General features: G+C 43.2%; 1 protein-coding gene across 1 annotated transcript; it reads left to right on the plus strand.

Annotated features, from left to right (window-relative positions):
• The first annotated feature begins 56,551 nt into the window (after nt 1-56,551).
• On the plus strand, nt 56,552-108,112 carry LOC149287941 (interleukin-10-like). The gene is made up of 6 exons (XM_089492290.1): nt 56,552-56,704; nt 58,051-58,113; nt 58,420-58,572; nt 59,371-59,436; nt 59,963-60,047; nt 107,844-108,112. The coding sequence occupies exons 1-6, from the start codon at nt 56,552-56,554 to the stop codon at nt 108,110-108,112; spliced, it is 789 nt and encodes a 262-aa protein (XP_089348416.1).
• The last annotated feature ends 36,067 nt before the right edge of the window (nt 108,113-144,179 follow it).

Genomic DNA, 144,179 nt, shown 5'->3' on the forward strand with positions numbered 1-144,179 from the left:
ATGTTTTCTGTGATAAAATATCTGACAATACCCAGACACACACACACTAAGATACCCGGTCAGAATGATGTTTACACACTAATATACACCAACACACGCATACTAACATGCCCAGACACACACTAACATACCCAGACACACATACATACCAAGGCACACACACATACACAGCCAGGCAGACACACATGCATACCTAGACAGACAATGAAGAACCTGGGGGGGGGTCCTCCCAATCGAAACGCTGTACGGCAACCAGGCGGAAGAGAGGGGTGCTGAGAGGTTGCTCATTAAAGAGTTTTCGGCGCCCCTCTGTCTCCTCTGCTCCCTGCCGCCACCCACCTCAGCGCTGCCCTGACTGCAGTGGTGGGAGTGCGTCAAAATGTGATGTTATATGCCGGCGCTCAGCAGTGAAGCCGTGTGCAACGCGGCAAAGCAGCAAGACAGAGGCCTTGTGCTCCCACCACAGGACTTCAGCATGGTAAGTGAACTACAAAAGGGGGTAAGGAGAGGGTAGATAGTGTGAGAAGGGGGGAAATGGGGTAGATAGTGTGAGAAGGGGGGAGATGGGGGTAGACAGTGTGAGAAGGGGGGAGATGGGGTAGATAGTATGAGAAGGGGGAGGGGTAGATAATGAGAAAGGGGGGATAGAAAGTAAGAAAAGGGGGCTAGTAAGAATATTGAAATAAAGAGTCATAATTAGAGAGAATGAATGAATTAATGTGTGGATGAATTGTGTGAATGAGTAAGAGAATGAATTAATGTGTGGATGAATTGTGTGAATAAGTGAGAGAATGAATTCATGTGTGGATGAATTGTGAGAATGAGTGAGAGAATGAATTAATGTGTGGATGAATTGTGAGAATTATTTGTAAGAATGCATTAATAGATATGTGTATCATACATGTGATTTAGGGGAAGGCAAAGATGGCTCAAGCAGGGTGTTTGAGCATTGGGGACCAAGATGGCACAGACAGCCTATTTATACAAAAAAGATGGCAGGCTGTTTGGGGACAAAGTTAGCTCACTCTGGACTGTAATCTGTTTGTGTAATCTGGGTGCTGGTCAGGTTTTATGTGGAGAATGTGGATGCCAGGGCTAGCTTTGGGGTGTGCAACCTGTGATCTATGCCTCCTATAATTTACGGGGGGTTTATCTATACCTTTAATGCCGGGTTTATGCGTTATTCTGTTGATCTGTATCTTTCTATGCTATGTTTCCATTATAAGACTCCACTGAGTCTCATAGTCTTCCCCTAACCTGCAGTCAGTGTGGCAAATATTTTTTGGTGTGGTAGCGGAGGGGATGATTTCATGCTAGGGAGTGTGGAGTGGGGCCCAAGGAAATGCTTGACTAGGGTCCAATTTTTTATATTTTTTTCCCCCTATATTTAACCCCTTCGTGACAAAGGCTGATTTTATTTTTTGTACCCTTCGTGACAATGGCCGTTTTAACATTCCTGCGCTGCTCGTGTTTAGCTGTTATTTTCTTCTTTCCCGTTTACTGAACCCACACACATTAGATATTGTTTTTTTCAGGACAAGAAGGGCTTTCTTTAGATGACTTGTATCATATTATTTACTATTAAAAAAAGTATAAAATATGGTGAAAAATTTAGATCTAACTTTTAGTTGAAAAATCTTTTACTCATCTATAAAAGGTAATGAAAAAACCTGCTAAATAGATTCTACTATTTGTCCTGAGTTTAGAAATACCCAATGTTTTTATGTTTTTTTGCTTTTTTCTACACATTATGGGGCAATAAGTACAGGTAGCGTTTTGCTATTTCAAAGCCATTTTTTCCAAATCTGGTAATTCTTCCCCCCATGTGCCATTTCGGGTATCTTTGAAGCCGGCCAATGCAATTTACCCCATCAAGTCATATATTTTTGAAAACTAGACAGCCCAGGGTATTCCAAATGCTAGTATTTTAACCCTTTCCAAGCACTAATTCTACCATCAGCCTTTGTCAAACTTTATGGTAGTAATTTTTTTTGAATTTGTTTTTTCACACACATTTTATTTCAGGTATGAATAAACAGGTTCTGGTATATGTCACTATCATAAAACACCCCAATATGTGTTTAGCAACATCTCCTAAGTTCAGCGATACCTCACATGAATGATTTTGCTTGGCTGTTTGGGGGCAAAAGGGCCACATTTGGGGCATGCGCATTTTCAATGTTGAACTTTGGCATTTGGGGATCCACTGCCCATGCCCTATTTGGTACATCTTTGACCCGGGCCATTTCAGTATGCCCAATAAAGCCATATATTTTTTAAAACTAGACACCCCAGGGTATTTCAAATGTTGGTATTTTAACTCTTTGCATGCACACATTTTACCACCAGAATTTTTTCTAAGTTTGCAGTAGTATTCTTTTGTGTGTATTTTTCCTCCACACACCTATGTTATGTATGAATTTGCAGCTCCTGGTATAGGCTGCGGTCACACGACACCCCAATATGTGTTCAGCAATATCTCCTGAGTACAGTGATACCCCACATGCATGGGTTTGTCATTTTTTGGGGGAACTAAAAGGCCACATTTGGTACGTGTGCATTTTTCTAACTGGAAATTAGATGTGTGGCCATCTTTCCCCCCGTGTTAATTGGGACATTGTTGAACCCGGCCAATTCAATTTACCCCATCAAATCATACATTTTTTAAAAGTAGACACCCCATGGGCATTTATTTTGCCAGTATTTTAACTCTTTACATGCGAGAATTGTTTTAAGCTAATGTGCTAATTTTAGGACTTGCTCACAAAAATATATTTTATATATATATTTTATTTTTTTTTGCCTTTTTTTAAAAAAAAATTAACATTTTTTTTCAACTTGAAGGTTCCCCTGATAGAGACATCAGAGGGAAATTATTTTTACATTTTACTGTTTTTTTACTATTTTTTTCTAATTATTATTAATTTTATTTTATTTTTTAATTTGTTTTTACTAATCACATTGTGATTAGAAAGCTGGGCTCCATTGACTTGCATGGTTGAATGCAGTACCTGCAGGGTCTGGAGACCTTCTAGCGAACTTTTGCATCTTTATTGTTTTTTTCCCAGGCCGCCGCCATCTTGCGGATGGTGAAGACTGCGTGCAGCTATGGCAGTGACCACTCTCCGGAGATCCTCCTGATCGAGGCATTACAGCGACACCATTTAAGTTTAGGAGGTGATCATTGATCGCCTCCTAAACGCTTTTAAAACGGGCGTCCGCCGCCATACATTGTATGGCGGATGTTGACGCCCCGGGGAGGGGCCAGACATGGCCCCTGGTGCCGATTGTGCCGTTGCTGAATGCCTCGAGGTCGAGGCATTACAGCAACGCCGTTTGGGTGACAAAAAATCGATCACGGATCGATTTTTTTCACCCGTTTTAACAAATGACGGTCCTGGCACGTCATTTGTCGTAAACGACTTGTTTTTCCATGATGTGCCCGGACCGGCAATTGTCATCAAGGGGTTAATGTATTAAACGTACATTATTTTTACCATATTTTTAGTGTTTCAAGTTATATATTATTGTACATGTTTGCAAAAAAAGAGATAGGGAGAAAGTGGGGTAGGGTATAGTGAGGAAAGAGGTATCTGATGGGGAGAAAAAAGGGGGTATCTGATGGGGGGAAATGCTATCCCCCCAGATTTTTAGGGGTTCCTACGCCCATGCTAGACAGACACTAACGTACAGTCGTGGCCAAAAGTTTTCAGAATGACACAAATTTTCGTTTTCGCAAAGTCTGCTGCCTCAGTTTAGATGATGGTAATTTGCATATATGCCAGAATGTTATGAAGAGTGATCAGATGAATTCAGATCAATGGCAAAGTTCCTCTTTGCCATGAAAATCAACCTAATCCCCAAAAAAACATGTCCACTGCATTTAACCCCTGCCCCAAAAGGACCAGCTGACATCATGTCAGTGATTCTCTTGTTAACACAGGTGAGACGTGGGCAAGGCTGGGGATCACTCTGTTATGCTGATTGAGTTAGAATAACAGACAGGAAGCTTTAAAAGGATGGTGGTGCTTGAAATCATTGTTTATTCTCTGTTAACCATGGTTACCTGCAAGGAAGCACATGGTGTCATCATTGCTTTGCACAAAAAAAGGGCTTCACAGGCAAGGATACCTAAATCAACCGTTTACTGGCTCATCAAGAACTTCAAGGAGATGAGATCCTCTCAAGATTAAGGGGTTTATGTTCCATGTGAGAACTTTAAAAGATAAAGTAGGTTGCATATGAAAGCTAAAGTACAATGCAAATAAATTGTTAACACAGACTATAGACTTAGCAACAAAATGCAGTGCCATTCAGCGGTTGCAAAACCCACTAAGGTATTGGCATGCATAAAGAGGAGTATTTAATCACGAGATGAAAATAACATTTTACCTCTTTATAAAGCAATGGTGAGGCCTCACCTTGAATATGCAGTGAACTTTTGGGCTCCAGTTTTTAAGAAGAGCTGGAGAGGCGGGCTACAAAGTTCATTAGAAGAATGGAGAATTTTAGTTATGAAGAAACACTAGAAAAACTTGTTTTCAATTGAAAAGAGACATCTAAGAGGGGATCTGATCACATTGTAAAAATACATATAAGGTCAGTATATACAGCTCTCTAGTAATCTATTCACGAAGAGGCAGAGCCGGCCTTAGGTGTTCTGGCGCCCTGTGCGGACTACTCCTCTGGCCCCCCATCCCAAAAAAAGAAAGGAATAAAAACTTGTAACAAAACCCCAATCACTATATACTACGCCAAACATTGATGTGGTCTAGGCCTACCACTTAATTGTCTGGCTTAGTAGTAGGGATGCACCGAAACAAATTCTGGACTGAAACCGAAAGTGCAGCATTTACCTGGCCAAAACCGAATATGACCCCCCCAACACCATAAAAAATCTAACACTTTTATTTAAAGTAAGTAACACACCAAAATAGGAGAAAACAATTAAATAATATTAGATATATATATATATATATAAAGTCCAAAAATAGTTACCGGCACTCCAGGGACTTTCCAAATAACCACACAAACAACTTCGGTTTTCAAGTCTATATATATCATATATATATATGATTAACAGCAATCACATTCCTATCATGCCCAGGCATACCCAGATTCCAGGATTTACTCGCAGACTTGGCATGATAGGAGTATGATTGCCCTATCTACCCCTTCTCACTCTCTTCTGCCGTATCTACCCCTTCTCACTCCCTTCTCCCTATCTACCCCCTTTCCCCTGTCTCACTCCCTTCTCCCTATATACGGCCTCCTAACTATCTACCCTTTCCCTCTTTGAAGTTCACTTACCTTTCAGGAGTCCTGCGGTGGGGGTGCAAAGCCTCTGCCTCCCAGCTCTGCCACTGTATGGAACAGTATAGAGTGATGGGAGTTATGATGTACTTTTAGAGCATAATTAGATCATGAAAAAGACATTGGAAATGGTACAGCATAACACCCATCACTCTCACACACTTACCAATCCACACATATACTAATCCACACGCATACCAATCCACACGCATACCAATCTACACGCATACCAATCCACACGTATGCCAATCCACACGTATACCAATCCACACGTATACACTAATCCACACATATATACCAATCCACACTTACCAATCCACACATGTATACCAATCCACACGTATACCAATCCGCACATATATACCAATCCACACATATATACCAATCCACACATATATACCAATCCACACACATACCAATCCAGACGTATACCAATCCACACATATATACACTAATCCACACACATACCAATCCACTCTCACTGAATGCTTTCCTACCTTTCCTCTTTTCTCCTTACAGCTCCTTTTCCTCCTCTTCGTTCTTCTTCTTCAGTTCTTCTGTCTTCTTCCGGGTCAGAGGGCACGGACAGCGGTGGGCGCGGCTTCAGTGCTGTGCGCCGGGATCTGACAACAAACCCCGGCGCACAGCAGCTGTTGCCGCGCGGATCACAAGGGAGCGGTATCGGAGGTCTTTAACAGACCTCCGGCTCCCTTGAGTGATGTTAAGCCGGGTTCAAGGGAGATCCTTGAACCGGCTTAAAATCACTCAAGGGAGCCGGAGGTCTGTTAAAGACCTCCGATACCGCTCCCTTGCGAGCCTGCTCCTCCAGCGGCGGACATTACTGTCCGTCTCTGGAGGGGTGCCGGGTGCCCCCCGATGAGCAGCACCGGGTGCCGCTCGCCCCCCCCGCCGCTAGGTACGCTGCTGGCGGCAGCGGTACGCTACGGTGGCGGCGGCGCCCCCTGGAGTGTGGCGCCCTGTGCGGTCGCACAGGTCGCACACCCCAAAGGCCGGCCCTGCGAAGAGGACTCTACAAAAGACATGGAGTTATCAGTTGAGACTTGAGGAAAGGAGATTTCAGCATTAGCATAGGAAAGGGAGCCCTGGAGACAGCTAGGCAGAAAGGGCGGCATGACATGGCCTGTGATAGGCGAATGAGAGGGCAGTGGGGTCAGCTAGGGGACACTGGTTGTTGCTGGGCAGCCCACCCTCACTGATTGGTGTATGGGCATCTGAGGTGTTTAGGGAACATTATATAAACAATGCACACAGCATCACAGCATCACAATTTATTGAATTTAGAAGGAAAGTTTCCCTCCCTCCCTCCCTCCCCATGTTTGTGTCTGTTCTGTGTTTCGGTGTTTTTCGTTGTTTTGTATTTCATCAGGTGGTGTTCAGTTCTTCCTGTACGGGTTTCCAGCCAGGCGGAGGCAGTCAGCATGAAGAACAAAGAAAGTAACAGAAAATTGGAGGTGCCGCACGACAAAAGGCGGCAGTTTTGGATGTGTGTTTTGTTTAAACGTTCCCTAATGGGCTGGGTCCCTGGGGAATTGTAGTTAGCCGATCCCCTTGCTATTGGAGACTTTACGGCTTGGGGGGAATTGTCGGCCTGTGTATTAAGTTGTTTATGTTTAAGGGGTACTGTTCTTTTCGTATATTGTTTATGTCCGGGACTGGCAGGGGTTACATTTTAGACATTTGTATGGCACTCTGCCAGAGTATAATCGTGTGCCAGTCCCGGTTTTATCTTTGTTGTTTGTGTGTCACAGTCTGTCTAAACGAATAAAGTGCTGTGGCCTTTTCACATTCCAAAGATTAATGTCTTTGCGTGTTTATTGGGTATGTTATCAGTAGCCATATTCACAGTGCCTATGTCAAGGGTTCCTCACAGTAAGAACAATACGAATATGGAACTCTGCCTAAGGATGTTGTATTATCTATTTTTAAGACAGGTCTGGATGCTTTTCTGGTTAAGCATAACATAAAGGGCTGCAACTGTTAAAAGGACAGTCGTATTAGCAAATTGATCCAGGGAGTAATCTGATTGCCACTATGGAATCAAGAAGGATTTTTTTCCCTGTTGTGGCATAATTGGTAATTGCCCCCAGTAGGGTTTTTTGCCTTCTTTTGGATCAACTGTAGAACTAGGTATGTGTGAAAGGTTGAACTTGATGGACTGAAGTCTTTTTTCAACCTACTATACTATTCTATACTATATACTTGAGTGCACTGAAAAGAACTACTTGAATTAGTTTTTTTGTTTTTTTTTCAGGTTATAATTACACAGTATCGTGTTTTCTGGCATGCTAAATCGGTAAGCAGTATACAGTAATATGTGTGATAGTGATTCACGAGAGATAAAAAGATTGTATTTGTAGGAATCACACATGTCACAGTCATAGCATTCTTGCTCATTTTTATTTCTTACTGTTAATCATCACTTTCATGCACACTAGTCTATGTGCCTAGAAGCAGCAAAGCAAAATTACTTTATAATGAATGGAACAAATTGCTGTAGTCCATCAAATCAGATTAAATATGTAAAAAAGCTGACAATTACTGTAGTACAGCACCCACAAAAATGCTCAATTTAACTAAAAATATGTGTGATATTGAAAATATTAAATGCTGCTATTATAAAGGGTAACCTCATATATAATGAAAAGATTATATTATACGTTAATACGTCAAATCTAATTATTATTATGTTTACAAAAATATAGCCCATTGTATGATCTTCCTTTGGGTTGGAAAGTTGGAAATATGACATACTGAAAGGTGAATAGTGGTAAATAAAAAGATTTACAGCACAGACTAACCCCCCTTTTCAATAATCTATCTTCCCGCCTATCACCATGTTGATTTACTGTAATAGTGGAGTCTATTAGCGCAGGTGATGGAGTCTTAAAGCAGGAGAGGTAGCCGCACACACATTCAAACAGAAACACTTTTCCAAGCAACTGGAGATGGAAATAACTGTGGAGGCAGTGAATGGGTACAGAAGGGCAATAAATTCAAAGGCGTAATTCGAAAGGCAAAAGGCTTTGTCAAATGGTAGCTCTCCGTTGAGAAAACAGGCTGGAGATCAAGGCACAAGTATAATAATAGCAGCAAACGAAACCTTAAAAAACAACAGGTACACTGAAGATAGCTTAATTACTAAGCAAGGAAGGAAAGGAGGCGTGGCTATATATATAGATATACTGGTAGGTATCACACACCTTTACAGCATCTCCATAGCAACTCTGATACCCTGTATGCATACCTGGGAACTTCTGGGCTCCGGCTACCTGGACCCGGCCAGGGCTGCCCACTGACATCAGCGGTAGTTCCCCTGACGTCAGCGGGAGTTCCCGGTGATGGCTGCGAGAAACACCCCAATTTAAAGGGACCCAGCTCCCGCAAGCCAGAGGATTCGGGTGTTGACCTGATTCACCTGACAATCTCCGGGTCAGACCCCGAGAGTTCCCAGGTATGCCTGTATGAAGGTAGGAACCAGACCATGCCCCCTTCAGCAACCAGAGTGTGGCAGTGTTATGTATTTTGACGGTCTAACCCCAGACTTTAGTAGCAGCATGCACAGTGCCAAGGAACCACATTGGACCCTGTGTTGGAAATCTTGCGTGATCAGGTGTAAATGCAAAACTTCCTGTATGTATATGACCTTGCATTTACACTATATGTGAGGCTCCAGTGGTGTGGAGTGAGTACTGCTGATCGGCCTGAGACTCTAATCTCAAGAATCTAATAAATTGGTGTGTGGAGGGGTGTGTTCATATGCTCTATGTTTGTAGGGAGAATTAAGAATGTTTGTATTTTCACTTACTAAAAAAACTTTTTTAGGCCATATGCAATCTTAATTTTTGTTATATATAACACTTGTTACATACACTTTAAGGTACATTTCTGTAACTTTACAGGAAGCTAGTAAAGTGGAACATTCAAAAACAAACTAAACCAATTGTGTTGAGTCATACTGTGTTTACCTTACGCACGACCCTCACCACAAGCACGCACTTCCTTAAAAGTTGAGTAGAGGTGAAAATAGATAGGGCGTTGGGTGGCAGAAGAGTAAAACTGGAAAATGGCACCAGAGCCTGCAGTTTCCCCAATGACTTAGAAGAGATTCCTCTTCTAAGAGAGGAATTTAGAAGATATTCCTCTTCTAAGTAATTAAGACATTTATATAAGACATGTGTGAGATAATTTATAATATTTACCTTTGATTTAAGATTGCAAGATGTGCTTATTAACTTAAAGTCTAGGATGAAAAACATTTGTAAACAGCCACAGTCGTTAAGGCAGAATACACTCACTGGGCACTTTATTAGGTACACCTTTCTACAAGGTGCTGGAAACATTCATCAGAGATTTATAAATAACGCACAACTGGTAGAATGAGGAAGGGATCAATTCTGCCTTATGCATTTCATTTGATACTTCAGAGGCATAAGTTCAGACAGACCTATCTCTATGGCTGGACCATAGTATCAGTACTTGTCCCAATCACAGAAAAAAATGTTTAAAATGAAAACATAAAAAACATAAACAAATCTAAAATATACATTTTATGTTTAACCCCTTAACGACAATCCACGTACATGTACAGGGTTGCCGTGCAACGAGATAACGACAATGCCCGTACATGTACGGGCTGCCGTTAAATAGCTGCATTGCCGCGATCGCAAGTGAATGGAAGAAAAATGGCGCCCAGCTAAAACAGCTTAGGAAGCGTTCGGAATCCCTTCCTAAGCATAAACGGTGTATCAAGGCATATCAGTAACACTACCCCCCTGCCCCAATAGCCTTGTGATTGCTACGAGGAGCAACCACAAGTGCCATCCTGTAAATGACGTTGCCGTCATTCACAGTATGGCATTAACAATAGAAAATTAGTTCACAGATAGAGGGTCTATCCAGGTACTGCATCCAACCATGCAAGGTCAATGGAGCCCAGCTCATTAATGAGTGATTAGTAAAAAAAAAAAAAACGTATCCTAACTCCGCTGCCTGCCCGGCGCCCGGGACTGTATGTCCCGGGCATCGGGTGCTAGACCCCAAATATAGGCCGCACCCCCACTTTAAAGACTTAAAGTGGGGGAAAAAAGTGCGGCCTATATTCGAGCCAATACGGTATATATAATATGTGTGGGAGCACGAAATGAGAAAGAAGAAAATCACAGCTAAACAGTAACACTGAAAAACGTTAAAAGAGCCATTGTCCCGCAATGCACTACGAGTAATAACCCCTATTGTCCTTAAGGGGTTAATACTTAAACTAAGTACTAAATCATATAAAAAAAAGCAAACCCTTATAGAAGGTTGGATTGGGCTTCGCTAGCCTAGATCAAAAGGAGGCTTATTGTTGTAAAAATTATTTTAACAAGACAAAACCCTAAATTAGACTATTATCATCAGGGTCTTTCAGTTGTCAAGCTGTCATTTAAAAACTGTAATCTGAGCCACAATTCGTAAAACACATTGGTCTATTTACGGACATGTTTCTCCATTGGGAAAATAGGGCTGGTCCTGCATAATGTATAATTCATTCTCCTCTCAAACTAAAAAAGAGTAGAATCTAGTATGCCTGTTTTTTCCTGCTTTAAAGACTCAAATCTTCATCAGGCATTTGAGTATTGTAAGTGTTTCTATCACTTCTCCTCTCCCTTTTCTCTTCTGTAAGATGGACATATTAAGGTCCTTGATCCTACAAAGCATTTTAGTAGGTCTTATTTGCATTCCTGGGACCTCTCCGGGTTTGACCCAGAGATGTGTAAAACGATCACCTCCTTCTTTCTGCTATCAACGATTTGTTGCATTACCCTGTTGCATTGTAATAGACACCAAAGAGAGAAAAGCAGCCAACACAGACTCATGCATACCTTATTACTATGCATTACCACACAGCTGTTAGATGCATCCCTGTGTCAGTTGTTTGATGATGAGGAGAAAACTAATTATAATGCACAATGTAGTAAATTTTATTATGCAGAATGTATATTATCATATTATCATCACTCATCAAGCAGTAATGTACACAGGTATGCATTGTTCGGCACCATGGAGTCTAGTCAAGAAAGGGGGAGTTACCAAGAAAGTGCGAACAAACACTATGTACCAGGAGAATCCAGCTTCAGAAGCGCAGCAGGATGTGGTCTCTAATTATTTCACTGCCACTAGCTGCTACTGCAGGCCAACTCAGCTACTTATGTAAATTAAAGGATTCACGCAAAATTTTGGAAGTCATTTAACTCTGACTATTTAAACAGCTTATGCTTGTGCTTGGTTGTGTTTGTGCCAGCACTGCAACAGGTGTGTGTTTTCTCCAGACCCCAGACCCTTATCCCACTCCTGCTGACTTTCTTCCTGTTGCTGCACATTGAATGGCCTTGACTGCACACTCCTGAGACCTTGTCTTACGCTTTGCTGACCATTGGCTTGTTTACTGGCTCTGCTCTTGTTCCAATCCTTCTAGTACCATGTCTTCAGTATTTGACTAACTATGGTTTGACCCATTGGCTCATCTTGACTATGCTCATATTTCTTCTGCTTCTCTGCTATGATACTTTTTGTTCAACATCTAGTGTTACCATACTTTTTGTCCTGCCTTGTGTCCTGCTGTGTTCGTGGATTCCTATTGTGTTCCTATGCTCCTTCTGTGTTACTAGCGGTGTCCATTTCCTTTCATGGTTCACTAGACTCTGGTAAGCGATTGCATGACCAAGGCCATTTGCTGCCAGACTGCTTTTTCACTCCAGGACACCTGGTGAGGTGCTTAACAGTGAGTTGTGTCTCAGCTCCTTGACTTCACTATTCATTATAAAGGTCCAACCTCAGTGAGCTTCTGCTGGATGAGAAACTTGGCTTGCCCTGTATAATATATAGTTAAATTAGTGGGAATTGTTCCTCCTTTGGTCATACCTGGGAACTTTTCAGCTCCGGCTACCTGGAGCCTACACTTGCAGGATATGGCCAAGACTACCCACTGATGTTGGTGGGGGGGGTCCCGTTAATGTCAATGGCCGGTCCCGCAGATGACGTGGGACACATCCCCATTTAAGGGAGAAATGGCCGGGAAGTGGGGCATGTCAGGACCCTGGTCCGGCAACTCGGAGGATTCAGGTGTCGACACAGAGAACAGGATAAGTGGTGTTTCCCCAGTCAAAACCCAGAGGTGTTTGCAGGTATGCCTTTGATCTATACACATTATACAGGCCCTGTATAATAAATAGTTGATGATGATGTTACAAACTCAACTATCCTGAAATGCTCCTGACAATTTTTTTTTTTTTACAGTGATCCTCACCGTGGAGATGATTATTTTCTTTTGTAGCGCAGTGAAGTGTTGCCATGTTATTCCCTATTGAAAAATGTCATATACACATTTTTTTTACGGTACACAATTGACAAATATTGTGATCAAACACAAACCACTTCTAGTGGTTGATCAGCTGTCAGAGCTCCCACGTGTGGTTGTGGCTTTGGCATAGTGATTGCCCACAGGGTTCAAATTCCCTTGTAACATGAGGTGTGGATTATGTGTGGGGGTTTAAATTAGCACGTATATCTATCTATCTATCTATCTATCTATATACAGTATCGTACAAAAGTGAGTACACCCCCTCACATTTTTGTAAATATTTTATTATATCTTTACATGTGACAACACTGAAGAAATGACACTATGCTACAATGTAAAGTAGTGAGTGTACAGCCTGTATAACCTTGGCAACAAAAGTGAGTACATCCCTATGTGGATGTGTCCAAATTGGTCCCAAAGTGTCAATATTTTGTGTGGCCACCATTATTTTCCAGCACAGCACCTTAACCCTCTAGGGCATGCAGTTAACCAGAGCTTCACAGGTTGCCACTAGAGTCCTCTTCCACTCCTCCACGACGATATCACTGAGCTAGTGGATGTTAGAGACCTTGTCCTCCCCCACCTTCCGTTTGAGGATGCCCCACAGATGCTCAGTAGGGTTTAAGTCTGGAGACATGCTTGGCCAGTCCATCACCTTTACCCTCAGCTTCTTTAGCAAAGCAGTGGTCGTCTTGGAGGTATGTTTGGGGTTGTTATCATTTACCATATCATAAACCATATCATTTCATATCATATACCCCCCCTGCGGCCCGGTCTCCAGAGGGAGGGGTCATGCTCTGCTTCAGTATGCCACAGTACATGGCATTCATGGTTCCCTCAATGAACTGTAGCTCCCCAGTACCGGCAGCACTCATGCAGCCCCAGACCATGACACTCCCACCACCATGCTTGACCCACTTGTCTTTGTACTCCTCACCTGGTTGCCACCACACACCCTTGACACCATCTGAACTAAATAAGTTTATCTTGGTCTCATCGGACCACAGGACATGGTTCCAGTAATCCATGTCCTTAGTCTGCTTGTCTTCAGCAAACTGCAGGCTTTCTTGTGCATTATCTTTAGAAGAGGCTTCCTTCTGGGACAGGCCCGGACTGGCCATCGGGCACAGCGGGCATTTGCCCCTTAAGCCCGCAGCAACTGCGACCGGGTCCGCCACTCTAGGGGGCCGGGCAGCCCCCACCAGGGCTGGCCTTAGGGGTGTGCGGCTGCACAGGGTTTAAATTAAAACATCGGGGGCGTTTTTTTTTTACTTTATTTAACATCCTCCATGTTAAATAAAGTTTAAAAATTTTTATTTAACACGGAGGATGTTAAATAAAGTAAAAAAAAACAACCCCCCGCCCCTGTTTTAATTTAAGCCCTGTGCGGCCGCACACCCCTAAGGCCAGCCCTGGTGGGGGCTGCCCAGCCCCCTAGAGTGGCGGGCCCGGATACTAAAGTATCCTATGCACTGGCAAGTCCTGCAAGTGTAGTGGCATAGCAGTTTGTGAATTTGGTGATATAATCTGCACAATAACTGGATGGAGCTTTGGTGCAGTGGGTGTGGTCAATTTTCAGGTAAGTAATTGATAGCTGTTCTGCAAAGTGTCCCTGAAAATGTATTCAAATGTTGACAACTATGTAAATAGCGGCCCAAGCTTGGCCAGGTCCATCTTGAACCCTTCAGGGGTTATGAAATACCACAGAAACGTGATTCTCTGGACTTCAAAAATGCATTTCTCCAATTTTGCATAGAGGCCTTGGGTCCAGAAATGAGCAATGGCACCTTGGATATCATCCAGATAGATGACAATAAACTGCTGCAGTATCAGAAGCAGTCATTAATAAATTCATGAAAGACCGGTGGAGTGTTGCAGAGACCAAAAAGTATGACTTGTGCTTATACCTTGATCTTATCCTGATGAGGTTATAAGCCCCATGGAAAACTGAAGGTGATGGTGACACAGCAAGGGTAGCTGCCCTTTTGGATTTGTGACAATATGAATTATCTCTTTCTGTTGTTCCAATCAATAATGGGGTTGTGGCACTGCAACCACAGGAAACCCAGTTTAAGCAGTATAGAAGGAGATCAAATGATGCTTAACACCAATTGTTCCTCATGTAGAAGGCCTACTGTGGTAAGTTGAGACTTTGAGCTACCACAGCTGGTTGGAGTGATCAGGGGAGTCATCCTTGGTTGTGTGAGTATGCCCATACGGGAGCTGAAGTCCACAAAATTTCTGGCTCCTCTGGAATCCAGAAATGCCTCAGTGTCTATGAAGCTGTATGGGGTTCTAAACTCCTGATGTGTCAAGGAAGTAGAGGCAGTGGTCTTCCATCCTGAGAGTTCAAAAACAGAGCACACGGCAGCATAGGAACAGATAGATGGAGCTTTACTCTACCATGCGAAGAAGGAAAAGGGTCCACCCTGCCAGCCTGGACTATGCAATAACTATTTGAACTCTTGTCTACCTGCAGCCACTAGTGGCCACCCTTCTCTCTCAGGAGCACCCCTATCCAACTACTTGGGACAGCTGAGCCTTGTTACCTGAGTTTAGCCCTGCCCTTTATATACCTGCTCTGCCCTTTAGTCTGGGCCTTTGCAATTGTTTGGCTTGGGTCTTTGTTAGTCTGCTAGCAGCTATAGATCCCTTGCTTTGCTTTGTGGTGTGTTTGGGCCCTGATTGTGTTAGAACAGTAATTTAAGGCAGCAGGCTGCCTACCTTAAGCCTCAGTAATATTATTGCTCTGGTGAAAGGAAAATGTCTGCAACCATCAATTTTGCATCTGTTAAGGACGGAAGACTCAGAAATTCGATTAAGATTGAAGTTCCTAAGAGAGAGAAGGAAGAGAAAGGAACAAAGTATGTTGTAGGAGGTGCTAATTAACACTTTTGGACTGGATCTTAAAGACATCTACTGTCTGCAAGACCAAGGTACATATGTAATAACACTACTGAACATTGGTGCGTGTTTTAACATCTACAAGATCCTCAGAGGAAAGAAAGATGACCCTCCATTGGATGGACTCCCCTTCACGTTTCTGTATGGCAGTGAGGAAATCCCTCTTACTGTTCACATGTATAACCCATACGTCTCCGATTAAGCTATCGTAGCCTGAATATATTGTTATTGTAGCAAAGTATCTATCCCACAGAAGGTACAGAATGAGATGGGGATTTGGAACGGTAAGAGCTTCATTGTGCAGTTAAAAGATTTATAAGATATACAAACTCAGGTATACATAAATAATGTATGGAAACATAGCATATCAGATATAGATCAACAGAATAACACACAAACCCTGCTTTGGAGGTATAGGTCAACTGGAAATCACATATAAACTGAGCATTAAAGGTATAGAATAAAAAAAACTGGTGTCCGCATATAACTTGACCTGCTTCCAGATTACACACACAAATAACAGCCCAGCTGAGCCATCTTTGTCCCCAAACAGCCCAGTGTGAGCCATTTTTTTCCCCAAACAGCGCAGCGCAAGTATGCAGTAAAAAGCAACAATAGTAGCAGATAGGTATACTATCCAATAGAATGGTCAATCAAGCCGGGTCAGGAATGGAGAATTCAGCTTAGTCAGGAACAAGCAAATATCAGCAACAGAGTAGAATAGAATAGTCAAACAAGCCGGGTCAGGAATGGAGAATTCAGCTTTGTCAGGAACAATCAAAGTCAGCAAGTAATGTAATATAACTACTGAAGGAGTAGCAGCTCAGCCAGAACAACAACCAAGCACTGAACGAGAGTAAGTGCTCAGTTTTTAAACTTGCCACGCTATAAAGCCCTGCCCCCAGCCAATGATGTAGCGCTGTGCGCGTCACGTAGTATCCACGGAGGTATGGAGTAAAAAGGGGGGGTGGCGCGCGTATCACCCACCCTTTGGAGAGGAGGCATCGGGGAAAGAAAACCACGAGTACCCGGTGGATGCAGGCACTCACAGCACTGAGGAAGACTGAGCACCGGAGAAGGTAGGTATCGAGTACCCGCTATCCGCGGGTATCGGCTGCGTTGCGGTTCAGAACGTAGAAGTCCTGGATCATGACATCTTTGTCCTTAAACAGCCCAGCATAAGACATCTTTGTCCTCAACCATCTTTGTCCCATAAACTCCCTGCCTGTGCCATCTTTGTCCCATAAACACCCTGCCCATGCCATCTTGGTCCCCAAAGCTTAAACACCCTGCTTGTGCCATCTTTGCCTTTCCCCAAATCACTTATACATCTATGATACACACAAAACACTTATACAGTCACTCACTCATTCACTCTGTCATTTACACAATTCCTTCACACACTGTCAGGTCCCCACCGTGGTACTCACCGTCTTCCCACGCCGCGTCCTCCTTCCAACCCGCCCCGCTGACATGGTGACACACAAAGAGGGGCCCGGTGTGGCACTCACTTCCAGGCGTTGGCGGTACAGCGATCTCCTTCATGACACTGCGGTCCTCAGGAACACAAATGCAGGGCCGTCCCGACAGAGAACACGTTCCGTCTCTCGCACGCCCTCTAGTGGCGCGCGCATACAAGACCACCTCTTAAAGGCACAGTAGGCAGCATTCCCAGGTGTATAAAATTATGTTCATCTTGACATCAGAGGGAGTACCCCTCCCTCCTCCCATTAAGTCTGTGTCCTTTTGTATACTCAGATATACTGTGCTTTCTCTGTATACAAGTCAGTGCTTCCTTACTTCGGTCTCATTGGATATTGACCCTTCGCTTGCCTTATCGTGTATGAACCTTTGCTGTCTGAACCGACCTCTGCTTATCCTGACTTCGTCTACGTTTCATCCCTATTGGTACCTAGCTTTTGATTCACCCACGTCTCCAGTCTTGCATACTGGGCTCCAACTACTAAACCCGACACACAGTTATTCATTCTCTCACTCATTCACACAAATCATTTACACATATTCATTAATGCATTCTCACAATTCATTCTCACCACTCATCCACCATTAATTAATTTGCTAACTCATTCACACAATTCATCCACACATTAATTCATTAATTCTCTCTCATTCACACAATTTATCCACATATTAATTTACCGTATTTCCCCATGTATAAGACGCACCTTTTTGGGGCCCGAAATGTGAAAAAAATATATATTACATAAAGTTATTGTACTGGCTGCTGGGGCATGATATGAGTGTGATTGATGTTAACTACTAGCAATTGTTAGCAATCACACTCCTATCATGCTCAGGCAGCCAGTACAGGCACATCACTTTCAGCCTCCCTGTGCCCCCTACATACGCATCCATGCTATCACACACACACATATATTCATTCATTTACTCCCCCTCCCTTACCTGAATTGCAGATCTTCTGGTGATGCTCTCAGACCTCCGTGGGGGCCGCTGTTTCCCTCTGCCTTGCTTGAACAGGAACGGAGCGGAGTTATGTGATGTACATTCACGTGATTCCACTGGGTTCCTGTGTCGCCTCGATGGAACAAGAGACGCAGCTGAGCAACACAGAGGTAAGCAGCAGGTCCCCTGCAGATTATTATTTCCGGTAAAAAAAAATATACCACCACTGAATAAGACACACCCAGTTTTTAGACCCCAAATTTTTCCAAAAAAGGTGCGTCTTATACATGGGGAAATACGGTATACTCTCACGCATTCACGCAATTCATTCACTATCTCCCACATTCACACAATTCATACAGACATTAATTAATTTATTATCTCACTTATTCCCACAATTCATCCACACATTTATTCATTTATTCTCTCATGCATTCACACAATTCATCCATACACCAATTCATTCATTCTCTCACCCATTCACACAATTCATCCACACATCACTTCATTCATTATCTTACTCATTATCACTCTTTCTTTCAAGATTCTTACTACCCTACTTTCTCACGATCTCCTCCCCACCTCACTATCCACCTCCTCTCCTCACCCTACTCACAATCTACTCCCTCTCCTCACCCTATCTACCCCTTCTCATTATCTCCCTCCCCCCTTCTCAATATCTCCCCCCCTCTCCCCCACTTCTTACAATCTCCCCCCTCTCCCCCCGTATTACTATCTGCCCTCCCTTTGCAGTTCACTTACCCTGGTGAAGTCCTGTGGTGGGAGCGCGAGGCCTCAGTCTCGCTGTCCTGGCGCGGCACGTGCAGCTTCACTGCTGAGTGTCAGGATATGATGTCATATTCCGGCGCGCATCATGAAGCGCCGCACTGCGACAAAGGCCTCGAGCTCCCACCACTGCAGTCAGGGCAGCGGTAGGGAGCAGAAGAGACAAAGGGGGCCGAGCGGTTACTAAATACTTTTTCCATGTGTGACCACTCGGCGCCCCTTTCTCTCCTCCTCTCCCTGATGTCTGTTGTCTCGGCGCGGCCCTGGCCTTTGTGATGGGAAGGCTGCATGTCTCCGCTGCCGCCATGGCGCCCTGTGTGCCCGAACAGCTCGCACACACTTAAGGCCAGCCCTGTCTCCATTAACCATGCACATACGTTTGCTCTGATGGAAGTGAATGTGGAGTATCCAGCTGGTCCCATGCCTAAGAGGGGGAGGTCTGACAGTGAATGCTGTCTGGCACCTTTTCTGGTGGCTGAAGTGGAGCCTTGGTGATGACACAGTCGAATCATCAAAGCGGAAGTCAGAGCAAGGAGACCTTCTGGAGTAATCTGTCTGAAAGGTGGCTTGAAGCATACAGAGCTGTGCAGGAGTTCCTGGGATGGGACTTTCTCTGTCTAACCCAGGCTGTGACTTCACGGTGATGTGGAATGCCACATTGTCCCACATGATCACATATATTGACAACTGGTCTCCCACCTGTCCCCTTTCTACCTCTGGCACCAGTCTTTTGTGCAGGACTTCTAAAAACAGGAGAAGGTGTTCTGTATTTTAAAGGCCAATCTCAGATTTATGCAAGAGGGCACCGTTGTGGGCAGGCCCAGACTGGGACACAAAATAGGCCCGGGCATTTAAGACTGAGCAGCCCATTTTTTTGTTAAACCAAATTCTGACAAATTTAATATACCATTTCTTGTTATCTATTAGTTATATTTCAGCTTTTGTCACTGTAATCAATTAGCATTACATAAATTCAGAGGTGCATCTCTGGATAAATAGTTAAATGTAATCCTACAGTAAGTAAAGTGCCAGGAAAATGACCAAATACACACCAGGACAGGTTCTGCCACACCAACACCCAAATACACACACCAGGACAGGCTCTGCCACACAGACGCCCAAACAGACGACAGGCTCTGCCACACCGGCACCCAAACACACACACCAGGACAGCCTCTGCCACACCAACACCCAGACACACACACACCAAGACAGGCTCTGCCACACCAACACCAAGACAATAGGGATTCACCTAAAAACGTATCGGCCGAAAATAGCATTATCGGCAAAATGCCGGAAGAAAAAAAACATCCGCAGGGACCCTGTCGCTTCCCACTGTGTCGCAGGAACCCAGCGGAGTCACCTGAATGCGCGTCACCTCACGTGACTCCGCTCCATGCCTGTTCCCCTGGGCAGGTCAAGAGAAGTTCAAACAGACTGTGAGCAACGCAGAGGGAGACAGCGCCACTGCATAAGTCTGCGACCGGCACGTGAATGAGGGAATGAATGTTTGTAATGAATGAATATGCATGTGATAGCATGGATGTGTAAGTGGAGGGGCAGGGCACAGAGAGGCTACAGGTTATGTGCATGTATTGGCTGCTTGTGCATGATAGGAGTGTAATTGCTATATTAAATATATATATGATTACAGCAATCACATTTCTATGATGCCCAGGATCCAGCATGTACTGGCTGCCTGTGTATGATAGGAGTGTGATTGCTGTTAGTAATCATATATATTTAATATAGCAATGACACTCCTATCATGCACAAGCAGCCACAGAAGCAAAACATAGCAGAATATGAACATGATATACTTATCATGTCCATTGGTAATACTTACATTTTTGGTTTTTTTTATTTTTTCCTCCTCCGATGTGATGACCCTCTCCTTGCCACGAGGAACACCTTCGGTGGGTCCGCCCCCTCGAACGTCACTTGTTCAAAGCTGCACTTTGCTTTGAACTTCGCAGCCTGGCGGCTGCTTTGAATGTGGTCTGCAGGCCCACGGACCAGCAGACCACCGTGTGAGTGAGCAGGACCGGCCAGTCCGGTCCGGTGTTGGCTCCTCTCTGGCCCGGCATGGTAACTGTGGCCCTTTTGCCAATTATGTATCTTATGCGCCCGCGACTTTTCACAAATGACGTATTAGCGACGTAGTTCTTAGATGCACTCACCGTCTTTTCAAAAGAAACTTTGTATAGTTGTTTCATTCTCACTGTGTGTTTAGCTAGAGTCCAAGAAATGGATGTTATGCTGATTGCTGCAATTTTCCTAAAGACAAGGTTGTCCTCTACAACTAACTCTGGACTGAATGTCCTTTATTTAATTGTCAGGAATCACCATGGTGACAATAGCAAATTCTTCATTTAAGAGCTTCCCACCGCCCTCTGAGGCCAGAAGACGTTGAATCCTTAGAGACATAAAATATAGTTACTTATTGGAGACCGGAGGCATACAGTCACTGTAATACATGGTAAAATTATTTACACTGCAGTAGGAGAAGCCCTTAAACAATATTCTACCTGTTGGTTTCTCAAAAAACTCCTGACAGGTTTGTCTGTACTCGTTCACCAGCCTCTCTGTGTGATAGCCCATGGTTTATGACATGGTCTATGATAGTAGCTCTTATTTCATCAGTTAACCTAGCTCTGGCCCTTCTTCCTCTCCCTTTCCCTTGTACTCGCCTTTCTCTCTCTCATGTAGGCACTTTTCTGAGGGTTGATCATTTCTGGGCTCTAAAACATAGTGTGTAAGGACCTTGAGAGAGCAGAAAACCTGGCACCACCTATCCCATTTGCGTAGGAAGAGCTTTTAACCCGATCCTGGGGTCTTCAGGTGAATAGGCAAATTCTTAATATAACCTGGATATTGGTGGGATTTCCCCTATTAAACAGTTCATCGTGTTATCTCCCTAAACCACATCTTGGCTGGTTCTTGTTGGGATACAAAAAGAGCTATTTTACACCTACATAGCAGTTGGGAGTAGCAGAGAAGCAGCCACCAGCCAACCATAACCAAAGGACCATCTTGTGCTGTTCAGCTTAAGAGTGTTGCAAGGAGGCCATGTGGGTGCTGCAATGGAGGTACGGTGAATCAGCTAGCTGAGACAGTGTACAAAATAAGGACTGTCTCATGGAAACTGCAACTGTTGTGAGTATGTACACATGCAAGATAAGATGTCATAGGGCTTCAACCCACAGAATGCCTGACCCCCCCCCCCACACACACACACTGTCTGCATTTATAGTGCCAGATTCAGACACTATGTATGCAAAAGCTGCTGTCAGACCCAATATCCTGTTTGCAGGATGTCACGGAGCTGGATAGTCCGACCGACTACCTCCGATGACTTGTGCTCCCTTAGCCTGGGACAACACACTCTTTCCCCACTTTACCATTCACTAGCCGAGAATCAGTGTAGGGTAAAACCAAAATGAATACCACTTTCTTTTTCACACATTAACATAAAACAAGATATTGGGATACAAACCGCTAGACTTGGGCACCAGGGGGCTCTTTGTGTTTGTCTTCGTGGTCGTCTTTGGGGAAGAAAAAATCTTCGTATTCCGCAAATTTTCGCTCATTCCTGTCTTCTCTTCGGGCGAATATTTGTGGACATTCTTCGTGCTCGTTTCATCTTCGTTTTCTCCCGGTTGCCTAGTAGGGGTTAATACGGGGTTAAGAACACATCGGCGCAGCAGCAGCAGCAGATGCTTTGGCGCCGTGAAGGTACGTGTGCGACTCTATTGGTCGCCAGCAGGAGGCTCGTTTGGCATCAACGAATGAATTGCAGAACTGCAGAATGCACTTCATTCATTGATGGCAGGCGAGCCCCCTGCCGAAACGACCAATACAGTCGCACACACGTACCTTCATGGTGCTATACGAGGTGTACACAATACACATTGCCCTTAACTGAGGGCCAAGTTCCTCCGAGGAGTTGTCTTGTCTGAGACCTAGACAAACGCTCCGAGGAACTTGGCCTTATTTATCATACACACGCATCCATAGATTTTTAATAAAAGAATAGGGATTTTACATTTTTTTTTTTTCACTTGAAATTTTATTGATTTTTCATAACAAACAAAAGAAAATACATGGACAAAAACAAAAGATAAGACTGTACCGAAATCAGCAAACATCATACCAATACAGTATAACGTACCACCGAGCGGAGTAACATAACCTGGCCAGGTAGCTAGGAAAACGTAGCGCAACACAAATACATAGTCGACGATCAAAGGAGCAACAGTAAATGCAATAAACAACAAAGCAGCCAAGTACACGGAAGGAGTATACAGTCAGTGGCAAGCTGCACCGGAATAAGGACCTCTTATGACCTGTCCATGAAAAGGAGGGACAAGGGAAAACAGGAAAGAAGGGAAGGGAGGGAGTAGAAAGGAAGAAGAAAGAAAAGAAAAGAGAGAGAAGAGCCTAAAACGAACAAACAGCCTTCAAGCTCCATGGAGTACGCATGTCGTGGAGCAGAAAACCAGGAGGGGTACCACGAAAAGAGGTAAGATAGAAATCATCCCACCTATCCCAAGTAGCTTGGAAAACGTGAGAGGTACCCATGGCCGAGTGGGCCATACATTCGTACGTACGGGTAGTGGCTACAGAGTAGAGTACCTCACGTATGGATGGAGGCGAAGGGTTCTTCCACTTCCTAGCAATACAACTCTTAGCAGCCAGGAGGAGATGCATGAGGAGTTTACGACATGGTGAACCTAGGTCAGAAGGGAGCATGTCTAGGAGGGCGACCGAGACGGAGGAGACAATAGAAACTGGGAGCAGATGATTAATGAGTGCGAAGACTTCAGACCAAAAAGTAGACAACTGAGGACAGTCCCACCATATATGAGCCATCGTCCCCCTGTGGCCACACAATCTCCAGCACCAAGGGGAGGTAGACGGAAAAATCTTGGAGAGCTTAGCAGGGACATAATACCAGCGAAATATGACTTTACGATCTGTTTCAAAATGGGTAGCATTTCTGGACACACCACGAATCTGATCCAAGGCCGCATACCAATCCTGAACATCAAAGGAACATTGAAGCTCTTTTTCCCAAGCCTCCATATACGGAAGCTTACTATCGGGCGCACAGTCCAGCAAAGCAGCATAGCAGACGGAGATGGCATGCGGGACAACGGGAGCCTGAAGGCAAAGCTTAACAACAGGAGGCATGGAGGCCGTAGATAGGGTAGGTTTCCAGTATTTCTGAATGACGTGACGGAATTGTAGAAACTGCAGGAAATCTTTATTGGTGAGGGAATAGGCCGCCTTCAATTCCTGGAAAGAGCAGACATGACCTCGCGAAAGAAAATGGTTAATGGTCAGGACACCAGCCTGCAGCCAAGAGTCAACGGAGACATGAGGCAGTAAGGAGCGTAAAACCGTAATGGGCGCATATGCAGATACGGTAGATGGAAACCCAAGAGTGGTACGGTATTTATCCCACAAGGATAGCGACAATTTCGAGGTGGGTAAAAGACGTGGCAGCGGTGGACGAACAGACTTCGGAAGCCAAAGTAAGTCCCTCAGGGCCCACGGTCGAGCAAAAGCATTTTCAAGGTCAACCCACGCCACACGCGCCGCAGCAGAGAACAGCTGGAGAGTCTGTGTGAGGGCAGCAGCCAGATAATATTTCTTAACATCTGGGACTCCCAAGCCTCCTAGCATTTTAGGTCGTTGAAGGAGACGAATGGAGAGCCGGGCTTTCTTGTCGGCCCAGATGAACGCGGAAACAGTCGACTGAATTTCACGGAGGAGGGTAGGCGATATAGGAACCGGCAACGTCCGGAACAGGTAGAGCAACTTCGGTAAAGAGTTCATCTTGAAGGAGACAATCCTACCGGTCCACGATATTTCAAATTTGGACCAGCGAAGGAGATCGTCCTTAATCGTGCGCCAGATATGTTGGTAATTGACTTTAGCCAAAGTATGAACAGATTTAGTGAGACGAATCCCCAGGTAAGTAAGGTAATCGGATCTCCAGTCATACGGAAACATCGTCGATAATTGGGCAATCACCGCCGCAGGGAAACCAAGGTTCAGAGCCTGGGACTTGCCCCAATTGATTTTATAATAGGAAACGGTGCCAAACTCCTCGAGGAGAGAATGCAGAGCCGGCAGAGAGTGCAGCGGATCTGTGATGGTTAGCAGGACGTCGTCAGCATACAAGGCAAGCTTCGTTTCGACAGAATGGCACGAAAAACCCTTGACATTCGGAGACGATCGCACCGCAACAGCCAGAGGCTCCATGGCTAGCGCAAAAAGTAACGGCGAGAGGGGACAGCCTTGTCTAGTTCCATTCGAGATGTCGAAAGGTCGGGAGAGGAAGCCGGCAATACGAACACACGCATGAGGACTAACATATAAACGGTCAATCGCTGCGATGAAGGCCTCCGGGAGACGAAACGCACGTAGAGTGGCCATGAGGAAGCCCCAGTGGAGCCTATCAAAGGCCTTCTCCGCATCTAAGGAGAGGAGAAGGCACGGTTGACGACGAGAGGAGGCAAGATGAATGATGTTTGTAATCCGTCGCGTATTATCCGATGACTGGCGACCCAGGACAAAGCCGACTTGGTCATTACTAATCAGAGAGGGGAGGAGACGGTTCAGGCGGTCAGCCAAAATCTTAGAATACAATTTAGTGTCTGTATTTAAAAGGGAAATCGGCCTATAATTTGCACAGGCAGTTGGAGTCTTCCCCGGCTTGGGTATCGTAGTAATATGTGCAGCAGCCATCTCCGAGGGAAGCGGGGAAGGCCCCATCAAATGAGTAAATAAATCACAGAGGTGAGGAGCCAAAATATGCTTAAACTTTTGATAATAGGAATTAGGCAGACCGTCAGGTCCAGGCGCTTTATGAGACTTGAGAGCAGCAATCGTTAAAGTAACTTCATCCATTGTAGGGGGCTTAGTGAGATCCTCCCAATGGTCTTCCGAAAGCTGGGGAAGAGGAAGAGAGTCCAAGAAACGTTGAATATGTTGGTCTTGTGGCTGCGGCACGTGTGGGCGGGACCTCAGGTTGTAGAGAGATTCATAGTAAGTCGCAAACTGATCAGCAATATGTTTAGGATTGTAGATCCGACCTGCATCTGGCGTTTGTAAGTAGTGAATCGTCGAGGATGACGACTGTAAACGGAGCTTGCGCGCCAGCAGAGTATCAGCCTTGTTGCCCTTGGAGTAATATGTTTGATGAAGCCGTCGCAAAGCAAGTTCAGTATGCTGAAGGTTAAGTGCATGAATTTCATCTTTCAATGATTGCAATTCAGCGTGAGTAGCAGGAGACCAAGAAGATTTATCAGTGAGTTCGAGAGCCGTAAGCTGGGCGGTGAGAGTGGAAAGTGAATGCGTCCGAGCCTTCTTTTGTTGAGAGGCAATCCTGAGAAAGTGGCCACGGATCACTGCTTTATGGGCCAACCAGAGCGTGGAAGGCTGCAGGTCTGGTGTCGCGTTGGATTCGAAATACTGGAGCAAAGCAGTTTCCGTCTCCGCACAGACAGGGGACTGCTGGAGTAAGCTGTCATTCAGGCGCCAAAGGGGTGGTGGAAGGTCGAGGCCCCCGTGTGAAAGGGATATCCAAACCGGCGCATGGTCGGACCACGTGATATTGCCAATGGAGGCGGTGCGAACAGTCTGTAAGGTAAGTTTATCCACCAAAAGAAGATCGATGCGAGAGTAGCTGGAGTGAGGATTGGAGTAAAAAGTATAGTCCCTTCCAAGGGGATGAAGAACTCTCCAAGCATCAAACAGTCCACAGCGGTGAAGAAGATGGTGAAAACGGTTGCCTTGCAATGTAAGCGACTTCAAATATCTGGAGGACATGGTAGCGGAGGAGTCCAACGTCGGGACAGGAGGAAGGTTAAAATCCCCGCCAACAACTGTGCGGCCCACTCGGACCTTTTGAAGTTTCAAGAAGGTTTTTTCCAAAAAAAAGTTGGTTGTCATTAGGAGCATAAATAGTGAGCAGTGTGAACGAAGTCCCGTTGAGGTCAGCCGTGAGTAGGAGGGAACGACCTTTAGGGTCAGAGTGCTTAGAGTGGAGCTGGAAATGGACATTCTTGTGGATAAGCATAGCCACCCCGGCCGTCTTGGTATCAGACATAGCATGGTATTCAGTAGGATATAGCGGAAAGTTAAAACAGCGGCCACCAGACTTCAGAAGGTGTGTCTCTTGAACCATCACAACGTCAGCCCTCCTAGACTTAAGCTCACAGAGAAACATGCCCGCTTATGAGGCCCTTGGCATTAACCGAGAGAACGGTAAGGCTCATTTAGAGAATAGAAGAAAGAAAAAAGAGAGAGAGGGAGAGAGAGAGAGGAAAGGTGAGGGGAAAGGGAGAGAGCGGGAGAGGAATAAGGCTCAGACAAGCCGTCAAAGACAAGGCGTCAGAGAGCCACAAAACAGTGTGAACTGCCAGGCGAAGAAAAAGGATCGCCGCAGTACACTCCGATAGGGGGGAGCAACAAAACCAACAGAAGGCAGCCCGCGTGTCGGCAAAAAAACAAAAACAAATAAATAACAGCGATGTAACAATACAGGTGACAAGAAAACATAATGGAGATGCATCCGTAACCTGAGTGAGAGGTAACAATCAGATAAGGCAAAAATCCCTGAGTCAGAAATGCCAAAAAGGGGCAAAAACACAATATAGAGACATGTGGAGAAAAAAATAAAATAAAAAAAATAAAAAAATTTTTTTTAACATAACCAGAAGAGGACGATAAGACACAGGGCAGGCATGCAACACAGAGAAAAAAGGGGCCCCTACACATGAGAAACAAATAACAATAATAAAATAAAGTAAGTGTATGTGTGTGTGTAATATAGCCAGGGGCCGGTAGGCACAAAAAAAAAAATAAAAAAAAAAATAAATAAAAATAAATAAATAAATAAATAAAAAAAAGGGGAAGCAAAAACCCACTAATATGGGAGATATCCGAGCAGAAGCCCTGTAAGGGTCATAAGGTGTAAGGCAATAAATTACGCAACAAGAAGCCCACAGGGGCACTCAGCCATAAAGACCGGCACGCTAAAGGCTCCCAGCACTGAGGGAACTCAGCCATCACATATGTAAGAACAAAATAAAATAAAATAATAAAAAAAAAAATAAAAAAAAAAATAAATAAACGAAAGAAGACTATAAGGCATAGGGCAGGCATACAACACAGAAAAAAGGGGCCACAACCTATAAGAAACAAATAATAATAATAAAGTAAAATAAAGTAAGTGTACGTGTATTGTGTAATGCAGTGAGCAGAAGCCCAATAAAGGGTATCAGGTGGAAGGCAAGGAGCTACGCATCAAGAAGCCCACAGGGGCACACAACCATAAAAACCAGTACGCTAAAGGCCCCCAGCACCAAGGGAACCCAGCCATCACATGTGTAAGAAAAAGTAAGTAAAAAGATGTACGTGTGTGTGTGTGATGCAGGAATGGACCAGTACGTCCAGAGCCGCCCAAAAAAACCAGAAAGAGATTACAAGGCACAGGGTAGGCATACAACGCAGAAGAAAGGGCCACTACAGAGAAGAACCAAATAAAAACAATAAAAATAAAAGAAGTGTACGTGTGTGCGACACCAAAAAAAAACCCACAGATATGGGAGATAGCCAAGCAGAAGCCCAATAGAGGGTACATAGGGTAAATCAATGAAGTACCCAGCAAGAAGCCCACAGGGGCACCCAGTCATAAAGACCGGCACGCTAAAGGCCCCCAGTACCAAGGGAACTCAGCCATCACATATGTAAGAACAAAATAAAATAAAATAAAATAAAATAAAATAAAAAAATAAATAAAAAATAAATAAATAAATAAAAAAAGTACGTGTGTGTGTGTGATACATTAATGAACCAGTATGTGCAAAGCCACCAAAAAACGGAAGAAGACTAGAAGGCACAGGGCAGGCATACAACACAGAAAAAAGGGGCCACAACCTATAAGAAACAAATAATAATAATAAAGTAAAATAAAGTAAGTGTACGTGTATTGTGTAATGTGTAATGCAGTGAGCAGAAGCCCAATAAAGGGTATCAGGTGGAAGGCAAGGAGCTACGCATCAAGAAGCCCACGGGGGCACACAACCATAAAAACCAGCACGCTAAAGGCCCCCAGCACCAAGGGAACCCAGTCATCACATGTGTAAGAAAAAGTAAATAAAAAGATGTACGTGTGTGTGAGTGATACCTTAACGGACCAGTACGTCCAGAGCCGCCAAAAAACAGAAGAAAAGCATAAGGCACAGGGTAGGCATATAACACATAAAAAAGGGCCATGACACATAAGAAACAAATAATAATAATAATAAAAAAAAACCAAAAACAAAAAAAAAACAAACCACCTGTCTGCGTGTGCAATGCAGAAAGAGCTTGTATGCCCAGGGTACGCCAAAGGCACGGGAAACCTACAGGCACAATGCATAACAATAAACAAGAAACATTAAAAAAAAAAAGGATAAAACATCGGCATATGTAAGATAGGGGAAACAAACCCCAAAACAAAACAAATCACGAGGCAGCCCCGCGGCTGCACTCACGGAATCCAGGCATTCCCAGAGCAATCAACAGGCACCCGGGGGTTCCAACAAAGACCAGAACGGCAAAAGACGCAGTCATGGTGCCGGAGACTGTCCAGGCTTCAGGCGCCGCGTCTTCACCAATTCCCATTCCGTGGAGATGTGACGCGGTGGAGAAGATGAAACAGCCGCCGCAGGTAGATCATCGGCCGCAGACAGGACATTCCACGAACGGAGAAGTCTGAAACCATCCGCTGGAGACAGCACCACCGACTGGACGCCATTCCGGAACAAAATGAGCTTCGTCGGATAACCCCAACGATATTGGATGGAGTGTTCGCGCAAGAGCGAGGTAAGTGAAGTAAACTTACGGCGAGCCGATAATGTCGCAGCGGAAAGATCAGTAAACAGCTGGATGTTGTCATATGGCGCAGGAAAGGATGGATTCTTCCTGGCAGCAGCCAAAATAGACACCTTCGCCTTAAAATAATGAAGCCGAAGGATCACATCACGGGTGGCCGACACCGGGAGCGATTTCGGTTTCGGGAGCCGGTGTATGCGATCCATAAGCAGATCAGCCGCAGGTAGGTCCGGCACAAGAAAATGAAAAAAGTCCTTAGCGAACTCCTCAAGAGAGCCATTCGGGACGTCCTCAGGGACCCCACGAAGCCGTAAGTTGTTGCGTCGCGACCTGTCCTCTAGATCAGCCATCTTGAGTTGAAGTTGGAGGACGGTGTCAGCCAGATCATTATGGCGGTCAACCAGCTCGTTATAGGCCCCAGTGTACTCCTCAAACTTGTGCTCCAAGTGATCGGTCCGTGACCCAAGTTGAACTAGATCATGTTTAAAATCAGAAAGCATGTCTTTGATAGAGTCAGTCATTGAAGTCTTCAAATTCTCCAGCATTTGTTGAAGAAGTGCAGGGGTTACCTGCTGATCGTCCCGCAAAGAGAGGTCGTCAGTGGCAAGGTCCGGCTGCGAAGACACGAGGGAGGCCTCGTCACCATCGTGGGATGGAAGGCCAGCACGCGCCCGCTTCTCAAAATATTGAGGTAAGCGATTAGAACCTCGCTTGGCATGTTTAGACGCCATCGCAGGGGTGCCCCAGGGAACAAGCCCACCTGTAGAAGTACAAAAATCCGCAACGGAAAGCTTGTATCGCCGCTTTTTAGCCGACACGCAGGGAGAGCACTTCACTTAAGCCGCCATTCAGCTCCGCGGTCAGGCCACGCCCCACGGGATTTTACATTTTTAAATCAATTTTAGACCACTGTTAAATACATGCCTAACATTTGCTACCTATTTACAATAGCATACTTTCCAACAACCCAAATTTTACGGGACAGGACTGGAAAAAAGCAGGACTGTCCCTGAAAAAGTTGGGTCTGTTGGCAGGTATGTGGAATATGGAAAAATATGAAAAAAAAGGTATATGGCAAAATGTGGAACAAGAACTAAAAATAGCTTAGGGTTAATGTACGGTTATGTTTAAGAGTAGTAGCAGTGCACTGGTTTGGTTAAAGATATATTATGTCTAAATAATAATTTAATTTGAATTTTAAAATAGGGGTTTAATTAATTTTATTATATTTTATTTTAAAGTTATATTTATTATTTACTTTATTATATTTATTTAATGTTTATAGTGCTACGTACCTAGCTATACCTACCTACCTGCATTTGCATGCCTAGTTTAGCTAAATTTGATGGGACAGGACTGGAAAAAAGCAGGACTGTCCCTGAAAAATTTGGGTCTGTTGGCAGGTATGCAGATGGAAAAATGTTATAGGGTGAAGTGTGAGTTATAGCGTTAATGCTAGTCAGTGTAGAAGTGAAGGCCAGGGCAAATAACAGGAGGAAATTTTGTGATTTGTGAATTGTACATGTGTGTTATGTGTGTTATGTGTTTTGTCACTGTGTTATATGTGTTATGTGTGTGTTATGTTTGGTTGGTTGTGTATCAGACGGAAAAAAATTTAATGGAAAAGGAAGCGGAAAAGGCGAATGAGTGGGCAATTGGCGACCCACTCACCTGTTTCACCCCAGGGCAAAGCATCCAAACACTGTCAGTCCTAGACGTTTGGCAGCAGACACTCAGACACTAGGCCCTAGCGTAAGCTGGCTACTCCGGCGGAGGTAGCAGGTGTTGCCACACTGCAAACAGAGGAAGCCATGGGGGAGAAACTACCCTTACCATTAGGGACATTTTGGGCATGACACTAGCCAGGAAGCGATCTGGCAGAGAAGAGACACTGGCACCACCACCAGCAGCAGCATTGGGAAAGGCGAATGAGTTGGCAATTGACGACCCGCTCACCTGTTTCACCCCAGGGCAAAGCATCCAAAGACTGTCAGTCCATGACTCGGGCACTATCTATAACATACAGCTGAATACATAAATAAAACACGTGAGACATGAGGTCGTTGGAAAAAGTGTAAGGCCACAGCGCTTTATTACTGTGACAAATGCAAGAAATAAAAGAAGATATGAGATAGGTTATGCATACATCACATTTTAAAACCCAATAACAGTTTTGCAGGGATATCCCGCCAAATACCATGCGGAGACCGCTGGGTCGGAACACCCTACCCTTTAAAGTTCCCCCAGGGACTGAACCCGTGGAGAAACTGAAATACACATAACTGGTGGTATAACAACCAATAAAACACAGCATACCTATCTCAAAACATCCGCCATAACTAAAAATAAAATTAAGAAAGACAATTAAAACAGGGGAGGGAGGGCGGGGATTCACTGTTTTAAGCGCTGGTCAAAGTATCTGACCAGTGGCGGGAAAAAGGGTCACCTAAATAGACACCCAAAAAACCCCACCCAACCAGCCGAGGAAACCCATAGGGTGTCCTTTATCTGACCCCCTAAGACCTGGCAACAAGCTTTCTGTTAGTCTAGGCCCAGTCATGCAGCCCTTCCTCCTAGTATCCAGGGCTTGACTTGAAGTTTGGGAGCGGACTTTTAGAACTCAGACACAAGGCCCTAGCGTAAATTGGCTACACCAGCGGAGGTAGCAGGCGTTGCCACACCGAAAACAAGCGCAACCAGGGGGAGAAGCTACCCTTACCATTAGGGAAAATTAACTTCCCAAGCTAAGAGCTAGGTAACCCAACTTGGGCAGATTGAATTTAAGAAAGGCAATCTGCTCCATCAGGTGAGGGGGCCATAGAAAACACGCGCTTACTTTGAACAGTGGTTGGCGGACATGATAGTAGCTGCTGCGCAACCCATGAGAGTGCAGGCCACACACACTCTTCTTTTCATCCCAGTAGCTAAAAGGATCAACATTAGGCGCAGAAGGAACTTCACAGAGGTAAAGTTTGACCATTTCAGCAGCACTACTCTCCTTTCTGCTGCTAGCTCCCAAGTGCCTCTTCCCAAAACGCAGCTGCTCCACTCAGCTGTGTTGTGTTGCTTGTGGCACTGCTGCTGATGCTGCTGCTAGGAGTAGCAGACAACATCATCTCTTCCTCCTCCTGCACCTCCCCCTCCTCGGACAGCATTCCCATTTTACAATGCCAGCCACGCACCTTTTGAACCAATTGCTCCTGGTAGCTACTGAGAACATTGAATTTCATTGCTAGCTTTCCCTTAATCCTTGGATCGCAAAGACACGCAAGCATTATTTCGTGACTTTCTTCCATGCGTTTGCGAAGGCGTACTTTCAGCAGATCCTTCAGCTTCCTGACTATGGCTGCTATGTCAGGACGTAGACTGCCACCTTGAACAGCCTCACGGTTTTCAAAGAATACATCCATCTTGCTGCCTAGATGGGAGAACACTGGAATTACCTGGGCCAGACTGGCAGTGTTTGATCTTAAATTTTCTGTGGCATCCCTGAATGGTTTAAGGACTGCCACTAGCTGAGCGATCACTGTCCAATCCTCCCTATTCAATGGAGATGTAATCCCAATATTATGCTCTGAGGCAAGATTATGGATTGCCCTCTGCTGCTCCAAAATCCACCGCGTAATGACATCCTGTGTTAGGCAGTGTACTTGCTCTTGCTCTTCCTTCAAAAGTTGCTAGCCTTAACACTATGGTGAAACTGCCCAGCGATCTATCTGCAGCTTGACAGAACTACTGCTGCTACATTAGTTCCTTCTGACATTGCTGCCTTGACTATAAAATGGATGATGGTGGCTGCACAGCGCACACCAACAATATGACTATCTTGCAGCGCTTTCACCATATTGGCACCTCCGTCAGTTACCACAAAACCAACTTCAACATTGGTGCCCGCCTCTGCTCCCAACCAAAGGCTAAACATTTTCCTCATTGCATTTAGAATATTTTCTGAAGTGTGCTTTTCATCCATCACTTCTGCATGGAGAAGGAATGATCGGTCGCCTGCTGCAGCAGCTTCCTTAGACACACAGGGCTGCCACCAGTGTGCTGTCAAAGAAAGAAAGGCATGCTGCCCGCTAGGTGCACTCCACAAATCTGTTGTGAAATGAACACACTGACCAGCAGCCTTGGAAAGCTCCGCTTTCACTGCTGAAACACAGGACCGATACAATGAGGGGACAATGTTCCTGCTGAAAGTGGAACGTGATGGAACTGTGTATTGTGGAGCCACAGCCACCATCAATTGTTTGAAAGGCTCCCCTTCAATCATGGACAAGGATGCCCCTCCAACAGCAATGGACTGACCAATAAGTCGGGTTACTTTATTGGCCTGCTGTTTGGGCATTGACCTCTTGGAGTGGAATGCCCCAAATTCTTCCAGGGTGGGCTGGACATGCAGTGCTCCAACCTGCTTTGGGCTCTGGCTGCCAGCACTAGGTGTTACTGTTATTGGCTCAGAAGCAGCTGTTGGGAGATGGTACTAGTTGTTGTAGTACCACGGCCACCAGCTATGCTGCCTGCACTACGTTTTTCCTGTGCATCTTTCCCCAATAGCACAGCGATGTGTTGAGTGCTGAGGTGATGCTTCATGCTAGCACTAGTAAAATGCCCAGATACTTTCCCTCTGCTTATTAGCTTCTCACAATGTTTGCACTTTCCATAGCGCCCTTCTTCGACATTTTTAAAGTGCTCCCAAATTGAGGTGTGGAGAGCCTTGGACTGTGCCTTGGGTGCTGCTTCTGCTGCTCTGGGTGGATGAACAGCGGCAGAACTAGTGGTGGTGGCACTGGTGGTACCAGTACTGGCCATAGTGGGACTGCTAATTGCTTTAAGTCTAGCAGATTTGGTAGGTTTTGCTGCTGGTGTTGATGATCGTAGCGGGGAAGGTGGAGGCTCAGGGGAAAATTGTGCACTAGTCATTTGTACACTGCTCCCTGAGGAATCTGATTCCTGACCACTCATCTCTACTTCCTCTGGCTTATAGTCAAGTTCTTCATTAACCAGATCAAATGGAATTCCTGCTAGGCTGGAGCTAAGACTGATATCATGACTAGTAGTGCGAGCAGAAAGAACAGACCCTAACTCTGCACTTGGCCTCTCAGTCTCAGGCTCCTCTGGTACCTCGCTAGGTGGAGTTCCACTATGTGTAGCCCTCTCTCTAACTATTTTTACAAAAATATTGTAAGGACTTGGTGGCTTGCTATAGGTGTTAGGAGGACATGGCATGGCGGTACCGGTGGGAACAGTAGGCGCAGCGCTAGTGGTGGTAGAGGTGGTGGTGGTTTTCCCTACGAAGGAATGAGATCGCTTTGGTTTGGTAAAACCCCTCTGAGTCTTGCTGCTAATTTTGCTCTGCTTGGTACCTTGCAGGCTTGACCAGACATCCTATAATATTGTAAGCTTGCGAGCAGGGCTCTCTCCATTGAGTATATCGGTTTGTCTTAGTCTGTCAATTCTTGTCTTGTCATATCCCTTGAATTTATGTATTGTATTAAGCGCTGCGTAAACTGTTGGCGCTATATAAATAAAAGATAATAATAATATACTCTAATTTAAGCTATGCAGCATTTTAATGCATACACAAAAAGTAATTTAATGATAGTGTTTATCTGGCATTGAAAATGTCAACTGTGCACAAATTTAGAAAGTTCCAATGAATTTGACGAATGCTTTTATTTTTTAAGGGATTTCCCTTTCTTAGACTTCTGCTGGTGATGTTTAGAAATAAACGGGATTACCTCATAGGTCAACACTTAATAATACTTCTCTATATACATTTTCCGGATTTGTACATTATTACGTTTATAAACCATTGACATTAATGTTACTGGCTGAGCATTAATTTAAATATCAGTGTTCCTGCATTGCCTAATAATTACAGAAGCTTAGTTTTAGTTAAATGTAGATAATATTTTTGATTGAATTAAACCAATTTTGAAGTGTGAGTTCCTGGAAGAGATGTGTGGTTACATGCATATTTTGCTGTTCATGCAATTATTTTAAGTATTACAAATTGTTAAATACTTTTTTTTCCAATTTCTTGCAGAGGCCATAACATATGCAAATTTTATATTAGATTTGCGTTGCATGTAGGTTTCCAGCATTGGGTAGTATATTAGTAAGTCACATGCACAGGATGTCTGCATTTTACAGTATGTGGAATATATATATATATATATATATATATATATATATATAAATAATTAGCTACTTATAAATATAGACCTATGTTCATCTACTATATATATATATATATATATATACACACACACAACTACATATGAAACAGGAAAAAAAATATTAATGAAAGGGGAGGATAGTGTTTGCTATACCGATAATAGCATGTGCGCAGCAGGCAAAATCGCTTCGGACAAAATCTTTGTTTCGCTTTTTGCCGCGGACAAAATACGGATTCGGAACAACATTCGGAGGGCGTTCACAAAAGGGGAGGTCCCTGACACCTTCTGGACTCTCCTTTCATTATAGAAAAAAAATGGTTCCTCAAGAGTTAGGACAGTCAAAGAGGTGCAGCAGCAGTAGTAGAGCACTTGGCATTGGCAGGCAGACCATGGCACATCCTAGGCACATGCAGTGTTGTTATATAACCAGCAGCCCAACTTATGCGAGAAAGACTCAGTTTTTTGTCTCTGTCCCATGAAGCGGTGATTAGGTCTTGGATGAGGCATTTAGTCTTGAGACACAAGATTGAGCACCGATCCACCTCTGCATTCCTCTTAGGGACTAGGAGAGAGCTGCTAGGGTAGAATGTAGTGAAAAACCTACAGTAGCTATCTTTTTACACGTTATGCCCCTCAACACACTTCTGGTGTATTTAAATTAGCTTATTCCATTGTAATGTACTTATTTTGCGTGTCTCTTCTTTAATCATTATTAGTGAACATAAGTTGTCGTACTAGAATGAGCTAGGCTAGAGCTGATATATTCCCTAGTCAGCAGCCCCACACGTTTCACTTTTCACTTCATCAGTTACTGAAAAAGTTGGCAGTCCCTGACGAAGTGAAAGTGCCCCCTTGCAGCTGTGCCCAAGGCGAGTGCCTCTTTCGCCTCACCCTTCCTACGGCCCTTAGTACAAGAGCTTAATGTTACGTTTATGGAGATTGTTCTGGCTAGTGTACAATTTTCATTGTTTTATGGGACCAGGAAAATGATAGAATCATGGAATCTGAAGATTAACACTATCAAGCCCTTGTAGCCCAATTTTTCATGGTGTAAAAACTCAGACCTTAATCATTTCTTGGTCTAGCCTCTTATGCTGGGAAACTGAGCAACTTATCTATCTTCTCAGTAAAATATAACTTCCTTACATAATAGCTAAACATCTGACCCTCTAGTTTTAGGTTATGGCCTCTCTAACATTTCTCCTCGTTTTAAATAAAGTTATCCCTTGTTCTTTGTTTTTCAATTGTTTCTACCTCATCTGCTCGGTCCTCCAAGCTATATATCTTGAATAGGGGGTCTGCTGAATGTAGCAGCAACCTTACATGTAGAACTATATACATATTTTTATTTTTTTGCCCATAGTAAGCTTTTTGAATTATTTAACTTTTTCATATTTTATTTTGTTATTGCTCAATTCAATATAATATAACAGTATATTACATCAGGATAAAGTGTTCCATTTGCTTTTTTCTAGCTTTTTTGTTTGAAAGGCTGTACTTCATGACATATGCTCTAAATATGCACCCATGTAACCCATAGAGGGGGTTCCCTCATGTAGGTGACAGCACAAAGTATATCGCAGGTTAGTGATGCATAATGTAGGAAGGGTTTAGTGACACATAGAAAGGGTTTACATCAATTTCTATCAATAAAAAAAATATATAAGAACTATTTTACAGTGGCCATCTGTGAATTCATAGCTACCGATCTATTTCTGCTCTAGGTTTCTACACGTCTTCATAACTTACATAATTAGATTTTACAGGAACACTATCTGTCATTTGAAATGCAGTAAAGAAGTGGAAGTCACTTGGGATAACCTTTTATGTCTCCACTGACAAAGCTCTATAAGCATAGCTTTGAACTGAACAAACAGACCTGTTTTTCGCTGTCCTGGTAGCAGCCACATTGTCCCACTTTTGCAGGAAGTGGGGTTAATGGGCCAGTTGGTGATATCAATTTCCCTGACTGTCCCAGGGATCTGTAAAATCAATAAGGATTTGTGTTGTTTCTCCATTGTGGCTCCATTGTACCATTGTAGATGGGGGAGGCCATAGCTCTAGTTCTGCCCACTTCTGGCAACAGCTCTATCCATTTCTGGTGTTGTCCCCTCCCTGCCTCTTGTCATATCCCCTGAAACTTGAAATGTTGGGGAGTATGGTAATGTGAGGGAGTAGAGAAGATACCACAGTATGATCAAAATTACCAGATCAAAATTGCACTTAGGCTTTCAGCATATTAGGTACAGTGCATGAGGGTTGAGGGGTGTATTACACTAGTGCAAGAGCTAATTCAACGGTTTAACTATTGCAAAACTGATCCACTAAACGTTTCTGTGTATATATCACTGCCATTGAAATGGGGATGTGGTTTTATAGATCAACCAATAATTTACTGCAAACAGATTACCTAATATGTACTTATATAAATTCACATTGACGCAGACGGCCCTGCATACAATGTACACTCGACAAACATGCTACTCAGCATTAAATATATATATTTATTAAGAGATCTTGATAAAAGTCCCGAATACAGACTGAGACTAAGGGGACCACACGGCCATGTTTTCCCAGACACGCATTAATTTACTCTATTGTTGACCAGCACAAGCGACCGTTAACCGGTGTATAAAATCAAGCACATACACATGCCATCTCCATACACAAAACATTGGTGGTAGAATGTGTCATACTGGAAAGCACAGTGACTTTAAAATGCGACCAGAGGGGCCTGGAACTGATGTACTGCTGGAATAATGTTGTAACTTGATTCAGGCAGCAGAGACAAAGGACCAGCCTGGGTCAGGGAATCAGGCTGATAATTTAGGCCAGGAGACAAACTGGGATAACTAGCAGAAAAATAAGCCAGACCAGAGGTGTCACTAGAAAAAGCCTAGATTAATATTGATTACTATCTAGGAACAGGAGGTAACGCAGAGTGCCGGCTCATCCGGGAGTTAAGGCAGGATCCCAATTGTTGATTCAGTCTCTCTGTGGGGAGGTGGATGCTGACTCTGCAGCGCTTATCTGGTTCAGCTCGATCAGCCTGGTTCACACTGTGTGTGATAGTCTGCCTAGGACACCTCTGTTATGAATTTCTTGTACTTTCTCTTAGTTTTACTAAGAGTCAGTTCTATATCAGCAGGCAATATTGCATAGCATTTGTATACACAATTACTTTGCCACAAACTATATTGCAGCACTTTTCCGAACACTGTTTATTGTATCCGGAAACAGCTCTGGACTCAGTGTAACACTTGATGTTACTTGCATAAACATTTATATCCACGGCTTTTTATATTTGATTATATTAATTTCTTACATGCTAAAGCACTGTTTGATTCCTCTGCCTGATTTGCTTTGGGTTTTTTTTGTTTTTGTTATCTCACATCATATCAATCTTCTATATGCTAAAGCACTGTTTTATCGCTTCTGCCTTCTGACACTAGTTAGTAATTTGAGTTTGGTTTTCTCGTTTTCCTCACTATATCTGTGAAATAATTGATGTAGAAGGTTATCACATTGTTTTTTCATTTTTAAACTTGTTTTGAGGTGAGTTTGATTACTTCTGTCTGAACTTTTTTTTACATTTTTTTTTTTTAATACCATCACTCCTGGTTCTGCAGTATTTGTTTTCAAATACACATTCCTTTGTTTTTTCATTTGGAGGTTTTGTGGTTACCTCATCAACTGAACCAGTATCTGAGTGACCTTTCAACCCCCTACTCCTCACCCCCTGAGATTTTCCTTTCAGTAATTTCTCTACACTTGTACTTATAGTCTATAAACTGAGATGCAATTTCATTGCTGGTCCACCTTAAACATTTGCAGTTTTTGTCTTGTGTAACATACCTCCAGATTGTAAGCTTGTTTAAGCAGGGCCCGCCTTACCTTTTGTTTGTTAAATTGTTATGGGATACACTACATCTTTTGTCCTGTGTAATTCTACAGGCCTGTGACATATGATGGCACTATATAAATCAATAAATAATAATCTTTATTTTGCCAGTTCAGGTGTTAACAACTATCCTAATTTAAAGAGAAGGATCTAATCTTACACTGTAATTAAAATAAAAGACAATCTCTCCAGTTACACAACTTTAATGTAATGGCCACATGAAAAGGGAAGGTACGGTTAACGATCCTTTACATAAAAACACAATTTAAAAAGTTCAGGTAAAGATTAGATAACACCCTTGCAGACAGGTGGATGGGTATAAGGTGCGAAACTAAAGACAAGACTAGTGCCATGTGATGAAGGTTACTCAAAAATAAAAGTTTTTAACTCATGATACATCCAACTTAAAGATCAGGGCTATGATTAATGTTAGGGATGTGTCAATAAAAAGTGAGTCCTAGTCATGATTGCCCTTTTAGGCGGACTGGGGATAATTTATAAAATTATGAAACAGGACAAAGAAAATACTGGAAATGCTAGATTGCTTTGTAGGGGCATTTGATATTACTCATAAATGTATTAACTGTAGAAAAAAAAGCCTGCCTACAAAAAAACTGGGGACAAAACGGGGGAAGACTAGAAAAGTTTCAATTTTTTGAACTATGGTTAGTATAACCTCATAGCCTGTTCTTTATTTCTTTTGATCTACTATTTCCTTAGGTGTACTTGATAAGAAGAAGTGATTTTACACATGGAACCTTTATTGAAAAGATGCAAAGGCAAGTCCACAAGTGCACCTTCCACTGCCTCCACCCCAATTAAATTTAGTAACGTTAATAATCTATAGGTACATAGTACCGTATTTGCTCGATTATAAGACGACCCTGATTATAAGGCGACCCCCCAAAATCTAAATATTAATTGAGGAAAAAAACAAAAAGCCTGAATATAAGACTACCCTATAGGAAAAAAAGTTTTACTAGTAAATATTAATTCATGTAAACAATTTGCCCCATGATATGCCTTTTAACCCCCTATATGCCAGAGTGGCATATAGGGGGTTAAAAGGCATATCATGGGGCAGAATGGCATATAGGGGGTTAAAAGGCATTTCTGGAGGTATATATATATATATATATATATATATATATAACTGCTAACAGCAATCACACTCCTATCAAGCCAAGGCAGCCAGTACATGCTGGAACCTGGGGATGATAGGAGTGTGAGTACAGCCTCCCTATGCCATGCTACTACCACCACCACCCCCCTTACACATCCATGCTATCACACACACTCATTCACAAACATTTAAATACTCATTAATTCCATTAATCACACAAACTTCACACATTAATCACAAAAACCCTCCCCCACCCCCTGAACTGCAGATCTCTCACTTGAAGACTTCTGCAGGGGCCTGGCTGTGCGAGCAACTTCTCTGGCCCCGCCCCCAGAGGAAGGAGGGGGAGGCAGAATTATGTGACACTCTGCTAGCTTCCTGTTCTCCTGCTGCTAGAAGAGACGCTGCTCGCGACCAAAGCACTGGTAAGCAGCCTGGCCCCAGCGGACATTTTTTTGAGGTCTGATTAGAAGACGGCCTCGATTATAAGACGAGGGTTATTTTTCAGAGCAGTTGCTCTGAAAAAAACCTCGTCTTATAATCGAGCAAATTTTTTTCTTGTGTGTTGGTCCTCCGGAGTCCAGTGTTCATGCAGTTTTGTTATCCATGCTGCAGTCAATGGCGAATCACTTTGGAAACCATTTGTCATCCAAAAAAATGAAGGTCTGTGCAGTGCTCAGGTTCCTGGGCATAGAGATTGTACACAGAAGATGGTCTTTTGCCTTGATTGGCAGTTGCAAGGTGACATTAAATTGGCATGCAGGATAATGCCTATGGAGTGTTCTTTGATGTTGATTTGTTAGTGTAGCAGACATTCCTGGGGTCTTATAATAGGCATGTTATGTGAATGGGTAGTGGCTAGTGCTGCATTGGAACTATTCATGGATGCATTCGGGGGGCATGGTTTGGGACGTATTTTGCAGGATGGCGGCAAGAGAATGTCATTGATTTGCATGCTAATCATCATATTTGTTTCACTGTGAAAATATGGGTGGGTTATTAATGGTTTGGTTACTTTTTCAGTATTTCTGTCTTTATGAAATTACAAAAAGTTGAATTAGACAAGCCTTAAAGGGTTATCACCAGAGGTATAAGATGAGGGTAGGAGGTAGCCGGTTTCCTTTTCTTTACTACTTTGATTAAGTTCTGAGCAGCGTGTTTGTCTGTTTATAAACTGTTGTAATGGTTAATTTTTTATTGTTCCTTTTGTCAGGGCTTGCTGCTTGGGTGAACTGGTAAGTGCACACAGGATGGTCAGTGGGTGTATTCAGGTACAGGATGAAAGGGATAGTGTATCACTGGACAGTCCATCATACCTTTGGATTATAGGGTCTAAGATGGATACATTAAGTAGTTTTTGACACTTTGGAGGAAAGTTATATGTGCAAAACACTACTTGTACTTATTGCCCAATAACTTGCAGAAAAAAGCAAAAAAAAACCCATAAAAATATTGGGTATTTATAAACTCAGGACAAATAGTAGAATCTATTTAGCAGTTTTTTTTCATTAGCTTTTTTGGATGAGTAAAAGATTTTTCGGGTAAAAGTCAGAATTTTTTTTTCCAATTTTTCATCATATTTTATTATTTTTTATAGGAAATTAGATAATATGATCAGATTGTATCTGAAGAAAGCCCTTCTTGTCCTGAAAAACAATATATAACTTGTGTGCGTACACTAAATGAGTGAGGAGAAAATTACATCTAAATACGAGCACCGCAAAAGTCTCGGTCCTAATGGTACAAAAGGTAAAACACAGCCTCGGTCCAAAAAGGGTACAAAAGGTACAAAAAACAAGGTCCTTAAGGCATTAAAAAACTTTATTATGCATTCTTCATTTGTGAGGCTGTATAGGACACTAGGTTGTCTACTCAAATACAAAGGCACTAGTATATCTATGGGTATAATATACATATAGATGCGCCTGTGTGCGACAAATTAAAAAATGATCGAAATTATCATATTAGTTTTTGGGTGATATATTATTATGGAAGTTCAGTAGCTTGTGAAATCAATATGTCACAATGTTTTGGAAATTCCTACAAGATGAACTGTACGTTTTCCCTACAGAGCTAAATGTTATGTTAAGGTCATTTGACCATCTCTTGTCTCCAGAGTTCTGTACAGAGTTACAGTAAAGGAAATAAAGATGTGCCTTTTCACAGATATAAATGAGTTAGAGATTCCCTGTGCAAAATCACACAGTTTCCTGTAAGGGCTAAAGGTTGTAGATATGTATTGTTTAGACAATTTTATTAAAAGTTCTCTCTTTGTGAAAAGCAGGGAACAGTTATGCAAAAAAGCATACCTCCCAACATTTAAAAATGGGAAATAGGGGCACTTTTTTTTATCTCTCTCGCGGAACTCACCAATACAAGCAATTGTACTTTACAATGTCGAGCTTGCAGCGCCACTTAAAACACGCTTCATTTTTGCCAGCACAGTCATGCATATTAAAAATAACTATGAGGCTCAGCCAGACATACTACTGTCATGATGTTGGCTGAGCATCATGGGAAATGCAGTTAACATTAGATGTAAGCTGTGAATTACAATTCCCATGATGCTCAGCCAGCCATGTGTCCACCATTGCTAGACAGCATGGGAGTTGTAACTCACAGCTAGCATCTGCAGCTGTTAACTGCACTTCCCATGATCTGCTGTTAACTACAGTTCACATGAGGCTCAGCCAGACATACTGCTTCCATGATGCTGGCTAATCATCATGGGAAGTGCAGTCAACAGTAAAGCTGCAGATGCTAACTGTGAACTACAATTCCCCTGATTTTCAATCAGCCAAGTGTCCACCATAATGCTGGCTGAGCATCATTAGAAGAGTAGTCAACAGCAGCAGAGACTTTTTTTAATTTAAAAAAAGGCTAATATTAGCCTCCCTCCCAGGACCCTTACACACTGCCTTTACACACACCTGCCCATAAACACACATATACACATACACTGCCCTCACACACACATATATACACATACACTGCCCTTATACACACCTGAATTTACACACACATATACACGTGCACTGCTCTTACACACACATATACACATACACTGCCCTTACACACACATAAACACATACACTGCCCTTACACACCAGCTTCCAAATACCAATATTGCTCTTACACACACCTGCCCATACACACACACACGAGCTTACAAACACACACACACATACATACATACATACATACACTGCCCTTACACCCCTTATACACACCTGCATTTACACACACATATACACGTGCACTGCCCTTACACACACATATACACATACACTGCCCTTACACACACCTGCCTTTACACACACATAAACACATACACTGCCCTTACACACCAGCTTCCAAATACCTGTACTGCTCTTACACACACCTGCCCATATACACATCAGCTTACAAACACACACATACATACATACATACACCCCTTTCTCTCCATCTCTTACCTCTTCCTCTATCGTGTGGTGAGAGCGTGAGGTCTATCACTTCAGTCACTTACTGCTCCCTAATGACTACACGCCAGCTATTGATGCCGAGCGTGGGGTATGATGTCATATCCCCGCGCTCTGCATTATTTGCGGGTGATTAGGGAGCAGTAAAGGGAGGTCTGAAGTCACAGACCTCTCACTCCGTAATCTTGAGCCGACTTGAGGGAGATTGGGATCTCCCAACTAGTCCTGCACCCGAGGTGAGTACAACTCTCGCCTCACCCTTCCTCCGCCCTGCAAAGCGTGACAGAGGTAGGGATAGGCGGGACAGCGGGACAGAGTCCCAAAATCGGGACTGTCACGCCCAAATTGGGACAGTTGGAGGGCATGAAATAGTCACATGTTTTAAACAACGCATTCTCTTGTTACCACACCTACTGCCCCAAAGTTGTGCCTACTCTGCTCAACCCACATAGAATAATTTACCTCTACCTAGTGATTATGGTGCAGATAATATCACCAAGTTCCCACCAACACTACCATACATCACAGGATCTATATCAGGCAGGCAAATGTTATCAGCTTTAAGTTGGTTGGGTATCAGTGGTGACGTTACATAGTTATATAGGCTCCTATATCTGTTAATTTGTTGCTGTTGATCCAAAAGAAGGCAAAAACCCACTGTTTGGCTCTATCCAATTTTGCACTAACCAGGGAAAAATTCCTTCTTGACCCCAAAATGGCAGTAAGATTTCTCCTTGGATCAATAAGCTGTTTCCCTATAATAAGTTGTTTCCCCATAATTACAGATGTGCTTCAGGGAGCTGTGTCTACACTATTGAACAGCCATTAGTACACAAAGATAATTATATTGGGGAAGAAAAGCTCATGAAATTGCATCCCTGCTAGATATTCCACGTTCAACCATATTTGGTATTATTGGAAATGGAAAGCATTTAAGAATAGAAGCACGTGAACCTGGCCATCTTGTCCAACATCAGTGCCTGACCTTGATCTACTGGATTAATGGGCAAGTCTTCCCACAGAAGCACTCCAATATCTTGTAGATAGCCTTCCCAGAAGAGTAGAAGTTGTTATAGCTACAAAGGGGGACCAACTACATATTAATGTCTATGTATTTAGAATGCAATGTTATAAGAGTCCCTGTTGGTGTAATGGTCATGTGTTTAAACACGTTTGCCCATATAGTGTACCTTGCTCCTTCCTTATGCGCCCCATTGCATCCTCTGTGGAGGTCACTTCCATCAGTATGATCCCTTGGTTAAGGGTTCCATGAATAGACAAAAAGTATGTATTTTTAAAAGTCTTCATGGCTGTTAAATTTTAGAAATGTTTGGTTTGTAGATCATAGAAAAAAGCCCAGGGAATAGGTTACTGGTGATTGGGTCACATACCTTAGTGACACAGAAACAGGAAGGCTTTGCATGTAGATTATAAAAAGAAAGATTTTGTTATGATCAACGCTCTTTGAATCAATATAACAAAATTATTTCTTAGCAATTGTTAACATATGCTTTTTTTGGATTAAGGTTGAAGTTGATATGGGTCTTTGATGTGTGGCATAAATTTAAGCATGAGTACCAGTTGCTGAGTGCACGCTTTACCATGATCCAGTCTCACACACACAAGTACGCATGCATGCTCACACACAATTATACATCTATACTCACACACACACAATTACACATCAATGATCACATATACACAAACACATATACATACATCCAGGGCCGGATTAACGTAAGGGCCAATGGAGCTGCAGCTCCAGGCCCCTTCCTGAAAATAGGCCCAGTCAGGGCCAGACACACAATCACAGTGTTCAGTTTCTGTGAAAAAAACAAGAATGCAGAATAAACACAAGTCATAATAATATAATATAACACTGGGATATATTCATATAAAGGAATAACTCCTTATTAGTGCCTAAAATTAATATTATTTATCTGTGCCACATCAGCGCAGATTAATATATAGCTCACAAATACAGCCAACAAGTATATATAGACTGCAAACAGCAGTTTCATTTGTATACTATTTTCAATAAATTTGTACTTAACTCAATTTATTTGCAAATGAGTTGGTGAGATATACTTAATAATGTGTAGTTTCAGTGCAAAGTGTGTGTGAAATGCAAGATACAAGGATTCTGACACTGAAGAATCTTAGGTAACCAAGTATCTAACCATGCTAACATTTAACTCTCTTTTATTCTTTTACTCTAAACAAGCATGATGGAGGGCTTGGGATACATACTAGACATGTGCAAATGACCCAAAACAATTTGGATTATTTTCTTGGTTTGTTTTTGGCCAGGCCCGGACTGGGACAAAAAATAGGCCCGGGCATTTAAGCCTGAGCAGCCCATATTTATTTATTTATTGTTAAAGCCCACCCTTCATGTACCATCTTTGCATTTAATCATTCACACAAATCATTAACACATTCATTAATGCAGTCTCACAAATCATTCAAGCAATTCATCCACACATGAATTCATTAATTGTCATACGCATTCACACAATTCATCCACACATTTATTCATTCATTCTCATACGCATTCACACTACCCCCTCTCATCATCTTATCTGCCCCTTCTCACTATGTTCCCCCTTTTCACTATGTAACCCCCTTCCCCACTTCTCAATATGTACCGCCTCTATCTATCCCCTCTCCCCCTTTCTCACTACCTAACCCCCCTCTGCCCCTTCTCACTGCAGCCCCTTCCCTCACCCTATTTACCTTGTTGCCAGAGCAAGCAGCAACTGCGACCGCGCCTGTGGCAGGGCAGGATTGACTTAGGGGCTGATGGAGCTGCAGCTCCACGCTCCTACCTTAAAATAGGCCCAGTCAGGACCGGACTGACTGGGCCTATATGGCCGCATTAAGGCAGAGCCCCTTAAGCCCGCCGCAACTGCAACCGGGTCCGCCACTCTAAGGCAGAGCCGGCCTTAGGTGTTCTGGCGCCCTGTGCGGACTACTCCTCTGGTGCCCCCCCATCCCAAAAAAAGAAAGGAATAAAAACTTGTAACAAAACTCCCCTTTCTCACTATCTATCCCCCTGTATCACTATCTACCACCTCTGCCTCTTCTCACTGTTATTATATACTGAGGCAGACATTGACGGTGGTACAGCATAATACTTATCACTATATACTGAGGCAGAAATTGACGGTGGTACAGCATAACACCTACCACTATATACTGAGGCAGACAATGACGGTGGTACAGCATAACACCTAACACTATATACTGAGGCACACATTGACAGTGGTACAGCGTAATCCCTATCACTATACATTGAGCCAGACATTGACAATAGTGCAGCATAACCCCAATCACTATATACTACGCCAAACATTGTTGTGGTGTAGGCCTACCACTTCATTGTCTGGCTTAGTAGTAGGGATGCACCGAAACGAATTCTGGACTGAAACCGAAAATGCAGCATTTACCTGTCCGAAACCGAATATGACCTCCCCACACCATAAAAAAAACCCTTTTATTTAAAGTAAGTAACACACCAAAATAGGACAAAACAATTAAAAAACAATATTATATGTATATATATATATATATGATTGCTAACAGCAATCACATTCCTATCATGCCCAGGCATACCCAGATTCCAGGATGTACTCGCAGACTTGGCATGATAGGAGTATGATTGCCCTATCTACCCCTTCTAACTCCCTTCTGCCCCATCTACCCCTTCTCACTCCCTTCTCCCCTATCTACCCCCTTTCCCCCGTCTCACGCCCTTCTCCCTATCTACCCCCTCCTAACTATCTACCCTCTCCCTCTTTGAAGTTCACTTACCTTTCAGGAGTCCTGCGGTGAGGGTGCAAGGCCTCTGCCTCCCAGCTCTGCCACTGTATGGAACAGTATAGAGTGATGGGAGTTATGATGTACTTTTAGAGCATAATTAGATCATGAAAAAGACATTGGAAATGGTACAGCATAACACCCATCACTCTCACACACTTACCAATCCACACATATATAACAATCCACACGTATATACCAATCCACACGTATATACCAATCCACACATATATACCAATCCACACGTATATACCAATCCACACGTATATACCAATCCACACGTATATACCAATCCACACGTATATACCAATCCACACGTATACACCAATCCACACGTATATAACAATCCACACATACACCAATCCACACGTATATACCAATCCACACATACACCAATCCACACGTATATACCAATCCACACGTATATACCAATCCACACGTATATACCAATCCACACGTATATACCAATCCACACGTATATACCAATCCACACGTATATACCAATCCACACATATACACTAATCCACACATATACACTAATCCACACATATACACTAATCCACACATATATACCAATCCACACATATATACCAATCCACACATACACCAATCCACACATATATACCAATCCACACATATATACCAATCCACACATATGCACTAATCCACACATATACACTAATCCACACATATATACCAATCCACACATATACCAATCCACACATACACCAATCCACACATATATACCAATCCACACATACACCAATCCACACATATATACCAATCCACACATATATACCAATCCACACATATATACCAATCCACACATATATACTAATCCACTCTCACTGAATATTTTCCTACCTTTACTCTTTTCTCCTTACAGCTCCTTTTCCTCCTCTTCGCTCCTCTTCTTCAGTTCTTCTGTCTTCTCTGTCTTCTTCCGGTTCAGAGGGCACGGACAGCGGTGGGCGCGGCTTCAGTGTTGTGCGCCGGGATCTAACAACAAACCCCGGTGCACAGCAGCTGTTGCCGCGCGGATCACAAGGGAGCGGTATCGGAGGTCTTTAGCAGACCTCCGGCTCCCTTGAGTGATTTTAAGCCGGGTTGAACCCGGCTTAAAATCACTCAAGGGAACCGGAGGTCTGTTAAAGACCTCCGATACCGCTCCCTTGCGAGCCTGCTCCTCCAGCGGCGGACATTACTGTCCGTCTCTGGAGGGGTGCCGGGTGCCGCAAGTTGGCACCCGCTGATGAGCGGCACCCGGTGCGGACCGCCCCCTAGAGTGTGACGCCCTGTGCGGTCGCACACCCCAAAGGCCGGTCCTGCTCTAAGGGGCCGGGAAGCCCCCACCAGGGCCGGCCTTAGGGGTTTGCGGCCGCACAGGGTTTAAATTAAAACATCAGGGTTTTTTCTCAACTTTATTTAACATCCTCCATGTTAAATAAAGTTAAAAAAAACTTTATTTAACATGGAGGATGTTAAATAAAGTTAAAAAAAACCCCGATGTTTTAATTTAAACCCTCTGCGGCCGCAGACCCGTAAGGCCGGCCTTGGTGGGGACTTCCCGGCCCCTTAGAGTGGCGGACCCGGCTGCAGCTCCATCAGCCCCTAAGTCAATGCGGCCCTGCCGTGGCCCGGCCCACCGGGCAAACGCCCGGTGTGCCCGATGGCCAGTCCGGGCCTGTTTTTGGCCCATTCGGTTTCAACAAACTATGTTCCCTGCCCAGTCTTTTGCCCTCATGTGAACGTCCTATTCCCCAATTGGAGGATCGGGAAGACGTTACTGCAGTGCTGTGCCATTTTGGCAGAAGTTGCTGCGGGGTGATGCAGATGAGAAATAAAGATTAAGAATTGAAGATAGAATAGAGAAAAGAAGGGAGATGATAGGCAATTCGGAAGCGGTCAACAGAAATGGAAGTGATTGACAGAGAAGGTAGGGAAAAGTAAACGAGAATCAGAGTGTGAGAGAGTGATAGTGATAGAGTGTGAATTTTGGATGAAAATGCTGAGCTTTTTACTTTGTTTTCAAGGCTTCCTACGATTCGCTTTTCAATTTGCAATTTGTATGAATCCGAATGCACAATTCTAATACATACTACAAAGGTTAGGGCAGATGATTAACATAGCATAACACAGCAATATTTTAGGTGTCCAAATTGGGTCCAAGTGAAGGTTGTGGCGGAGAGGGACATGACAAGTCCAGAAGCAGTAAGGTTGGGAGGCATGGTCACCCGCCCACCTTACCTGAATAGTCACTTGTAACACTAGCATCGCACAGAATCAAAGCAGGAACAACAATGGAGGTCTAAACTACTATAGCACAGACCTTAGTGGTCAGAGAAGAGATCAGAGGATCTCCTAATGTGGCAGTAGGGCAGCTACCAGTGAAAGCTGGATAGTGCCCAAAAACTAAGACTGTTGGGATGTATGCATTAAGCACCGCACTTTAGATAGTATAGGTGAATAATTTCATTTTAAATCACCTGTTCGTAGGGTTTTGCAATAATTAGATTTTAATAACAAATGAATAGACTATATGTGCTTTTGAATCTCAGAATAATAATTTGCAGTATAAAACAAAAGCCACAATCACAAAAAGTGTAACAGTAAAAAAAAGATGATAATAATGACCACAACTTTCCCAGTTCCTGTGGTTCTTAAACACAGAAAAAATTTGTTCCTCCTAAAAAGGGGCAGTCTAAGGAAAAAGCCCAAGTTAGAAATTGTAAAAATGTAAACATTTGCCACATCTTAGGCAGACTAATCATTTGTAAAAAGAATTTTGCAAACCACCTGACAAAGACATTTTCATCTGACACAGAAGTCATATGCAATTCCCATGAAATGCCTGGGGCAAATGGGGAATTCCACTGTAAATGAAACCATCTAATTTACCATATGCACTGGGTACATGTCTTTGGATACTTTATTGCCCACCACACACATTGCCCCAAATGCATATAGGACAGGTCATATTAATGGCAATTTTTGACATAAAAATATATCACTACAGGGAAATATATTGTGACAAAACCCTGTTAGCCAAGCATCATAATAGTCACTTTTAAGCATGGTTATAAACAAAACTTTCTAGGACAATAAGGCTCAAGAACAGCAGTATTTTGATGAACTGTGCTTTTATTTACAAGTGAACACAACAGATATCCCCAAAACAAAATCAGAAAATTAAAGCCTAGCTCCCAAGTGGAGCACACTTTTGCTACATGTAGTTGTTGCAGACTGGTCAGCCCAACTATTCACTGACTTCCCCATCATACCAAGAAAAGCCAAGTTCTGGAAACCTTCCCCAGGCAGTTCCTCTCCCCTAGACAGTCTCCCTGATTGTGAGGAAATTTAGAGATAACATTTTAGATAACCAAGTGCCTAGCTCACACTGTTGTAGCGCCATTATTAGTATATATATTTTCCCGTGATACAACCTGATAAATGAAGGTGTCTTTAACACATTCATGATAAGGGTATTTCTCATCCTGAAGAAAAGATTAGTCAAGCCCTGGATACTAGGAGGAAGGGCTGCATGAATGGGCCTAGACTAACAGAAAGCTTGTTGCCAGGTCTTAGGGGGTCAGATAAAGGACACCCTATGGGTTTCCTCTGCTGGTTGGGTGGGGTTTTTTGGGTGTCTATTTAGGTGACCCTTTTTCCCGCCACTGGTCAGATACTTTGACCAGTGCTTAAAGCAGTGAATCCCCGCCCTCCCTCCCCTGTTTTAATTGTCTTTCTTAATTTTATTTTTAGTTATGGCGGATGTTTTGAGATAGGTATGCCGTGTTTTATTGGTTGTTATACCACCAGTTATGTGTATTTCAGTTTCTCCACGGGTTCAGTCCCTGGGGGAACTTTAAAGGGTAGGGTGTTCCGACCCAGCGGTCTCCGCATGGTATTTGGCGGGATATCCCTACAAAATGTTATTGGGTTTTAAAATGTGATGTATGCATAACCTATCTCATATCTTCTTTTATTTCTTGCATTTGTCACAGTAATAAAGCGCTGTGGCCTTACACTTTTCCAACGACCTCATGTCTCACGTGTTTTATTTATGTATTCAGCTGTATGTTATAGATAGTGCCCGAGTCATGCAGTTTTGCATGCTACCTTGTATACTACACTGGCTCCTGGAGATTCCTTTCTGTCTCCATGTTGTCTCCACAAAAATACTAGCTGTTGTTTGAACCATTTCTTTCACACTTTAATAGTACATTCTAACATCCTTAAAAAGCAAACATTTTTCCTTCAGGCTGAAGACTAGCTACTACTTCACTCATTTAGGATGGAGTGATACTAGTCACCTAGGGGTCTTAAACAGGTTACAGATCCAGCTATATCCCGTCTTAATACTTTTCATTGATACCCTAGAAGCATTTTATTTATCATGTACAGATTAATCAATTTAATACTTTAATAACTAAGCTGCAATTAATTTCTCCTGTTCTTCCCCAAGGTTTGCATGCAGGATTATTTTGTAAATAACCACTGGTTACATAGCCTTGTCATTCAACAGTATTTCACAAACATTTGCATTTATTTCAAAAGTAGATAGATGGCATAGATTTTTAACACTAGGTAAGCAGTTGACTTGAACACCCATCCAACTAAACTAAACAAATGCATATCATTGTCATCAATTAATGATCTAAGCTAATTTTCTAAGCTAAAGTTAAAGGTGGTATGGTTTTTCACTAATTAGGAATCTTTGGTTTGTTCTTTACCGGTAACTACCTACATTTAGCTAAATGTGTTCCCAAAATATTTAAGATATAGACCACCACAGCTAGAGTAGCATCACCAAGAAATGGTTCCAATTGATTTGATGTCTTGTTTTTGTTGTTTTTTTCCGTTGCAATCAGTGCTTGAGGAAAGTACTGTAAAATATATTTTTGTTACATATTTATATAGTTAACTTTTCTTATGAACAGCATCCTCCCTCATATCATTCCATTTTCCCACTGTTGCCAAAACTACGACATTCATGACTATAACTATAAGATATGCCTACTACTTCTTCCTTCTCATGGGTTTGGTTGTTCCATATGCTCATGCCCTATGGCTGTAACTCAATTTTAACACAATGCTTTTTTTTGCTTTTATTTTACTAATTGATGGTTCCCAAATTATAGAAGCTGTTATGTAAGCTGGCTATTATGAATTTGCAAAGAATGGTACGTCGTTGCAAAAAAGACAACGGTACATATCCTAAATAAAAGTAATTGTTCTGCAGAACAAGCACACACAGGCTGTAATACCAGGGCGAAAAATAAAAACCATCAAATACCAACAAGTCAATACCCCATATGAATACTGTTTACTTGAATGATTATGGTAACTGGTTAAGAATTGTGTTTAAGCACAAACTTGAGACCAATACAAGATTGTATACACACAATCACATGCAGCCCTAAAAACTTAACTAATTATTTGTTCCATATTTATGCAAGGATTTCTCTATATTTTTCCTATTAAGAGGAAAATGTATATGAAAATAATGTTCTGTTATATCATCCTTAACACCGCAATCAAGTTTGTTCCCTAAATTGTATAATACTGCAAATAATGAAATCACTGTCCCCAGTTCCATGAGTCATATAATGTGAGTCATATAAAGCTACCAGGCATTTTAGCCACAGGTGTTGCACCACATGTCTTTAGGAAACTGAGGGCTTTTCCCTGGTTTTTGATAAGACAGACACGTCTAGGTATACGATACATGGGAACTAACAGACATCACGTGATTTAGCTAGGAATTTGGTTTGTGGCTACACTGACAATTATTCAAAGAACCAATATTCTGTAAGGCTAGTCTCATTCATTTTGCTTTTCGAGGAGGAAGAAGGCAGAATCATTCCAACTATAGAAAACATGGGATTTTAAAGCCTGTCACAGAGTAGTGAGGCATCAACTGTTTGTGGATATATCAGGTGGCTTTCAAAAGTGAATTGATTGTTCAATACCCATTGCTATGTACAGAAAAGATTTTTGCTTTTTTCCCTGGGGCTGGCTCTTTTTCTAAAATTGATATTAAAAACAGTAGCTTATGTATATGTCCTCCAATTCTAAAAGAAGTGTGTGCTGTTAGCAAACAGAAAGGGCTATTTAAATATTGAAAGGGAGACCTTTGACATTGAACAAGCCCCTACAGATCAGAAATTAATAGACCAAATTGCAGAAAACATTCCTGGCATACAGTATCTGTATACATATTAGTGACACGCTACGCCGAGGGTGAACATAAATGTAATGTTGACATGGTACTAAAAAAATCTAATGGAAAATTGTAAAAGGATAAATTTGTCTAAATGCCTTTTTGCATGTTATTGACCAAAATATGTTCAGCACATCTATGATAAAGTCGTAATAGAAGCTCCCAGACCATAAAAAGTGTCTCAACTTTAGTCTTTCTTGAACTACTATAACCCATTGTTACATCAGGTGGAGCATCCTTTTCAGTATCTATTGGACAAGAAAGGCAAATGGCATGTGGAGTTCAGCATGTCATCGGGTTTTCACGACGCTAGAAACATTTTTTTAAAACAAATCTTGTGTATTAGTCCATTATGATTTAAATAAACCACTAATTCTGGCTTGTGTGATTGAGCCCCATTGCAATAGTGTCTCATTCTGCTGTATGTAAATATCCTTTAATTGGCAGGGAAGCATTTGCAATCAATGTGTATATTTGTATGGCCGAAATTTTAATTTGGTTAGAGACCACAAGGTGATTATTTTCCTTTTTACCCCCATGATATATTTCTTTGCCCATTGCTGCCAGAGTGATATTTAGCTTTTGGGTGTGTATGATTATAATATTAAATATAGAAATTGTGCATTATGGGTGCTATTTTTTCTATTGCTACTGAAAGAAAATTTAAGTTGAGCTGTGTTAACTCCAGATATATTTAATGAATATGTAAGTCATTTGTTGGTATCATGCAGCATGTTTCTTCATTACAAATGTAATGAATACTCTAAAATGTGAAAGCTAGAAGAAAATAATGGAGAGATAATTGTTGGTATACCATGGCACAGACTTTCATAAAGATATATGGTTGTGCATTCCTATAAGCATGACTGCTTTGTTTCTCTCATAAGCTTCAGCAAGTGGGGGAGTCAACTTACGATGTCACACACCACCACAACTTAACTGTTTATTGAACAGATACATAGTACAACTTAGTACACAGAAATGTTTCAATGGCACTTCACCATAAATAATGCACCAACAGTAATATGATAAAGTAAATATTTTCATATGCTAAGCCAATGGCCAACATATTGACCATTATTATTATTTATTTATATAGTGCCATCCTATTCCACTGCACTGTACATAAAAATGAAATCAAAATGAGTCCTATGCAATGTAGATACCTGGTAACATTCTAAATGAACCCTTTAATACCATATCATAAAGATTCTATGGTAATGCCTTGCTAATGGTTGCAACCTGATGGATTTATTAAGAGCCCTTATAGAAACCATAAGCAGAATATCAACCATAATATACAAATGAGTGAGTCACTAATTGGCATATTGTGATATAATTAAATTGAAAAAGATTTGGAGTTTTAACTCTGAATATCTGCCCATTTGACCATGATATTGATGGGAAAAAACTGAAACTTAAGGGTAAACCCCGAGAGTCTCCACATATGAGATCTGATGGAACTAAATAAAATATTATTAATAATAATATTTTAAGTAATCACCTTAAGTGATTATGCAAGTAAATGTGTTTTTTTATTATTTCATATTTTTTATTGGTAGTTGGTTCCACCTCAACTACATTTTATTCTACAAAAGAAAACTTTGAATGCACCCTCTCAGAACTATGTAAGCTTACTAGTACCGTACATCACAACAAACTAATACTAAAAACAGTTTAAAATGAAAGTATTTTAAAGAACCCACACAGTTTACATATCATCTCTATGATTACTAGTGCGGGGAACACAGAAGTATGAACAAAGATAATTTGCATCTTCTTACTGAATTTACTAATCAGAGACATAATTGTATAAACAAAAACCTTGGGTAGAGATTAATCAGTTGCCTTAGAAATGCATCAGTATTCTTAAAAAGCCAAAAATCATTTATAATTTCCCTTATAGTGACTACGTTTTGCAACCTCATGCTTGGAACAATGCAACTTTTTTTTTTGTGAAACCACATAAGGCGATTTACAAGAACACCGACCTTAACCTATCTAGAGATACAGAGGGGAAAACTGATAGGGGTGATACAGAGGAAGTATGATGTCATCTAAATATGCAGGAAATTGGATTTACTATATAATAGGACAATGAAAATAGTTATTTTAAATCACATTTTGGAGTGTAACGCTAAAGATCAGTTTAAGACTGCATTGCAAAGATGAAATTCTATCTTCTTTTGCTGATAATCACTTACAGGGAGGTTAGCTGTCAAAGTGGAGATGCTGAAGGACATTGCCAAAGAGTAGTCAATATATTCCCTGCCAAACTCAAGGAGCTGAGAACAACTTTCCATAAAGTCAAGCGTTATTTTGTGAGTATTTCTTATCCTAGTCAATCGTATTTCTTATTACTGCTTAGTTTTGAATATTAATACAATAATAATAATAATTATTATTATTACATTTGTACATATTTCTGTGATGTGTAGATATAGGTTTATATCTGCAATTGCAATCTGCGGATAGATAGATAGATAGATAGATAGATAGATAGATAGATGTGTGTTTGTGTGTGCACAGCTGTATAGGAAACATTCTCCAAGCTGCACAGTAGACAGGTCAAAGCTGCAGATTGTCATGATTGCTATTAGGATATTAGGAATATTTCATAGAATAAGTATTATGCTATTATGATTGCAGAAGTAATTGAGCATTTTGCCTGTCTGTAACGTCTGGAACATTGGCACACTGATGGTTAAATCTGAGTGTGTGTATGTATGTTTACATATATATATATATATAAACATTAATATAATTTTTTATATATCATATCATAAATGCCATACAAAACAAAATAACCAACTGTATATAGTATCTAAAACAATTTAGAAGAACGTAAATTCTAAATAAAAATGGTGAAACATTTTTTATTAATTAGGATTTGAATGTTTCATAATCCACATGTTCTTATTCAACAAATTATATTGCAGTAGGTGGATCTGTACAAAGAGAGGTGTTACTGAGTATCTATACTTAGTAAAATGCATCCATGCTGATTTATCACTTACCATTGTATTTCTGTATTAATGTCAATTCTCTGAGGTTAATAACATAACACATCCCACGTATACACTTTAGATTTTCCAGTTTATTTTTAAATGGTGTCTTTTTACAAATGCAAATGTAAAAAACCTATGTATTAGTGTAAAACATAAGTGTGATGGCAAGATGCATTAGAGGAAGTATATGCTCTTTCAATATGACAGTATTTGTAGGTTTCTCTCAGAGACATAATTAGTCAGTTCTCATCATCAAAATAATTATCCCTAGTAGAGAAAATTACAATAAAAATGGCATCATCTTGTGGTGTGCTTACTATATGTTAAGAATTAAGTAACATATCCGTGTGCCTCCTGTGTCACGTGCCATCACAACATAGTAAGATTTCCAACTTCTGCAAATGTGTTTTATTGGATCCACGCCCACAAATGTATTTAAGCCAAATTGCTTTAAGATCAAGAGTGGCTGATTGTTGTATATGTTTTTAATCTTATGGAATTTGCTATAAAAAAGACATGGCAGTAGGAGGGTAAAGAACCCATAAAACACTTTTAGAGACTTTTTTCACTTTTAAATTTCATGTCCTCCCATCTTACAAAAAAACAGAGAACAGAAATCCTGTATCTGAATTTATAAATCTGTGTTTTGTGTTTTTTAGCAAATGAAGGATGATGCTTTACACATTATACTGCTTCAGGACAGCCTGTTAAAAGACTTCAAGGTAAAAACTGAGCTTAATTTTGAAACATAATTATAAAACATAGAAACACACAAGTTGACGGCAGATGAGAACCATTGGGTGCACCAGTATGCCCACATCAGTGCTCCCTGAGATAAGGAGAATTAATTAGTAATTCAAAATTTCTTCTACCTACCGATCTCAGCTTCCATAAGGTAAATGAGTCTGTTGCAAAAAAAAAAACTAAATAAGTAAAATAATAACTGAGAAATACATTTATATGCAAATATACTAGTAAGCCTTGCTAAAAACAAAAGTGGCATTTACATACGTCCTTTGATTTTGTAGAGCTCTATGGGGTGCCAGGCAGTGTTGGAGATGATTCGATTCTACCTGGAGGAGGTTATACCACACGCCCAAGACAAGAGCAAGCCAGCAAACATGAATATCTCTTACATGAAGGATAATCTTCTGGATTTGAGGCACACATTGAGACGTTGTGTGAGTACAAACATACCCATTTCCAATATGATACAACATACAAAGAGTAAATTAGCCACATTATAATATACCTGATGACGTTGGTGGTTTTAAAGACTTGCAATCTAACACAGTCAGCCAAAGGCATCATCTTTACCACATATGTTTATTTTTTCCCAACACAGTAGAACCCTTTATTTCAATATGTATTTTAGACATTGATGTTATGCTATAGAGAATACTCATGCATTTTATCCCTTTGGTATGAGGTTACAACAGAGCCTCCCTTGCGGTGCTGGAATAAAGGTGAAAATTGTCTAAGAAAAAGGGTCAAATGTCTTCTGGGCTAGCCTGATTTAAAAAAAAAATGCCACCATCTTATTTCTTCCATTATACATATGGAGTATGGATCCTGCAGTAATACATTCAGACTGTCTGCTCCACAACTCAACATGACATCATGTGTCATCATAAAGAGAAAAATTAAACATTTAAATGATTTCCTTTTTGTGACATAGTCCTGGTGTGTAACATGGTGTCATCATAATATGCTAGCATTTGGAATAGTAATATATATTAAAGCTTAAGGCAGAAGTTCATTTCAGTAGATTAACTAGCTGACTAATAGCCAAATAGCAACCTCAGCTTCCCCTAAAAAAACATCAAAAAGCATGATTTAGAGGTTTTGTGTGGACACTCCCAAACCTTCAATTGCAATGTCAACTGTAGTAGTTACACAATCTTGGCAATTCCTGTTTCCTAATGTGGCTTATTACATATAACTAGTTGGTATCATTTTGTTTCTGGTCCTTTTTACAGCACCACTTCTTGCCATGTGACAAGCAAAGCCAAGCCATCAAAGAGATCAAAGATACATATAGCAAGGCAAGTGCACCTCAAAAATGAAAGCCAATGAATGAGATCCTTTACCTTAAACCTATCTGTGTGTAGTTCATGGACATGAATGGGTTTTTTTCTAAGCAGGTGCATAGCCAAGATCTGGTCTGAGGGGTTAAGCATGGTTACTGAGCTTGTTTAATATGAACTGTGCCCATAGTTAGTGTTGGTACAGTGTGTCAAATATATCATTCTTTCAATCACAAATAATAAAGATAGAGAATAGAGGAAAGAAGAAATAATGCTTAATAAATATTCAATTGTTGATTTGATGCATTTATGGAAATCTTGCACATTAAATGCAATTACACTTCAAACATATATATATATATATATATATAATTCTTTAAATCACAAATAATCTAGATAGAGAAAGGAGAGTGTAAATAGAGGAAAGGAGGCATTATGATTAATAACTGTAAACATGGATGAGCAACCCCTCTGTGTATGAGAAGCTCATGTACTGTGACTCTTTTACAACATAACTCTTAATACCATGCAATTTTTTTTCCAGATGAAGGAAAATGGTGTCTACAAAGCAATGGGAGAATTTGACATCTTCATAGACTACATTGAGGAATATCTAACATCCAAAAGAAGTAGAAAGTTATGAACAAAATAAACATGATTTAGTTGGTCGGGGAAAATATCTGTATTATCTTTGGATACTATGTACTGAATTTATTCTGCTCCATTGACACTTCAACAATTGTCAATGTTTACACAGACTGCATGTTTTAATGTTGTCTGATATATTGTGTTATGTTAAACCCTTAACAAAGAGGAAAGTAAAAATGTATTGGTTACTGGTTTATATTTTTTGTAGGGTTCCTCGAGTAACTCCTTTGCTGACTCATTATGGGTTCTGTATAAAAAAAGGTGCTTCTCGGGCAAAGTTTGTTGAGTGGATTTACAACATAAAAAAATGTTCATTCCACCATTCTCTAATTGCTATGGTGGCCACTTTTGCACCTGGACATCTTCTTACACATAGCTCCCATAATCTTGTGAAGGTTTCTTCTATTGTATTCAGATTTCTGAATTGTTTTATACATTTGTAGAGTTAAATTAACAGAATAGATAACTGATATATGTTTAAACAGTAAAAAAATTATATTTTACAGAACTGCCAAGCCTTCATAGTTTTTGTATTTTGCTTTTCAACTCCCATTTTACTGGAAAAAGTGTGATTTCCATCATTCTGGTTTCATGATTTCTAAGTACAATCAAAACAAATTAAGACTGCTATTTAGCAAAATTTTCTTTAAACTGAGTGACAACATGTATTTTTGCTGGGCAGTGTTTTTCCAGGAATCATTGCACAGTGTTTGCCTCACGTTTGCCCTTTATTCACCTAATTAAACATGTTTTCTTTTACTGCTTGCATTTGGTGAGCTGCTATTAAGCTAGTGCTTGGTTCCTCACGACATGCATCCTCCTAAGCAGACATTTTTTTTATATGAATAAAGCTGTATTTATGTAATAAACTCTAGTACTAATGTTCCTTCTTACACAAAAATGAATTTCACCTATGAGAGTATATTCAAGAAAAGAAGTCTGAGTGGGTACGTAAGCGTGAGGGTGTCTGTTAGTGTGAGTGTCTGTGTGTCTTGGTGCATGTGTGTTAGTCTGAGTGTCTGGTGTTAATATGTCTGGGTATGTGTGGTAGTGTGAGTTTTTAGCTGTTTTATTGTCTGGGTAGAGTGAGGGGGCCATCCTGATGTCCGACCTGCCCCTGTTGCTGCCCTATGTGCTTTTTCTAATGGCATCAGACATGACATCATCAATTACACATAATGCTTGTTGCCTGACCTCACTAGCATCCTTGGTTATCGAGGCTTCTGGGTGTTGTGCAGCTGCCTTAGTATTTCCCCTGTTTAGGGTTAATTTCAATAACCTGATCCAGTGCTGAATTTAAGCAGAATTATGACCCAGGCATATGACCCACATTCTTTAAAGGATATATTTGCAGGAAAATAGTTGAAGGAGATTGCTGTCTTTAATGTAAAACACTGTCTTACTTCCTTGTTGCTTATATTGTTTGTGCAGGTTAGGTGCAATTGCAAAGAAACCCACAAACCTTTTTTTACTACTTGTCAGCTTACAGAAATACACCACGTGCATCATATTTTATGTTTTTTGGAAGTTACTCGTCTCACTAGGTGACAGTATACAATTTACAACATGGTAGGCACACATCAGGTATGGTAAACATTATTGGCACTTTAAATCTTTATTGGCATTTTACATCATGTACAATATCTCCTAAAAAGGGTGTGTCTTGAAACAGCTGTGGTCAGTATGCACTTATATGTTCGATACAGAAAAATATATGAAATACAATAACAATAAAAAAAAGAAATGGGAGGAAAAAATATAAATATGGAAACATTGTCATGGCATGATTATCGGTACCTTCTTGAAAAGTTGAAATCAGAATTCAAAGTATTCAAACTAGAATGTCATGACAGCAACACAAAGCCGGTATTTTATTTTGCATCGGGGGGAACAGACTTCCTCTGCCCTTATGCTGAAGTAATGGCGGTAGAAGAAGTAGAGCTGCGGGAAAGGAGACAGGGACATGGAAGCACTTTGGAGACATTGAAACATTGATGGCATGTTAGAGCTCACCCTCATTGTCTGAATTAGGCACATTTATTTTTTGCCCTGAAGAAACACGTCGCGCGCGCAGTGTTTAAGTCTCGAGCTGTCATCTGTGGCTGTGCTGAAGGTGAGGCTTTTAGATACCTGGGATCAATGATCAATGTAGCTGCAGCAGGCACAATCTCCCCACCTCCCCTCAGGGAGCGAGTGTCCTCCAAATAGCCACGCTTTTTATGAATCATTGGCAGTTTATTTAATTATTTATCTATGAGAATTGGCTACACCAACTCTCACCAAAACTCTCCTCACTGACAGCCGGGGAAGGTCTGCGCGATGGACGCAGACAACCCCCGCTGCTAACCGCACCTCCTTCCGGCTGCAGTGGAAGTTGTCTACGTGAATCGCGTAGACGTCTGCCCCGGCTACACACCGGGGAATCAGAAGCACGGGTAAGTTGGGGGGGCATGCGACAGGAGGATCCAGGTCCCCTCCAGCGCTGCGGGGGATTTGGATCTTAGTCTCATAGTCAGACCTTTTTGAGGTCTAAGACGACCCCGATTATAAGACGAGGGGTATTTTTCAGAGCATTTGCTCTGAAAAAAACTTGTCTTATATTCAAGCAAATACGGTATATTAAAGTGCATATGATGGCTGGGAGATGCCTAAAACCAGTAATTACTTAACAATACATTTATTTATATAAACCTGGTACAAAAGGAGAAGAGGGCTCTTCTCTTACAAGTTTACAATCTAGTCTGTGGTTTAGGGGAAGTGAAAGAGTAGGAGAGGACTGCTTGGAAAGGGATGAGTTGATAGAGTCAGAATGAGCTGTAGAAGTTGTTGGTCATTCAGATGCCTTGATTAGGATGCTGGCTGAGGAAAGGTTGTATGCTTCTTGAAAAAGGAGGGTTAATATTTTGGTTCTTTCTTGTATGAGGAATGTCTGAATTCGGGAGATGTTTTTCAGATAAAGGGCGCAGGATTTGGTGAGGGACTGGACGTAAGGGATGAAGGGGAGAGCAGAATCAAATGTGTCACCAAGGCAGCAAACTTGGTCTGTTGGTTGGATGGTGGGATTCAGGCCCACACTGGCCATCAGGCACACTGGGCATTTGCCTGGTGGGCCAGGCGGCGGCAGGGCCGGACTGACGTAGGGGCTGATGGAGTTGCAGCTCCAGGCCCCTGCCTTAAAATAAGCCCAGTCAGAACCGGACTGACTGGGAATATGCAGCCGTCCTTAACGCAGGGCAAAAGGGGCACCTGCCCCTTAAGCCCGTAGCAACTGCGACCGGGCCCGCAATTCTAGTAGCAGGCCCGCTACTTACCTGGTAGACGTGCGCGAACAGCGTCTCTTCTACCGCCAGGGGGACACAGGAATCCAACGGAGTCACATTACGTACGTCACGTACGTCACATGACCCTGCTGCGCGTCTGCTTCCCCTGTGCAGTAGAGCAGGTTGTCCGTGGAAGTCTGCGAGTGGCGCGTACATCATCAGTTCAGGTAAGGGAGTGAATAAATATTTGTGAACGAGTGAATGAATATGTGTGTGATAGCAAGAATGTGTAAGGGGGGGGATGCCACAGGCCGGCTGTTTTTGTGGCAAAGATGGCACAGGCAGGCTGTTTTGGTGGCAAAGATGCCACAGGCAAGCTGTTTTGGGGCAAAGATGCCAAAGGCAGGCTGTTTTGGGGGCAGCGTGGCAGAGCCTGTCCTGGTGTTTGGGTGACAGTGTGGCAGAGCCTGTCCTGTTGTGTATGTGTTTGGATGTCAGTGTGGCAGGGCCTGTCCTGGTGTGTGTGTTTAGGTGTCGGTATGACAGAGCCTGTCCTGGTGTGTGTGTGTGTGTGTGTGTGTTTGGGTGTCGCTGTGGCAGAGCCTGTCCTGGTGTGTGTGAGTGGGTGTCAGCGTAGCAGAGCATGTCCTGATGTGTGTGTGTGTATGGGTGTTGGTGTGACAGAGCCTGTCCTGGTGTGTATGTTTGGGTGTCAGTGTGGCAGAGCCTGTCCTGGGGTGTGTGTTTGAGTGTCGGTGTGGCAGAGCCTGTCCTGGAGTGTGTGTTTGGGTGTTGGTGTGGCAGAGCCTGTCCTGGTGTGTGTACGAACACAGAAAAGAACCCCAGCACTCCAATCAGCTTCCAATCCTTAGGTTACTTTATTCAGAGAAAGCAAAACAAAAAAAGCAATGTTTCTTTTTTTGTTTTGCTTTCTCTGAATAAAGTAACCTAAGGATAGGAAGCTGATTGGAGTGCTGGGATTCTTTTCTGTGTTCATATACTTTAAGAGGGTTTATGCTGTCCCTTTTTTCCTGCTAGCACCCAGCTTCCTGGGAGTTGAGTGCTGAACCATTTTTTCTTTTTTAACTGTCCTGGTGTGTGTGTCTGGGGTTGGTGTGGCAGAGCCTGTCCTGGTGTGTGTGTGTTTGGGTGTCGGTGTGGAAAAGCCTGTCCTGGTGTGTGTTTGGGTGTCAGTGTGGCAGAGCCTGTCCTGGGGTATGTGTCTGGGTGTCGGTGTGGAAAAGCCTGTCCTGGGGTGTGTGTCTGGGTGTCGGTGTAGAAAAGCCTGTTCTGGTGTGTGTGTGTTTGGTTGTCTGTTTCCTTAATTTACAGTAGGAACTATTTCATTTTTACTTATCCAGAGATAAAACGCCCTCCTGAATTTGTAGTGACTTCAGGCGACAAAACATTCAAGGCCCTGAAATCATTTAGTGGAAAAGATAAGGTATTGTGTTATTTACTCTATAATATTTATTTCAAGGATTAGTCGCACTAAATTGTGGCTTCAGGCTTCCCATGTTGAATGACCAAGTATTATGTATGTACATATATGTTTTTTCAAAAAAATGGGCTGCTCAGTGTGAAATGCCCGGGCCTATTTTTTGTCCCAGTCCGGGCCTGGTGGGATTGTCAACATAGAGATGTCTGGAGGGAATAGCAAGATGAACATAAGCTCAGTCTTTGAGATATTAAAATTCAGTAAGTGCATCACCATCCATGATGCAGTGTAGTCAAGTGTAGTCGGCAAGGCGAGTTAGAAGAGAGGGTGAAAGGTCAGAACAGGAAATGTAGATTAGGGTGTCATCTACGTATAGATGATATTGGAAGCCAAATTAAGATGGTCCAAGGAAAGCGGACATGAGAATCTGTAATACAGAATAAATATATCTGTGTAATAGTGTACACATAAATATATCTATGTATTAGTGTACAGGTAAAAAGATAACTTTGGCAATTAATCCTCCTTTAGTACTTTGTAAAGTATAACTGAAATACATTTAAGATATTTTGTGTTTGCGAAAGGGGTTAGGGTTCTGGAACACAAGGGCACAGGGCTGCCACTGGGTTGGTAATCAAATATCGAGTAATGAAGAACCAATTCAGACACAAACTTTCTGTACCCTGTACCGATAACTTATATCCAGGAACAGGTGGATGAAGCAGACAGTTCAAGGCTGGTGACAAGCAGCTATAACATGAGAGGAGTCAAGGGTCATAATTCAAACAAGGCACAACTAAGTTCTTAGCAGAGCAAGGGTATTAGCAACAAACTGCGGCAAAGCTAAAGTAAAGGTATCAGGCATTCAACCATACTCTTCCTGTAGGGATTTAGGAAGCATAATGTTACCTCAGCTATTCTTCTTGCCCCCAATCATTTGTGAATAGAGACATTCTTTAATGACAAGAGTATATAAAATGTGGGAATTATGTTCAATATTTTATTATCTTAATATCAAATCTAATTAGAACAAATGATTGCATCTATTGCACTTGTAATTTATTAGTTTTACACAAAACTATTTTGTATATGGTATGACAGTCCTCTGGGCTAAAAACTTTTAATAGCATAGGGATAAAAATTAGAAAAATATCCTTGTTTTGTACTGGAAAACTTAAAGGGACATTCGGCAGACTCCCCCCATATGCATTTGTCCCTTTGCCTGCCCCACCTCCAAGCTATCTTCCGTTCTTTTGGGTATCTTTGTCCAATATTAAAATTAGTTTTATGATATGAAACACAAGTGTGACAAATCTGCAAAAATAGAAGAAATCTGGGGGTCTTGTTCACAGCACTGTACCGTTTGGTAACTTGGGCTTGGTTCTCCCAGCTCTAAGCTAGCCATATGTCTACAAGAGCTTATGAGCACCAGATGAAGGTGCAAAATGCATAAAGCTTTTGTTTGTTTGCCACCAACCACTTCATTCTTGTATGGGCTTTGTAATCAATTGATGTACCTATCTTATCTTTTTGTTCCATTAAACACATTTAGCACATAAATCGTTTTCCCAGAGCGCCTGGGATGAATGCGCCACAGAAAAGCCTGCAGGGTACGCCTGAACAAACTTACAAATGTGTCTTCAAGCCAATAGTAGAAGCCCAGTGTTTTTATTCTCCCAGTGCTGTATACAAAACCATTTTTAATAAGGTAAAAAAGTGTGATACATAGAGAGCAGCTTAATTGTATCCCCACCCACCCCTGCCCAATGCTACATAGACTTATAGACATGGCTAGGGAATGTTCAAGAACGTTACTGTCTTCAACATGCTCTACTCATGTTTAAGGCTAGGATTGGGCTAGGTGAGCTACCTCTCTCTTGTACTTACTGCTTGCTAACACAGGACAGAAATCTGGTAGAAAAAGCTTGGGGGAAAAACCCAAAACACATTTTGTTAAAAATTAAGTCTGGGTATACCAGTCCTTTTCTGCTCAAAAACAAAAAAATAATAGCCTTAAGGTAATATCACAGCTTTTTTGGTCATCGCATTGGCAGCGATATATTGTTTATTTTAATATTTTGCTTGGTGAATAACATTTTGCATTTTGAATTTAAATGCGTACAAAATTACTTTCCTTACGATAGTCTAAAAGTGTCTCTGTGTAAATGAGTATCTACGGAGGTATATGTACAAGAATTAAAAGGAAATGCCTGCATGAATTCCAGTATGTTCTGTATGTATTGTTTTGTAATAACAAAACAAATGATCTTTTCCAAGAATTACTGTATAACCCTATTCACTAGCAGAACAGGCTGTTTCTAATATGTCATTTTAATCAGAGACCTCATCTACATTTAACTGTGTGTTTGACCCCATACAGAAAGTTGTGAATTCAATTTTACTCAACAGTTTCATGACAAACTCTCTATCTTCGCAGTTATAACAAAAAACATCATATAGTTCTACCATAAATTGATGGCTGAACTTAATATTGAAACCAAAACCCTACTGTATGCAATTTTTGTTTAAAAACGTACAACTTTTTTTTTATAAAAGTCTGCTAATTCTGGTAATTTAACAAAAGTGTAAGAAATGCCACTATTTAGAACATAGTGCTTTTAAAGAAAAAACAGTAACCAGACTAATGGATTAATAGATTAAAGAGCAGATTGTAAAGCACATACATATTTCAGTAACCACCAAAGCCTATTATGTTTCCCCAGTGTCTTCTTCCTGGCTTCTGTTATACGGCACCTCCAGTCCAGCTGTGCATGCACACGTTGCAGGTGTGTTTACATACTATATCAAAAAATACCAAAGTGTAGGATGTGTACACACCAATAAATCAGTAAATATACTTGTGTAGTATATTAATCAATAGAAAATAAAAGTAAATATTATCTTTCATAGTCACTCAAACAGAGTAAGGGAACATTTCATGCTGGCTTCTGTTGACAGGTGGAAGTCCAGGCTGTCAAAAAGATAGCCTGGTCTGACGTGTAGCATCAGGCAGATGTCTGTATCTCGCAATGTCTTTTCAAGACGTATCGCTTAAAGGAGTTAAAAGAGGTTACAGAAGGGTTAAAATAGTTAATAGCTGAAAAAATAGTGGCCTTATTTCCCTACCTGTCATTAAAAAAGAAACATCTGAGCATCTGCTCAGATGTTTTTAGGTAGCGAATTTAAGATTTCAGTTAAGTTATAATTCAACCCTTTATTAACTGTAACACCACATCTTCTTCACTGTCCTTGTGGCTCCTTATATGTAGGGAGAACCACAAGGAAACTAAAAGCAACATCTCCTGATTATAGACATACCCCACATAGATATTTTTTATGTTTCAGATGGCCATATTCATCCCTTACATAGTGCCAAATAGGGTAGTATTTTTAATACTTATGCCTAAACCCCTTAACATCCATTGACGGGTCAGGCACGTCACGCAAAAATGGTCAGGTGACAATCACTTTCTTCGCTTAAACGGTATTGTTGTAATGCCACTATGTCGAGGCATTCAGCAACACCGAGATCGGCATCAGGGGGCATGTCCGGTCCCTCCCCAGGGCATCGACATCTGCCATACACTGTATGGCGACGAACGGCCATTTTTAAAAGAGTTTACGAGGCGATCGTTCAATGGTGTCGCTGTAACGCCTCGATAACGAGGCATTCGGCAACACGGAACACTCATCCTAGGACGCACTGTGACTGCTTCATAGAGCGGTCACAACCGCAACTGCGAATGATTTTGCCACTCGCAAGATGGCGGCGCGTCCTTTAAAAAAAAATAACAAAGTTGGAAAAGTTCGCTAGAGGGTCTCCAGACCCTGTTGAGAAATCTGGCTCCACTTGCTGGTTGAATACAGGTACTGCATTCAACTATGCAAGTCAATGGAGCCCAGCTTAGTAAAATATTTTAAAAATAATAATAAAACAAATATTGAAAAAAAGCTAAAAAAAAAAAAGTGATAACATTTAACAATAATAATGCATCAGAGGAACCACCCAGTTCCAGCAAAATGTAAAAATGTACAAAAATAATAAAATAAATAATAATAAAAAAGTTTATTATTATGAGCAAGTACTAAAATTAGCGCTGTATATTCCCAAAAATCTTGACATGGAAAGAGTTAAAGAAAAAGCATACCGAAGGGGTGTGTAATTTAAAAAAATTTTTATGGTTTGATGGGGTAAATTGGAGTGGCCAGGCTCAAAGATAGGGCATAGGCACAGAATGACCAAAATGGGGGGGTGCGCACTTCCTAAATGTGGCGTTTTACCTCCCAAACAACCCGACAAACCCATGCATGGGGGGTATCACTGTACTCGGGAGATATTGCTGAACACATATTGGGTTCTTGTTTGAAAGTGACTTATACCAGGAGCTGTATAAAAAAAACACAAAATAAATTACTACCACAAAGTTTGACAAAGGGTGGTAATATAATTAGTGCACGGAAAGGGTTAAAATACCAGCATTTGAAATATCTTGAGGTGTCTAGTTTTCTATGGTTTGATGGGGTAAATTGCATTGGCCAGCTTCTAACATACCCAAAATAGCACATGGGGCAGAATGACCAGATTTGGGAAAAAATGGTTTTCAAATAGCAAAACGCTACATATTGCCCAATAACTTGAAGAAAAAAGCAGAAAAACATAAAAACATTGGGTATGTCTAAACTCTGGACAAATAGTAGAATCTATTTAGCAGGTTTTTTCATTAGCTTTTTTGGATGAGTAAAAGATTTTTCAAATAAAAGTAAGAAAAGGGTTTTTTTTATTTTTCATCATATTTTATTATTTTTTTATAAGAAATTATTTACTATCTGAAGAAAGCCCTTCTTGTTCGGAAAAAAACAATATATAACTTGTGTGGATTCACTAAATGAGTGAGGATAAAATTACATCTAAACACAAGCACCGCAAAAGTGTTAAAACAGTCTAGGTCCCAAAGGGTTTCAAAAAGTAAAAAACAGCCTGGTCCTTAATGGGGTTAAAGGAGAGTGGGGAGGGTTATACTTTTTACATGTAGTGCTAGGGCAATGTTTTTTATTTTTTTTAGCACTGTTATCAATGCAATATGAGACCGGGACATACCTGGTATGCCATGGTTACATGGCAGCTGCAGACTGGGACGTACCAGGTACGTCATCTCAAAAAAATGCCCCCAAGCTCCCACAGAGTGATTTTTTCGGCTCAAAAGGGGTTAACGCTTCACTGACGCTCTCATGGAGCGAACACACAGCTTCAGGCAAGTGTGGGGACCTGACACAACTTTCCCCTGCTGCCTGATCGCTCCATGAGGAGTGTAGGAGCGATCAAAGAGACTCCAACCTGCAATCTCCCATCTACCGGAGATTGTGTCCTAGGCAGCTTCAGGGACAGGGAGAAAGGGTTTTTCAGTCTCCACATGAGTGTGGAGACCAGCCCCAACCCCCTCCCTTGCTCAATTAACCCCTTCAATGCAGTTATTGTGTATGACCCCATCGCAGCATTGCAGGAGTTAATGTTAGTCCCCACTCAATGCTGTGCTTCAATGGAGTATCAGCATTGAAAGAGTTAAACAAAAAAAAACAAAAAACAGCACTGACCTGAAAGTCCAGGGTGCTTCCAGGTCAAATGCTGTTGAGTTTAATAACTGCTGCAGAACCAAAGTGGGCTGATGATGATCAAATCACTCCTGGCCAATAGGAGTGATCTGATCATTATGGCAGCCCCTGGATTACCCTGCCCTACTAAGAGAGAGGTCATTTAGGGTAAAAAACACAAATTATTAATTTAAAAAAAAACAACAATTATTAACTGATCACATTTTTATTGATCGGTCTCCCTGATCAATGTCAGCGGCCTAAACTTGTCACTTACAAGTGATCTAATAAAAAAATATTTTAAAAAGTTTAAAATTTGAAATACGTTTTGACTCCACAATGTCCATGCATGTGTGTTATCGCTGTACTCAGGGGGTGTTACTGAACACAAATCAAGACCTATTTTTCACACATCTACTCAGAAAAATAGTCATGGTGAAACTGCATGGATGCGAAAAATGTTTTCTTTTTTTATTAGACTAAATTTGGGAGGTGCAAAAACTGCTCTGGTCTTTTAGCGCAAACTTAGTAACAAAACCCCGGTCCTGAAGGGGTTAAGGGATCTTTTGACTGTGTTATATATGCCAGTGATGTCACAATGACATAACTAAGCTCCCTGTATTATTTATTTATTTGTTTGTTTGTTTGTTTATTTATTTGTTTGTTCTATATATATATTAGACTCTTACTGAAGATTTTCAAAGCAGATTTGAATCTAAACAGATATAAGTTATTAATAATGTGATTAATAATCAAATTAAGTAAACAGCAATATATACTAAATATAAAAATAAATATAACAAATCAATCATTTTAGCAAATCATTAATTAAACATAGTTAAATAAATATATACATTCCCTAAAATGTTGCAAATCAGATGAAACTTTTAAGACTAAGTCAGGTATTTACCCTGTCCATTTCAGAGGTGATAGCTTAACATTGTTTCAAAATGAGGTAGAACAAGAATTGATGGAGTTGGACAGAAAATCTAAACTTAATTCGAATGATTTTAAACACAATCTTACAAAGGACCAACAACACGCCATAAAAATAAATTATACAATAATAAGAGCATTGTCATCCCCAATGCAGAAAAGGGTGACTCAATAGTCGTGTTAGATCAGGATGATTATTGTGCAGAGGCTTATAAGTAATTGTTGGATAAAGTCACTTATGAAAACCTACAGTTTTATTCCACTGTACATTTTAATCAAGCACGTTAGGACGATTCTGTTGATAAATCCATAATTACCATAAGAATGTGAGTACATAACAACAGCAACCCAATTGTGCCTAAATTCCATCACTTGTCTGAAATCCATAAGAGAATGACTTAACCCCTGGAGACTGCGTTGGGCACGTGTTTTGCCCCATCCTATGCTAATCTCTTTTTTGTGATGGCGGGAACGCTCCCACATTTTTGGAGATGAGAATGCTTATAGAATGTCTATTGTCTGGTATTCCATAAATGTACTTTTTTTAAAAGCAGAAAAAAAACACATTGGCAGCTTTTTGACCATAGAAGTGATATAGCGAGGAAGGCATGCTCATTGCAACGTATACTATATCTAGCTGTCTTCTCTCCTTTTCTAATAATAATAATAATAATAGACTATATACAAGTGATATGTATCCATGTGGATAAAAGAGGTGTAGTTGCTGTAAGTTTGTACAGACCACTACATTTTTCTATTCTCCCGTAAATAGAAACTTTCAGGAGTGTGTATCTGGTTTTTCTCTTTGGAAAATGTAAATTAGGCATAACAGAAGGTGAACTACATTTTTGATTTCTCATAATTTATATATTTATTGAACTATATTTAATTAATAATTTGCTAAAATGATTGATTTTTTTTTATATTTATTATCTATTGCTGTTTATTTCATTTGATTATGATTATTTAATATTGATACATAATATTAATTATGTTCAGGGATAACTTATAAACGTATATTTGATTTTTTAATTTACTCTTTATGATTATGTAATCTTCAATATTGGGTATTATACTTAACTGACCATGTATTTATCATTGCTAGTTTTTATAATGAAAAAATAATGAAAAAAAATATTTTGGGGATTACTACTTATCTTAATAATATGTAATTTATTAGAGTTTCTAAATTTGTGAATTATGTATTTATATATGATTATATTGGTAACTGTGGAGTCTTTACTTTAATTAGCTAGGTTTTTTTAAAACATTTATTCATTTTCAATATAAAAACATATTTTTGTTTTGCTCCATCTATTTAAAGTGCATAAGATTATTTATAAAATATTATATTTATTATTAAAACACAAGTACCATATTTGCTCAATTATAAGATGACCATGATTATAAGACAACTCTCCAAAATCTGAATATTAATTAAGGAAAAAAAAGAAAAGGCCTGAATATAAGACGACCTTATAGGAAAAAAGTTTTACTAGTAAATGTTAATTCATGTAAACTATGTAAACTATTTTTTTGAGAAAAATATTTTTTTTGTTTTTATTTTCTTTTATTTTCCAACAGGCCCCCCAGTTATGCACATCTGCCCCCAGACTTGCCACTTTGCCCCAGAAATGCCTTATACCCCCTATATGCCACTGTGCCCCATGATATGCCTTTTAACCCTCTAAATGTCACTGTGCCTCATGATATGCCTTTTAACCCTCTATATGCCACTGTGCCCCGTGATATGCCTTTTGACCCCCTATGTGCCGCTCTGCCTCCAGAAATGCCTTATACCCCTATATGCCACTCTGGCATTTAGGGGGTTAAAAGGCATATTATGGTGCAGAGTGGCACATAAGGCATTTCAGGAGGCAGAGTGGCATATAGAGGGTTAAAAGGCATATAGCGGGTTAAAAGGCACAGAGTTAAAAGGCATATAGAAGGTTAAAAGGCACAGAGTGGCACATAGTGGCACATAAGGCATTTCAGGAGGCAGAGTGGCATATAGAGGGTTAAAAGGCATTTCTGGAGGCAGAGTGGCATTAAGGGGGTTAAAAGGCATATCATACAGCACTCTGCCTACAGAAATGCCTTATGCCCCCCTTTTAACACTTCTGACTCCCTGGTGTGTAGTCGGGTAGCGGGTAGACGTCTGCGTCCATCGGGCATACACCCTGTCAGAGTTGCGGGGAACTCTCCTCTCTGACACCAGGGGAAGGTCTGCACGATGGACACAGACAATCCCTGCTGCTAACGGCACCTCCTTCCGGCTGCGGAGGAAGTTGCCTACGCGAATCGCGTAGACGTCTATCCGCTGCCCCGACTACACACCAGGGAGTCAGCGAAGGTTACCAAACAGGAGGAACCAGGTCCCCTGCAGAGCTGCGAAGGATGTGGATCTCATAGTCAGACCTGTATTTGAAGTCTGATTATAGGACGACCCCGATTATAAGACGAGGGGTATTTTTTTGCTCTGAAAAAAACCTTGTCTTATAATCGATCAAATACGGTATATATAGTATATTCCCATATTAACATACAGTGGGGCAAAAAAGTATTTAGTCAGCCACCAATTGTGCAAGTTCTCCCACTTACAAAGATGAGAGAGGCCTGTAATTTTCACCATAGGTACACTTCAACCAGAGCCGGCCTTAGGTGTTCTGGCGCCCTGTGCGGACTACTCCTCTGGCGCCCCCCCATCCCAAAAAAAGAAAGGAATAAAAACTTGTAACAAAACTTGTAACAAAACCCCAATCACTATATACTACGCCAAACTTTGATGTGGTCTAGGCCTACCACTTCATTGTCTGGCTTAGTAGTAGGGATGCACCGAAACGAATTCTGGACTGAAACCGAAAGTGCAGCATTTACCTGGCCAAAACCGAATATGACCCCCCCCACACCATAAAAAAATCTAACACTTTTATTTAAAGAAAGTAACACACCAAAATAGGACAAAACAATTAAATATTATATATATATATATATATATATATGATTAACAGCAATCACATTCCTATCATACCCAGGCATACCCAGATTCCAGGTTTTACTCGCAGACTTGGCATGATAGGAGTATGATTGCCCTATCTACCCCTTCTCACTCTCTTCTGCCCTATCTACCCCTTCTCACTCCCTTCCCCCTATCTACCCCCTTTCCCCCGTCTCACGCCCTTCTCCCTATCTACCCCCTCCTAACTATCTACCCTTTCCCTCTTTGAAGTTCACTTACCTTTCAGGAGTCCTGCAGTGGGGGCTGCCTCCCAGCTCTGTATGGAACAGTATAGAATGATGGGAGTTATGATGTAATTTTAGAGCATAATTAGATTATGAAAAAGACATTGGAAATGGTACAGCATAACACCCATCACTCTCACACACTTACCAATCCACACATATACCAATCCACACATATACCAATCCACACATATACCAATCCACACGCATACCAATCCACACGTATACCAATCCACACATATACACTAATCCACACATATATACCAATCCACACATATATACCAATCCACACTTACCAATCCACACACATACCAATCCACACATATATACCAATCCACACATATACTAATCCACACACATACCAATCCACACACATACCAATCCACACGTATACCAATCCACACATATACCAATCCACACATATATACCAATCCACACTTACCAATCCACATTTACCAATCCACACATATATACCAATCCACACATATACACTAATCCACACATATATACCAATCCACACATATATACCAATCCACACATATATACCAATCCACACTTACCGATCCACACATATACACTAATCCACACATATATACCAATCCACACATATACACTAATCCACACATATATACCAATCCACACATATATACCAATCCACACACATACCAATCCACACACATACCAATCCACACATATATACCAATCCACACATATATACCAATCCACACACATACCAATCCACACACATACCAATCCACACACATACCAATCCACACATATACCAATCCACACATACACTAATCCACACATACACTAATCCACACATATACCAATCCACTCTCACTCTCACTGAATGCTTTCCTACCTTTCCTCTTTTCTCCTTACAGCTCCTTTTCCTTCTCTTCGCTCCTCTTCTTCAGTTCTTCTGTCTTCTTCCGGGTCAGAGGGCACGGACAGCGGTGGGTGCGGCTTCAGTGTTGTGCGCGGGGATCTGACAACAAACCCCGGCGCACAGCAGCTGTTGCCGCGCAGATCACAAGGGAGCGGTATCGGAGGTCTTTAACAGACCTCCGGCTCCCTTGAGTGATTTTAAACTGGGTTCAAGGGAGATCCTTCAACCGGATTAAAATCACTCAAGGGAGCCGGAGGTCTGTTAAAGACCTCCGATACCGCTCCCTTGCGAGCCTGCTCCTCCAGCAGCGGACATTACTGTCCGTCTCTGGAGGGGTGCCGGGTGCCCCCCTGATGAGCGGCACCCGGTGCGGCCCGCCCCCCCCCAGCGGTACGCTACGGTGGCGTCGGACCCCGCGGCGGCGCCCCCTGGAGTGTGGCGCCCTGTGCACACCCCAGGCTGCCAGTTGACTTCAACTATGAGAGACAGAATGAGACAACAAAGTCCATAAATCACATTGTCTGATTTTTAAAGAATTTATTTGCAAATTATGGTGGAAAATAAGTATTTGGTCAATAACAAAAGTTCATATCAATACTTTGTTATACACCCTTTGTTGGCAATGACAGAGGTCAAACGTTTTCTGTAAGTCTTCACAAGGTTTTCACACACTGTTGCTGGTATTTTGGACCATTCCTCCATGCAGATCTCCTCTAGAGCAGTGATGTTTTGGGGCTGTCGCTGGGCAACACGGACTTTCAACTCCCTCCAAAGGTTTTCTATGGAGTTGAGATCTGGAGACTGGTTAGGCCACTCCAGGACCTTGAAATGCTTCTTACGAATCCACTCCTTCGTTGCCTGGGCGGTGTGTTTGGGATCATTGTCATGCTGAAAGACCCAGCCACGTTTCATCTTCAATGCCCTTGCTGATGGAAGGAGGTTTTCACTCAAAATCTCACGATACATGGCCCCATTCATTCTTTCCTTTACACAGATCAGTCGTCCTGGTCCCTTTGCAGAAAAACAGCCCCAAAGCATGATGTTTCCACCCCCATGCTTCACTGTAGGTATAGTGTTCTTTGGATGCAACTCAGCATTCTTTCTCCTCAAAACACGACAAGTTGAGTTTCTACCAAAAAGTTCTACCTTGGTTTCATCTGACCATATGACATTCACCCAATCCTCTTCTGGATCATCCAAATGCTCTCTAGCAAACTTCAGACGGGCCCGGACATGTACTGGCTTAAGCAGGGGGACACGTCTGGCACTGCATGATTTGAGTCCCTGGCGGCGTAGTGTGTTACTGATGGTAGCCTTTGTTACTTTGGTCCCAGCTCTCTGCAGGTCATTCACTAGGTCCCCCGTGTGGTTCTGGGATTTTTGCTCACCGTTCTTGTGATCATTTGACACCACGGGGTGAGATCTTGCGTGGAGCCCCAGATCGAGGGAGGTTATCAGTGGTCCTGTATGTCTTCCATTTTCAAATAATTGCTCCCAGAGTTGATTTCTTCACACCAAGCTGCTTGCCTATGCAAGATTCAGTCTTCCCAGCCTGGTGCAGGTCTACAATTTTGTTTCTGGTGTGCTTCAACAGCTCTTTGGTCTTGGCCATAATGGGGTTTGGAGTGTGACTGTTTGAGGCTGTGGACAGGTGTCTTTTATACTGATAACAAATTCAAACAGGTTTCATTAATACAGGTAACGAGTGGAGTACAGAGGAGACTCTTAAAGAAGATGTTACAGGTCTGTGAGAGCCAGATATCTTGCTTGTTTGTAGGTGGCCAAATACTTATTTTACCGGTGGAATTTACCAATGAATTCATTAGAAATCCTACAATGTGATTTCCTGTATTCTTTCCCCCCATTCTGTCTCTCATAGCTGAAGTGTACCTATGGTGAAAATTACAGGCCTCTCTCATCTTTTTAAGTGGGAGAACTTGCACAATTGGTGGCTGACTAAATACTTTTTTGCCCCACTGTACATAACTCTGATAGTCTAGGTAATTCGGATGGAGCGAATAGAAAAAAACATTAACAAATAAACTGGATGGAGTCTGGTTCTTCAACCTAACTAATCTGGGTATGGGGATAGGGAATGCCTTGTGTCCGAGTCTAATTTAAACCTGACCTATGTCTATCGTTTCACAATCTCTATTTTGTTTAGGTAGAATTCCCAAATTTAGGGATGATGCAGGATCGCTCAGGGAAACACATACATTGCCTGCATATAGGGACAGTTTAAGTTCTTCCTCCCCACTTTGCAGGCCTTTCATTTTTTTATTCGCTCTGATGATGTATACAATTTGGGAGAGGCTGCATCCCTGTCGAGTCCCATTCTGCAAATTAAACCAATCGGAGCAAAGCCCAGATCCAACCAGGGCCGACCCAAGCCATTTTTTTAAAGCGGAGGAGAGTGAGAGGGGCGCCGAATGGTTTTCGCTTACCCGCTCAGCGCCCTCTCTCTCCTCTGCGAGCCCTCTAGCTCGGTCTCGGTGCCGGCTTGTAATGCTGAGCGCCGGAAGATGACGCCATTTCCGGCGCTCACCATTACAAGCCGGCACCGAGACCGAGCAGGGAGACTCGCCACAGGACTGCTGAAAGGTATGTACAAAGGGGGAGGGGGATAGGGTAGATAATAGGGAGTGAGAGGAAGGGTAGATAGTGGGGGGGCGGCAGAGGAAGGGTAGATAATGAGGGGGGGTGGCACTTTTAACTTCTGGATCCAACTATTCTTGCCCTGGGGGAGCTGTACAACGCATTTATCGCCCCAAACATCCAATCCTCAATTCCAAAGGCCTTCAGAGTAGAAGCTAAGTACCCTCATCTGATTCTGTCAAATGCCTTCTCGGCATCTAATGCCAGGGCCATGACAGGGAGGGCGCTCTTCTCTGTATAATCCAACACATCTCTCACTCGTCTAACATTGTCGGGCGAATTTCGACCTGGAATAAATCCAGTCTGGTCATTATTTACTATGGTATGTAGAATCGGTTTTAATCTTTCAGCCAATATTGTTGAGTACAATTTAATATCCACAATAATAAGGGAGATTGGTCTATAGTTAGTTAACGGGTTCACCAAGAGAGCTGTAGTAACTCCCAGAGATCACCCACATGTATCCTCCTCTTGTCCCCGGAATCACTTCCAGCACCAGTCAGCATGCACACCTTGGAACCCTGCTATGTGTACCCAATAAGTAGACATACAACTACCTTGAATTGAGTACAGCAGGAATGAACAGTTTATTGTTGTAAAACATAGACTGATATAGCCACAGAACTTCATTAACATAAATTAACATTGATAAACTGGTAGACAACCCAACCTTTAATCCCTTTTAGCTACTGAATATCCCCCTGGTAGCCATCCTGTTAATGGGATTAGTTTAACAATGGAGTTCCTGCCTGTTTGGCAGCCAGGCTGGAGCCATCTCTGAGTACCTTGGGCTCCTGTATGGCAGCTCATTCTGTCACAGTTAGTAATTATTTTAGGCTGTTATTCTGTATCGGAATAGTATTCGCCTGCAATATTTTGCTAGGGCACCCCCACCCACTGCAATCTCCCCAAATCTCTGTTTTAAAGGTCTTGTAATATAAGTGGGTAAATCCATCTGGGCCAGGTGATTTTTAACAAGTCTGTCTATTGCCTATTCTACCTCCTTCCTCTCCAATGGTTTATTTATATAGATAGTTTTTGATCATCTGATATAACAGGGAGTCCCACTGTTTTTAAATAAGTATCAACTTCCTCTATATTATTTCCGTCTGGTATAGTATATAGATTTGAGTAATAATCTCTAAACGCCCCCGCTACATCATCTGGGGTCATCAGAATTCTTCCTTCTGTTATAATTTTATTAATTCTATCTATTGCTTTTTTCTTTTTAACTGGTTGTCAGGTCGGTTACTCTTATGATAGTATTTGTGTTTCAATTTCTCCATACACCACACTGTTTTATCTAATTATTTGTTATTAATCTGTTCTCTAAATTGGTAATTAGCTAGCTCAATAGTGTTGAACTAATTAATTTCAGTAGTGGATACTCATGTATATCTTGTATTACCTTGTGTTTTTTATATTTTTTTCTGAGTGTGAATACTCAGCAGTGTACAAAGAAGGGCCAACTTGTACTGTTTAAATACCGGTGTGTTTTCTATTAAGCTTGGCTGATATTTCTTAAGGAGCAGGCATTAGCAGGCGATATTCTGACATTGGCCGATAAGTGAGAGATTCAGTGGTCAGAGTAGCGGCTGAAGCCAACTTTACCGAATAACACAGGTGTCCTGGACAATGGGATGCTGACATAAAAAAATCCCACATTTTCACAACCTTACTGATTATTGTAAAACAGGGTCAAAATTACGGAGAATGGGTGCAAAGTAATTGTAAGATCACACGACTGTGTGAATATGCTGACTGCTACAGTGTGGTGCTTCCCGCAAATGTCCTCACAAAGATACCAGGGAGTTTTAGTTGAAAAGAGGAAGACCTTAATTTAACCAACCAGGAACCATTGCAAACGGGTATACTGTATTAGTTTTAGTGGTTGCTTGGAAAGCCCATATGTGGTAGGATAGTCTAAAAAAAATCACTTACAGACAAGCCTTATCTATCATCTAGGGCATTTCAACAAGACATTTTGTATTTTGAGTGTCCTAAATATATTTGGTTGGAAGAATTCATAAAATGACCTGTGTGTTTGAGAGAGTATACGTTGATTTGATAAGTTCAGTCATATGATGTTTTTCCAGTTAAATCCAATCATATACATGTCCATAATCCAATTAAATAATTCAAGGTGTTACCCTCACTAAAGTACCATTTATGGTACACTAAGAAGACTTGCAGATATATTCATTTAAACACAGGCATGCCATTTCTATAGACAAACATTGGCAATAGCATGGGTCATACTTAAGAGCTCAGTGACTTTAAACGTGGCACTGTCACCTTTACCACATAAAATTTCTGCCCTGCATAATATGACCTGGTCCACTGTAGGTGTTATTATTGTGAAGTGGAAGCCCATAGGAATAACAACAGCTTAGCCACTTAGCAGTATATCTTTAGTGCTGAACCGTGCAACTCATAAAAGTTACCTGTCCTCTGTACCATCACTTACTACAGAGTTTCAAACTGCCTCTGGAAGCAACATCAGCCCAAGCACTGCGTCAGCAGCTTCATAAAATGGGTTTCCACGAGCAAGCAACTGCACACAATCCAAAGATCACTATGCACAATCCCAAACATGAATCTGGAGTCATGAATCATACTTCCCTACCTGAAACTCTGATGGATGAATATGGGGAGAACCCTGTCTACCGGAATGCATCGTGCCTACTGTAAAGGTTAGTGGAGAGGGATAATGGTCTGGGGCTGTTTTCAGTGTTTGCCTAGGCCCCTTAGTACCGTGAATAGCAATGTACCCCAAAGGTGTTGTTACAGCATACAAAGGCATTTGAGACAAATGTGTGCTTCTTTTTAGCACCAGGGGAAGGCCCTTTCTTGTTCCAACATTAACCGCACACTGTGCAAGCAAAATCTCTTATACTGCCCAGGGGAACCAGGAACCCAGCAGAGTCACATCAATTTACATCACTTCACACGTTCCTGCTTCCCCTGGATGATAAAGGGAAGTTGCTTGCATAGAGGGAAGCAGCAGCCCCTGCGGAAGTCAGCTAGCGGCACCGAACACCGATAGATCTGTGGTTCAGGTAAGGGGGTGGGAAAGAATGAGGGGTATGAATGAGTATGCATAATTGAGGGAATGAATGAGTATCTGTAAATGAGAGAATTAGTATTACTAAATGAGTATATGAATGAGTGAAGGAATGCTCGCTGTCTTGGTGTCAGGGTCCACTTTTTGCTGCCTGAACCATGGCTTAATCATTCATGTGGTATATCCATCCGCTACCACTAGTGGCCACCCTCCTCCTTCTGGAGCGCTCAGAACCCAATTACCAGGTACAGCTGAACCTTATCACTTGTGTTGAGCCCTGCCTTTAAAGACCTGCCCTGCCCCTCAGTATTGTAAGCAGCTCCTTGCTGTGGCTTGTTCCCGGTCCTGGCTTGTTCCCGGTCCTGGCTTGTTCCCGGTCCTGGCTTGTTCCCGGTCCTGGCTTGTTCCCGGTCCTGGCTTGTTCCTGGTCCTGGCTTGTTCCCGGTCCTGGCTTGTTCCCGGTCCTGGCTTGTTCCCGGTGTCTAGCCTGCCAGTGGGCTTACCTGCTGTCAGCCCTGTCAGTGGGCCTCAGCTCCCCTGTCTCTGCCTCAACTCCCCTGTCTCATTCTAGGCCCAGAAACCAATGAGAGGAAAAGTTAAGGTATCGTGTTATTTAGTTTATTTCAGTCTGCATATTTTATTAAAAAAGGATTAGTGGCACTAAATTGCGGCTTCAGGCATCCTGTGTATAATTGCTTTTTTCAGTGTAGTGATGTACTCCCAATCCCATCACATAAAATTATATCGTATATTATCTGCCTAGCACTGATGTCATCTTTATCCAGTAAATATGGATGCCCAGGAGTTAAGATTCTGTCTACTTTAATTATTTACATTAAAAGGCCCACCAAAATCCTTAGCACCAGGGCCACGATCCTCTTATTTTTTTATCTCATGGACAAAATGTGATGAGATTCCATATATATATCATACAATCACATACTAAATACACTGCATATATCGTTTGAAGAAAATATGCTTCTAAAATAGTTGGTTACCATTTGTCAATTTTAAAAAATGTCCGGATTTCATTTTGAAAATCTGGTCACCTTACCATGGAGACATGGTTTGATGATAGATAGAAAAAAGGTGGAGATAAGAGCAGTGTCAATAATTGTTTACTCACTAATATAATCCCACCAAATAATCAATTATGTGGGTGCAGCTAAACAAAAGAGGCAAACTCCACAGTAAGATCAGATTTAAGAAGAAAATTGTAGCGCACATGTAAAGTAAACCTACACTACTTCCCAGCATGTTATTTGAAGTAATACCTTATCGCAGAAAAATAACACAAAAAAAAGGAAATGCTTCTGTGATCCATGACGTGAGGTACTTGAAAAGCTCAGATAAAAAGCTGCCCTGCAGTATTGGGTAATGTGTAACTACCATATTTGCTCGATTATAAGACAAGGTTTGTTTCAGAGCAAATGCTCTAAAAAATACCACTCGTCTTATAATCGAGGTTGTCTTCTAATCAGACCTCAAATAGTGGTCTGACTATGAAACTAAGATCCAGATCCCCCGCAGCGCTGCAGGGGACCTGGATCCTCCTGTCTGGCAACCTCAGCTGCTGCCGGCACTTCCACCGGGGCTTCTATCACCGAGCACCGGTGCAAGTGCAGGCAGCAGCGGATCACGCATCGCGCATCGCGCATACCTTCCCCAGCTGCCATTGAGGAGAATTCCCTGTAGCGCTCGATGGACGCAGACAACCCCCGCTACTGCTGGCACTAACGCCGGCCTCCACCTGCTGCCCCACCAGACACCAGGGAGTCAGAAGCACTGGTAAGTCGGGGGGGAATGTTATATGGGGGGGGCTAAAGGCTTTTCTGGAGGCAGAGTGCCCCATGATATGCCTTTTAGCCCCCATTATGCCACGCTGCCTCCAGAAATGCCTTTTAACCCTCTATATGCCACTCTGCCTCCAGAAATAAGTATAAGGCATTTCTGGAGGCAGAGTGGCGTATAGGGGGTATAAGGCATTTCTGGAGGCAGAGTGGCATATAGGGGGTTAAAAGGCATATCATGGGGTAGAGTGGCATATAGGAGGGTATAAGGCATATCAGGGAGGCAGAGTGACATATAGGGGGGTATAAGGCATTTCTGGGGGGAGATGTGCATAACTGGGGGGGCAGGTTGTCACATAAAAGGAAATAAAAACAAACAAAACATTTTTTCTCAATCATTGCTTTTATTAAATATGAAAAAATAGTTAATATGAATTAATATTTACTAGTAAAACTTTTTTCCATTTTATATTCAGAGTTTTTTCCCCCTAAATTAATATTCAGATTTTGGGGGGGTCATTTTATAATCAGGGTCATCTTATAATTGAGCAAATATGGTAATCTTCAGTGCCAATGTTAGTTGCATGATTAGGCACCCTTTGGATAATGGATTGAATCAACATTACTTCAAACCTAACATCAATCATTACTGTATGCACACAAGAACAGACTGGGATTAAAAATCATCTTTGGCACTTGACCAAAAACACAGGTGTGTGTGTGTATTTAAGTATCACAATCATAGAAACATAGAAAGTGATGGCAGATAAGAACCAGTAGGCCCATCCAGTCTGCCCAACCTTTCGTACCTGCCCTTATCCTATATCTAGCTTGGCCTTATGCCTATCCCATACTTGCTTAAATGCCTTTACTGTATTAACATCTACCACTTCTGCAGGAAGGCTATTCCATGCGTCCACTACCCTTTCTGTAAAGTAATATTTTCTGATGTTACCATCACAATACTCCAAGTGAGGTCTCACCAGTGATCTGTACAACGGCATTAGCCCTTCCCTCTTTCTACTGCTAATACCTCTCGTTATACAACCAAGCATTCTGCTCGCATTACCTGCTGCTCTACTGCATTGTCTGCCTACCTTTAAATCCTCAGAAATAATTACCCCTAAATCCCTTTCCTCACACGTTGAGGTTAGGACAGTATGAAATATTCTATACTCTGCCCTTGGGTTTTTATGCCCCAGATGCATTACTTTGCATTTATCCACATTAAATGCCAATTGCCACAGCTCTGACCATTTTTCCAGTTTACCTAGATCGTTTGCCATTTGGCTTCTTCCTCCAGGAACATCAACCCTGTTGCAAATTTTGTGTCGTCAGCAAATAAACATAACAATATTAAAGAGAATGGGTCCAAGTACAGATCCCTGAGGTATCCCACTGGTTACAAGACCTTGTTCTGAATATACGCCATTGACTACAACCCTCTGTTGTCTATCACTCAGCCACTCCCTAATCCATTCAACAACATTGGGATCTAAACCCAGAGATTGCAGTTTATTTATAAATCTTCTATGTGGGACAGTGTCAAAGGCCTTACTGAAATCCAGATACGCAATGTCTTCTGTACCACCTTGATCAATTACTTTAGTCACCCAATCAAAAAAATCAATAAGATTAGTTTGGTATGATCTTCCTGAGGAAAACCCATGTCGTTTTTTATCTTGAAACCCATGTGGCTTCAAGATGTTCAACAATCCTTTCCTTTAACATAGTTTCCATTAATTTCCCCACTACAGATATAAGACTAACTGGCCTGTAGTTGCCCGACTCCTCCCTACTGCCTTTTTTGTGAATGGGTGCAACATTTGCTACTTTCCAGTCCCCTGGGACGACTCCTGTTACCAATGATTCGTTAAATATATCAGTTAACGGTTTTGCTAGTACACCCCCAAGCTCTTTTATTAACTTGGGGTTCATACGAGCGCCCCTAGGTGGATTTTGTTTTGCAAAAACACAGGTAGACAGCTTCCTGTTTGATGGTTTCACCAGGCCAAGTTTCGGCATCGGGAGTTAAAGTTTTCTGTAAGCGACTATTGGTCACGGCACTGAGCTCCTCTGGCATCAACCAATGAAGGGCAGCTGCAGAAGAAATTAGAAAAAGAGGCGCAGTAAAGCTTCTCCATTCACAAATTCTCAGTTCGCAATTCCAACTAGTGTACTGAAAAGCATTAAGAAGTAAAGTCTTTGTGTGGGAGTCTCAATTATGTTTATATGGGGTAGCCATGTCATAAAAAAAGGTTTTAGTCCTGGACTGCCTTTTTAAGGTAGTTTCCATCAGTCCGTTTAACCCCTTCAGGACCGGGATTTTGATACTAACGTGTCGCTAAAGGACCGGAGCCGTTTTTTGTGTTTTTGCCATGTCTTTCTTCAACTGTAATTTCTCTCTTATCAATTGGTGCACCCACACAAATAATATATTGTTTTTTTCAGCACAAGTAGGGCTTTCATTTGAAACCATATTAAGCTGGGTAGTACATTGTTTTGTTTGAAATAAACTGGAAAAAGTGGGGAAAAAATGAAAAAAACGCATTTTTTTACAGTTTTGTATACATACAAATTGTACACACATTGAACCAATGGGAAAAAATTATCCCAAATATATTCATTAAGTTGTCCTGATTTGGAAACCACCCAACATGGCCAGGATTTTTATCTATTTTGACCAGTATAGGGCAAATATTGCAAGGCATGCATCACGTTTTTGAAATGTAATTTTTTTCAAATTTGGCATGGTAGTCTAATAACTGCAATAGTCGTCACAGATACTGATTATCCCCCCAAAATTATATGTTTATGAAAAGTAGATAAGTCAAGGTGTACAACTAGGGTCATTTTGACACTTTTCAAACAGGGATTTTATCGCCAATTGCTGCCAAATTTTGAGGTATTTTTATATTTTTTTGTTTTTTTTGCATATGTTGCAATGTTGCTTTAGATTTCATATTATATTTTGTATAGAATATGTGCAACTGCAGAAAAAAACACCAAATTGTGTTCACCAACATCCCCCGGTTCCAACAAGGCCTCACATGCATGGTTCATGCATTTTTTGAGGAAGCTACGAGGGCAAAACTGGAACATGCGCATTTTCGTTTTCACATTTGGAATTTTCAGAAATTGGTTTCCTGGGCCCATATCCAATTTGGGACATTTTGGAAGCCCCCCACTGTAAATTACCCCATAAAAGTATATATTTATGAACAGTAGACAAGTCAAGGTGTTCCACTAGGGTAGTTTTGACAGTTTTCAGCTAGCCATTTCTTCACTTATGTCTGCCAAACTTCACAGGGAAATTATTTTACTGCTTTTTTAACGCATACATTTCAATGTTGCACTGAATTTCTTGCACACCATAAGTGCAACAGTGGAAGAATTTTGTTCACCAAGATCCCCTGATTCCAACAAGACCTCACATGCATGGTTCATGCACTTTTTGAGGAAGCTATCAGGGCAAAACTGGAACATGTGCATTTACATTTTTTTAAATATTTTTTTTCATCAGATTACTTGTAAGTGACAGGTTTAGGCCGCTGACATCAATCAGGGAGACCGATCAATAATCAGCGACTTAAAATGTCACCGACAAGTGATCAGGTAATAATTATGATTATTTCATTTATTAATAATTTGTGTTTTTTCATAATTACCCTAGAAGACCCCTCTCTCTTTGTAGAGCAGGGTCATCCGTGGGCTGCCATAATGATCCGATCACTCCTATTGGCCAGGAGTGATCTGATCAGCCCAGCCCAGCATTTGACCTGGAAGCACCCTGGACTTTCAGGTCAGTGCTGTTATTTTTTTTTTTATTATTATTTTATTAATTTTTTTAATTTATTTTTTTTATTATTATTAATTTTTTTTACAATTTTTTTTAACTCTTTCAATGCTGATGCTCCATTGAAGCACAGCATTGACTGATATTTAGTCCCCACAAGCTTGTGGGGACTAATATTAACCCCTGCAATGCTGCGATGGGGGTCATACACAATCGCAGCATTGAAGGGGTTAATTGAGGAAGAGGTGGGGTAGGGGTTAACTGAGGAAGGGTGGGGGGGTCTGGTCTCCACATGAGACCAAAGAACCCTGTCTCCCTGTCCCTGAAGCTGCCTCTGGCAGCTGGGACACAATCTCCAATAGACTGGAGATTGTAGGGGAGGAGTCTCTCTGATCAGTCCTACAGGACTGATCAGAGGACTTCTGGGGGGTCGTTTTTGCTGTTGCTGGTCTGCCTGGGCTTCCAGGCAGACCACCAGCAGCAGAGCCCCCTACAAAACGGGAATTAACCCCTTCAATGCCGTGATCGCGGCATTGAAGGGGTTAACGCTGCACTGACGCTCTCATGGAGCGATCAGGCAGCAGGGGGGTGTTGGATCAGGTCCCCCCCTTCCCTGAAGCTGCCTGTGGCAGCTGAAACCGCGATTGCAGATTTTTCTGCAATCGCTGTCTCTGCCTACAAAATCACTCCGTGGGAGCGATCGTAGGCTTGGGGGCGGTCTTAGACAGGCTGTGCTGTCTGCCCAGGAGTCCTGGGCAGACAGCAGCAGCAGCGCCCCCACGATCACCGCGATTGTGGTGATGTGGGGGCGTTTTTTGGAGGAGACGTACCAGGTACGTCCCGGTCTACCAGTGACTGTTAACCAGGAAGTACCAGGTACGTCCCGGTACTGAAGGGGTTAAAACGCGAAGGTCATAGAGATGGTGTAGGGTGTGTCCATTGGTACAAAGCGGATTTTTGGGCTGTCGCCAACAGGATCTGTCATAACTTTGAGTAGGCGTGCTGTTAGTCCCCCATAACCCCTAGTATGGACAACCAAGGCGTCTACCCAATGCTGTGACCTCTCTCCAGAACCTAGCAATTTTGGGACAAGTCCAAAAAATTGCGATAGAGGTCCACAACCACGGACAAGCACTTAGGGCAGGTACCCTATTTGCTTGATTATAAGACGACCCTGATTATAAGACGACCCCCCCAAATCTGAATATTAATTTAGGAAAAAAAGAAAAAGCCTGAATATAAGATGATCCTATAGGAAAAAAGTTTTACCAGTAAATGTTAATTCATGTAAACTATTTTTTTGAAGAAAATTATTTTTCCAATCTGACCCCAGGCTTGTCACTCTGCCCCATAAATGCCTTAAACCCCCTATATGCCACTGTGCCCCATGATATGCCTTTTAACCCTCTAAATGCCACAGTGCCCCATGATATGCCTTTTAACCCTCTATATGCCACTGTGCCCCATGATATGCCTTTTGATCCCCTATGTGCCACTCTGCCTCCAGAAATGCCTTTTACCCCTATATGCCACTCTGGCATTTAAGGGGTTAAAAGGCATATTATGGTGCGGAGTGGCATATAGGGAGGTATAAGGCATTTCTGGAGGCAGAGTGGCATTAAAGGGGGTTAAAAGGCCTTTCATAGAGCAATCTGCCTACAGAAATGCCTTATGCCCCCCATTAAACCCCCCCCCCAAAACAAAATCTTACCGGTGCTTCTGACTCCCGGTGTGTTGTCCGGGCAGCATGTAGACGTCTGCGCGATTCGCATAGGCAACTTCCGCTGCAGCCAGAAGGAGGTGCGGTTAGCAGTGGGGGTTGTCTGCGTCCATCGCGCAGACCTTCCCCGGCTGTCAGAGAGAATTCCCCAGTGAGGGGAACTCTGATCTCTCACAGCCTGGGATGGTCTGCACGATGGAGTAGAAAATACCCACCCTTGTTGTACCAGTACCTTAACTGGGTAGTCAAGCTTGTGGGGTACATTGTGGGAGTGGATAGTAAAGGTGATGGAAGAGAAACTTCTTCTCTAATGTAGAGTTAGTTGGGAAAGGTCTATCAATAATATAGTAGTTAAGATTGCTGTAGAATTTCAGGCCATGATATTGCTTTCTGCATAATGGTATCTCAAAGTTATGTACTTGGTGAGCACATGTCTGGGAAGGATACCCTTGAGCCCCTTGAGTTTAGGTACCATGTGGAGCTTGCCTAGTCGTAGCTCTGCTGATCCCCCAGGAGGACTGTGTAGAGAAACTGAGGTACACTATATGACCAAAGGTAAGTCGACAACTGATCATCATACCTGTTGGATATCCTATTCCAAAACCATGGGTGATATATAAAAAAAAATCTAATAATAATACAAATAATAATAACGTAAAGATGTGGTACTTCTTTGTTCTAAATACGCCACACAATCTGTATTAATATGTTTAAAAATAGAAAGGTTTATTTACCAAAACAGGAATATGCAGGTTAGATTCAGTGGCTGATTTAATTATGAATTATGAAGGGCTCTGTATGATGCATACTTTACGTGGGAAGATTTCTTGAAAGTCACTTCACTAATTGAACTGGCATATTGCAGGGCCAGCTCAGTCCTTGGAGGAAATCCCAATGTACGGACTTTCGTATAATGCAAAATGAAGTTGTTGTGTTGTAATAAAGGTGGGTGAAAGAAGCTGCCCAGCTCTGAAACACCCAGGGAAACGTTCACAGAAAAAAGCTGTGTTTGCCATTTTTACTAAAGTATGGTGTTTAGTGTGTGTGATGTGAAGTTAGAATGAGGCACGTTTGCACTAACCAATGGCTTTCACATTATCTCACTAAATTATTTTTTTTATGCTTTCATCCAGGTCTAAGTAATAGCAGCTAATGTAAGTAGAAGCTGCAACTCTGAAAACCTCTGAGTGTGTTCTGGCACTCAATAAAAGGTCTGTGAGACACAGAGCAAATTGCCAAGTGTCTAGTTGGTTGGTTGGAAAATGCAATACAAAAAGCAATTTCTTGATCACTTCTCACACACACATGCTATAACCATCAAAACCTCTGCGTAGGACGAATAGTATCATTTTTCTGAAATCTGGTGAAGCCTCTCTGACGAGAGCTACGCGTGGTCATTGTTTCTGTAACCAAGCATATAATTAGGGTTAATGAGGAAGGATGTGGACACTCATGCAGTGCCTGAAAGCAGTGCCTCTGTCCCTTAGGCATGCCAAAACACAAAAACCGTAACACAGAATTTCCACCTATGGGATCAGTAAATTGAACAAATTGAAAGTGAAATTTTGTGCTTTTTATATTTTCAGTTTTCATATTAGAAACGTATTCAAATGTAATTGAAACTGCTTTGTTCAGAAAACTATTTAAAAAAAAATTACAGAGAGGTCTTTTCATAGAATGCTTCCATGATCAGTTCATATCAAATGCTTTTGAATTAACTTATAGCGCTTTCATGCAGTCCATAATTGAACTGAGGTATTTGATAGGTACGGTCATGAAGAATTTATTTGTAAAAGAGATTGGACAATAGCAGTTATCTTAGGTTGTTTCTGTGGGTACATTGGGTTGACAGCAGCAGATGTTTAGGTGACTATAGTTCTGATTTACTGTAAAAAATATATGGTGAAATTTGAAAAGAAACCCAATTTTTCTGACTTATTTGAGAAATATTTTACTAATCAGCAAAAGCTAATTAAAAAACTTAAGTAGATTCTAATATTTGTCCTGAGTTTAGAAATGCCAAATGTTTTGGGTTTCTTTTTTGCAAGTTATAGGGCAATAAGTACAAGTAGCATATTGTTATTTCAAAGCCCTTTTCTCCCAAAATTAGTCATTCTGGCACCATGTCCTATTTGGGACATCTTTAAAGCCGGTCAGTTCAATTTAACCCATCAAACTATATATGTTTAAAAACTAGGCTCCCCAGGGTATTTCAGATGCTAGTATTTTAATTCTTTGCATGCACTAATTTTACTACCCATCGTTCTTAAAGTTTGTGGTAGTATTTTTTGTGTGTTTCACACACACATGGTACTTTGGTATAAATTTACCACTCCTGGTACTTCACTGTTAAACAGCATCTCAGTATGTGTTTTTGTGTGTTTTTTTACACACACATTGCAATTTAGGTATGAATTTACAGCCCCTGGTAAATGCCACAGCCAAACAATACCCTAATATGTATTCAGCATATCTGAGTACAGTGATATGATATTGTGATTGGTAATCTGGGCTCCATTTACTTACATGGTTGAAAGCAGAATTATTGGGAAGGCCTGGAGGGAATCTCTTGGGAACTTGCTTATTTTTTAATGGGAGCCGTTGTCTAAGGAAATCAAAATCTCTTGCTATAGTGCTTGTGACTGCTTGTTAGAGCAGTTACAGTGTGCCATGGGATGGGTTTCGGTCTTGTTGAAAGCAGGTGGCCACTCTGGGGAGCAATCAGATGGGATCCCTGCTGCAGTTTTCGTTGTTGCTTAATGATTATAGCAATGCCATTCGGGAGAAGAAAGTGATCTTTGATGGCTTTCTTAACCCGTTTAATCTAATGATGTGCCTGGTAAATCAATTGTCGTGAAGGGATTAAAATTTCAACCTCTATTTAAATCTTTACCTGTTGTCTCTGGAAATCCAAATTGTTAGGTAAAGCCATTCAACCATTGTACAGTTCTCCTGAACATGATGGCAATACCAAGGGCAGGTGGGGCTCTGGGGCAACACTGATACAAGAGGCCCCTCCACATATATATCTACATGCACACAGTAAATGTTAATGGTTAATAGTTGTTCAGTAGGATTCTGTTATTATTATTATCTGTTATTTATATAGTGCCAACAATTTACGCAGCGCTTAATACAATACATATATTCAAGGGGTATGACAAAACGAGAATTGACAGACTAAGACAAACCAATACATTAAGTGAAGAGGGCTTACAATCTTGAGACTTTTTTATTTACCAATAGACATTCAGTTGGTCACAATTCAGCCTAGAATTGGAAAGCTCCAGTACTGCACCCGGGATTCATATTTAATATATGAAGGGACAGGAAGGGAACCACAGACAAAGTTAAGGGGGCCATCGCTCAAGGCAAATGCTCTATTTTCCCAATTGTTAATCTACCCCCAAACACTATATGAGTCAACAAATATTCTAAGTAGACTTGCGCATTCGTCTTCGGGCGAACATGAAATTGAGCACGAAGAGGCAGTTTTTTTGTTCGTTCCGAAGACACGCCGAAGAGAATACAGTGCCGGCAAAACGTAGGAGAAGACGAAGACTCACAACCACGAAGAATCGAATCTTCGTCTTCGTTTTTGCTGCGCAGCCGCCAAAATTTCAAACAGGAGTGAGCTGATCTCGTCTGTCCAATCAGCTCACTCTTGTGACGTCACGCTAAGGGTCTCGTCCAATGCCTGTGCTGCTGTTTTTTGAATTCTGAAGGCGCCTTTATAAGACCAGAGCTTGACTGAGAGATCCATTCATTTTTCGCTGTGACTGCTTTGGCAACACTGCTGTGCTGCATCCGAGCGTTACAGAGAGATTGTTCTGTTCTGTGTGAGACTGGTAAGCCTTAGCCTTCCATTTCTCACAGTGTACTTCATCCTCACTTCAGTGCTACTTAATATAATTAATAATAATAATTTGATGAATTTAATTTTTTTTTTTATTTAATTTGTCATCAACTGTAGTGTAAGTGCTGTTGAGTTGACAGTGCCCCCAGTGTCTCAGTGGCACTGGGGTACCCTTGCCCTGGGCTGGCACTAGTGCCTACTGCCTGTCCTGCTTAAATAAATTAAATAGAATTTATAAATAATAATTTAATAGAATCTATAATTTAATAGTTCATTATAATATTATATATATATATTTGTCATATATATATATATATATATATATATATATATATATATATACACTATAGTATACTAGTGTAGAGTGTACTGTAGACATTCATCTACTAGTGTCTAATTTAAAATCAGTAATATTAATTAATATAATTAATAATTGAATTCATTATAAAATTATATATATATTTGTCAGTTATAGTTAGTAATAGTATACTAGTGTAGAGTGTACTGTAGACATTCAAGACATCTACTAGTGTCTAATCTAAAATCAGTAATATCAATAATTCTATAATACTTTCTTATCTTAATAGTTAATTAAACTAGCTATAAATAAAAGTAATAATATTAATTAATTACTACTAGCGTATAGTTCAGCTAATCTTATTAGTACTGGTGCTGCAGCTCTATAGTTTGTGCTTTGTTTTAGCAACAGCAAGAGACCAAGTCAATTTTTCTTAATTAATAATCTTTCATTTTATTTCATTTGTTTTGCTCACCTCCATCAGTCCATCAGTGAAGTGAACTTGTTGGGCTAGTGAGTGCAGCTGCATAAGTGCTGTTTTTTTTGTTTTTATCAGCAAGCAGTGACGTTAACTGTTTTGCAAAGACTTTCTCATTTATTTTACATTTTATTTAAATTTTATTAAAAGTACCCTTAGTGTTTTGCTCACCTCAGTCCATCAGTGAAGTGAACTTGTTGGGCTAGTGAGTGCAGCCGCATAAGTGCTGTGTGTTTTTGTTCAGCAAGCAGTGAAGCTAACTGTTTTGCTGTGACATTTTATTTTATTTCTAATTCTTTTCAAGAAAAATTGACTGTGACGAGCTGTACTAAGCAAAGCTTCAAGCTACTAGCTGTAGTACTAAAATAATTCTAATCTTCTTTAATCTTAATCTATAATATATTATAAATAATATATAACAATATAAATTCTAATTCATAATCTATAATATAAGTAATTCTAAATTCTAATTCATAATCTATATTCTTCTATCTATAATACATAATATATAAGTAAATTATTTCTAATCTATTAATATTATATAACTTAATATTAATTAATAAATCATATACTGAATCTGATTTAACCTCACTTTAGCTTAGTGGGTTTGAGAGCGTCTGCCTAGAGGTAGACTTATAGTAAGGAAATATAGCTTTAGGCTAGCATAGTAGTAGGCTAAGCTCTTAGGCCCGTGTAAATTCAAATTAAAAATAAAATACTGCTAGTTATTAAATAGTTAATCTTGAGTTAATAATTTAAATAACTTTAGCACTTTAGCAGATTGCACACAACAGCACAGTGCAGTAGTGCATAGTTTTACTTTTTAAGCAGTAGCACTGAAGAGAACTTCCTCTAATTTTTTATTTTTATTTTATTTTTTTTTATAGTTTTTTAAACACTACACTACACTACACTACACACACAACACAAAATTTGAAATGGATCCTCCTTTTGGGACTAAGGAGGGACAAGCTCCATCTACCACCACCACCACCAGCACCACCACCAGTTCTAAGATGCAGCCTTTGCGTCAGTCTAGTCGGCCAAGTAGGCCAAGCTCTCGCTTATCATTTGGGGATCATCAAGTAAAGGAAAGGCACCAAAAGCAGGCAGTAGTAGTGCGGCTAGGCCCACAAGCTCTATGGTTTTTTACGGAAAGCCTAAAGCACCAGAAGCACGTTCAAAGTTAAAGGGTAGCACAAGTAGTACCAGCCCAGTGACTAAAAAGAAGTGCCTTTTTCCCCAAGCAGCATCTTCCCCATCCACAAGCAGCATGCAAGGTACAAAGCAGAGCCAAATTAGCAGCAAGACTCAGAGGGGTCCCAAACCAAAGCGATCTCATTCCTTTGTAGGGAAAACCACCACCCCCACCGCCTCTACCACCACTAGTGCTGTGCCTACTGTTCCCACTGGTACCGCCACGCCATGTCCTCCTAGTACCTCTAGCAAGCCACCAAGTCCTTACAAAATTTTTGTAAAGACAGTTAGAGAGAGCTACACAGTGGAACTCCACCTAGCGAGGTAGCAGAGGAGCCTGAGACTGAGAAGCCAAGTGCAGAGTCTATTCTTCCTGCTCGCACTACTACTAGTCACGAGTCTCACGACGATATCAGTCTTAGCTCCAGCCTAGCAGGAATTCCATTCAATCTGGCTAATGAAGAGCTAGACTATGAGCCAGAGGAAGTAGAGGAGATGAGTGGTCAAGAATCAGATTCCTCAGGGAGCAGTGTCCAAATGACTAGTGCACAATTTTCCCCTGAGCCTCCACCTTCTCCGCTACGATCATCACCACCACCACCAGCAGCAGCAGCAAAACCTAGCAAATCTAAAGCAATTAGCAGTCCCACTATGGCCAGTACTGTTACCACCAGTCCCACCACCACTAGTTCTGCCTCTGTTCATCCACCCCGAGCAGTAGGAGCAGCACCCAAGGCACACTCCAAGGCTATGCGCACCCCAATTTGGGAGCACTTTGAAAATGTTGAAGAAGGGCGCTATGGAAAGTGCAAACATTGTGGGAAGCTAATAAGCAGAGGGAAAGTGTCTGGCCATTTTACCAGTGCTAGCATGAAGCATCACCTCAGCACTCAACACAACGCTGTGCTATTGGGGAAAGATGCAGAAGTAAAACTTAGTGCAGGCAGCATAGCTGGTGGCCGTGGAAAAACCCCAACAGCTTCTTCTTCTGAGCCAATAGCAGCAACAGCAGCAGCAGCAGCAGCTAGTGCTGGCAGCCAGAGACCAAGGCAGGTTGGAGCACTGCATGTCCAGCCCACCCTGGAACAATTTGTGGCATTCCAATCCAAAAGGTCAACGCCCAAACAGCAGGCCAATAAAGTAACGCGACTGATTGGTCAGTTCATTGCTGTTGGAGGGGCATCCTTCACTATGATCGAAGGGGAGCCTTTCAAACAATTGATGGCGGCTGTGGCTCCACAATATACAGTTCCGTCACGTTCCACTTTCAGCAGGAACATTGTCCCCTCATTGTATTGGTCCTGTGTTGCAGCAGTGAAAGAGGAGCTTTCCAAGGCTGCTGGTCAGTCTGTTCATTTCACTACAGATTTGTGGAGTGCACCTAGCGGCCAGCATGCCTTTCTTTCTTTGACAGCACACTGGTGGCAGCCCGGTGTGTCTAAGGAAGCTGCTGCAGCAGGCTACCGATCTTTCCTTCTCCATGGTTTTGTTGACCCAAAATATTCTGCATGCAATGAGGAAAATGTTTAGCCTTTGGGTGGGGGCAGAGGCGGGCACCAATGTTGAAGTTGTTTTTGTGGTAACTGACGGAGGTGCCAATATGGTGAAAGCGCTGCGAGATGGTCATATTGTTGGTGTGCGCTGTGCAGCCCACATCATCCATCTTGTAGTGAAGGCAGCAATGTCAGAAGGAACTAATGTGGCAGCAGTAGTTCTGTCCCGCTGCAGAAAGATCGCTGGGCACTTTCACCATAGTGTTAAGGCTAGCCAACTTTTGAGGGAAGAGCAAGAGAGGTCAGGTCTTCCCGTACACTGCCTACGTCAGGATGTCAGTACACGGTGGAACTCCACGTTAGACATGCTGGAGAGGATTTTGGAGCAGCAGAGGGCAATCCATAATCTTGCCTCCGAGCACAATATTGGGACAGTGATCGCCCAGCTAGTGGCAGTCCTTAAACCATTCAGGGATGCCACAGAAAATTTAAGCTCAAACACTGCCAGTCTGGCCCAGGTAATCCCAGTGTTCTCCCATCTAGGCAGCAAGATGGATGTGTTCCTTGGAAACCGTGAGGCTGTTCAAGGTGGCACTCTACATCCTGACGTAGCAGCCATAGTCAGGAAGCTGAAGGATCTGCTAAAAGTACACCTTCGCAAACGAATGGAAGAGAGTCCCGAAATTATGCTAGCGTGCCTTTGCGATCCAAGAATTAAGGGAAAGCTAGCTTTGAAATTTAATGTTCTCAGTAGCTACCGGGAGCAATTGGTCAACAAGGTGTGTGACTGGCAGCGTAAAATGGGAATGCTGTCCGAGGAGGGAGAGGTGCAGGAGGAGGAATAGATGATGTGGTCTGCTACTCCTAGCAGCAGCATCAGCAGCAGTGCCACAAGCAGCACAACACAGCTGAGTGGAGCAGCTGCGTTTTGGGAAGAGGCACTTGGGAGTATAGTTGGACCATCTGACAGAGCTAGCAGCAGAAAGGAGAGTAGTGCTGCTGAAATGGTCAAACTTTACCTCTGTGAAGTTCCTTCTGCGCCTAATGTTGATCCTCTTAGCTACTGGGATGAAAAGAAGAGTGTGTGGCCTGCACTCTCATGGGTTGCGCAGCAGCTGCTATCATGTCCGCCAACCACTGTTCAAAGTGAGCACGTGTTTTCTATGACTTGAAACATACTGAGTCCACAGCGCTCACGCATGGCACCTCATCTGATGGAGCAGATTGCCTTTCTTAAATTCAATCTGCCCAAGTTGGGTTACCCAGCTCTTAGCTTGGAAAGTTAATTTTTTTTCTCTGTAATGTTTAAGGTAGTTTCTCCCCCTGGTTGCACGTGTTTGTGGTGTGGCAACGTCTGCTACCTCCGCCGGTGTAGCCAATTTACGCTAGGGCCTAGTGTCTGAGTTCTGGAAGTCCGCTCCCAAACGCCATGGACTGACAGACTTTCATGCTTTGCCCTGGGGTGAAACAGGTGAGCGGGTCGCCAATTGCCCACTCATTCGCCTTTTCCAATGGTGCTCCTGCTGCTGCTGCTGCTGGTGGTGGTGCCAGCGTCTCTTCTCTGCCAGTTCGCTTCTTGGCTAGTGTCATGCCTCAAATTTCCCTAATGGTAAGGGCAGTTTTTCCCCCCTGGTTGCACTTGCTGCGTTGTGGCAACGCCTGCTACCTCCGCCAATGTAGCCAGCTTACACTAGGGCCTTGTGTCTGAGCTATGGAAGTCTGCTGCCAAACGTCTAAGACTGACAGTGTTTGGGTGCTTTGCCCTGGGGTGAAACAGGTGAGTGGGTCGCCAATTGCCCACTCATTCGCCTTTCCCATTTTTCAATGCTGCTGCTGGTGGTGGTGGTTGTGGTGGTGGTGCCAGCATCTCTTCTGTGCCAGTTCGTTTCCTGGCTAGAGTCATGCCCAAAATGTCCCTAATGGTAAGGGCAGTTTCTCCCCCCTGGCTGCCTCTGTCTGCGGTGTAGCAACGCCTGCTACCTCCGCCGGAGTGGCCAGCTTACGCTAGGGCCTAGTGTCTGAGCTCTGGAAGTCTGCTGCCAAACGTCTAAGACTGACAGTGTTTGGATGCTTTGCTCTGGGGTGAAACAGGTGAGTGGGTCGCCAATTGCCCACTCATTCGCCTTTTCCATTTCCATTTCATTATTTTCCTTCTGATACACAACCAACCAACCAAACATAACACACACAATAACACAAATAACACAGTGACATAACACATAACACACAACACATATAACACACAGTGACAACACACATAACACACATAACACATACACGTACAATGCACAAATCACAAGGACCTTTCCTCTTGTTATTTGTCCTGGCCTTCACTTCTACACTCACTAGCATTAACGCTATAACTCACACTTCATACTATAACATTTTTCCATCCACATACCTGCCAACAGACCCAACTTTTTCAGGGACAGTCCTGCTTTTTTCCAGTCCTGTCCCATCTAATTTAGCTATCTAGGTATGCAAATACACGTTGGTAGTTACATATAACACACAGTGACAACACACATAACACACATAACACATACACGTACAATGCACAAATCACAAGGACCTTTCCTCTTGTTATTTGTCCTGGCCTTCACTTCTACACTCACTAGCATTAACGCTATAACTCACACTTCATACTATAACATTTTTCCATCCACATACCTGCCAACAGACCCAACTTTTTCAGGGACAGTCCTGCTTTTTTCCAGTCCTGTCCCATCTAATTTAGCTATCTAGGTATGCAAATACACGTTGGTAGTTATAGCTCGGTAGGTAGCACTAGTATAAACATTAAATAAATATAATAAAGTACTAAATAATAAATCTAACTTTAAAATACATTTAAATAAACCCCTATTTTTTTTTTTTTTAAAACCCATTAAAATTAAATTATTATTTAGACATAATACATCTTTAACCAAACCAGTGCACTGCTACTAATCTTAAACATAACCGTACATTAACCCTAAACTATTTTTTAGTTCTTGTCCAACATTTTTCCATCCGCATACCTGCCAACACACCCAAGATTTTGGTGGACAGTCCTGCTTTTTTCCAGTCCTGTCCAGTAAAAGTTGGGTTGTTGCAAAGTATGCCATTGTGAATAGGTAGCAAATGTTAGGCATGTATTACAAGTGGTCCAAAATCAATTTAAAAATGTAAAATAATCCCTATTCTTTTATTAAACATCTATGGATGTGTGATTGTGTATGATAAACGGAGGCCAAGTTCCTTGGAGCATTTGTCTCTAGGTCATTTTGTGTACAGTACACCTCAGTACGTGTGTGCAACTCTATTTGTCGTTTCGGCAGGGGGCTGGCCTGCCATCAACGAATGAAGTGCGTTCTGCAATTCACTCGTTGATGCCAGACCAGCCCCCTGCCGAAACGACCAATAGAGTTGCACACACGTTCCTTCACGGCAGCTGCTGCTGCTCCGATGTGTTGTTAACCCCGTATTAACCCCTGCTAGGCAACCGGGAAGGAAACGAAGATTAAACGAGCACGAAGAATGTCCGCGAATATTCAGGAACAGGAACGGGCGAACATTCGCGGAATACGAAGGTTTTTTTTCCCCCGAAGACGAGCACGAAGACGAACACGAAGAGCCCCCTGGTGCCCAAGTCTAATTCTAAGTAGTATTAATAGTAAAACTGTTGGGTGTCATTGTAAACAAAATCGCACAAAGAGACAAAGTATTAACAGTGATTTGCAGAAAGATAACAAAAATCTCAGCATTAACCAGAATTATAAAAGAAAAACAGCCCTTTTAGTAGACTTGTGATCACTGTTGCTTTATAAAGCATTGTCAATGTGGTGAACGGAAATTTTGTCACCGAAACTTGCCCAAGACTTACAGTTTAGTAGGTAAAGCCGCAAAGAGAGATGAACTGCAAATGCTACTGTGTTTTGGTTCATAATAACCATAAAATCAAAGATTAGTGAATTAGAGGTTTCCAGAGAAATGAAGAGTCAGATTGCAATATTTGTGTAATCTTTTAGAGAATGCATAGCTATTTCCCCTGAGGCCTTTACTCATAAATACGAAAGAACATCACTGCATTTCATCTTTAAATAAATAGGTTTCCATCCTGTGCAAATACGCTAAATCCTTGTGCTTTTTCATGCTATTCCACTTAGACAAAACATTAATTGCACCCTCTGGTGTGTTTCACAAATAAACCGTATAATATTTGTGGTTTTATTCCTTCCTCTGAATAATTTAATATCATAAAGTTTTAAAGAAACATTTTCAGTTTCCATGAGAGTTAAGTATTATAGGCAAAAAACGTAATTTTCCATTATTAAAGAATTCTTTCTGGGAAGCATTTGGGCATTAGGAGTTTCTAATGCTGAATTAAGATATTAAAGCGTTAAATTCAGCATAGTAGGTGGGACAGAACCTTTAAGCTCAGAGATATCCTAAAGCAGCATATTCATATTTCAAGGTATGAAATTATTTGAGGTATATGAGCATATCTGGATGTTTTCCTGGTTTGTCTGGAAGGTTCCAGATATCAAAGCAGATTACTGGGACACTGGGGCAGCATGTAATCTATGCCCACTCCTCACCCATTTCTACCATATTGGTAACTATGTAAAATTAGCATATGGTTATCTATAATTGCCCACGCAGGATATGCACCTGCAGATACATATACAAAGTATATTCAGCTACCTCTGTAAATTAGAAACAACTCACACACATAGACTAATGTTTTTTGGGTGATTATTGGACTAAAATGGAACCATGAATAATCTCCAAAATTTGAATTTTCACACTTCAACAGCTTTTTTGGTTTACGAAACTTACCTTCTAATCAAGTTCATCTCACTAAACCGGTAATGTAATCACTGAAATGCTTCTCAGAAATACAGCAGAGGTATTTATATTTTGGAACTTGGAACACACGCCTAAACCCACATTTACACAATCAAGGTCCAATAGCACATTATGGACACTTGTACTTTTTTGCTAAATGTGAACTTTAGCAGAACTTTACCATGTAGACCAGGAAGGAGACATATGTAATGAGAGGAATGCCAGAAATAAAGGCCATGATTTAAAGAGACCCCTGGAGACGTATAGGCAGAAGGGGTTACATGACCCAGCCATGCACTCAGGAAGGAACTGGGGGAGGATTTGGGGTCAAACATCGGTCAGCGACTCAGTATCACCTGGGTGGGATTTATTTTGGAGGGAAAATATACTGTATAAATTTATGTGAAAATAACCATATTTATTATTTCAAACTGATATACAGAGGAGAGAAGATTCCCGCCCTCCCTCTCCGAGTCTAGGAGTTCGGCGGAGGGATGCTGCATTGGATTGCGTTGGGATCTGGCGGAGTGATCCAGAGGTTTTTAGACCTTGATCTAGTTTGTGGTACGGGCATACATTCATGTTGTGTTAGATGTTAGATGTTAGAGTGATGCCCATACAGGTTTTCTACATTCAAGGTGTTTATTGCCCCGACCCATCGTGTCCTGAGTTTTACAACGACCGGTGGTATCTGGCGGGGCTGGTGTCGTCAATAGGACCATTAAGTTATGGTCGTTCGGTTTTAAATTCAGAATTTTAAGACGTGTACATTTCTTTAATACTGTTAAATTTGGAGTAATAAACAATGTCGCGGCATTTAGTAAATAAATGCCGTGGCCAATTCTAAATCCAATGTGCCTCCGTGTCATTTATTTGGTGTTCGAACAGTTTATACACAGTGCCGTAATGATAATGTGTAGTGCATGGGTCAAGTGAATGACTGAAACAAGGAGACATTATTTGAGAAAACTGTACTTGTACATACAAGATTGTTCAATTGGTTCATTTTTGCCTTCACTTTTTATCTGTATCTGTTTATATTGACAACAGACAGGTTTAAGCAAAGAATTTTATAGCTATACACCATTACTATTTTAATAGCAGTACTTCAGAGGAGAGCTGGCAAGTTTCTCTGTGTCAGCAGTCTGTTGAGAGGGCGGCAGCCTGCGTGTGCTGATGTGTGTGTGGTATGTACACTGTGAGACTGAAAAAGCCACCATGGTCTACATATGATTCATGCAGTGGTTATTAGTGCAACCCTAATCTGAGACTGGTTAGAAACTCTCAGGATAGAGCTAAAGGACACTTATGTGGAGTTTGGGGCATAAATATGAGCGATTCTTCAGTTGCATTGGATGTCAGTTCTTTTCAAGGTTTATGTAGTGTGTGAGAATTTAATATATTATTAAATCGGGAGCATTATAGACTTCTTTCCTAAATGGCCTGTACACAAAGGAAATTCCGAGAACCTTGATACAACAAGATCTAACCAAAGTACCCCTTATATGCATATAACAACATTAATAAGATCCTCTGTGCTACAACAGGACAGACCTTTATCAAGTTTACAGCTTAGTGGACTAATCAGAACAGAGTTAATCATGATATTTGTCTTTCGTCTGCTTCCAGTAACACTAGTATCTCCCGAGACTTCTCAGTACTACACGTTTCACCATATCAAGACACCTTTATCAGGTGTAGTTGATCTCTCCTTCCTCTCCCTCCTCTTCCTGCTTTTTAAGTATTGTGTGTTAACCCTTAACTATTTGGAAAAGTTAAGGATGATTGTACATAATTAAAATATTTTTATAAACTACTCTTAATACATACAGAGTAGTACATATTCAGTTGAATAATTACCTTTTTATGACAATTCTTTAGATCACCCTTAAGAAAGCCATTGAGTCGAAACGTTGGGGGATCTCCATGGTGTAGCTCTCCTGTCACTGGATACCTTTATTCATTTTGTATACCGTTTTTGCTTGATTATAAGACAAGGTTCACTGGAAGGTCATGTGATGCCGGCGCTCCGTCATAGAAGCCCAGGCGGAAGTACTGGCCACCAGCAGCAGAGGTCTGCATTGCATAGACCTCCACCGGCTGCCCCACTCCCGCGACCCGGAGGATTCCAGTCTTGACGCGGAGAAGCGTGCTTTACTCGGCAATCTGTGGGTCAAGCCTGGAGAGTTCCCAGGTATGGATATGCACGTTGAAATAAAGTAAATGACACAAAACTTTACTGTTCCTCTCACTGATTTCTGGGCCTAAAAAGTTTTGTCCTCTGAAGTAACTACAAATTTAGGATTCTGGATAAGTAAAAATTAAATAGTTCTATTTCTAGGGATGCACCGAAATAAAAATTCTGGACCGAAACAGAAAATTCAGGATTCAGTTAGCCGAAACCAAAAATGACCCTCTCATATTTAAAAACTCACACTTGTTGTATACACAAATTGTATAAAACATTCAACAACAATATATATATATATATATGATTAACAGCAATCTCAGGCATACCCAGATTCCAGCATGTACTGGTTGCCTAGGCATGATAGGAGTGTGATTGCTGTTAACATCATATATAAATTGATATTGTCATTGTATTTTTTGTCCAATTTTGGTGTGTCACTTTTAATAAAAGTATGGTTAATACACTATATATATAATATATATATATAATTAACAGCACTCACACTGTTACACCTACCTGTCCGGCCGGGGTTCCACGGCGTTCCTCGCGCACGTATAGAGCAGGCACGCCTCCCGGTCACTGACAGCTCTGTTCGGGCTGCCGCAGCATATCAGCGGCGATCGGAGAGACGATCCGCCGCTACACGCTCGCGGCACCCGACCAGTACCTCTTCTGCCTGTGTGGCGCTGCCGCGTCGCTCGCGGCGGCAACACAGGCAGAGAGGACCTCGTAGTTTACCGCCGCGGGCATGCCGCTGCATGTCCACGGAGGTTGTTTTACCTCCCCTGCCTGTGTGGCTCTTCCGCGTCTTTCACGGAGGTAACACAGGCAGGAAGTTATGTTTGTTGTTGCCATCGCGACGACGCTATGGCGCCGGTCGCGATGACGTCATCTTACCTGCTCTCCCGCCATTGGCTCTATTTAAACCTTCCTGGTTCCTTGTTTCCTTGCCCGTTCAACGAGTCCATGTTAATGTTCTCTGGGTGCTCTTGTGTATTGATTGATCTCCACGTGTACCAGACCTCGGCTTTGTTATTTGACCTTGATCCTGTGCTGCCCGTCCCGACCTCGGCTTTTTTATTTGACCTTGATCCTGTGCTGCCTGCCCCGACCCCGGCTATTGTATTGACCACGCTCCTGTGCTGCCGGTCTCGATCCCGGCTTGTCTATCGGATATTCTCGCCTATTCTGCATCGTGGGTCCATCACCTGTGGTGCCTGATCCGGCGTAACACACACTCCTATCATACCCAGGTTCCAGCATGTACTGGCTGACTTGGCGTGAGGAGTGTGATTTGCAACACACACTCATTCATATACTCATTCATTCAGATTATTTCACTCAATCACGCATACTCATTTATACACCCTCCCCCACCCCCTTACCTGCACTGCAGCTCTCTTGGTGCCGCTTGCAGACTTCAGCAGGGGTAGCTTCTCTCCTCTGAGTTTGCATTCTGTGCGAGCTACTTATCTTGTACCGCACAGAGGAATCAGGAATGGAGCAGAGTCATGTGATGTCCACTCTTGAAATGTACATAACTATTTATGTCTACGCCTTTGAAGTATATTCTTGTATATATATTCATATCTGCAATATAGTATTTCCAGATCTAAAAAAGAAATATTTTCTTTATCCACTAGTGAGATGTATACCAAAAATATTATTCCATTATATTAGAAAGTCATTCAGACTTTCCTCTGTCCCATCACATATAATCTTACCTGGAAACTCTCCGGGTGAAGCACTGCTTCTCCGGTTCTCTGGGTCAACACCCGAATCCTCTGGGTCGCGGAAGTGGGGTTTTGACACTCCCTGGGCCCTGCCCATTTTCCCTTTACACGAGGGTGTTTCCCGTGATGTCAGTGGAAACGCTCACTGACGTTGGCTAGACTGTCCACCAATGTCAAGGGACCGCCACCGTCAGTGGACAGTCCTGGTCGCGTCCCAGAAGGGAAGGCTCCGAGTAGTCAGAGCTCAGAAGTTCCCAGGTATGCATATAATGAATATTATATGCATACCTGGGAACTTCTGAGCTCTGACTAATTCTGGTGAATTTGATAAAGGAGGTTTCCATTTAACATCTTTGTGGGAATTTTAAGCGGGGCAGTATGCATTATATAGAACAGACATGGTAGAGTAATAACTTGCAGCGCCAAGATTCTTCCAGTTCAAATCCAGTCCAGTTCAGAATTTTTTCTATATTTCAATTCACTAGTTTGGACTATTTTGTGTATGTCCATTACATGAAATCCAAATAAAAAACAATTTTAAGTACAAAAATGCAGAAAGGAGTGAATACTTTTGCAAGGCACTGGATATTTATGATGAGCATAACTATGGGAGAAACCCGGTGTCTTCCACATGGTATGTATATATATATATATATATATATATATATATATATTTTAACATATATATGTTTAACAAATTTTAACATGTGTTTATACGAGACAGTGATAAGAAAGAAGCTGCTACTTGATAGCAAGTCTGGAGTTAGCCAGAAAATGTGAGAGTGCCTCAGCTGTGATTTTGATAAAGGTTTTGTAGTCAGATGAAACCAAGATAGAGGTTTTGGGCCAAAATCCAAAGCACTATTTGTGGAGGAAAGCTAATACTACTCAAATTCCTCAAAATGCATTGTCCGTAGAGTGAATTGTCCTGGTGGCAGCATCATGCTTTGGCAATGCAATTAATGAGTGGCATAAAATTAATCGAGATCCTTTATCAATATTAGAATTATAGAATTATAACATTGGAATTGCCTTTCACAAGTTATAATCAAACTAAAGAACTTGAGAACATATAAGAGTGGGTTGTAATGATGCCGACTGTGTGCATAGCTGATACATAGTTCTGCAATATAAAGGAAAGGTCAGAGTCCTGGACTTACCTCTTTACATCTTGTAGTTTGTATCCTATTTTCCAAACAGAGACAAAGTTTAGCAAGGTCATGTGATGCATTACATGCATTGCATACTTTTTTTTTCTCTTTTCTCTCTTTTCTCTCTCATCTGTATAAGCCAGACCGGGAAACCAAAAAATGCTAGGTTATTAAGTTATGTAAAACCATATTAAAACTTTAATAGAATATAAAATAAGAGAGAGCAATACAGCCCCCAGAGATGCTAAACCCAGAAGATGGCCCATATATTTATATACCTGAGGAAGGCCATACAGCCCGTATGTTAACTACTACTGTGTTTTGTATAATGTGTCATAAACTCCATGATTTTTATATATTTCATGATGGTAAAACATCTAACAAGGATGCAGGGTACAAGTGCTTCTATTTTCCAGATACAGTAACTTTAGTAACTCAAAATATGTACTCCAGTAATCCGTGAAATATATGTAGAAAGTCGTCTGGAACATTCCTAAAAGAGTTATTTTTAAGTCCTGAAGAAGTGGAATTTAAAAAACGTGTTATACCAAGGTAAAAACACCTCCAGAGCGTGGCTTGCTTTGGGAAACTATCAGATCAGAGACAAAGATAATATGCATCCTCAATTTCTCCAACAGATCTGTGATACATTAGGGAGAATATTGTGGAGTCTTTCTGGGGATACCACCTAAATAAAACTTCTATGAAATTTTCAACATTAGTAGAACACCCTTTGGCCAATTGCCTCACACATAAATCCATTCTCAGATGGAACATGTCTAGTAAAGTGGTAATTTTAAGGCAAGACAGGAGGCTTCCTATTTTGCATAACTTCCTTTACTCTCACAGTAGCAGCAAAGAAAGAGTTAACATCATAAGTGGAACAACCAATAGAAAAACTTTACATAAGAGGTATATAAACCCCTAAGCCATCGTCCTCTTCCTCTTTCTTTGCTGCTCACCGTAGCTGCAGGTCAGTCCTCTTCCTTTTGTCGGAATTACTTCTATTTGCAAATTAGTATATATATATTATTCATTTATAATTGATTTATTATCAATTTATCTTTCATTTATTTGGTATTTTTTTGCTGTATTGTGGTACCTAGTGTGATTTTGTCCGGTCCCACGGACTTTTATTCTGGTCTGGGGAGATATTTTCTTCCCCTTCTCCGGGACTCCCCGGTTCCCGGGCCTCCCCGCTTTCTTCCCCGGTGTTCCCCCCCCCACCCTCCCTTTTATTCCCTCGTTTCCTCTGCCGGTTTATTTCTTTCGGTGTTCCTACGTTTCTCCTCTCTATCTCCGTATTTCTTACCTTTCTCGGTTCCCTGCTTTCTCCGTTCTCTCCTCTGCCTGGTTTCTCTTCAGGTCCGCTCGCGTTTCGCGGGCTTTTCAGCCTTTCAGTGCGGTTTCGCCGCCATTTTGGTTGGGCGGTGAAGTCTCGCGTTGCGAGATTTCAGCCGCCATCTTGCTTCTCCCTCTACCTCGCGTACGGCGGCCATGTTGCTGCTCCCATAGAGCTCCTGCGCTGGCGGACGTTTTTTCTGTATTGCGGCCAGGTCTGTCATCTCTCTAGTGAGTTCCGGTCGCCAGTTTCTACCCGTTTGTCGATATTATAGTGTGGTTTGCTCACCACTTCAGGTGAGCTACTTTATTTTCCGATTTCCCAGGTTTTTTATTTCCTTTCAGGTGCATTTATCGGATTAACTCTATTCTTGAGTGTCCTTATTGCTGTTGAGAGATTTTATATCGGCTATAAATCCCAGGATGAGCCCCTGTGGATGATCTATCATATATATGAATATTAGAGTGCCTTTTTTGCTTCCTTTTACCTGCCCTTACACTGCCCTCTCTTTTTCTCTACAGACAAAATGTCTCAGGAAAACATACCATCCCAAGATGCATTTATGGCCTGGTTGGAATCTAAATTCTCTACTTCGGTAGAGTCATTCTTTTCAAAAATGTCCGCAAATCTATCTAACCAAGGGCAACCTCCTGTCCCGACCGGCCCTACTAATGCCCCTTCAGACTCTGGATTCTAATATATTGGAAGGGGAGGCTTCCGGATCTAAACGCCCCTGGAAGGGCAGCAGTGTATCTGTGGGCAAGGGCAAGGCACCCGCTAAATGCCCTAAGACCTCTGGCACTCCTAATGATCCACTATCCATAGTGGACGAATGGCGGGTAGACTCTTCCATTGGGTCTGATGTATCAGTTAATCTGGCCTCGTCCAGAGATATTGACTCCGGGTTCGTCCGTGAGTATTTGGCTGATGAGCCCCACCTTGCCGATCCCCCTCAATCGCATTCAGCGTCCACGTCCACCGACCTCCCGGTCCTTGACCCTACTGGGTCTTCTATGTTTGATCCCACTACCATGCGCCACCCTAGGGCCACCGAATGGGCTCCCCCTGAGCATATCGCTCTATACCTCCTGTGATCCTGCACCCACACAGGGTACCAAACAGCACGGTCCTCTAGGGTATTAACGCCACATCTCAGTTAGGTAATCACCCACGATTTATTTGTAGTCCACGTATGAAGATATTTACAGGATTACATAGAACACAAATTCGCTACAAACCAAAGCCTAGCTCGTCTGAGCGCTTACTAACATATAACTCCCTCACTACTAAGGGTCTAAACTAAAACAAAACATAATCCCACCAACCTCTTTGATGGTCTCTTTTGTGCATAGCAAGCTCTGCTGCTTCCAAACAAACTCTCTTTTCTCCCTCTGTCCAACAGGTCAGGTTATATTGCAGTCAGTGCAGCTAATTACTTGCAGCTGACCAGTGCATTGGAGTCAGCTTAAACTCCCGGCCTGGAACCCGTGTCAGTCCAGGTGCATGTAAACTGCGGGGTGGAGCACCAGCCTGCCCTATATGTCGTATAAAACCCTGCAAAATCGAGGGGGAATGTATACCCCTTCCACGACAACACCCGCACCTTGTTACACTCCATAAATGGCTCAGAAAGCCGCTCCCTAAGGAGGTTCGTCATAAACTCAGAGCCGAATGCCCCCGACCTTGCATCCCGGACAAAGTGGCCCTTACCCCAGAGTTTGATCCCAATGTGGTCGCTCTCCTGTCGGCGCAGAATAAAGACCCTAGACGTGGTTTGGAACAAGGCTTAAAGTCCACTCAGGACAAAGTCCTGGATATGGTAGGGCCTGTCACCCAAATTCTCTCCCTGGCAGACAGGGCATTCTTGCAAAATTCCCCCCTAGACCCCAAAGTTATACGCGATTGGGTTCTTCGCGTGGTTTGTCTCCTGGGAAACGCCAATGTCTCTATCGCCACGGAGCGTCGTAAGGCGGCTTTGCTGCGCATGGACCCCCGTCTAGCTGAATTAGGCACCAAAGATCTAGGGGCGGCCGCTAACGCAATGCTTTTCGGGGATGCGTTTGTGAAAGAACTTAATCGCCACGTGTCACTCATGACGTCATGGAACAAGGCGAAGCTTTCCAAGAAGAAGGTTTTCCAACCGAACCTTCCTTTTTCCGGGAGGGCTGGACGACCGCAGGGCCGGGCCGCCAGCCGTACTTCATCCCAAGGTCTATCGCCACTTCAAGATGGAGGGCATCCATCTTCTCAGAGACCTTATGTCGGAGGGCGATTGGTTCACCAGGTTAGACCTCACAGACGCTTACCTTTCTGTTCCCATACACCCGGATCACAGGCGTTTTCTCCAATTCCGCTGGGGCAGACAGATTTGGCAGTTCAAGGCCCTTCCATTCGGCCTCAGTTCAGCCCCATGGTGCTTTACCAAGCTCCTGAAGCCGGTCATGGCTTTCTTGAGGACCAGGGGCGTCAGGTGCATAGTATACCTGGACGACATCCTGCTATTTTCGAATTGCCGAGAGACTCTGCTCTCGCAGACGGATTTCGTCGTTCGGAGCCTTCACGAGCTCGGCTTTATTGTAAACACTCAAAAGTCGGAGCTAATCCCGAGTCAACATATTCTTTTTCTGGGCTTCGAGATAGACTCGCAAGCGGCTATGCTTCGCCTTCCGAAAACCAAAATAGTCTCCATTCGGAAGGAAATTCGGACTCTTCTCCGCCGCGATTTTTGCTCCCTTCGTCTCCTGGCTCGGGTGGTGGGACTTCTCTCGTCCTCCATTCAGGCGATATTCCCCGCTCCCCTCCATTATCGGGCCCTTCAGCGCCTCAAAGCCCACCACTTACGGAAACTACCTTCTTATGACCAGGTGATCCGGCTGACGCAGGAGGTGCGCCAAGAGCTACTCTGGTGGCTTCGCCACATGGAGGCATGGAACGGTCGGGCGATTTTCGGTTCCCAACCAGACTTCGTGCTTGAATCCGATGCCAGTCTGCTGGGATGGGGCGCCGCCTCCAACGCAGCAGCGACCGGGGGTCGTTGGTCTCTGGAGGAGCGCTCGCTCCATATCAACTGTTTGGAGCTGATTGCGGGTTCCTTCGCGATCCGGAGCCTGGCCAAAGACCGCTCAGACTGTTGTCTCCTCCTGCGGATGGACAACTTCTCGGCAGTCCGCTGTATCAATCGCTTGGGAGGCACGCGCTCCAAGCGCCTCACGGAAGTAACGAAGGACATTTTCGAATTTTGCCTCGCTCGCAATATCACCCTGCAGGCAGAATATCTTCCGGGCGTCGAGAATCTTCTAGCAGATTGGTTCTCCAGACATTGGCGGGATGCGAGCGACTGGAAGCTCCACAGTCAAGTCTTCCAGGATCTCCGACATCGGAGGGGCCCGTTTCATCTGGACTTGTTTGCGTCCAGGACGAATCGTCAGACGAAAGACTTCTACAGCTGACTTCCAGATCCGGAGGCTCTGGCGACGGACGCCTTCATGCAGGTGTGGCCACCCTGGGGTGCGTACGCGTTTCCCCCTTTTCGCCCTCATTCCAAGAGTCATCCACCACTTACGTTGCAGCGGCGGCTCTCTGGTCCTGGTGACCCGCCTCTGGCATGCGCAGCCGTGGTTCCCAGCTCTGTTGCAACTGTCTGTGCGGGACCCTCTGGAGCTTCCGTCTTTTCCTTCTCTCCTGTCGGGCTCGGACGGCCAACTTCATCCTCTCATCCAGGAGGGTCGTCTTCTCCTAGTGGCGTGGACGATCTCGGGGGACCCAGAGGGAGCTCGGGTCTATCGGACGCAGCTCAATCCTTGCTGCGCGAATCTTGGGCTCCAGGTACCCGAAAGTCGTACCGGGCAGCTTGGCGAAGTTGGGCTACTTGGTGTGTGGGACGGCAAGTGGATCCCCATTCAGCCCTTTTAGATTTTGTACTTAATTTTCTGGCAGAGATTTTTTCCTCGGGAAAATCTTACCGTACCATTAATGTTTTCCGGTCGGCCATTTCTGGAGGTCATGTGGGCATTTCGGGTGAGCCAGTAGGTAAGGCTCCTCTGGTCTGCCGCTTACTCCGCGGCATTCGTTTGTCTCGGCCCCCGGCACCTCGCTATACTTCTCTGTGGGATGTTGCGGTGGTGCTCGATCTTCTGCGTTCCTGGCCGGATAACGAGTCTCTTTCTCTACGTCAATTGTCGGCGAAACTTACCTTCCTGCTGTGTCTTCTTTCTCTTCGTAGGGTTTCAGATGTCAAGGCTCTCGATACCCACGCCATTTCCTTTTCCCCGGAGGGTCTGGTGTTCCAGATCCATAGGAGAACTAAGACTTTTTCCTCGTCTGTCTCCTATCCTTATTTCCTTGATGACCCTAAGATCTGTGTGGCCAGATGTGTTCGGTCGTACTTGCCTCGCTCTGCTATGGTACGTCCTTCCTCGGTGTCCCAGCTTCTCATTTCTTATGTTAAGCCGTTTAAGGCCGTCTCTTCTCCAACTTTAGCCCGTTGGATCCGTTGGCTCCTCTCTCTCTGGCGGGAGTGGATGCTAGTTTTGGGGCACATTCGGTTCGGGGGGCCTCTGCATCTTGCGCCCTTCGGTCGGGGGCTGCGCTGGACGATATTCTCAAGGCGGCGGATTGGTCCCGGGTCTTTTTCTATGCTCTTGTCTGCTCATTTTACTGATGTTTGAGGATATGTTGTGTCTCCTAGATGTTTTGTGATTTCATCCTATGTATTTGGAATCTGGTCCTGTTACGTTTTCTCTCTTTATTTTCAGCATTGAACTCTCCGTCATGGGTTAGAGGTTCGGCTTCTCGTGTTTGAGCTCAGTTGGCTCCTACCGTCACTAGTTCTTGGAGGATTCTGGCTCCGGTTCCAGTTCTGTTCGGTGTTCTGGTCGGTTCTCTGCGTTGGTCGTCAAGTTTGATGGACGTTTCTTCAGTCCGGTTCACAGCGACGAAAGAGGTTGAGGAAGAGGAGGATGGCTTAGGGGTTTATATACCTCTTATGTAGCGTTTTTCTATTGGTTGTTCCACTTGATGTTAACTCTTTCTTTGCTGCTACTGTGAGAGTAAAGGAAGTTATGCAAAATACTCTCCTCCTGTCTTTATTAAAATTATAATTATTCGTGCACCCAGGCTAGAATAATTTCCAATTCCCCCTAAACACCAGGCTGCAAGTGTTTGTTTTTCTGGGGTAGCTTGCTGGAGTCCAGATGGGTGTTTTAACTAAACATTTTTGTGGATTTAACGGTTGCGGAGCACTGTAATACACACATATTAACCAAACATTTTGCTTGGCATCCCGTGACTTAGTTACTCTAGGCAGTTGCCTGGGATGTACTATGACCTATACTGAATTCAGCAAACAATTGCTAAAATTTAAAACCAAAGTTATGGTGAGTAAAGGTGATGGAAAACCTTTCCACTTAAAATTAAGGGGGTAGTAGAAGCATTATTAAACACTCACCTACAGACACCAGACAAGCCAGAAGATTTCTTCCCCCTCAGAAATCTCATGGTGCTGCCACAAGGGATTCTGGGTGATCATTATTTGCATGTGCCTACCTAGAATCCCTTGTGGTTGTGGCAGCACCATGAGATTTCTGAGGGAAAAAAAACAAGCTTTCTGGTGTCTGTAGATGAGTGTTTAATAATGTTTCTACTACCCACTTAAATTTAAAACCAAATAGATGGGAATCACTAGTAGATAAACTGCCCCATCTAGTGACCATGGAAGGGAATTGGAATTTCTACTTTATGAAGAATTGCTGCTGTCTATCATTAAATGAAATCTGAATTCCCAATTGTTAAATCTTGAAATTGAAAAAATAACAGGGGCAGGGTGATAAAGTAGCTATATTTGGAATTGTCCTGGAGTTGGTCCTTATCCTGGTGACTGTTGAACAGTTGGCAAATAAGCTGGCATTGTTTTACTGATAACATAAATATTGTCAATGTTCTTTATCAGTCCACCATCAGTTCTTTACCAGTCCTGGCCCAGTTTTGATACCTGCTGCATAGATGTTTTGAATGTAGTATTTTAATTGGTGCTAAGCTCTCCTGGTGTTATATTCGATACAACTCCATTTACTCTGCAAGTGGGGAACCTCATTTCAGGACATGCTGATGCTGCTTTAGAACACCCTTTTGGAGCAAAAAGACAAGGGTAGTTAGGTATGGAGGTCATGGATTCAACTTTCCAAGGAAGGCTTAGGTTCTACATTGTATGATTATGGGTTATCACAGAAAAGGATATAGTTTCTTTGTCTCTCTTTTTTGTTTCATAATGTGGGTGTCAACATGGAGTTTGTTTTTGGGAAGCCTTTTTAGGGGTTAGTAACCAGTCTCACATCGCCCAGTGTCATTGTTGTTTTTGCATAATGTGTGAAGACTTAATCCCGGTAGGACAGTCCAGTGAATAGACAACATTGTTTGTGGTTTCTGGGGCTATTTGGGTGGGAGACTGGGAAAACTGCCCAAATATTTGAAACTTAATTCAGGGGACATAAAGAAAAACAAGGTACGATCATAATTTATATATGGAAGATGCAAGAACTATACCTATATTCATAGCTGGGAACTCTCCGGGTTTGACCCGGAGATTGCCGGGTAAAGCACTGGTTCTCCGGGTCAAGACCCAAATTCTCCGGGTCGCTCCCCGCCCATTTTCCCTTTAAATAGGGATGTTTCCCGTCGCCATCAACTCCCACTGAGGTTGGCGGGACCTCCCACTGAGGTTGGCGGGACCTCCCACTGAGGTCGGCGGGACCACCCACTGATGTCAGGGCACCTCTCACTGATGTCAGTGGAAACTCCCACCGACGACATGGGTCCGCCCCCTGACAACATCATTGGGCAGTCCTGGCCGTGTCCCGCAAGGGAAAGCTCCGGGTAGCCAGAGCACAGAAGTTCCCAGGTATGCCTATATTGTAATATTAAACAAAAAAGTAAATTGTGCCTCTAGTGTTTGGAAGCAGCTCCACATCTCCTAGTGTCCCACAACTAGAACCAATATCAACAAACAACTAACTTTGAAATGCGCTAACCCACGCCTATACAAAATGTGAATTACCTCAAAAAATCTACAAATCTTTATATGATATAAATACAAATCAAAAAGAAAATAAACAATAACAATATACACCATGTAAAACTAATATTATATATAAAGTATAGGATAGTATGGTATAGAGATCTTGCCAAACTAAAGAAAAATGAGGTTGATTTAGAATTGCACGGCATCTTCATTTCTGATTATTATAGAGCAAAACGCATTCCCAGGGGATTCCAAATACGGAATGCCCCCCACTATAGGACGCCAAAATCCTGATTTCTGCCGCCGCTGGATGAATATAGCAAACAAATGTTCACTGGACTGGATGGTGATTGTCGTAGAAAAGGTAGGCAAAGAATTACTTGCTGTTAAGAAAAATATTACAGAAGTTGAAACCATCAATTTGGTCACTATCCAAGCCCACACCTCCACCGAGCAACTCCGGAAGCTACAAAATGAAAATAAATACAGAAATTAGTTAATCTAAAAACTATCCAAATCCAACTAATCCAAAAAGCAAAAACTTGAACCAGAACTATTTGAATCATCAAGTATATAGATGGTTAAGCGGAGGTCCAGAACGTAAAATGGACATCATAAATAGACCTAGATCAAGAATCTGCAAGCCAACTTTTGCTACTGTTGATGTAAGCTCAGGAGAGTCAGCCTCAGAATCTGAAATGACTAGCCAAACAGCCTCCAATAAACAGACACCTTTTTTATAACAAAGTATGGCTGTGACCCCTATCCCTGGTACATCCAGAATAGTCACTCGAGGTTTGGCACGAAACGACCCACCAGAAGGGGACAAACAGCGTAAAAAAACGTCAATGGAGGCAAACCACCAATCGGGAGGTGATAGTTCCTAACTTCAATTTGTCAAACAAAATGTTAAATAATGAAAGCCCTGGAAACAATTAGTTGAAGGGCTGCATGACTGGGGCAGTACAACCTGACGATGAAGAGGTTAACAATTTAATTAGCAGGATTGTTTAAAGGTGGTAGGGAGGTGAAACAGAGGTCACCAGATTTGGGAAAAGGTATAAAAGGTACATGATTGAGCACATAACATATTCATTCAGTTAACTAGCTAACCTCGTTGCTGAGCACGTCTTTCCTTGTCCGAATATGGAGCAAGTTTTTGAGAAGCTGCGTGCTGCTGCGTCTGTTCAAGGTGCAGATTGGGTGCAACATCAGGTTGATTCCCTGCTGGGGGCACTCCTGGTTGATGTTCCCTTACCCAGTGCTCAGCCCAGAAGATCTGCAAGCGGCAGGGTGTCCAGACCTCCGGTACGCCTTAACCCTACTGCAGCTGTTTCCGCTCGACGGTCGGCAGGTTACACGTTCCAGCAGCAGCACGTCCCAGTTCGGTCCCTCGACAGTCCCAGCGCCGGGGTGCTTCCGGTGAGCAGGGTGTCTCGGGTCCAGGGCCATCCCCGTGTGTTTCTCCTGCCATTTCGCTGTTCGGGTCATCACCTGATGCTGAGGTCTCCCTCTCGCGATCCCGCTCTCGGTCTCGTTCCGGCTCTCGCAGGAGCTGGAAACTCAGTGGATCGCCGGTTGCCAGGAGCAGTGGCATGGTTGTCGGGGACAACGCTGTTCCCCCGGCTGGAGACAGGCTGACGTCGTCCAGGAGGAGGGGAGCAGTGGCTGGTTGTCAGGACGGCGAGTCGTCACAGACGGGCAGGTCGGCGAGGAGGCGGTCAGAGGAGCAACGCGGCAGTTCCCGTCGGGCGGTGAACCCACCAGGTCTGCCCAGGTGGCGATGGGACGCCAGAGAGGGAATCGCAGTGTCGGGCACTCAGCGTTGGATGAAGGTACCTCGGGGGGCCGGGTGTCTGCAGGTGTTTCCAGGGGGGCTCCAGGGAGAGTTAACTCCCGGAGGACGGTCGGGGGTCCCTCTGGTTCACACCCTGGGATGACCGGTGCTCCTAGTTCGGGTGGAACGGCGGCAGCCTTGCCCTCTGCACAGTCGGTGCAGGAGGAGGGAGCGTTGGGGGGGTGTCTCGCCCAGCCAACAATCATCAGGAGCTCGACCTGCGGCTGGCCAGGATGGCGTGGCGCACTCAAGGGGTTCTCAGGCTTCCGCTACTGCTCAGGGGGGTTTGTCTCCCTTGGGCTCGTGGGTCCCTGTTGCGCCGGCAGGTTCGGAATCTCCACCGACACCGGTCCCGCAGGCAGCTCCTGGGCCCCTACCGGTGGCTGGTGCGGTTTCTGTGGCCGTCTTACCTGTTGCTTTCGAAAGACCAAATCCTCTTCCAAGTCATCCGAGTTTGCTAAAAAGGGGGTCGACTCCGGTGAGCGTAAAAAGGATGGAGCCGTGGCTTCGTCTGTATCCTAGGGTTGAGGATGCGGACTTGTTGCGTGTGGGTTTCACTGATGGTTTTCATATTCCTTTTGTTGATTCGATTGGTTTTTCTGTTAGCAGGAATTTAAAATCGGCATTGGAGCATCCGGATGTGGTTCGTGTTAAGCTGGCAAAGGAAGTGGAGTTGGGTCGGGTGGCTGGCCCGTTTGTTGAATCGCCTTTAGTTAATTTAAGGGTTTCTCCTTTGGGAGTGGTTCCCAAAAAAGGAGCCGGGCAAATTCCGTCTTATTCACCATTTGTCCCATCCGCCTGGTTTTTCAGTGAATGATGGGATTGATCCGGAGCTTTGCAGGGTTTCGTATACGTCTTTTGATGCGGCTTTGGGCTGGGTTTGGCATTTTGGAAAGGGGGCTCTTTTAGCTAAGGTTGATATAGAGGCCGCCTTTCGGTTGCTACCAGTTCATCCTTCTTGTTTCCACCTCCTAGGTTGTTTTTGGAATGGTGGGTTTTTCGTTGACAAATGCCTCCTGATGGGGTGTTCCATTTCCTGTTCCTTATTCGGATGTTTGTGGGGTATTGTTGGCTTTGTTACAATTTCGGGCGGCTGATTTCGGTATTCCCTTTGTCAGGACCCGGGCGAGCAGGTCTGGTAGGAGTCCATGTGCAGGGGATACGGGGGACTCTGTCTGTACTCCTTTATGCATGGTGACAGAGAGATAGGTACAGACAGAGTAGCAGAACTGGAAAAGACGGGAGCTGAGGCACAGAGACGGGAGCAGAGGAAGGTGCAGGCTCGGGAGCTGAGGCAGAGAGACGGGAGCTGAGGCAGGTACAGGCTCGGGTGCAGGTGCAGGTACCGGCTCGGGTGCAGGTGCAGGCACAGGCACAGGTTCGGGTGCAGGTGCAGGTGCAGGTTCGGGTGCAGGTGCAGGTACAGGCTCGGGTGCGGGCCCACTGGCAGGTAAGCCCACAGGCAGGTTCAGGCACAAGTACAGGCTCGGGTGCGGGCCCACTGGCAGGTAAGCCCACAGGCAGGCTCAGGCACAGGTACAGGCTCGGGTGCGGGCCCACTGGCAGGTAAGCCCACAGGCAGGTTCAGGCACAGGTACAGGCTCGGGTGCGGGCCCACTGGCAGGTAAGCCCACAGGCAGGTTCAGGCACAGGTACAGGCTCGGGTGCGGGCCCACTGGCAGGTAAGCCCACAGGCAGGTTCAGGCACAGGTACAGGTACAGGTGAGGCCCACTGGCAAGGCGGACGGGAACGGAGGCCCACTGGCAGGGCGGACGGGAACGGAGGCCCACTGGCAGGGCGGACGGGAACGGAGGCCCACTGGCAGGGCGGACGGGAACGGAGGCCCACTGGCAGGGCGGACGGGAACGGAGGCCCACTGGCAGGGCGGACGGGAACGGAGTACTACCGGGCCAGGCACGTGTACAGGTTCATGCACGGGTACGAACTTACGCTCGGGTACTGGATCATGCACGAGTACCGGCTCAGGCACGGGTACAGGAACGGGCTCAGGCACGGGTTCAGGCTCAGGCACGGGTTCAGGCTCAGGCACGGGTTCAGGCACAGGAGCAAGCTCAGGTACAGGTAGCGGCTCAGAGCAAAGGCAGTCCTTTAACATCAATGCCAAGGCCCTAACTGATGGGCAGGGCAGGTCTTATAAAGGCAGGGTTCACTCAGTTCATGAGGCGCAGCTGTACCTGATAATCAGGTTCAGCTCACTCCAGAGGGAGGAGGGTGGCCACTAGTGGTAGCAGATGTATTAGCTTGATGTATGATTCAGCCATGGTTCAGGGAGCAGAGAGTGGACCCTGACAGTACCCCCCCCCCTCAAGGAGCGTCCTCCGGGCGTTCCTAGGACGGCAGTGGTGTGGCAGTAGCCAATGGTGCTGAAAGCTTTTCTCACACGTAGAGCGTTTTCGAAAACCTGCAGGTCACCTCGACGTACGACAGTCCCATTAGACGCCACCACACATTCTGATGACATGGCCTTAGGTGCGCTGGCCTGGGTGGTATGGGCCTTAGCCGCTGGATGCGCAGAGGCGATGGTTCCGGGAAGCAATTGTCTTGTCCGACTTCTGCATTCGTCAGGGTTTAGGAATTCCCCCTGTACACAGAGTCCCTCTACCTGGCGTTGGATAACACCAGGACTGGACTGGGAGAACGTAGGAGGGTGTACCAGACCTCTGATCGCGCAGCAGTTGCTCATAGCGGTTTAGGTCTTTCCTGTGCACGATTGTCCCATCGGACGCCAGGACGTTACCGGGAGCCCCAAGGGAGTGTCTAGCGGTCTGGGGTTTCCTATGTACCCTTTTGTGAGTGATGGGAGTGGTGATCCCAACCGCACAAACAGCCTTGGTGTCTTTGTTCTCGGGTGAGTATGCCATATCAGCCTCAGACGAAGCATAATCCATGTCAGACCAGTCAGGGTCGTCCGACATGGTCTGGAGATCCTCTGACATGGCTTCAGATGGCGTAGGTTCTCCTGGTGCCGTGACATGAGAAGCCTCTGGTTCACCGGGCTGAGGAAGAGACGGGGTGTGCTCCCGCTGTGACAGGTTGCTGGTGTCATATGCAGGTTCCTGGGCACAGGGTTGGTCAGTGTGGGTTGCAGGTGACTTAGCAGGTTTCCACGGACAATACGTGATCCTATGACCGGTCTCACCACAATAATAACACAAGTTGTCCTCTCGCCGTTTTTGTTTCTCTTCTTTGGTGAGAGGCTCACGCTTAACACTCTTCTGTGGTGCTTTCTTGCCTTTGGTCACAGTCATAGGCTTTTGTTTGGTGCTTTCACATTCCAACACAGACCGTACGGATTTACACAGCTGCAAAAGACATTCCGCCAGTAATTCCAGAACTGCAGTCATCCCCGCGGACTCCTTGGTATGGCCTTGGCATTCTGTCAGGACCCGGGCGAGCAGGTCTGGTAGGAGTCCATGTGCAGGGGATACGGGGGACTCTGTCTGTACTCCTTTATGCATGGTGACAGAGAGATAGGTACAGACAGAGTAGCAGAACTGGAAAAGACGGGAGCTGAGGCACAGAGACGGGAGCAGAGGAAGGTGCAGGCTCGGGAGCTGAGGCAGAGAGACGGGAGCTGAGGCAGGTACAGGCTCGGGTGCAGGTGCAGGTACCGGCTCGGGTGCAGGTGCAGGCACAGGCACAGGTTCGGGTGCAGGTGCAGGTGCAGGTTCGGGTGCAGGTACAGGCTCGGGTGCGGGCCCACTGGCAGGTAAGCCCACAGGCAGGCTCAGGCACAGGTACAGGCTCGGGTGCGGGCCCACTGGCAGGTAAGCCCACAGGCAGGTTCAGGCACAGGTACAGGCTCGGGTGCGGGCCCACTGGCAGGTAAGCCCACAGGCAGGTTCAGGCACAGGTACAGGCTCGGGTGCGGGCCCACTGGCAGGTAAGCCCACAGGCAGGTTCAGGCACAGGTACAGGTACAGGTGAGGCCCACTGGCAAGGCGGACGGGAACGGAGGCCCACTGGCAGGGCGGACGGGAACGGAGGCCCACTGGCAGGGCGGACGGGAACGGAGGCCCACTGGCAGGGCGGACGGGAACGGAGGCCCACTGGCAGGGCGGCCGGGAACGGAGTACTACCGGGCCAGGCACGTGTACAGGTTCATGCACGGGTACGGACTTACGCTCGGGTACTGGATCATGCACGAGTACCGGCTCAGGCACGGGTACAGGAACGGGCTCAGGCACGGGTTCAGGCTCAGGCACGGGTTCAGGCTCAGGCACGGGTTCAGGCACAGGAGCAAGCTCAGGTACAGGTAGCGGCTCAGAGCAAAGGCAGTCCTTTAACATCAATGCCAAGGCCCTGACTGATGGGCAGGGCAGGTCTTATAAAGGCAGGGTTCACTCAGTTCATGAGGCGCAGCTGTACCTGATAATCAGGTTCAGCTCACTCCAGAGGGAGGAGGGTGGCCACTAGTGGTAGCAGATGTATTAGCTTGATGTATGATTCAGCCATGGTTCAGGGAGCAGAGAGTGGACCCTGACACCCTTGGAGCCTGAGAAAACGGAGGGTCCGTGTACGTCGTTAAAATTTCTGGGTATTGAAATTGATACGGTCGAAATGGTTTTTCGTTTGCCCCAGGATAAGTTGTTCGATCTGTTGGAACATGTTGTGCAGGTCCGGTCTGCGGTTAAGGTGACTTTGCACCAGTTGCAGTCACTATTGGGCAAACTTAATTTTGCCTGCCGCATAATGCCCATGGGACGGATTTTCTGTAGACGTCTTGCTCTCACGACGTATGGCGTTAGGGCTCCTCACCATTTCATTAGGGTGACTCGGTCTTTGAAGGAAGATCTGCGGGTTTGGGCTTCCTTTTTGCAGTCTTATAATGGGCGTTCGGTGTGGTTGGGATCTGAGGAGTTTCATGCCGATTTAGAGCTTTTCACGGATGCAGCCTGCGGTCATGGTTTTGGGGCATTTTTTGCGGGCAGGTGGTGTTCGGCTGCTTGGCCTTCTTCATGACCAACCTTACGAGTTGTGGGGTGCCAGTTTGGTGAATAAACAGGTTATGTTTTTCTGTGACAACATGTCTGTGGTCCAGGTTGTTACCAATTTAACATCTTCTTCCCCCCCTGTCATAGCGCTGGTTACATATTTGGTTTTGCTCTGTTTACGGCTTAATGTGTCATTGCGGATGCGTCATGTTCCTGGTGTTACTAACGATATCGCTGATGCGTTGTTTCGTTTTCAGTGGGAACATTTCTGGCTGTTAGCTCCTTCGGCAGAACAGCAAGGTACTCCTTTCCCGGGCACGCTGTGGGACTTGGTCTTCGATGTGCCGACGAGCTAATTCGGCGGTCAGTGGCTCCGGGCACAACTTTGGTTCGTAAGTTTGTCCTTCGTGGACGGGGTGTCTTATTCTTCGATTTAAAAAAAATTGGCAGGTTTGGCCTTTTGTTTTAAGTATTTTAAGTATATTGTTCCGATTGGCGTTTTCATGGGCATTTTTCGGTGCTTGTAGGATTGGAGAACTGGTTAGTCCTAGCAGGTCTCGCTGGGGGGGGTGTTGTTGAAAGATGTTAGGGGTTTTTCTACTGCGGTGGAATTTTGGTTGTGGGGGTCCAAAACTGATAAGTCGGGTAATGGCTTTAAGGTTACTTTGGGTAATCTGGCTGGGTCCGGTATGTGCCCTGTTGGGACTTCTTGGGGGTTCAGCCTTCATCGGGACAGGACGCTCCCTTTTAATTCATGAGGATGGTTGGAGCTTTGGGTTTGTCTGATAAGCGTTACAGCTCCCATTCCTTTCAGATCGGGGCTGCCACTAAGGCGGCTGCTTGGGGCCTCCCTGAGGAGGCTATTAAGAAAATTGGGAGGTGGGAATCTCGTCGTTTTCGTGCATATGTTTGTCCACATTTGTTATGATTTAATTCATTATTTTGGTTGTTGTCCTTGTTTAGGTCCTGCAGTGTCCGTCTGGATCTTTGGGCATTCCTTTATTTATTGGGCATCCAGGCGTTCGGATGTTCATCCCAGCGGGAGACAGCTCGGTTTTCCTCGTTCTCAAGTTCTGTTGCATTGGATTGACGTTCGTGGAATGGTTTGGTCTCATGTCTTACCTGAGGTGGTGTGGCGGTCGCGCTGGGCCGGACATCCTGGTATTCTCATACTTCATGCGGGGGGTAACGACCAGGGTTTGGTTCCAATTCGTTGTCTTATCAAGGATATTAAATCTGATTTGTTACGCCTATGGTCGCGTTTTCCGGGTTTAGTTATTGTATGGTCTGGGGTGGTGGTTCGGCATCGCTCTTTAGAGGGTGATAACGCAGATCTTTTGCGTGAGGTTGGGGTGCACCTTAACGATATTGGTTTAGATATCCTTTGTTCTGGTTTGCAGGAGGGGATCGAGAAGGCTTTGGTGGTTTGGGGGAGTCGGTCAGTTTAAGGTGTCAAACTGCCCTCCTTGGCGGTGAAGGGGTGGATAAACAAGGTGGGGGGGAGGTCCGGCCTAATTAATAGAATTGTTTGTTGCTAATGGGGTCACTTCAACGGCTAGCCAGCAGGTGGTGGTACTTATTGGATTAGTACATTGGGCCCTCTGAGCTGGTGTTTTGCGGCTAGGGGGTTAGAAAATATCAGTTGGTTTAGGGCTGGTGCTTAGCCGTGGGTGACAGGTTTACCGGTCTTTCCCCCAGTTGTGGTATTATGAAACAGGAAGTTCTACTTACCGAGAGCTTCTTTTCCCTGTCAATCCCTGGTGACACTAAGGATAGACTCTTCCTCCTGATAGGGCAGGACTCAAACTTTAAAAGGGCCCTCCCCTCCTACTAACACCAGTTAATACCAAAGACCACACAGGCAAAGCAATCTGATGCAACAAAATTTATTGAAAGGAAGGGAGGGAACAAAAACGTGTCACCAGGGATTGATAGGGAAAAGAAGCTCTCGATAAGTAGAACTTCCTGTTTCCCTGCCATCCCAGGTGACACTAAGGATAGATTTACCAAAGCAGAAGGGTGGGCAAACTAAGGAGACAAAACAGCCTCAAGGATCTTCCGACCGAAAAGAGAGTCCTCCTGAGCCATCTGGTCGAGACGGTAATGCTGCACAAAAGCGTGGAGAATCCGCCAAGTAGCCGCCTTGCAGATCTGGTCAGGCGAAAGACAACATCTTTCGGGCCAGGAAGTGGAGACTGCCCTAGTAGAGTGGGCACGGATCCCCACAGGAGCAGGTTGGGCGGCTGCAGAATATGCCAAGTTGATCCAAGTTGAATCCACTTAGCGATGGAAGACTTGGAGATGCTGACACCCTTGTTGGGCCCTGAAGAGGCCACGAACAAACGAGAGGACTTACGCAGGGGTAGAGTCCGTTCCAAATAGATGGTGAGGCATCTCTTCAGATCTAGAGTGTGAAGAACCTCTTCTTCAGCTGAGCCAGGAGCAGGAAAAAAGGTAGGCAACACGATCTCCTGGTTCTTGTGGAAAGGCGACTGAACCTTGGGTGCGAACTCTGGCAGTAGAGAGAGAACCACCTTATCCGGGAAAAAACGGAGAAACGGTTCCTTCATAGACAAAGCCTGGAGTTCACAAATCCGACGAGCGGAAGTAATGGCTACTAAGAAGGCCGTCTTCAGCGATAATAAATACAGAGAAACCGACTGAAGAGGCTCAAAAGGAGGCAATGTAAGTTTACGAAGGACGAGATTCAGGTCCCACGGAACCATCCTGGTGACAGAACGAGGACGCATCCTGACGATGGCCTTGGCAAAACGTCTGATCACAGGCAGAGATATAAGCTCAAACCCGAGGAGAGCACTGATGGTAGAAATATGCATCCGGATCGTAGAAGGCTGAAGTCCACAGTCGAATCCTTCCTGGAAGAAGTCCAGAATAGAGGCAGAGGAACAGGCAGTTGGCAAAATCTCCCTGGAACAACACCAACTGTTGGACGATTAGATCGAAGGCTACCGGATGCAGAGCCCAATCGCCGCTTAGCACAGGAGTTCTGCTCAGGAAATCTGCTTGAGAATTCAAAGTTCCTCTGAGGTGGACGGCGGCCAGAGTCATGTGATGGGACTCTGCCCAAAAGGAAATCCTGAGCGATATACGGAGAAGCCGAGGACTTCTTGTGCCCCCTTGTCTGTTGACATAGGCTACCACTGCCTGATTGTCGGAACGAAGCAAAATGTCCTTGCCTGTAAGCAGATGTTCCCAGTGATGCAGAGCTTTTTCTACTGCAAGTAACTCCAGACAGTTTGAGGGAAGACGTTTCGTAGCTGGGGACCAAAGACCTTGCACAAACAGGTCTTGACACGTAGCTCCCCATCCCTTGATGCTGGCGTCGGTGGTGAGAAGTACTTTGGAGACAAGAGACCATCTTTTCCCTGCGGCAAGGACGTTCTGTTGGAGCCACCAGGAGAGGGAAGCTCTGACCTGCGGAGGAAGACAGACACGCCTGTCCAGAGCCAAAGGGTCGTCTTCCAGATGGCTGAGGACAAATCCTTGAAGTACTCTCATGTGGGCCAGAGCCCAGGGCACTGCATACTTTGCGGAGACCATCTTGCCCAGCAGGGACATACATAACCGTAAGGAGCTGCGGTGCGCAGAGCGAATCCTGTGTACTAGGAATCGAATCCCCTCTATCCTGGCAGTCAGAAGGAGAGCTTTCCCGGAACAGCAATCCAGACGAAGACCCAGGAACACTAGTTGTTGAGAGGGAACGGTGCAGGATTTGTCCCAGTTCAAAATCCAGCCGAGATCTTGTAATGTGTCGACCACCGTGGCAAGGTGAACCCGAAGAATCTGCGCCGACTGGGCATGGATAAGCCAATCGTCCAGATAAGGAATGACTGAGATTCCCTGAACTCGGAGATGGGCCGCCACGACTGCCAAAAGTTTCGTGAAGACTCTTGGGGCCGCCGACAATCCGAATGGAAGGGCTTGAAACTGAAAATGCTGGACAGTTGAACCCCGAGGAATCGCCACTCTCAGGAAACGTTGATGAGATGGATGGGAACGTGGAAATATGCATCCTTTAGATCTAATGAAGCCATGAAGTCGTTGAGGCATAAGGTGTCGAGGGTGGATCTTACGGTTTCCATCTTGAACCTGATGAACTGGAGGTGACTGTTCAAAAAACGCATTAGGCGAAGACTCTTGGGGACCAGAAAAACCGGAGAATAAACCCCTTGGCCCAGTTCTGGCCAGGGGATAGGAACCAGGACTCTGAGGTCTGACAACTGCTGGATGGTGGATAACAGGACCGACCGCCTTGCCTGGTCTGGAGGAAGGTGGGAGGTCAAAAAACGGTCTGAAGGTCTGGTCCGCAATTGAAGTTGATAGCCGTGCGATACAATGGCTCTCACCCAAGGGTCTCGGGTGAGTGAGAACCAACTGTCGGTGAAAAAACGGAGCCTTCCTCCCACCGGAATGGAGGAGGCGTCATGCAGCGTTCTTGGGGTCTTGAAACGCTTTGGGGAAGGCAATCCTGTCAAATCTCCCCCTTCCACGAGGGAATCTGCCTCGGAAGTTTTGCTCTCTGGACGAGGGGTTGAATCTAGAACTATGGCCTCTAGATTGTCCCGGGAAGAAAGGCCGAAAGGACTGCCGTCTTTTCGAAGGAGGCTTACGTTGAGGCATCCAATGCTTGTCCCCTGTGGTTTTCTCCAAAAGGGACTCCAGCTCTTCCCCAAATAAAGTCTTACCCTTAAAAGGGATATTAAGAAGTCTGTTCTTAGAGGCATTATCCGCCGCCCAGGCCTTGAGCCACAAGGCTCTTCTAGCTGCAACCGAAAGCGCTGAAGCTCTGGCCGTCATTCTGATGTTTTCAATGGAGGCATCACAGAGAAAATCCACAGCCAATTTCACGGCAGCAACATTCTTGAGGATAGTCTCCCTGGAGGTTTTGGCAGCAATATCCTCTTCGATCTGGGAGAGCCAAATCTTGACAGCTCTGGAAACTGAGGCAGAAGCAATTCCCGGTTTAAAGACAGCAGCTGAAGCCTCGAAAGATTTCTTAACCGCAGCTTCAGCTTTCTTTTCCATCTGGTCAGAAAAATGAGAGCCATCCTCAAGCGGCAGAGTAGTCTTCCTGGAGACCTTCATAACAGCAGTATCCACCAGGTGGTAGCACAAAACTCAGCAAAGTTCTCATCAAAGCGCAGGATGAACAGGAAACGAGGCAGACTGCTTGGAGAAGCTGGCACCAAAGAAAGAGTCATTTTTCTGGGTGGAGGCCTCCTCCAAATGCATAGCTGACCTCACAGCAGAAATTACAGTCTCAATTTCTTCCACCGGGAACAAAAATGAACTTTCCTCCTGGATCTCTCCTTCCTCTGAGGAACCTTCCTCTACCTCAGGATAGTCAAACTCAGAGTCTGAGTACAAAGGCTGACGCCCCAGGAGAGGGGGGTCTTGTACCGCTGGAGGTGATGATAGGCAGGAACAGTCTAACGGAAGGCAGAGAAGGTAGACTGCATCTCCTCTTTAAGCCAGGTCAAAAACTCCCTACCCCCAGACGGCTCAGAATCCGCTACAGATCTCAGGCAAGCGGAGCAGAGTTTCTTCCTAGAATCCTGCAAAGCCTTGTGACACCCGGAGCATTGGGCATGTTTAGACTTCATAGCAGCTTTCTTAGGCTTGTCCTCAACAAAGGGCGGCTCAGAATTATCAGGGGCCGACATAATGAAAGATGCAACAGCACCTGACCAAAAGAAAACAGCAGGAACACACATAGCAGCCAAGTCACTTATCTTCTATATATATAGTGAAAAGGGAGCTGAAATTAGGCTGTAATCTGCAACAGCAGAGAGTTTGGAGCCAAAAATTTGAATTGTGACCAAAACGAGGCTTGGAACGCACAACCGGAAGTGCAGACGCCCGAACCGGAAATCTGCAGACGCCATTATGGCCGAAGCCAGTAAGCCGCAATAGCGGCGCCTAGCCGCTGAATCCTCAGACCGGCAGGCGTCCCCGGCCATAGGAGGTGCCGGCAAACATGCTGGCAACTCCAAAACACGACGCGGCAGCGTCCAGGAACCGGGACAAGCGCTGGGCGACGCAGCACCAGCCATCCGGCTAAGGTGCAAGGTATCCCCCAGGAATGGGGGCTTAGCCCGGGAAAAAAAACTAGTGTTAGTAGGAGGGGAGGGCCCTTTTAAGGTTTGAGTCCTGCCCTATCAGGTACGGAGGAGGAGTCTATCCTTAGTGTCACCTGGGATGGCAGGGAAAATATATTGATATTTATCCACTCATGTTAATATTTTCATATCTCATGTTAATATCTCATGTTAATAAAGCTGTGGCCTTCTCAATCCAAAAAAGGTGTCAGTGTTCTTATTGAACAAATAAAATTATGGGAAGGAAAATTGGACTTGCCTAAGTCATGGAAGCCCTGGAAACAATTAGTTGAAGAGCTGCATGACTGGGGCAGTACAGCCTGACCATAAAGGGGTTAACAATTTAATTAGCAGGATTGTTTAAAGGTGGTAGGGAGGTGAAGCAGAGGTCACCAGATTTGGGAAAAGGTATAAAAGGTACATGATTGAGCACATAACATTTTCATTCAGTTAACTAGCTAACCTCGTTCTTAGTGTGTTGTCACAGCCGAATATTGGCGGCGAAGGGGTGGATAAATAAGGTGGGGGGGGGAGGTCCGGCCTAGTTAATAGAATTGTTTGTTGCTAATGGGGTCACTTCAACGGCTAGCCAGCAGGTGGTGGTACTTATTGGATTAGTACATTGGGCCTTCTGGGCTGGTGTTTTGCGGCTAGGGGGTTAGAAAATATCAGTTGGTTTAGGGCTGGTGCTTAGCCGTGGGTGACAGGCAGGGCCGGCCCAAGGCAAAATGCCGCCTGGGGCGCATTTTAAAATGCCGCCCCCCCCCCCTTATCTACCCTTCCTCTCCCTCCGTCCCTGCCGCCCCGCCTCCCTTGTACTTGCCTTTCAGCAGTCCTGCGGCGCAGAGGGTTGGTAAGCGAAAACCACTCGGCTTCCCTTTCTCTCTCTTTCACTTAAAAAAAAAAAAGGGCTTGGGGCGGCAAAGTGCCGCCCCTTCAAAAGTGCCACCTGGAGCGGTTGCCCCACTCGGCTCCATTGTCGGGCCGGCCCTGGTGACAGGTTTACTGGTCTTTTCCCCAGTTGTGGTATTATGAAAATATATTGATATTTATCCACTCATGTTAATATTTTCATATCTCATGTTAATAAAGCTGTGGCCTTCTCAATCCAAAAAAGGTGTCAGTGTTCTTATTGAACAAATAAAATTATGGGAAGGAAAATTGGACTTGCCTAAGTCATGACCATCTTTCCGTGCTTTCTAAAGGACTGGGATTTATCCCAGTGTCAAAACCACAACCATTTAATACTGAAATAGACCTCTACAAAATTCAGAGAACACTGCACAGCCGTGAACATCTTAATAATCAACATGAATGGATTAAGCATCCTTTTTATAAAAGCAACAAAAAGGACATCAAAGGTACCAATCATTCCATCAAAATCTTTAGTCAAGTTGTGCGCTCAGGAGTCCTGTCATCGGTTCGTTCTAAATCATCCTCCAACCTTAGTAAAAATGAATGGCAAGCGTTAAAAGATCTACAATCAGTCCCTACTATCATCGTCAGACCGTCAGATAAAGGAGGAGGCGTAGTGATCCAAACGTATATTGATTAGAAGACGGAAATAATGTCACAATGAAATGATGGCGAAACATACGTAAGATTAACATAAGACCCGTCCAGCAAGTTCTGTAAAAAGATACAAGACGTTATACAAATGGGGTTGAATCAGTGGCGTCGCTACAGGGGGGGCAAGGGGGGGCAATTGCCCCCCCTAGGTTAATCCTTGCCCCCCCTGTTGCCCCCCCTGCCGAATTTGGAAAAAAGCCTCAATGCGACTTTAAATCCCGTCTTTTTTTTTTTTTTTTTTTTTTAACGCGGAGGAGAGAGAGGGGCGCCTAGCAACCTCTCGGCACCCCCCATTCTACTCCACGACGCCTCTACCTCCATCACGGTGCCGGCATTTCATCCTGAGCGTCATGACGTCATATTTCGGCGCTCAGCAGTGAAGCAGCGGCCACCGCAGCAGAGAACGAAGACAGAAGCAACGTGCTCCCGTCGCTGAACCTAAAGGTGAGAGAACTACAAAGGGGGAGGGTAGATAGTGAGTAGGGAGAGGGGGTTAGAAAGTGATAAGGGAGGGAGAGGGGGTTAGAAAGTGATAAGGCAGGGGCGTCCAACATGCGGCCCGCGGGCCAAATGCGGCCCGCGAGACCTCGAGGTGCGGCCCGCGTAAGATCGCCAGCCAGTGCAACCGATCTTACGCGGGCCGCACCTCGAGCAAGTACTGGCTGACTTGGCATGATAGGAGTGTGATTGCTAACAGCAATCAAAGTCCCATCATGCCTAGGTTCCAGCACTTACACCAAGCACACAGCACTGCCAAGTCAGCCAGTACATGCTGAAACCTAGCTAGCTGCCCCCCTTGTGTATTGATGCTGCCAGCAGTATGGGGTCTGCACATCACTTACAGCCACCCTGTACCAGCATGTACTGGCTGACTTGGCATGATAGGAGTTTGATTGCTAACAGCAATCACATTCCCATCATGCCTAGGTTCCAGCATTTACTGGTTGGATATGTAAGTGCTGGAACCTAGGCATGATGGGACTTTGATTGCCGTTAGCAATCACACTCCTATCATGCCAAGTCAGCCAGTACATGCTGAAACCTAGGTAGCTGCCCCCCTTGTGTATTGATGCTGCCAGCAGTATGGGGTCTACACATCACTTACAGCCACCCTGTACCAGCATGTACTGGCTGACTTGGCATGATAGGAGTGTGATTGCTAACAGCAACCACAGCAAGCACAGTCCCATCATGCCTAGGAGTGTGATTGCAGTGTGGACGCCAGGGCTGGCTTTGGGGTATGCAACCTGTGATCTATGCCTGTAATTTAGGGGGTTTTAAATATACCTTTTAATTACGTGTTTTTTTGTGAATTCCAATTGATCTATACCTGCAAAGCTGGGGTTGTGTGTTATTCTGTAGATCCATATCAGCTATGCTATGTTTCCATACATTATTTATGTATACCTGCAAATACAGGGTTAATATGTCTTATTCAGTTGATTAATACCTGCAATGCTGTTTCCATGTATTTATTTGAGCTATACCTGCAATGCTACGTTTCATATACTATTGTATACCTGCAAAAACAGGATTTGTATGTCTTATTCTGTTTATTTGAGATCACAAGTGAATTTCAGTTGATCTATACATGCAAAGCTTGGTTTGTGTGTTAATGTGTTGATCTATACCTGCTATCGGCAACTGGGGCTAATGTTAATTTATATGGGCAGCAGGGGCATCAATACACAGGGGGCAAAAACACTAAGGGGGGTATAAACGACAATGCAGTGTATGAAAAATCCATCCTGATGTAGACGTCTGTGACATAGATTGTGTCCTGCTGTTTGTGTGTTTTGGGTTATCAGTGTAGCAGAGCCTGTCCTCGGTGTGTGTGTATAGGTGTTGGTGTGGCAGAGCCTGTCCTGGTGTGTGTTTGGGTGTTGGTGTGGCAGAGCCTGTCCTGGTGTGTGTGTTCGGTTGTCAGTGTGTCAGAGCCTGTCCTGGTGTGTGTGTCTGGGTGTCGGTGTGACAGAGCCTGTGCTGGTGTGTGTGTGTCTGGGTGTCGGTGTGACAGAGCCTGTCCTGGTGTGTGTGTCTGGGTGTCGGTGTGACAGAGCCTGTCCTGTTGTGTGTGTGTCTGTGTGGCAGAGCCTGTCCTGGTGTGTGTGTGTGTGTGTGTTTGGTTGTCGGTGTGGCAGAGCCTGTCCTGGTGTATGTGTCTGTGTCACAGAGCCTGTCCTGGTGTGTGTGTCTGTGTGTCAGTGTGACAGAGCCTGTCCTGGTGTGTGTTTGGTTGTCGGTGTGGCAGAGCCTGTCCTGGTGTGTGTGTCTGGGTGTCGGTGTGACAGAGCCTGTGTTGGTGTGTGTGTTTGGTCATCTGTTTCCTGGCACTTAACTTACAGTAGGAATTATTTCATTTATATTTATCCAGAGATAAAATGCCCTCCTGAAGTTGTAGTGACTTCAGGGGACAAAACGTTCAAGGCCCTGAAATCATTTAGTGGAAAAGTTATTTATTGTGTTATAATATTTATTTCAAGGATTAGTCGCACTCAATTGTGGCTTCAGGCTTCCCATGTTGAATGATCAAGTATTATTTTAGCCCAATAACAAAAGTATAATTCCATAGCACATTACTTTTGGAAATTATTAATGCCCCCCAGTTTGACTGTGGTATCTTGTCTTGTGTGTGTGTGTATAAAGGCAGTGTATGTGTATACTTGTGTTTTTGGGCAGGTGTGTGTGTAAGGGTCCTGGGAGGGAGGCTAACATTAGCCTTTTTTCATCTCTGCTGCTGTGGACTACTCTTCCAATGATACTCAGCCAGAATTATGGTGGACACCAGGCTGGCCGAGAATCATGAGAATTTTTATTCATAGCTAGCATCTGCAGCTTTAGTGTTGCTGCAATTCCCATGCCTCATGGGAATTCAATTTAATGTGTTGGTTATTTTTAATATGCATGACTGCTGACAAAAACAAAGTGTTTTAAGTGGCGATGCAAGTGCGACATTGTAAAGTTGTAACGGTATGTTCCGCGAGATTTAAAAAAAAAAAAAGTGTCCCTCTTTCACATTTTGAAATGTTGGGAGGTATGAATATATGAATATATTTATTTTTTTTTCAGCACAAGTAAGGATATCTTTTGAGATACTCCAAAAATGTATTTAGGTATTTGTCCTGTTTTTGGAAACACCTCATATGCCTGGTATTTTCATTTATTGTGGCACTTACAGGGTTAAACATGAATGGGTAAAATTGCTGTTTCTAAACAAATTTTTTTTATAAATATGGTATGCTAGGAGGTGGGGCCCCAATAGCGGTCAGAAAAAAAAACTGCTGAACAAAAGTATAGATTTATTTTTAATCTTTAACACTTTTTATTTAACCATTTTAGCACCAATCTGTCCTAACAAACTCATTCTATCCAAACAGTATTTCAGCACATTTCTTTTCCTGAGTACGTGAAATTACTAAAACTACTTGCGATTTGTATTTAGGGACACCCCCCGAGTACAGGAATACCCCATATGCATGGGTAGGTCATGTTGGGTTTTTGTTGTTGTTGTTGTTGTTGTTGTTGTTGTTGTTTTGGGCACTGCGGGTTCAAAATTGGAACATAAGCATTTCAGTTTTTAAATTTGGAATTTTGACAGATTACTCGTCCCATGTCTCATTTGAGACATAGTAAAAGTACCAAACATTAATTTAACCCCAAAAACTATATATCCCCTGAAGGGACAAAGCCCAAGGACCTCAAAGTTACTCCTTTACCTTTCAGTTTAGTGAAAACAGGGGTTAGCTGATGGCATACGAGGTAACACGTGGATCCAGTTGGTGGATTGTTATAGGTACGGTTAGATGTTAGGTTACAGTACTGTATAGTGTTCGAGATGATGATCAGATTTGGTCACTGGCTATTGAAGTGAGATGGAAAAATGATTAAGTATAGTGATCAGATCACTTGTAAGCGACAAGTTTAGGCAATTGACCAATCATTAATCAGCGACTTAAAATGTCACTAACAAGTGATAAGGTAATATTATGTTTTTTTTTTGTTTTTTTATTAATAATTTGTAAAAAAATTAATTTCCTTATCAGCCCACTGTTGAACTTCCGCAGATCCTTAACTCACAGCAATTGACCTGGAACCACGTTTGACTTCCAAGTCAGTGCTGTTTTTTTTGTTGTTTGTTTTGGGGTTTTTTTACAACTCTTTCAATGCTGATTGTCAGGACTCGGGTGATCAGGTCGGGTAGGAGCCCATGTGCAGGGGATACTTGGGGTTCAGTCTGTAACCCACGGTGCATGATTATGCAAACAAAGACACCACAAGCAGAAATCCAGGTAATGCAATGTATTTTATGTATATAACAGGACCAACAAATAAGGGTAATACAGTCTAAGCACGAAACCAGACGTATGGCAAAATAAATACTGGTAATAAGTTTTTTGGCAGGGAGCCCGCTTGGAAGGGCACGACAGACAGAGAGCCCGCTTGGAAGGGCACGAAAGGCACACAGCCCGCTTGGAAGGGTACACAAAGCAGGGAGTCCACTTGGAAGGACACAAAGCAGGGAGTCCACTTGGAAGGACACAAAGCAGGGAACCAGGAACAGTACAGGAAGGTCCTTAGACTTCAATACAAAGCCACTGACTGAAGGGCAGGGCAGGTTCATAAAGGCAGGGTACTCCAGGTAACAAGGCCCAGGTGCATGTATTGACTAGGGCTCAACCCAGGTAACAAGGCACACCTGATCCCAGTAATTGAGTTCTGAGTGCTCCAGAGGGCAGAGGGTGGCCACTAGTGGTAGCAGATTCTATACCACAGGTATGAAAAAGCCATGGTTCAGGCAGCGAAAAAGTGGTTCCTGACACTGATGTTCCATAGGGGCACAGCATTGACTGATAGTAAATGCACACAAGCTTGTGGGGACAAATATTAACCCCTGCAATGCTGCGATCAAGTGGTATTGAAGGGATTAGCGCAGCACGATCGCTCTTAATGGAGCGACCAGGCAGCAGGGGAGAGTTTGGGCTGATCTCCACACTTATGTGGAGACCGAAGAAACTAATCCCTCTCCCTGAAGCTGCCACTGGCAGCTGGGTCACAGAACCTATGAGCCTACTTGGGCATGATGTACCTGGTTAGTCACCGGACATTGAAGGGGTTAAGAGAATTTCCTCCACTCCAAAGTTCACAATTTTAGAAAAACATCATCTTATATGTTTTTCATGTTTTAGATTCAAAGGTTTCAATCTTTTTTGCTTACCCTTTTGTCTAGCAGCAAGCTCTGCAGGTGTTAACATCTATAAAATCCAGATTTTTTGTTATTTTTTTTACTAAAAAAAGAATTCGCAATCTCTCGTCTTGTCTTCATCCTTGTATAGCTTTTTGTAACACAGCTACGTATGTTTGGAGCACCCCTGAAAATCATGCACGGTTTATCAGGTAGAATATATTTTAATAAGTCTTCTTGTCTTAGTAAAGGCCATTGCTTATGGGTAATTCTTTAATTAAAATCTAGAATCAGTGGCGCTGCCCTTTCCTTTACACTCCTTTTTTTTATTGGAGCAGATATTCTCTCTTTATATCTGACCCTTTGTATTTTTTGCTCCAAATAGTTTCCAGTTAGTAACCTATCTTTTACAATTTGGAATTTTTCTTGGCATACTTGATCCTCAGTTGTGAAAAACTATACCAGGGTCGTTCAACATGCGGCCCGCCAGACTTTGAGGTGCGGCCGGGTGGGCAGGGCCAAACTGGCCCCCTGGGAGATTTCCAGGTGGGCCAGCAGACCATCATTCAAAACGGCCGCACGACGGCTGCCTTGAACTTCGCTTCCGTGGCAGCAGTGTCTCATCTCCCCTTTTAAGAAGTGACTTTCAAGAAGAGTTCCACCTAAGAGGGAGAGGATCGCCATGTCGGAGGACAACAGGGGAAAAAAAAAAGTATTACCAAAACAATTGTTAGGGGTTTTAGGAAAGTGGACCCATATTCAAGGGGGGGATTCCCTTGGGACAAAAATTAAATAATACAAAAGGGGGGTGGCTGGGTTGTGGCTGGGGGTAATACACATGGCAGTGGGGGCATCAATAGACAAGAGGTTGGTTGGGCATCACATTAGCCATTATAAAAACGGTGGGGGGCATCAATACACAAAGGGGGGCAATACACAAGGTTATGGGGGGGCACATTAATCAATACTAAAGGTGACTGGGCTGGGGCATCAACACACAAGGTGGCAAAAATACAAAAGGGGCAGTTTATGACGAAGTGGTGTAGAAAATACATTTTTTTATGCTTCAGTGTGGCAGAGCCTGTCATGGTGTGTGTCTGGGTGTCGATGTACCAGAGCCCATCCTGGTGTGTGTGTTTGGTGTGTCAGTGTGGCAGAGCCTGTCCTGGTGTGTGTGTTTGGGTTCGGTGTGACAGAGCCTGTCCTGGTGTGGGTGTGTTTGGTGTGTCAGAGCCTGTCCTGATGTGTGTGTTTTTGGGGCAGAGCCTGTTCTGGTGTATGTGTGTTTGGGTGTAGGTGTGGCAGAGCCTGTCCTGGTGTGTATTTGGTTGTCTGTTTCCTGGCAATTTACTTACTGCAGGAATAAATAGAACTACTTCATTTTTACTTATCCAGAGATAAAACGTCCTCCTGAATTTATAGTCACTTCAGAGGACAAAACATTCTTGACCCAGAAATCCGTGAGGGGAAAAGAAAAGGTTTTGTGGTATTTACTCTGTTTCAATCTGCATCTTTTTTTTTTGTTTAAATCTTTTTATTTGCATTGGTCACAAAACAGAGGATGAGAAAAATTAAAGAAATGACAAGGTCAACACCAGAACATTTTCATAGTACATACAGATGCGCATATACAAAGTCAACATGATATCAGAGCAACAACGAAGCACTGGTGGCTAGACGGGTACACGAGTACAATCCATAAATATTCCGGTGAAATGGTCGAGTGTCCAGATAGACAGTGTTGTGACTACAATACAATTTTATGTTTTTATACAGAATTGTTGAAGGACAAACTAGGAAGGGGATAGGAGGATCGAGAGAAATAGGGGAAAGAGAGAGAGAAGGAGAAAAAAAAATTGAAGAAGAAATGAGTGTCTCCAACTGCCCCTAAAGATGTAGCAAGGAGTGGACTTTTCTGGGCTTCATAAAAGTGGATATCCACGGCTGCCAGATGGCCTCAAATTTCTGCATTTCATCTCGCAACGCGGGTGGAAGACCTTTCCAATGTCTTGCAATAGCTTATTTGACTGCTGCACATATGCGGTGGATGAGATGGCAAGAATTGGGACACAGGGTATCCGAAGTGTCCATAAGTAACAGAGCGATCTCTGGGGACGGGTTAATCGTGACGCCGAGGGCTTTTGACAGCATAGCAAAGAAGGTGGACCAGATCAGACGGAGGTGTTTGCACGACCACCAAGCATGAAGGTAGGAACCAGGTTCCCCACAGTCACGGAAGCAGCCAGGTCCGCTACTTTGTATAATGCGCGAAAGTCTTATTTGGCGACAATACCACAGAATTACTGTGTTAGTGGTAAGGTTATGTACATTCGCTGTCGCTTCATCCCATTGCTCGTCTGGGTACTCCACTTGAAGTGCCTTGTGCCATAATGATCTATAGGTTGGAGGCCGGGGGAAGACATCTGCCACAAATTGAGCTTTTTTGTCTTTTGTGAGTCAGAAAGTGTTGTTCGAATGTCGTGAGTCCCCCCTCAAAATTCCCTACTCAGAACATTTATGACCCTCTGGAGGGACACATACTTTTACAACATCTCACCCTCCCTTATCAGATTTGGGTAGTAAGCCCCCTCCCCTGCCACACAACATTGCATTCTATGTGTAATTTTGCTCAGAAATGTTTTAGACTTGAGAAAGAGAGAAGAGCTTGTCATTCCAAAATTCTGTTAGTCCAATAAAAAAGGTATTAGCACAAGATACTTATTCCATCTGTTATTTGAGATAGATAGATATAGATAGATAGATAGATAGATAGATAGATAGATAGATAGATAGATAGATAGATATATGTCCTTTTTGCCACAAAATTAATCAACATATATGTAACCCCTCAAGAGGTTTTAGTGATTGCTGCTGTGTCACTGACTCACCTGCAGTTCTTATGGAGTGACCAGCAGATGGCGAACTGCAAAGCACATGGGTGAGGTAAAAAGGGGCCATTGGAGTTGGGAGAGGGGAGTTGAGAGTTGGATGCCAGAGGTGAAGGACCCTTGCTGAGAGAGAGAAGGAGAGTGAGAGAGGCCTAGGACCAGAGGCCTGCTTGAAATCCATGCTCAGAGGAGAGTTGCAGCATCCTGGCAGAATCTTCCAGCAGACAGAGGATACAGAGCTGTTTGCAGCAGAGTTGGCAGTGAAGAAGTTAAAGGCTGAACTGCCCTGATTGCAGGTGGTAGAGTGGTAAGCCTAAAACCTCTCCCCCTGTCTCCACAACAGGGCACCCTGAATTCAGCCACACACCAATAAAAGCTTTTGATCTCCAGTCCCACTGACATACTGAAGTTTCCAATACAATTCAACCCATACTGTGGAGTAAGTTACTCATGGGCCCCAACTGTGTTATGTGCACCAACTAAAGGTACCCAGCGGCCAGGGTGAAGATTAGGGTGGGCCGCAGTGATTGTTGTGGGTGGCTGAACCTTGTATTGTATATTTCATTTCTGTATATTTTATTCTACTATATTTCATGTTTTTTCTGTTGCATTTATGCATAGTGTTTTGCTGTGCAATACAAAGTTAATTTTAAGTTAGCCCTGTGTCAGTTTTATTAATCACTCGGCTATGTTGCCTCATGATCCTTAACCGATGCAGAGAAGAATTACGCACAGATTGATAAGGAGACCCTGGCTATTGTTTGGCCGATACAAAAATTCCATCTATATCTGTATGGACGAATATTCACACTTGTAACAGACCATAAACCAATCCTGACCCTATTAAACCCGGATAAGGGTATATCAACAACAACTGCAGCAGGATTACAGAGATATGCTTTGTTTCTGGGCTCTTATAGCTATCGAATAAAGTATAGGCCTCAGGAAAAACATCAAAATGCAGATGCATTTTCTCGATTGCCACTGATTGGAAACTCAGCTTATGTATGTTTGGAATGTAACTTTACAAACATTTCTTCTTTGTCAAGTGATGTCATTGCTGCCGAGACTGAAAATAATATGAAGTTACAGAGGATAAAGGGGTACATACAAAAAGGATGGCCAAAAATTATATCAGCAGATTTAGGTCCATTCAAAAACAGGAGATGGGACTTAACTCTTTGAAACAACTGCATTCTGTGGGGTACAAGGGTGCTCATACCTAATAATCTACAAAACCACATGTTACAATTGTTGCATGAAGGACATTTGGGTATTGTGCGTATGAAACAGAAAGCCAGAGAACTTGTGTGGTGGCCAAATATAGATCAGGATATTGAAAACCATATAAAAGGATGTGAAAATTGTGCTCAAGCCACAAGTTCTACACCAAAGAGTACTGTGCAACCTTGGACATGGCCATTAGAACCTTGGAAGAGGTTACACGTGGATTTTGCGGGATCAATCGATGGCCAAAACTATCTGGTAGTAATAGATGCACATTCAAAGTGGCTAGAAGTTTTACCACTGTCAAAAGTGACATTAACAGCCATCACAATTAAAGCTCTAAAAAGTATATTTACAACTTTTGGCCTTATCTTATAAGTTTTTTCAAATTTCACCATTTTGGTTTACCCTTCGTGCAGATGTTTCAGGCATTGTATCACTCTCCCTTAGCTCAAGTGACAGTAAATAGTGCAAATTCTCATTGGTTCTCTTTGGGCAGGGGAACACGCCAAGGATGTCCTTTATCCCCTCTATTCTTTAATTTGGCGATTGAACCTCTCATTCGTATCATTGAGCACTCTACTGAACTTGAGGCAATTAGGGGGGGGAGCGCTGAGCTAACGATTGCCGCCTTTGCCGATGATCTTTTACTGTACCTTTCTAACCCAAAAGCAGCTAGGCCCCATCTGCTCCATTTGCTTGATCAATTCCATAAGGCATCGGGATTTCTAATTAATCACCTTAAAACTGAGGCGCTCCCTGTCTTCCCTCAGGCTAAACGAGGTTGGGATGGGATGTTCCCCTTTAAATGGTCTCCATTCCCGTATTTGAAATACCTGGGCTTTTAGCACAAATTTAGCACATCTCTATAAATTTAATTTTACTCCACTGTTATGTCAAATGGAGACTTCTTTTCAAACTTGGTCCAAATTTCACCTTTCCTTTTTGGGTCGTTGTCACCTTTACAAAATGGTTTTCTTCCCTAAACTATTATACCCTATCCAAATGCTGCCTATTACCTTGAAAAAGGTGGATATTCAATGTCATAACAAATTACTTCGTAAATTCTTGTGGTGCAATAAGAAGGCCAGAATTTCAATGATCAAGCTTCAGCAGCCGGTTCATAACGGAGGTGTGAATCTCCCGAACTTGCTGGATTATAATTTAGTGTCCAATTACCGTTTCGCGGTGGATTGGGTTCTACGATGCTCCCGCTTCACTAATGTACCTTTGGAGCAACAGCTGTCTCCACATGTTTCTTTGGCCTCTCTCCTGCATCTTCCTAAAGCCAAGTGGCCTCCGGACGTTGTCTCTAATCCTCTGCTGCTACACACCCTACGGGCCTGGGATCGTGTTAGACGCCATTTGGGCCTAGAGGTTCATTATTCTCGTTTCATTATTCTCGTATTCTGTTTGGTTAACAGGGGGGTTACGTGATCGGGGACTTCCTGGATTCAAGAGGGGGCAAGATGTTGTCTTTTATGCAGTTCCGAGCTAAATTTCCACATGGTAACGCGCACCCTCTCCATTATTTTCAACTCTGTAATTATATTAACACCATATTACCATACCTCTCTGGCAGTAACTTTGATAACCCTTTGGACCGTTCGACACCCAGAGGGCAGGCTTTCCCTCTTGGAAAACTGACTTCCCACATTTAGATTCAAACCTGTTGCTCCGGGCTTTTGCTCGTAACTCTAAAATTGTAATTTCCAGAGACTATAGTGAGATGTTCTTAAAAATTTTTACACAGAGCGCATGTGACCCCTAAATTGCGATTCCACATGGGACTGGCAGATCATTCCAGGTGTTGGAAATGTAACTTACCCATGCTGACCTTCCCCACTGCTTGTGGTCCTGCGGTTCTCTTACTTCATTCTGGAATGCACTACAACTTTACATCACTAATACTCTGGGGATTCGCTTTTCTATTTCAGTGGAATGGGCACTATTTGGTGTATTTCCTGAACACTGTCCCCTTCCATCTTCGGGGGCTCGTTCTCACCTGCTTATTATTTTGGCGGTAGCAAAACGGGCTATACTGTCGCAATGGATATCTCCTACGCCGCCGGTGTTGCCTATGGTCCTATCCCGTTTATATTTTCTATTCCAAATGGACTGGATCGTGTCGATTCTACATACGGAAAGTAAAGCCAAATATTTTTTTAACCGCTGGGCTCCTTATATCGCGACTTTAAATAGAGACACCAGGTTGCAAATATTCCAGGCGTTTTACTCCACAGCATGGTATTGTCTTCAGGTTTTGAAGGGCCACCAACCAATTTCGGGACTTTAAGGCACTTCCGGTTACCTCGGTGTTACTAATACCAGAACGCAGGAGATGATGTCTTTCCTTAATCTATGGCGACTTTTTACGTACCTTCTTGTTTAATGTTCTTGACCTCACTTGTGCATTGCTGGACCTCTCTGTTGGTGACTGCGCTCACATTATTGCTATGTCATTGTAATTTTGATATTGTACTATATGCCTGTCTTCTCCGTATAATAAAGAAAGTTATACAAACATTAAAAAAAAAAAAGGCAGAAAAGTATACAATTGTCAACAACCAAAACAAAATAGATCAATCTCACAGGCAGTGTAACATGGATATTTGGCAAGGCATCTGGTACGATCCAGACAACCCTAGACAAACAAACAATATTAATCCAGCACTATTTGTGAATCAAATCAGCTTTTCCAAGAGGTAAAAGAATGCCAAGATTCCAGAAATGAGACACTTACATCTAGAACTTTGACTACTAAACCTTGTCAGTAAAGGAAACCGCTAGACCGGTTACAGCTGAATAAGAGACTTTTCCTCTCAAAGTTTTGCAGAGAAATCATCAAATTAGTTCTTCGAAAGAAAGATGTATTTTGTTGTTCGTGCAATGCAAAGGCTATATGTTAATGGTTATATTGTATCTGTTAATTATTTAATGGTATTTATTTTTTCATCTCTCTTGTGAGGATAGAGAGGACATGTGGTGTTTTGGGTGTTTGCGGAGAATCCCTGGGAGTGTAGAGGATTGACCGCAGCGTATATGAAAGGATGTAAGTGATGCTGCTACGGATTTACAGGGATTGAAAAAGTCTCTGGCTCCCCACGTGGGGGTTGCATTACCACCCATCTCAATCAAAGGATATTTCGGCTGGTCACTTGAATCCTCCATGGTCTCAATTCACAATATGAGGTCTCTTGCTACGTGGATTAATTTCTATAGAGTAAAATAGGGTAATGTTTGTATTAACCGACATTTACGGCCACCTAGTGGTTGCATTGGTCCTTGACTATTGGTAACTTTGCAGTGATTTGGACACTATGTATCACCGGAGGTGGTAGTAGGAGTTATATTTATTACAACTTAAATGTTTCCCAGTGTAGTACATTTTCTGTCTTCTTTTCTATTTATATTACATTAAATGTATGGTGTTCTTTCTCCATTTGTGTGTATATACAAAGCTATATTAATATGTTATTGGATCTGTATACTACAATACTATGTTTAATTTTGCATGTGTAATAGATATATACATATATTTTTTGTCAATATCAAATAACAAATCGAATAAGTATCTTGTGATAATACCTTTTTTTATAGGACTAACAGAATTTTGGAATGACAAGCTTTTGGGAGCTCTTCTCCCTTTCTCCCTCTACTCTATATTTGTTGTTATAAATTGATGTTCTCTCTTTCATTATTTCAGGCATATGGTAACATATCTGTGGCACCTGTGGGGATATGACATGCTGTGGGATACACCACAGCTCCAGAGTCTCTTCCCACATTTCCACAGCTGCTGCTGTTTTCTAATTGTTTTAATTTGTATGTACCCTATTTAACACAGTGTACCACTCTGTTAGGCAGCTTATGACTAAGCACATTAAATGGGTAGCTAGAGGAGGTTTAGGGCAGGGCTTAGAACTGGGAAGTTAGGAAAGGAATCATGGTACAATGCGCAAAATGACTGGGAGGTTGCTATATAGATACATGTTATAAAGAAAGGACAGGGCCAGAATAACATAGGGGCTGATGGAGCCGTCTTTAATGCAGGGGTAAAGCCCGCAGCAACCACGATCACAGGTGTTGCGATCATTTCCGCAGGGGCCCTGCTGCTTACCTGTGCAAGGAACATCTCCTGTACTGCCCAGGAGAAGCAGGAACTCAGCTGAGTCATGTCAATTTACTTCATATGACTGCTTCATCTGTTCCTGCTTCCCCTGGGTGGTACAAGAGAAACAGGAACAGAAGGTTGTCGTTAAGGGTGTATATACAGAGGAAGGACTTGTCACTAGTAGGGTACCTCAGAGATCAGTATTAATCTCATTTAATAATTTTATTAATATGACAGAAGATCTTACTGGTATGATATGTCTGTTCGCAGATGATACATTGGTCTGCAACGGGGTAGACATTCAGGGTGGAACAACTCCAATGGCGAATAACTTAAATTAGAAGAATGGTCGAGAGTGTAGCAGCTGCAGTTTAATATTGATAAATGTAAAATAATGCACTTGGGACATAAAAATTCCAAGGCAGAATATAGCATTGGTGGCGCTGTACTGTCAGTAAAAATGGAAGAGTGACTTAGGAGTCATTATTTTTGATGATTTAAATGTAAGCAGACTCAAAAAGCAAACAGGCTGCTGGGTTGCATAGAGAGAGAGACATTAGTAGCAGAAAGAAGGAGGTGATTATGCAACTTTACAGATCTCTAGTCAGGCGTCATCTAGATTATTGTATGCAGTTCTGGAGACCCCATCTCCTGAAGCATATCAACACATTGGAGAGAGTTATAAATCGGTAAGAGATTTGCAGGACAGAAAATTATCAGGAAAGGTTAAAGGATCTTAATATGTATTGCTTGGAGGAAAGAGAGAGAGAGGATGCAATAGAACTATTTAAATACTTCAAGGGTTTTAACAAAGTACAGGAGGTAATCTTATTTGAAAAGAGGAGCAATGTTAGAACAAGAGATCATTGTCCAAATCTTGAAGGCCAGTAACGTAAGCAAGTTCTACTTAACTCAGAGGGTAGCAGATAAATGGAACAGTCTCCCAGCAGCACTGGTGAAGGTTAATACAGTAAGGTTTCCTCAACAAAGGACCTGACCAAAGGGGTGTAAGCCCCTTGCATCAGGAAAAATGGGCAGACTGGTTCTTATCTGCCATGAAAGTGGATGTTTCTATGTACTTTAGAATCAAGCCCCAAGATTAAAACATAATTGTACTAAGGATAAAGTATGCCGAGAAGAATTCCAAATTTTAAAAGATGGATTACTAGCTAGAAACTATTCAGGGGAAGAAATCTCAGGAGAGAACCGGAAGGACACTTGAGAAAGCGAAACGCGTTGCGGGAAGGAGAGAATACATATTGGATTATGATTGTGGACTGTATATATAAGCTGCTGTGTTGTATGTAAGTTTATTTTTTTTATTTATTTATTTTTAATGAGTGAATAAATATGTTTTACTGGTATTCACTTCCTCTCCTTGGTTCTTCTGTCGGTTTTGTGGAACACTACTTGTGGAATATATGGTTATCCTCCGGGCCTCCCATATGCTGGATAAATTGAGCAGTGTCTGCTCATATCCATGGGTGTGAGCGACACACACAACGGCTGAAAATAAAAAACAGTGCGCGAGCAGCATCTCGGCCAGGAAAAGCAGGAACCCAGCAGATTCATGTGAATGCACACACTCTGCTCCGTTCCTTCTCTTCCTCTGGAGGCGTGCTCAGAGAAGTTGTTTCAGAGGAAGCAGCAGGGCCCCTGCAGTAGTTTGCGAGTGAGAGATCTGCAGTTCAGGTAAGGGGGTGTATGAGCAAGTATGTGTGATTAAGGGAGTATATGAGTTTGTGTGGGGGGGTGGCATGGCACAGGGAGCCTTTAATCACATTCCTATCATGCCCAGCTTCTAGCATGTGCTGGCTGCCTGGGCATGATAGGAGTGCGATTGCTGTTAGAAACACACATACATATATATATTATATAATATTGTTATTGATTTTTGTTTTGGTGTGTTACCATTTTTATTAAAATATTGTTATTTAAATCACACTCCTATCATGCCTAGGTTCTAGCATGTACTGGTTGCCTGGGCAGTGTGATTGCGGTTATATATAAATATTGTTACTGCATTTTTTTATTATTTTTTTACCCCATTTTGGTGTGTTACTTACTTTTAATAAAAGTGTGTTTTTTTTCATTTCGGTGGTATACACACACACACCATTTACTTTATTATAAGATGCCCCAATTATAAGATGAATATTTAGGAAAAGAAAAAGTCTGAATAGGACTACCCTATAGGACATTTTTTTACTAGTAAATTTACTAGTAAATATTAAATGCATTTCTTTTTATTTTA

This window comes from Sceloporus occidentalis, unplaced genomic scaffold (genome assembly GCF_023333645.1).
Source record: "Sceloporus occidentalis isolate IW3139 unplaced genomic scaffold, rSceOcc1.0.p SCAF_55, whole genome shotgun sequence".
Taxonomy (NCBI): domain Eukaryota; kingdom Metazoa; phylum Chordata; class Lepidosauria; order Squamata; family Phrynosomatidae; genus Sceloporus; species Sceloporus occidentalis.

Bases quoted from the DNA above. Each gene is read 5' to 3' on its own strand.
- LOC149287941 (XM_089492290.1), top strand. From the start codon at position 56,552: ATGAAATTCTATCTTCTTTTGCTGATAATCACTTACAGGGAGGTTAGC. The intron at 59,437-59,962 runs GCAAGTGCACCT...TTTTTTTTCCAG, and splicing joins TCAAAGATACATATAGCAAG to ATGAAGGAAAATGGTGTCTA. The intron at 60,048-107,843 runs GTAGAAAGTTAT...CACTATCCATAG, and splicing joins ATATCTAACATCCAAAAGAA to TGGACGAATGGCGGGTAGAC.